Source organism: Phocoena phocoena, chromosome 7, assembly GCF_963924675.1.
Source record: "Phocoena phocoena chromosome 7, mPhoPho1.1, whole genome shotgun sequence".
Classification (NCBI taxonomy): Eukaryota; Metazoa; Chordata; class Mammalia; order Artiodactyla; family Phocoenidae; genus Phocoena; species Phocoena phocoena.
In genome coordinates, this window is record NC_089225.1 from 92,760,432 (window position 1) to 92,904,610 (window position 144,179).

The following is a 144,179-nucleotide window of genomic DNA, read 5'->3' on the forward strand; positions in this document are numbered from 1 at the left end:
GTGATGCTTCCCTTGAACAGGGCCTCCCTACTCTCATCATGACTTCCTCAATTTTGATGTTTGTCAAAGTAGTGTTATTCATAAATTTAAGTTGCATCTCTCTATTTACTGAAAAAAAGTGAACATCTTTTCATATACTTCTTAGCCATTTGGTTTCCCTTTCTCTGAATTACCTATTCATTGTCTTTGCCCGATTTTTGACTGGGTTTCCTTCCTTTTCCTTGTTAATTTGCAGACATTTCCTCTATGTTCTAGGTTTTAATCCCTTCTTATATTTTAGAAATTGAAAATATCTTCTCTCAATCTACCTTCATATTTTAACTTCATTATGGTAAACTTTGTTAAACAAAAAAAGGTGATTTATGATAAAAGTCAAACATGAAGTTTTACCTGATGGTTAATGCTTTGAGGAATCTGATTTTTTCAAAAATCCTTCCATAATCCAAAGTCATAAAGATGTTCTCATATGTTTTGTTTTATTAACTTTAAAATTTTATATTTACAGCTAAGGTAACTATCAACAAAATGAGAAGGCTACCTACTAAACAGGAGAAGATATTTATAAATGATATATCCAATGGATTAATATCCAAAATATACAAAAACTCATGCAACTCAACACTAGAAAAAATAAACAAACAACCTGATTAAAAACTGACCAGAGGATCTGAATATTTTTTTTAAAAAGACATACAGATGGCCAACAGGCACATGAAAAGATGCTCAACATCACGAATCATCAGGGAAATACAAATCATAACCACAATGAGATACCACCGCACACTTGTCAGAATGGCTATTATCAAAAAGACAACAAATAACAGGTGTTGGCAAGGATGTGGAGAAAAGGGAACCCTCAGGCACTGTTGGTGGGAATGTAAATTGGAAAGCCACTATGGAAAGCAGTATGGAGGTTCCTCAAAAATATTAAAAATAGAACTACCATATGATCCAGCAATTCCACTCTTGGGTATTTATCCTAAGAAAATGAAAACACTAATTAGAAAAGATATGTGCACCACTATGTTCACTGCAGCGTGATTTACAATAACCAAGACATGGAAGCAACCTAAGTGCCCATCAATAGGTGAATGGATAAAGATGATGTGTGTATACACACACACATATGTGCATGCATGCACACTATGGAATATTACTCAGCCATAAAAAAGAATAAAATCTTGTTGTTTTAGACAACATGGTTGGACCTAGAGGGTATTATGCTAAGTGAAATAAGTCAGACAAAGACAAATACTGGATAATTTCACTTATATGTGGAATCTAAAAAACAAATGAACAAAGATAACAAAACAGAAACAGAGTTATAGATACACGGAATAAACAGGTGGTTGCCAGAGGAGAGTGAGGTAAGAAGAGGAAAGAAATAGGTGAAATTAAAAATAGGAAATTAAGAGGTACAGACTTCCAGGTGCAAAATAAATGAGTCACAGATATGAAATGTACAGTGTGGGGAACACAGTCAACAATTATGTAATGTCTTTGTATGGTGACATAATTAGACATATTGTGGTGATCATTTTGAAACCTATAGACATATGGAATCACTATGTTATGCATCAGGAACTAACATGGTGTTGTATGTCAGTTATATTTCAAAAACAAACTTGAAGAAAAAGAGATCAGATTTGTGGTTACCAGAGGCAGGGGGTAGGAGGAGGGGAATTGGATGAAGGCAGTCAACAGGTACAGACTCCCAGTTATAAGATAAGTAAGTACTATGGAGGTAACATATAATATGATAAATACAATTATAACTGCTCTATGTTATATATTAAAGTTGTCAAAAGAGTAAATCCTAAGTTCTCATCACAAGAAAAAATTTTTTCTATTTCTTTAATTTTGTATCTCTGTGAGATGACAGATGTTCACTAAACTTATTGTGATAATCATTTCATGATGTATGTGAGCCAAATCATTATGCTGTATACCTTAAACTTATACAGTGCTGTATGTCAATTATATCTCAATAAAACTGGAAGAAAAAAATAAATACATTGAAAACAAAAAAGCTGGTGATTTCAATAAGGATTGGAAAAAAAATTATCTTTACCAGTTTAAATCTTTAACTCATCTGAGTTTCATATGGTATTAAGTAGAATCCAATTTTATTTTTTCTCTCTATAGGAGAGTTTCTCCAAGATCATCTATTAATAATCCACCCTATACCTACTGTCATATACCAAATACCCATAAATATGTGGATCTAACCCTGGGATATTTACACTCTTCCATTAGTCAATTCTCTTTTCCTGAACCAGTGCCATCTTGTTTTTATTTCTTTGCACTAGATCCCAAGGGTTAATAGTTCATAGTCCTCAATTTTATTCTTAAAAAGAGTTTGTTTATTCGTAGACTTATTTTTCCATATAAATTTTAGAAAGCCAGCTTCTCAAATTTCATAAAAGGGTCCTCTAGGAATTCTAATTGGAATTACATTGAATTTAAGATTAATTTGGGGAGAAACTAGGTCTTCACTATATCATATAATCTCATCTTTGAATACATTATATCTATTGACTTATTTGTCTTCTTTAACTTTACAAGCTTAAAAATTTTTTTTTACTGAAGATGTTGTGCATTCTGTTAGTTTTATTCCTCAGTATTTCATAGTTTCTGTTGCTCTTATGAAAGGCATTTTGTTTTCTTATATTTTCTACTTAGTTTTTATTCTCTTTTGCAGAAGAAAGTTATTGACTTTTGTATGTGAAACTTGTATCCATCATTATTTACTTAGATATTTTCTCCCTTCCCTTTTTTTTTCTTTCTGAGATTAATATTAAAGTGTTGGCATTTCTACATCTAGCCTTCATATCTCTTTTCTTTCATTCTTTCCATTTTTTAAAAACCCTTTTCTGATGCCTTAAAACAAAGTCCCTCAACCAGATCTTCCAACTGATTAATTCCTACTTCGACTGCATTTTCTCACTTCATCTCATTCATCGAGTTATTTCAACAGCTTAAATGTTAACTGAGGACCACTGATTCACCCTCACTGATGCCACATGGAGTAAAAGAATCACCTGGGTGAGCTCTGACCTAATCCCTGATGCACAAGATTGTGAGATATAATAAAAGTTTTTCTTAAAGATGCCACTAATTTTGGCCCGGTTCACTGCACAGCAACTGATAACCAGATCGTCATGAGATGGTGGTAAATGAGGATGCAGCTTTGAGAGACAGATGAATCAAATCCCAGTCTAGATTTTGAAAAGAAAACAAAAATAATCTAAAACTGGTTTAATCTAGACTTCAAAAGGAAAATAAATGCTGCCCAGATTGGTCCCAGTGCAGACAGTCTTTTCCCTGCTCTTACCTCTTAGTGGTGTCATGGGAGTCCCGGCCTAGTAGAAATGTCGAGCTCTCAGGGGGCTTTCACATCACTAGATTCATCTGCGTGGACCACTGTGGGGGCACTTCTATTCATAGTGCTGTGGCCTGTTTATTAACTGAAGTAGCTCGCCTCATTATGAATACATCAAAATGTGCTTGTGTTTGCTCTTTGCATTCTCAGAGTGATTTTTAAAACAGCATTTTTACATGCTGAGAGCCTCTAATGAGGAAAACATCAATTCCAAAAAACATTAGGTTTCAAAAGGAACAGCTAACTAACCTTTCTGCTGGTAGCTTACAGCCCACACATACGGGCTGAACAATAGATTTTCATTCATCTAAAGAAGACAACCTACCACAGATCTTGAAAAAACATGTATTTGCCTTTAATTTGCCTCAAGTATGTAAAATTCAAAAGTCACTTGCCCAAGAGAGAACACTGAGTGGCTGTGTGAGGGGAGAAGAGTTGTTATATACAATAAACCCAGTGTACCATGTGGAAAGAGTAGAAAGTTCCTCAGGAAAGTTGTTTTTTTGTTCTTGTCTTTGCTTTTCCTACTTAGCCTCAGTTTTCTCACCCATAAAAGGAAGATAATAGTACTCATTCTCAGGGCCAATGTGAGAATTTATATCTAAATTGCCTGAGAAGCACTCAATAAATGGTAGCTGTCACTTTTATTGTTATCATTATCATTAAAAAGGGAGGAATGAACCTCAGTAATTCAGAGCAGGGGTAAAACCTAGAGAGATCATGGAAAGAAAGTATTTTGTCAAGATGTCACTCCAAAACCAGTGAAGCTTTAGATTAGCTAGAAAACCAGCAGAAGCACCACAATTATGTCACTTGGGGGTGCTGGACCAGAACCCAAAAAGTCAGGTTAGACAGAGTACTCAAATGGAATCAAAGGAATGAAGACCTCATGTAGAAAGAAAAATTCTGACCCATATAGCCCATCCCACTCTCTATGCCATTTTTAAAGGGCAATATGCCTTGATCAATTCCCATCATAATGTTCAAGAGCAGGGAAGTCTGGTGGCGCAGTGGTTGAGAGTCCGCATGCCGATGCAGGGGACACGGGTTCGTGCCCCGGTCCGGGAAGATCCCACATGCCACGGAGCGGCTGGGCCCATGAGCCATGGCCACTGAGCCTGCGCGTCCAGAGCCTGTGCTCCGCAATTGGAGAGGCCACAGCAGTGAGAGGCCCGCGTACCGTAAAAAAAAAAAAAAAAAAAAAAGAGCAGGTAAGTCTTCTGGTGAAGGGCAATAAGGATAAAATAGGAGAGAAAGATGTCATCAAGAATTCCTCTTGGAAAGGGCAGTCACTATTTGGAAAGAATACTTTGATAGGGTAGCAGACACTGTCGGTGCACAGCCTACATCTTCTTGGGTCCCTCATTCTGTTTCTTTGTGCACCTTCACCCCAGCTTCCATGTGCACTTGCCCCTCAAGGCCCATGGTAGTACCTCTTCTTTGAGGGACTGCACTTAGGCTCCTGGAGTCCTTTGCCTGCACATACAGAGAGCCTCAAATACATGACACTTTATTACCCTTAGGTTGGCCCTTGGCCAATGACCGATGGTGCCTGCGCATGGAAGCCCAGTCTTCTTGCCTTAAGTCACAAACTATGAGGTGTAATTTGTATCACACAGCATCATGTCAAGGTAAGGTTTCACCTGAGGTTACACCTTTGCTTGGCTTCTTCCTGTTCTATGTTCTGCTTCCCACACTTCTCCAATTTCTCCTGGGAGCATCTGAAATAAATCACTTGCACTTGACTTCTCATCTGAGGGTTTGCTTCTGAGAACCCAACCTAAGACAGTGAGCCACTTCAGTGTTGGCTGCAACAAAAAAAGGATGCATAGGTAACAAAAGGCAATCTTCCCTCTGAAACTGGCAGAGCCTATTAATTGGAGAGCCCTTTGTTTCAGTGGCTTTGAGAATTTAAGTTTTGCTGAGACACAGCTGGTATTTGTGTGATACAACCACTCTCCCACATACGCACATATTCAAGTCATCTTCTCTGTAGAATATCAAGTAATGTCTATGTCACACACTAAGATATTCACACACACGTGTGGATTCTTTTGAAGAACTGACCACGTGCTGAGTTCCTCATTAGGAGAGGCAAAAAACAAATGCCGAAATTGCTCTTGTGAACCTACACAGGTCCAGAGATTTAGGGTGCATTTCACTCTGGGTACACATATAAAATACAAGAATTTAAGCTGTAACAAACAGACGGAATGGAAAAGCAACAGCAATATATTAGTCTTATCTTAATCTGTTCTCCTCTTTCCTTAACACTTTAGTTATATAAAACGCTTAACTCATCTGTGCCAAATTTCCCATTCTGTTATCAAAAGTAGAACATAATTATAACATTTGTTTCCCTCCTTCCTTCAGTGATCAAACACTACTCTTCACCCTCTCAACTCCTCAGCAGATCTTTTCCCACCTTTCCCTGTCTCCTTCCTCTGGGTGTCCTCCCACCGTCCTGTAATAGAAGAGTGATGTCATCCTGAAGGAACACGCAGTCTCTATTTTCAAGGGCTCTGTCATCACTGCAGCCGTCTGACATCCTGTCATTGCCCGTCTCTGCCAGTTAATACAGAAACACAAACCTTCAGTGACATTATGCAAATGCGTCACCTTCCCTGGAGAAATTCTGCCTGGATGTCATTGTCTAGGTATAACTGAAATAACACACTGTCTACTTAGACAGCTGTAACCTACTCTACTGTGTCAGAAGAACAAATAAAAATTATCTTGACCTCATTTGCTAAGGGAATCTACAATTTCTAGCATGGAGTAGCCTTCTAGACCAAAGCTCCCACAAGGAAAAAAATGCTTTAGCAATCCATAATCCATGTCATCTGGGAGGAGCCCTCGATAGAAGTCGAATTTAAAACTGAGTAAAAAAAAAAAAAAAAAAAAAAAAAAATTCACTGAGTAAAATTTCTTCTCCTGGGATCCAACAGGCAACGTAGGCTTTTCAGGAACCATACCACACCCAAACGGAAGGGGAAATCACTCGGTTTTAATCGCGTTCTCCTCTCCTTCAGGTTCATCAGGCCAATGCAAGTAACCTACATGCACTAACCTTTCAAGACACTAAAGCATATAAACTCTTGTTATTTAAGCATCCCAATCGACTGGCTCACCGACAATTGCCTCTCATGACCATTTCAGCCACCGACATCCTTAGTCTTCCCTCACTCAACAAATAGTCCTTAACTATTAACTGTGTTCCACACACTCAGTAAGTCCTGGGAAAAACACAGCACTCAATCACCAACAGCCTGTTGTCAATGAGCTTGGAACCCAGAAGGGGAACTAAGAAATATATACACACAAAATCAGTGAGAGATTGCGCATTGTTTTGAAAACCCAGAAGTGCTTCAAGAAGGTAACATTTATAAGCAAATATAGAAAAGGTTACAGCGATTTTCTAGTTGCAGCTGTAACAAATGACCGCAAGCTTAGTGGCTTAAAACAAAACAAATATTGTCTCATAGTAAATACAGTTCTGGAAGTCAGCAATCTACCTTAAGTATTAGAGAGCTAAAACCAAGGTTGTCGATAGGACTGGTTTCTTTTTGAGGCTCCAGAGGAGAATCCAGTCCTTGCCTCTTCCAGCTTTTAAAGGCTACCTTGGCATTTTTAAACGCGTAATAGCATCATTCCAATCTCTGCTTCTGTCTTCACATCACCTTCTCCCAATGTGATCTTCCGTGTCTCCCTTATAAGGACCCTGTGCATATATGGGGCACACCTGGATAATACAGAATAATCTTCCCATCCCCAAATTCTTAACTAAACCACATCTGCAAAGTTCCCTTTTCCATATGAGGTAACATATTCACAGGTTTCAGAGATCAGGATGTGGATATCTTTCGGGGCAGGGGAGACGTTATTCAGCCTACCACGGAAGTGTTCCAGGCCACAGACGTTTTCCCGACGAAAGGCATGGAAGCAGGTGGGGATACCACCACTGGAGGAATGGTGAGGTAAGGGTTTATGCAATGGAGGCAGGAAATCTCCATTTAAGTGGTAGGACAAAATGCTACTACGGAGGCTGAAAACTATTTAAAGACAACTAGAAGAAATCAAAAGTGTAGAACAGAAGAGTATTTTTAAAAATCAATATGACAGTATTGTACAGAATGATTTGGAATAGGAGTCTCAAATATAAATGGTCTAGGGGCCAGTTACCTTAAGTGAATGAAGTGCTCAGAGTGTAAAGAGAACCCAGCTGTGGGAGGAAAGAAGCCCACAGGATCCCTTCTAAAAAGGCCAGCACTGGGCAGCCCAAGCCAGTTGCGGCCCTGACGGATGCAGACCCAGTGGTGTCATAGCATCAGTTCTTTCAAAAGAAGTGAGAAATCAGGATTTTATATAACATCTCTCAATTTGTAAATATTAATAACTATTCAGAAAATTTTTTTCTAAAACATTGTAATATTGAAACAAAGCATGTCTGTGAACTTGACACACCCACAGCTGGCAGTCTGCAGCCCCTGAATGAGAAGGCAAAAGGAGTCATTCAGTGCTCAGGGCCAATCTCTGGTCTGTACATGGAAGTGTGACTAGTATTAGGAACAAGGTTATAACCTTAAACCCTAAATTGTCCTTTTGCTGATTTCCACATGTCAAAATATTATCCACCACCATTATCTAGCTGGGGAAACAGAATGTAGACAATGAGAGGATAATTAACTCCAAAAGTTCAGATATGCTAAGTGTCAGTGAGTATTATATCAACTGTTGCTTCAGAGATCAAAAGGACACTGGTGGTTTGGCCTGACAGAAAGCCTCTTGGATAGAATATTTCCTCAAGTCTGATCTCAGTTATTTGGTTCCAGTCATTACATGTTCAATCAAATATCTTCATTCCTATAGCAGTTGTACTTGTGGCCTAATCAACAGCCAATTCCATCTCTGACTTCTTGCTAATGAAGTCTTGATTCTGTGCAAGAACCTGTATCCTCATCTTTAGTGGAAGCTGGGCCCCTCCCCAGATCTGTGGGGAAATCTTGTTTAGTATAAGTCTATCATGGCAATTCCATTCCTCTCCCAAGTGACTGGTTTCAGAATTGGTCCAACAATTCAGTTCTGACCACTGAGATGAGAAAGCAATTCTGTTGATGTAACTTGTAGGGGAGTCTTCTTTGCTCTTATAAAGGCACAGACACTCTTCTAGACATAGAAGATTGCTGTGTGATGTCTGGAGCTGCTGCAGCCATCTTGTGTCCATGCTGGGGCAAGCATGAAGCAAGATCCATCATGTTGAAAGTGGTATGGCCAAAAGATGAACCAGTATCATTGGTGATATTTGCTGCTAAAGTTAAACATGGGAACACCACAAAAGATGACATGTGGCTGGCTGGTTCAAGAACCATAAGGAAGGAAATCCACAAACACTTATAGCAATGGTTAAAATCAGGCCTTTTCAACACCAAAGCCAGATAGGTGGGAAGAACAACATCAAAAGTAAGAAAGAAGAAAACAGATGAACACAGTAAAGGGTCAAGGGAGCAATTAAGAGCAGAGCTGACTGTAGAGATTCCAGGTATAATAATACAGTGACAGCAGGAAGATACCAAGGAGGGCAGCAGGGGAAAGGGACAAGCTACACCCACTTCGGACCCTGTGGCCTTCACTAAGAGCATGGGTGTCCAGCCAGCCCAGCAATCTAGAGAGTGTTTAGTAAAAAATAATTTTTAAAGAAAAATTTCAATAACTGCATAAAGAATCTTAAATGGTACCACTCTGAAACCCTACTACACAGTAACAAAACCTGGGGGCAGTGAATGGGCAGTTTAATTGCTACTCATTTAGTAGCAAACTCAATTTTATCAACTCAAACTGAAATAACTGAGATTATAGGGGCTAATATGTGCAATATGATAAGTTAAATGATAAGGAAGGAAGAGGAAAACAATTGGGTGTATAAGTAAATGCACAAAGCAAAAGAAGCAAAAGAATGAAGACAGAAGCAGAAAAAGCTATAGTCATCCTAAAAGAGGAAACATGAGATTGTTATGCAATTTAAATAATGTAATTAGAAAAGAATTATCAATAAAATATAACTCTACGGAAGTATGACCTAAAGATCAGAAAACAAAAGCTAAACTTATGAAAATTATGAAAACTATGAAAATTAAGGCAATTATGTCAAGTAAAGCTAATAATTCAGCTGTTAGAAACAATTTGAGCATCTTGACATGTTTTGAATGAATCTCAGTAAAAAAGTAGAGAGTAATTCTCTACCCCTAATTTTTGATAAATACACAAATTAATATTTAGTAATAAATGTATTATTTCTGAGTCATATGTATTTCCTGAAGGTGCTGATATTGTTGGAAAACCCAATATAGCTTTAAGAAGCTACATGTATTTTAAGAGGAAGAGTCTGCAAACTATACCTGTTAAACAATTTTCCAAATTCAAATATATTTATTAATATTTATAAACATTATTAATATTTAATACTATTTCACAGGTTGGAATGCAATCCATTTCTTTTTTACATCTTTATTGGATTATAATTCCTTTACAATGGTGTGTTACTTTCTGCTTTATAACAAAGTGAATCAGCTATACCTATACATATATCTCCTATCTTTTCCCTCTTGTGTCTCCCTCCCTCCCACCCTCCCTATCCCACCCCTCTAGGTGGTCACAAAGCACGGAGCTGATCTCCCTGTGCCATACAGCTGCTTCCCACTAACTATCTATTTTACATTTGGTAGTGTATATATGTCCATGCCACTCTCTTTCTTCATCCCAGCTTACCCTTCCTCCTCCCTGTGTCCTCAATCCGCTCTGTACGTCTGTGTCTTTATTCCTGTCCTGTCCCTAGGTTGTTCAGAACCATTTTCTTTTTTTTAAGATTCCATATATATGTGTTAGCATATGGTATTTGTTTTTCTCTTTCTGACTTACTTCACTCTGTATGACAGTCTCTAGGTCCATCCACCTCACTACAAATAACTCAGTTTCATTTCTTTTTATGGCTGAGTAATATTCCATTGTGTATATGTGCCACACCTTCTTTTTTTTCTTCTGTGGTACACAGCCCTCTCACTCTTGTAGCCTCTCCCGTTGCAGAGCACAGGCTCTGGACGCACAGGCTCAGTGGCCACGGCTCACGGGCCCAGCCACTCCGCGGCATGTTGGATCTTCCCGGGCCAGGGCACAAACCCATGTCCCCTGCATTGGCAGGCGGACTCTCAACCACTGCGCCACCAGGGAAGCCCATGCCACACCTTCTTTATCCATTCATCTGTTGATGGACACTTAGGTTCCTTCCATGTCCTGGCTATTGTAAATAGAGCTGCAGTGAACATTGTGGTACATGACTCTTTCTGAATTACGGTTTTCTCAGGGTATATGCCCAGTAGTGGGATTGCTGGGTCATATGGTAGTTCTATTTGTAGTTTTTTGAGGAACCTCCATACTGTTCTCCACAGTGGCTGTATCAATTTACATTCCCACCAACAGTGCAAGAGGGTTCCCTTTTCTCCACACCCTCTCCAGCATTTGTTGTTTGTAGGTTTTTTGATGATGGCCATTCTGACCAGTGTGAAGTGATACCTCACTGCAGTTTTGATTTGCATTTCTCTAATGATTAGTGATGTTGAGCATTCTTTCATGTGCTTCTTGGCCATCTGTATATCTTCTTTGGAGAAATGTCTATTTAGGTCTTTTGCCCATTTTTGGATTGGGTTGTTTGTTTTTTTTGTTTTTTTTTTTGCAGTACATGGGCCTCTCACTGTTGTGGCCTCTCCCATTGCGGAGCACAGGCTCCGGACGCGCAGGCTCAGCGGCCATGGCTCACTGGCCCAGCCGCTCCGCGGCACGTGGGATCCTCCCAGACCGGGGCACGAACCCGCGTCCCCTGCATTGGCAGGCGGACTCTCAACCACTGCGCTACCAGGGAAGTCCAGTTGTTTGTTTTTTTGATATTGAGCTCCTAAATACCAATGCTTCAAGTGTCTCATAAAATATAGACTTATACATGTATAAGTTTTTTTCTAATGTAAAAGTTATATTCGTGTCCCCAGATATGTTTTTTAAAGTATAGCTTATTTACAATGTTGTGTTAGTTTCGAGTATACAGCAAAGTGATTCAGTTATACCTATATATGTATAACCTATATATAAATATGGGATATACATGTATGTGTTTTATCCTAATTGCGTACATTAGCGGTTCTCAACACTTTTTTTTTTTCAGCTTTAACATATGTAATGGACAATGTTCACAAATTCCATTCCCTTGGTTACACAGATTTTGCTGACACAAAGAAAGAAATAGCTGGGACCTCTGGATGTAATGCAGAGTTATAATTCATATTTTTATTCATACTTTCTTTATCCTTACGGTCTTCCTTACTGGTAAAACTAAATAATAATAATAATAATTGCAATTTATTAGGATTTAAATGATTCATAATCTCTCACATATTATCAGTACATAAGTAGCAGTTGCATTTCAAGGACAAGGCAGTGAAATATGAACATTTACCACTTAGCTAATGAATTACAACTCAACCCCTTTCCTCCCATATCAGAAGGCATGTAAGAGAGAGAGTCTTGGGTATATCTTAATTTTTAACAAAAGGTAACTAACTCATTTATAAACTTTGGTACTCTTGTTAGTAACAAACGACCTATACCTGGGTTCAAAACCCATTTTTATCACAGGTGCGTAAGTGTGGCTTGACATCATTTTGGGGAACTGTTAGCCTGTTAAATGCAAACTAAAGTGTTTGTAAAGAAAAAATTCAATTTCATACGTTGTGTCTGCAGAGGGAAAAAAAAAGACATAGTAACTCTGGATCATTATAGAACATGAATTTGGAGAACAGGGTCAGTGTATATTAATAATTTTTATTATTTTCTATCTCCCAAGGTCACAGCCTTCATTCTACCTATGGACCAGAGTTTAATGAAAATATGAAATGTTATTATAAAAGAAACAGCATAAGAAAATTCATCATCATGCAGATCCTATGCATATTTTCAAAATCTCATTATGACCTTAATACGCAATTTCTAATGTTCCTTGTGCCTGGTGTGACATGATGGTGAGGGGGGAGCAGCAGGGAAGAAGTGGCTTAAAGTATTTAGGAGTCTGAGTTGATAGTAAAGCTCAGTATGAGTCAACAGTGGTAGGAGGCAATCAAAACTCTCACATATTCTTTATTAGAAACATAGTATTCAGAATGAGTTCCCTGCCTCACAGACTATGCCTAGATTAATATGTGCTATTTGGTCCTCACCTTCTTGAATGGGATGTGGAAAAAGAAGAGAAAATTAAAAGAAGAGTGACTGGGATGGGTTTGAAATCCTGCCTTGGTCTTCCCTGGTGGCGCAGTGGTTGCGAATCCGCCTGCCGATGCAGGAGGTGCAGGAGACACGGGTTTGTGCCCCGGTCCGGGAAGATCCCACGTGCCGCGGAGCGGCTGGGCCTGTGAGCCATGGCGGCTGAGCCTGCGCATCCGGAGCCTGTGCTCCGCAATGGGAGAGGCCACAACAGTGAGAGGCCCACGTACCGTAAAAAAAAAAAATGAGGATTAGGAATAAAACATTTTTATTTGAGAATATCTCCTCACTTAAGAATGTAATTAACCTTTTCCAAGAAATAACTTACTACCTTAAATATGAAGGAAGGATAATAAATAATCTGAACTGAATTATTATCAGAACTGCATGATAATTGTATCTGGGTAATAACTAATGTGTCTGTGATTTTGATAGAGTGTAAACCGTTTATTTGAAAATATCATTGATTTTATTTACCTTAATTACATAACATCTATAAAATATTTCAAATTTAGGTAGGTGGCTAATAGTCTGACAATAATATTATAATTATTGCAATCCTGTATCTTGAAACTAGAGAGCATCTGGAGGTGTTATCCATCTCTAAAATATCATACCTGTTTGATGTCAAAAACTTCCCATTTCTCCTGACAGCCAATAACTTTGCCTGCCTGGATCAAGTACAACTATCAGCAAATTTCTTCCCTTGATAGAATAAACCCTGAATTTAGAAAGGCTAGTATGGTGTTAAAAGGCTCTTAAATTATAATTTCTTATATCTATAAAGGACCTAACAATTTACACGCACATTATAACTTAATGTGCAAAGCAACCCCATGGGATAGCCAAAGATGATGATTCTTGTGGTACAGGTCAAAAAAAAGGAGACTGTGAAAAGCCTTGTCCGAGTTGACAGTTAGTAAATGGCGCAGTGGGGACTCAATCCAGGACATGCCTGGTTTAATGCACTTGTTACTGTATCATGCTGTTTCCAACCACACAATATACTTTAACTTGAGGGACTGATAGCAGAACCTACAACTGTTGACTTAAAAAGGAAAGTGTACATTTACTTTATGTGGTATTAGAAATTACAGAATATTGTAAAGGACAGGGACATAACGTGTGGTTATTGTCAAGAAGAGCCCTTGCAAAAACAGCGCCTCAGCAGAACATATATTTCTTCCGCATGTGTCTTCTGATTCACGTCTGCTTAGCTTACTCAGAAAAAATAATTTTTTTACTACTACCCCTTCTGAGGAAGCAATCTTGCTACAGAAGAGCAAAATGCATGTTATTCTGTACTCATAAATCAAAAATATAGCTGGCTAAATTCTGATTTCAGAGTCACCATTGTTGGCAATGATATATAAGCCAAAAGAAACTTTCTTTATAAAAAAAAATGGTTTCAGTGCTATGTTCTTAATATATAAAATAAATACAAATATTTGGCAAAATGTTATATTTGAACCCTGCTTCAGAAATACTTGAATTTGTCCTGATAGAGGCAGAAATTCTTGACATCTTAATTTCTGTATGTGAGAGTGCGCTCTGATGTAAGAGAGGCAGTTGCAGATCTTATTATCAGGAGATGGTGATTTAATTTCATAAATTCTTGACTTTTGTGTGGAAGAAATATGGAGCAAAGCTCCAAGAAATTGAGAAACACTGTACTGGCCCAATCATGCCTAGCAGTGATCTGAAATTAGGTAAAGCAGAATCCTTCAAGCCAGAGAGAGTATATCGACATAAATAACAGGAGATTCTGTGTGATTGCATCAGCTCTTATCTTTACAATGGCAAACACAGAGCAGCTGAAGCCAGCAAACTCCATCAATGCCACAATGAAATGGGCTTGACTCATAACTGCAGGACACAAATATGCCTATCTTCCTCCAAGGGCGATGATGACTCTTAAACACTAAAGGCTCAGTTCTGGATTTTCTGGTAAGATCCCAAGACAGCCCAGCACTTAAATATTTCTCCAATTTTTTAAATGTTTCTTTTTCACTACATGGGAAAATTTTGCCTGTTTTCTGCATTCTTTTGTTACTAGTACATTTTGCCTAACAAGCAAGAATCTCCTCTGAAATAGCCTATCTTATGAAAGGGTAAAAATGAATTTTATTGGACCAGAGGCAAAAGAAATGTATACGGGTCACTGTCCTCTCTCAAATGCAGGCATATTAAAATCACATTACCTTCATATTTTAAAGCACATAGGGGAAAAAAATCATAGTTATCTTTTTCAGCCAGGCTGTTTCCCAGCTTTACTATATAAGAAATTCACCATTAACAGTGAACCTGGGCATTATTCTTCATGGGTTATATTTCTATCTGTTCCATCCATCTTGCATTGGAACTCTTGAAGATTCCTTTATTTAACCCATTACATATACGGCTAAAGAAATGTATGTACCTGTCGTTTATCATCTTAGCTATTAAATACTGCCAGTTGAATTATTTGAGTGAAACTCAGTATCATTAAAATTATTACCCTGTTTTATAGTCACAATTTCCTTGTTTTAAATCAACCTCAGAAATGTGCTTGGCATAACTGTATCTGCATTTACCCTGAGATGAACTGAAGCCTCGTCAAACGAAAAGACACCAAAATGTCATCTAAATATAATCTGATCATGTACCCACGGTTAAATTAACCTTTGATTATATAATTGTTTGAGCAATGGAGCCTCAGCATTGAAAGTCTTTCTTTTTCATTACAGATCAATAAGGCTAATGAAATCAACCATTTGCAGGGCAAATGTCAATCCACTGGACCATGTTGGTAAGGAGATCTCCAATGTGAAAATGTCACTCTAGAAAAGAATACAGTGTGCAGTGGGCTGATGACAAACGCGCCCCTTCTGATGGCCGCAAAGCCCCAAGCCAACCATGTGGCTTCTATCACCACAGACCACCTCTTGTCCTTTAGAGCAAAGATGATGCTATCAGTTCATTATCTACTGAGTGGATGTTTTGTGGTTTGGGTTTGCTTTCCCCATGGGAGAGAAGGTGGGTTGAAAAAACTCTACATTCATTACTGTCTGGACTACACTCATTTATGAGAAGGTTGGCCAGGGACAGATGATAAGGGGACAGGTAATTAATCTCTGTGGAGTTCAAGCCCAATACAGAGGCTTTGTGATAACTCTGCCTAACCAGTTAAGGTACCTTCTTAAGGCGTGAATGTGACCTTTATACATATATAAAATGGCATCTGCACCCCACTGTTTTGCAAGGGTCAAGCTCATTTTTCTGTCTTAATATTTTAATGTTTGTAGCAGGAACATCCTTTCATTCCCTCTCTAACTTATTTCCCCCGGCTTCTACAAGCTGTTGCTGCTCCTTGCATTTGCTGCTGGCTATAGCTTCTACTGCTCCAATTCTTCCCTAGTTTTGTGGTAGTTTGTTCTTTCTGCCATGGCTTCTGGTACATAATACACACATGTAATCACCAGGTATAAATACACATGCACACTCACATACCTATGTTGGCTAGCTCCTGCTTCATTGCTAACAGTTCCATTTTCTGTTGTTGTTGTTAAGGGTCAACACTTTGCAGATGGGGTGATCATGTGACTTTCTGATCAATGAGACAGAAGAAGCAGATTTTAGGTGTGGTTGACAGAGCTGGTAGCTCTCCAGCTCTCTCCTTCCAGTCTAAAATGCAGATGAGATGGCCAAAGCTATAGTGAACACCTTTAACAATGCTGTAAGGTGGAGAATGGGACCCACTGTACCAGCCTTGGACCACTTGCCTCTAGATTTTTTTGTTACATAAGATAAAAATAATTCCCTACCTCATTTAGACCGCTGCCTTTCAGATCCATGTGACTGATCTATTCCTAAGACAGAGTCCATGTATAATTATTACTCTATTCATGCCAAGCACTTTATACGTATTAATTTAATCTTCATGACCCTTCAAGACATTTTTGTCCCCACTTTACAGATGATGAAACTGAGTGTCAGACACGAATCAATTAAGTTAACTTTATAATTTAAAGTTAGTCCATTATTAACCACTACACTACGTCCTCTTTCACACTGCTTTTCTGAGTTCATCCTCTTTAGAGTTGTTGCTTCAGTGAGCTTAGGGACTGATTCTTTGCACTAAAATCTCTTCTGGAGCTACATGTGGGTTCCAAGATGTTGTGGAGGGCTGAGGTAGTAAATAGTTCACGCCCTTGAGTGAGATTATCTGGATTCAAGTCTCAGCAGGACTAAAGCTATCTGTAAGGCTTTGGCCAAAGTACTTAACTTTCAAATCCTGTTTTCTTATCTTTAAAATGGGACAAAAATTGTACCAAGGAAAGGAAAGCCGTTAAGAATTACTTAACACTTGTAAACCAATGATATGATGTCTAATCATGGTAGGCATGCAACAAGAAAGCATTCCCTGCTTTGATTACTATATAGTCCTGACTTTTAAGGAGCTTATACAAATTAGGTCATGGTTTCTTTAGTAAGAGCCTAAAGACCACTGACTTTCACCAGTAACTTGAAATAAAAGTTTTGGTAATTTTCTGATAGCTACACTGAGTCAATGTTGAAGTAAAACCCAAATTCTGGAGAGAAAAAAAGAGAGAAAGGAAAAAAGCTAATAATTCATAAGGCAAAAAACCCCAAAAAGTAGTGTTTTATTTACTGAAGTGGGTGATGAACCTCTGATGGCTTTATAAAAGTAGACAATTCCAAGAATCCTGTGGAACCTTGTTTCCTCTTGTATGACAAAGCTAGAAAATCACTGGGGAGCATGGAAACTGACTTTTTGAGACTGAATGCCATTGAACAGTCAATGAGAGGTAAAAATACAGAGAAGGCAGGAGAATGGTGATATGGGGGGAATGGAAGTCTAGCTGAAGCCAAAAAAAAAAAAAAAAGTAAACCAAAGACAATGCAATCAGTCTTCTGTTCAAGATGTAGATGTAGGGAAGAGGTAGAGGCAGAGACCTTTCTATTAAGGAAGAATGTATTAAAAATATCTGGTGGTAGAACTGGCAATAAGAAAACACTCAAATATAAAGTGGAGAAAAATGGGGGGAAAAAAAACCCTTAGATCCAATTCTGTAGCCTTTTAGTTTATACGTGATGTAACATTTTAAACAAGACAACTGAAGCAACATGCTATATTTAGTGATCCTTAGATCACCTACAAATGGAAATGATTTATAATGGAACAAAATTTTGGAAAAGGTTCAAAACAAGAGAAGAAAATGGCTCAGGATCGAGATTCTAATTCACAATTTCTTGAAACTCAGCACAAGTTGACAGTATTACTAGGGATGATTCCATCAAGGACATGTTGAACTCTGAATTTTTTTTTTTTTGTTCTATGGATTCCTTTCCTTCAAAAATTATTATATAATATTAAGATATTCTCCAGAGACAACCACCTGAATATGATATTTCTATGAATTATTTACCACTCATAGCAGGGTAAGAGGTTTATTGCCCTAAACTCCCACAATGTACAGATATATTGAGAATTGAACGACTATATTTTCTTACAGATGAAAAGCCACAAAACCTCAAGCTTACCTCTGAATGAAGAGATGTAGCTTACCTGCCAATTCTTAAGAAATTATAGTGTAATTTGTGTATTTATTAAAGCAATTATTACGTATGCTACATTTTGTTTATTCTTTCTTCCTCTTTCCTCAACCATAGTTCTAGGAGATTGATAGACTTTCTACTTGGTATTCCACCCTCCAAAATGTCCAATCGGTCATCATCAATTGGCCTTATCTTTTTGTGTCATCATTACCTGATAGCTTTCTCTTCTTATGCCCTTTTAAAATCCCCATCACCTCCGCTACATCTAGATGACTTTCATTTCATCTCAGCAGATTTCCTGTGAATACTGCCTTTACTTTTAGGCTCTAAGATTTATAAATCTCAATAGTACTACCTAAAGAAAAACATGCCTGGTCAGAAAACATTAGGTGGGAAGGCTTGCTGCTAAAAAGATTAACCATGAATATCATGATAGTTTGTATACAGAATACTACAGATGGAATCAGTGGGCTTTTCTGGGCAAAGAATGATTCAGCCATATAAAATCACCATTCAAGGGCCCAAATCTCATTTGGAACTGTTTAACTAAGTTCAGTTAGCAAGTTGCTACAAGCCTCACATGACTAGCCTGCCTTATTTTGTCAAACATTACTCTAAGAGGGCCAGAGAACACCATTTTAAACAAACTATGCCCAGTTATTCCCAAATGGCAAAGTAGTCCAAAGCACCGTTTTATTAACTAAATATAAAAGGTAAAAATTTCTGGTTTTCAGAAGAATGAGTACAGATGTTAAAGGCATTGTTCCATTGCTTGCCCCTTTCTCTGCCTGGAAATCACACTGCAAAACCCAATATACGGTGGATGAAAACAGTATACAATAGATGAAAATGACTTTGTAGATGGGAGGAAGGTCAAACCCCAGTGCCTGCAGAGGGAACACAGATGAGGAAAATGAAGTTGACTCACCTCTTAAAACCCCACTCTGAGGGAAAACCATTACCACCTAAGAATTATTTACCAAGCCAAATGTCAGTGGTGATGGGAGAATAAAAACATTTTTTAGACAAAATACTTGGAGATTGTATTGCTTCTCATGAAGCTACTGGAAGATATCCTCCATCAAAATATCGGTGTAAAGCAGAAAACAGGGATTCCAATAGAGAAGAGAAGCAGAGGGGTTTCCAGGACCTGGGAGAGAAGAGAAGTTGCAGGATGAAAGCTATGCAGCAGATATTACCAGTGAGCAGTCCACACTGGAGAGGGGAAACCAGAGGGCTTAGGAGGGAAGTGTCCAGAAAAACACTGAAACTAGTCTATTACCCGAACAGGTTCATCTTGAAGAAAAATTATATTGTGAGACCTTTCTCAAAGATGTCAGGAAGGGGCTTCCCTGGTGGCACAGTTGTTGAGAATCTGCCTGCTAATGCAGGGGACACGGGTTCGAGCCCTGGTCTGGGAAGATCCCACATGCCACGGAGCAACTAGGCCTGTGAGCCACAACTACTGAGCCTGCGCGTCTGAAGCCTGTGCTCTGCAATAAGAGAGGTCGCGATAGTGAGAGGCCTGTGCACCGCGATGAAGAGTGGCCCCCACTTGCCACAACTAGAGGAAGCCCTCGCACAGAAACGAAGACCCAACACAGCCAAAAATAAATAAATTTTTAAAAAAATGTCAGGAAGTAGTGGAAGATGTAGACATAGGTTCAAACATTTGAACGTAAATTTTAAAAACTAACAAAAATTCAAAAAAAACAAAAAGGTTTGCAGAAAGGAAATGCAATCACTGCAAATAACTTGGAAGAGCAGAGAGTATTTCCACAGTCATCACGGTGAAAACCCTGAAGAGAGATTTAAGTCACTTATTAGGAAGATTTGGAGAGGAAAGGAGACAGAATCTCAGACTGCCAAGATGACCATGTACCATAAGAGGAAATCAGTAGGTGTCTAGAATGGATGAATCAAGAGAATGCAGGGCACACATACATACTAATGGAGAAGGCAAATACCAAAGTAAACTGCTGAAAGGGTGCAAAATGATTGTTTCTGGGGAGAGACTGAGAGAGAGATTCAGGAGACTGATGCTTTTTCATCTAAATCTTTTAGTATTATTTGACTTTTTAAACTATGTACACAAATTACTTTGCTACAAAATGGAAATTATTTTAAATGCCAACAATCCATATAAAAAGTCTCTCTTACATTAAAAAAAAAGTCCCTTCTTAATGACTACATCTGAATTCATAGAAAACCAGCATGAATATTAAAAACATGCATTTTTTGGGAAAAAAGGTAGATGACATAATCTGTATAGCTTTAACTACTGTTTAAATTATCTTGAGATTAAATGTGATAACTTAGCAAATTAAACACTGATAGCCATAAAAAACCCACCTCATTTCCTATTCATGGCTTCAGCAAGCTACATTTCCTATTTCTGACTTGACTTTCTAATTAAAAAAAAAAAAAACCTAATAACATATTGACAAAATGTCATCCTTAGAAATATCACTCAAGGGAAATCAAAAAATGTTTTATGGTGAATATTAATTCATCTGGTCCTAAGAATGAGTCCTAGAAACCTTTTCAAAACATACCTGTCTATCCAGAGCAAACGCTGGTTGGTCCTTCTGCCAAGTCAGTCACGTATGGCTGTGTGTGAGGAAGTCTTCTTGATGCCCCGACACAGAAATGCCCACTAGGGTACAGGTCTCCACCAAGGCGTTCTTCCTGCACAGGTGACCGGCGCCAGCCTTGCCAGAAACAATACCACCTGTGCAGTCATCTCTCTACTTGCTGGTTCTCCTGCTGGAGTGTAAGCCCCTTGAGGGCTACGGCCATATCTTATTCACCTTCGTTGCTCCAAGTGAGCAACAAAGCCTGATATCCAACAGTTTCCAGATAGATATTTGATGAATCAATGTACAAAGTAGTGAGGGAATCAGTGTCAGACTCTTGTTCAACCTCCTTTGAAAAGGAGATCTATATTTTTCAAATGGAAAAGGATAAAATGCTATGTGTAATTACTAGTGAATCTTTGCATAGCACTTGAAGAGGATACTTACTGAAAAAGTCAATTGCCTGCCCTTTGTGCTTCTGTCATATCTGCAAAAAAAAAAGGTCAATGAAAAATAGCTTCACACTTCATTTACTTTTCACAATGTATTAATTCATTTTTAAAATAAACATGATATTTATGAATCATTACTTCCACAGCCCAGAAATATAATATGAATTTACCACCAGGTATCAGAACTCCAGCACGCACAGAAAAAAGAAATGATTATTATAGTCAGAATGATGATTTTAAGGCACATGCATCAACCACATTCTATAGCAAAAACCGCATACCTTAGCTTTAGAAATGCATGTCTTGAGGAATCAGATATATTACATACACAATATAGAGTTACATCTAGTCAAATACGGGCACATTTTGCATTGCAATAGGTGCATGAATCAGAATACAATCTCTAAATGGTGTGACCACATCACAAATAAATTTCCAACAATAAATAGTTCCAAAGATGTAACTTGCACTGTGGGAAGTGCAGGCATTAAAATCACCTAGAGAACTTTTTCAAACCATATTCCTCCTTCCCAATTTCTCCCTGTCTTTGAGCTTTTATCCCCCTTCAACCCTCAACTAGGAGGGCATGGCCTCCCAGTTGAGAATCACTTCTATACTGAGCCACAATTAGTGACTGGAATAGGTCCTATACTTCCTGTATGCTGTGGGGAAAGCAATGCACATATAAGGATTCCTTAAGTTTTTCAAGCATGGCTCAGTTTAGTGATGGTAAATACATCCAAACTGATAAACCAACTTGACCAGTTGGTTGTGGCTGCCTGAAGTAAGAGTTGAGAAAGATTTTAAGACCCTTTTTGGTCTCAAAAACAGAAGTAATGATTAGTAACCTCTGCTGAAGTAGAGGCTGGTGGGGGTCACAGCATGCAGGGGATGGATGCCATCTACTCTTCTAGATGCTCTACATCAGCTTAATAAATTCTTTTAAGTAGAAGTCAGATTATAGGCTCTATAACAGCGAGTGCTTTGGATTTCTTAAAAGAAGCAATGTACCCTGGAAGGTGACATGGCAGAAATAGAAAAATGCATGCTTTTAATCTGGGCCCAGCCAATAACGAGGTATGTGATCTAAAGGTCTCCAGGCCCGTTTCCTCATCTTAACACAAGAGCTCCTCACTGGCAAGATGACCCATAAGATCTCTACCAAAAAGCCTAAAATTCCTTTTCTGCTTCTTTTTCTAATTAGCTTCTAACCCATAAGAGCTGGAGTGTTCTGAACCTTACATGTAAAGCCTCATCAACTCATGAAAATCATAGCAATCAACGAAGGCTCATTTTCTAATTTTTATATTTTAAGCATAACTATAGGTCTTAATTTAAATATGTAGGGTGTGCACTGCATTTTATAGAGATGTAGGGTGTGCACTGCATTTTATAGAGATTTATAATGGTAGATACTGACTTGGCTTGACATTTTAAAGAAAATCTCTCCCTTCCCCCAGGACCAAAATGTATTATAAAGATGTTTATCCAGCTTTATCTGTAATGGAAATAACCCAAATATTCAACAGCACAGATTTGATAAATTATACTACATGTTGTTGATAGGCTATGATACAACTACAGGAAATTACATTTAGGAATATTTAATTACATGGAAAAATATGGGAAGCATTTCCAGGGTTTAAATCCTTAGTTATAAAAGCTATATGTGTGTGTGCTTGCATAGAAGAAAAGATAAGAATGTTAATAGTTGTTATTCTGAGTTGTGGATTAACTCAGTATTTCCAAGGCCCAAGTAAGCGAATAAAGTGGAAGCGGGGTAAGACAGTAAGGAGTGATGGGGACTGTGGAAAACTGAAGCATACATGACCTTTCAATAGCATTCAATCTATTTTTTTACATTACGAAAGCCAAAAACCAATTTGTCAGTTTATGGTCCCTGAATTCGGCTATTATTTTCTTCCTTGTGTTTTTGTATGTTGCAAATTTTCTACAGTAACTATGTAATACTTCTGTAAGAAGAGTTATTAAAAAACTTGAAGGTAGCCACACTGGTAAAATTTAGAAAAAGACCTATATACTTCACTGATGGAAGAATATTTTGGCAATATTATTTTAGCCAGCAGGCAATGGGGAGTGGTTTTGAAAATTTTGTAGTATTAATAATGAAAATATGAGTCTCACAAGTTATAAACCAAAGGCAGCCAAAAATCAACCTATTTTTTTTTTTTTTTGAGATGTATAAAGTAAGTTTATCCCAAAGTCATACAGCAGAAGGGTTGAGGTGCCCAAAAGGGATTGTGACACAATGCTGACAGGAGAAGTTTGGCCAGTGCTTTCTAAGGGGCGTATATTAAGTATGGAAGGCAAGTAGTCTTGGTACCCAAAGTACATGCATTCAGGGTATGAAAGCCAAACAAAATCTTACCTGAATGGGTAGGAGAGGCTACATAGCTGGGGAAACTTCACTCATAGCTGGGGAGAGAAGTCAGACATGAGACACTAGCCAGACAAGCCAGGTCCTGGATGTTGTTAAGGCCAATGTCAGTAAAGTGAAGATAGGACAGCCAGCAGTTGAGCTGGGGATGGTGACAACAGCCAGGATGATTCAGGACCAAGATGAGCTGTGCTACCCAAAGCCACTTTCCAAGAGCTGCTTTTAGAGATGTCTCTGATCCATCTTGCTCACACAGGAATGAAAGGTGATCCTGTGAGTGCCTACAAGGTGCTCAGTGCTTTATCCACCTTGACATCCAAGTGAAACAGACAGTATTATCCCAACTTTATAACTGTACACACAGGTTAACTAAACTAGTAAAAAGGTGGTAAACAAACCCAAGTCCAATTGACTTCAAAGCTTGTGCAGGAGGCATGCCCTTCCTGGGTCTTCAATCCAATCTTCAAGCCTGATGTTAGGCTCACTGACCTTCTCAGAGTGGCTCGCACAGGCAAACTGGAGCACTGGGACCAAAGGAATCCTTGTAAGTGCTGGGGTGTTAATCACAAACCCTTTAAGCCAGGTCAGAGTCAGAACAGTTTAGTGTTTTCCTCAGTTCTCCCATATCGCCATTCTAATAGAAACTTCCAGGTATAGAAAGGTGCACTCAGAGACTTAGAAAGCTACACCAATAACCAACGATCCCTAATTCATAAGAGAGTATGCAACTAAGCAGCCAAACATAATACATATCAGCTGACTGGGAAGAAGAATTAGAGCTGCTGAGTTTTCAGTTATTAGTTGCTTCGATGTGCATATTCTTGAAAAGGGCTGACTTATAAAGATAAACATTAAGTTCACAATTTGTAGTTCACTCCGTCTTCAAATAAAATAGTGGCTCATCGTTATCAAATAAACATTATTTCCTGCCACATTTAGAGAATAGACATTTGTGACTATGATGAGGTCCGCAAACCTTTAGAACATCATTGACTCTTTTTTCTACCACAAGTCATGGAGGCAGTAAGAGCTAACGTGTAATGTGGTCCCCCTCTCTGCATCTTATTTCCACAGGAAACATCAATCCTTCCGAAACACAGTCTTCATCTATGCAGAGGTCACTTAATTGCTGAATTCACAAAGAAGGCTCAAAAGAAAACAAGAAAGATGAAATAAATGATAAGTCTTACCTATGAAAATTTAAGTATCTAACTCAGGTGAATCATTAAAACTCACACATTGTTTATTTATCCTTATTTCATCCATAATTCTAATATGCCTCCTATCTGGTTTCCATTTCCCAGAAAGTCAAAAGAAAAAAAAATTAACAAATTAGATAGGGTAATGTATTTATGGAAATAGGTAAGTAGCTATAAAGTAGCAGCTGTCAAGGGGAAAACTGCAAAATACAGGTAGAACTAGAAAACAGCCACGTGTAACACTGTAGAAAAGCTCCCAACCCTCTGACTTCAGTAGAATCCTAAGACTCTGACAGAGGTGATTCAAGACGGCAGCATAGGAAGAGGCTGAACTTACCTCCTCCCACAAACATGACAAATACAAAACTACATTTGGATCAATTTCGTCTGAATAGAACCTGAGAACTAACTGAATACTTGCTCCACAAGAAAAGATAAAAGGAGATCGAGATGGGTAGGAGTGGCAGAGAAACACTCTTGCCAAAAATCCCACCCACACCTGGTGGCACACAGTAAGGAGGGATTTCACCAGGCAGGTGTTTCTCCTGGAGGAGTGTGGGGTTGGTGCCCCACATCAGGCACCCCATCCCCTAGGATCTATACCAAAGAGACCAGCCTCAAAAATGTCTGGCTTAGGGCTTCCCTGGTGGTGCAGTGGTTGAGAGTCCGCCTGCCGATGCAGGGGACACGTTCGTGTCCCGGTCTGGGAAGATCCCACATGTCACAGAGCAGCTGGCCCATGAGCCATGGCCGCTGAGCCTGCATGTCCAGAGCCTGTGCTCCGCAACAGGAGAGGCCACAACAGTGAGAGGCCCGTGTACAGCAAAAATAATTAATTAATTAATTAATTAGGCAGTACAGACAACCACAAAGACCCAAGAGACAACCAAGAGCTAGTGCAGGGTTGAATAAGAAGAATCAGCATCTATACGAGGCCACTCCTTCAAGACTGAGAGAAGTAGTTTTGCCTAATACACAGAAAAAATACGGAGAGCCAAGAAGAGTGAGGAAACAGAGAAATATGTTCCAACTGGAAGAACAAGACAAGACCTCAGAAAAAGATCTTAATGATACAGAAATAAGTAATCTACCTGATAAAAAATTAAAAGTAATGGTCAGAAATATGCTCAGTGAATTCAAGAGAATGAATGAACACAGTGAGAACTTCAACAGTTACAAAATATAAGAGGGAACCACTCAGACTTGAAGAATACCATAACTGAAATTAAAACTACACAGATCAGCAAAAGAAAAAGAACAGCGAAAAGAAAAAATGAATTAAAAAAAAAATGAGAATAGCTTAAGGGGCTCTAGAACAACATCGAGTGTGCTAACGTTCACATTATAGTGGTTCCAGAAGGAGAAAAGAGAATGGGGCAGAAAATTTATTTGAAGAAATGATGGCTGAAAACTTCCCTAGCATGGGGAAGAAAAGAGACATCCAGGTCCAGGAAGGACAGAGTCCCAAAGAGGATGAACCCAAAGAGGTCCATACCAAGACACATTATAATTAAAATGTCAAAAATTAAAGAGAGATTTTAAAAGCAGGAAGAAAAAAACATCTAATTACATATAAGAGAACCCCCACAAGACTATCAGCAGACTTTTCAGCAGAAATTTTGCAGGCCAGAAAGGAGTGGCATGCAATATTCAAAACACTGAAAGGAAAAAACTTACAACCAAGAACACTCTGACAAGGGTGTCATTCCAAATATAAAGAGAGATAAAGAGTTTTGCAGATAAGCAAAAATTAAAGGAAGTCATCACTACTAAACTGGCCTTATAAGAAATGTTAAAGGGAATTCTTTAAGCAGAAAAGACCATAAATAGAAATAAGAAAATAGTAATATATGAAAAACATAAATCTCACTGGTAAAGGCAATATATAGTAAAAGTAGTGAATTAACCACTTACAAAGCTAGTATGAAGATAAAAAGACAAAAGTAGTAAATCAACTATAACTACAATAAGTAATAAATGAATAAGCACCAAAAAGATGTAAAATATGATGTAAAAAACATAAACCTTGGGGGGATGTGGTGTTTTTATTTTTATAAATTTATTTATTTTTGGCTGCATTGAGTCTTCGTTGGTGTGCAGGGGCTTTCTCTACTTGCGGTGAGCGGGGGCTACTCTTCGTTGAGGTGCGCAGGCTTCTCATCGCAGTGGCTTCTCGTGTTGTGGAGCATGGGCTCTAGGCACACAGGCTCAGTAGTTGTGTCTCGCGGGTTCTAGAGCATATGCTCAGTAATTGTGGCCCACGGGCTTAGCTGTCCCGTGGCATGTGGGATCTTCCTGGACCAGGGATTGAACCCATGTCCCCTGCAGTGGCAGGTGGATTCTTAACCACTATGCCACCAGGGAAGTCCCTAGTGTTTTAAACTGTGCTCAAACTTAAGCAACTATCCACTTAAAATAGATTGCTTTATATATAGACTGTTATATATGAACCTCATGGTAACTACAAACCAAAATTTCTAATAGATATATCAAAAAATAAAGAGAAAGGAATCCAAACATAACATTAAAGAAAATCATTAAACCACAAGGAAAAAGAATAGGAAAAGAAAATAGGAACAGAGAATTACAAAAAACCCAGAAAACAATTGACCAAATGGCAGTAAGTTCCTAATTATCAACAATTACTTTAAATGTAAATTAACTAAATGCTCCAATCAAAAGACATAGGGTGAGTGAATGGATTAAAAAAATGACCTATCTATATGCTGCCTACAAGATACTCACGTCAGATCTAAGGACACAAACAGGATGAGAATGAAGGGATGGAAAAAGGTATTCCATGCAGATGAAAACAAAAAGAAAGCTTGGGTAGCAAAACTTATATCAGATGAAACAGACTTTAACCAAAACTGTAACAAAAGACAAAGAAGGACAATACATTATGATAAAGGGGTCAACCCAACAAGAGGATATGACATTTGAAAATATTTATGCATTCAACAGAGGAGCATCTAGATACATAAAGCAAATATTAGCAAACATAAAGGGAGGAATTGACAGTAATACAATAATAGTAGGGGACTTTAATACCACACTTACATCAATGACTAGATCACCCAGACAGAAAATTAATAAGGAAATGTTGACCTTAAATGACACATCAGACCAGATGAACTTAAGAGATATACACAAAACATCCCATCTAAAAACTGCAGAACACACATTCTTTTCAAGTACATATGAAACATTCTCCAGGACAGATCACATGTTATGCCACAAAGCAATTCTCAATAAATTTAATAAGACTGAAATCATCATCAAGCATCTTTTCCAACTACAACAGTATGAAACTAGAAATCAATTACAAAAAGAAAACTGGAAAAAACACAAACACGTAGAGACTAAACAACATGCTACGAAACAATCAGCCAATGAAGAAATTAAAGAGGAAATCAAAATATATCTTGAACAAATAAAAATGGAAACACAACTTTCCCAAATCTGTGGAATGTAGCAAAAGCTCTAAGAGGGAAGTTCAGAGAGACAAGACTATGTGAATAAGAAAATTTACACCTGAAACTAACACAATATTGTACATCAACTATACCTTAATAAATTTAAAAAAAAATTTAAAAAAAGAAATAAGAAAATTTACAAATTAACTTTACCCCTAAAGAAACTAGAAAAAGAAGAACAAACAAAGCTTAAAGTTAGTAGAAGGAAGGAACCAATAAAGATCAGAACAAAAATAACTGAAATAGAGACTAGAAAAATAAAAAACAATAGAAAAGATCAATGAAAGTAAGAGCTGGTTCTTTGAAAAGATAAACAAAATTGATAAATCATTAACCAGACTCATAAGGGTGTGTGTGGGGGGGGGGTGGAGTGGAGAGAGAAAGAGAAGCCAAATAAAGTCAGAAATGAAAGAGAAGTTACAACTGATACCATAGAAATGCCAAGGATAAGAAATTACTCTGAACAATCATATGCCGAAAAATCAGACAACCTAGAACAAATGGCTAAATTCCTAGAAACACACAATCTTCCAAAACTGAATCATGAAGAAAGATAAAATATGAATAGATTAATTACTAGTGAAATTGAAACAGGAATTTTAAAACTCCCATGGGAATTCTACCAAAATTTTTTAAAGTTAATACTTATCCTTCTCAAACTGTTCCCAAAAGTTGAAAAGGAAGGAACACTTCCAAACTCATTTTACGAAGCCAGCATTACCCTGATACCAAAACCAGACAAGAAAAAAAAAAAAGGCAAACCAAAGTCATCAACAATACATTGAAGGATCATACATCGTGATGAAGCATAACGAAATAGGATTTATTCCAGGAATGCAAAGAGGGTTCAATACCTGCAAATCCATCAGTGTGATATACCACATTAACATTAACAAAAACAAAGGATAAAAATCATGATCAATTCAACAGATGCAGAAAAAAACATCTGACAACATTCAATATCCATTCTTGATAAAAACTCAGTAACGTGGGTATAGGGAATGTACCTCAACATAATAAAAACTATATATGACAAATACACAGCTAACATCATACTCACTGGGGAAAAGTTAAAAGCTTTTCCTCTAAGATCAGGAACAAGACAAAGATGCCCACTCTCACTACTTTCATTCAATGTAGTATTGAACGCCATAGCCACAGCAATCTGACAAAAAAAGAAATAAAAGGAATCCAAACTGGAAAAGAAGTAAAAATGTCACTGCTTGCAGATGGCATGATACTATATACAGAAAATCCAACACACCATGAAAAAACTACTGGAATACATAAATTTAGTAAAATTGCAGGATACAAACTTTATAGAAATCAGTTGCATTTCTATATACCAAAAACAAGCTATCAGAAAGTTAAGAAAACAGTCTCATTTATAATTGCATAAAAAGAGAATAAAACACCTAGGAATAAATTTAACCAATGAGGTGGAAGACCTGTACTCTGAAAGAATTTGAAGACAACACAAATAAATGGAAAAATACACCTTATTCATAGATTGGAAGAATTACCACTGTTAAAATGTCTACACTACCCCAGGCAATCTACAGATACGATGCAATCCCTATCAAAATACCAATGGCATTTTTCACTGACCTAGAGCAAAGAATCCTAAACTTTGTATGGAATCACAAATAGCCAAAACAAACTTGAGAAAGAACAAAGCTGGAGGCAAACCATAAAACTCCTAGAAGAAAACATAGGCAGTAAGCTCTTTGACATTGGTCTCATCCATATTTTTTCGAACCTGTCTCTTCAGGCAAGGAAGTGACACAAAAGCAAAATTAAACAAATGGGACTACATCAAACTAAAATGCTTTTGCATAGCAAAAGAAACCATCAACAAAATAAAAAGGTAACCTACTGAATTCATAAATCATATATTCCATAAGGAGCTAATATCAAAACTATATAAAGAACTTTTATAACTTAATATCCAAAAAAAAAAAAAAAAAAAAAACCCAGAACAACCCTATTTTAAAAATGGACAGAGGACCTGAAGAGACATTTTTCCAAAGACATACAGATGGCCGACAAGCACATGAAAAGATGCTCGACATCACTAATCATCAGGGAAATGCAAATCAAAACAGTGTTTATCACCTTACACCTGTCAGAATGGCAATGATCAAAAAGACAAAAAATAACAAGTGTTGGAGGGAATGTGAAGAAAAAGAAACCCTTGTACACTGTTGGTGGGAACGTAATTCATGCAGCCACTATGGAAAACAATATGGAGCTTCCTCAAAAAGTTAAAAGTAGAACTACCATATGATCCAGCAATCCTGCTTCTGGGTATTTACCTGAAGAAAACAAAAACTCTAACTTGAAAAGATATATGCACCCCGATGTTCACTGCGGCATTATTTACAATAGCCAAGATACAGAAACAACCTAAGAGCCCATCAAGAGAAAGTGGAAAAAGATGTGACTTATATGTACAATGTTTATATACAATATCAACAAATTCAGCCATAAAAAATAATGAAATCTTGCCATTTGTGACAACATGGAGGGACATAAAGGGTATTATGCTAAGTGAAATAAGACAGAAATACAATTTCTCTATGATTTCACTTATATGCGGAATCTAAAAAACAAAACAGCAGTCTCACAGGTACAGAAAACAAACTGGTGGTTGCCAGAGGGGAAAGGGGTTGGCGGGTTGGGTTCAGGCAGAATCAGTGAAGGGGATTAAGAGGTACAGACTTCCAATTATAAAATAAAGTCATGAAGATGTAATGCAAAGCATAGGAAATATAGTCAATAATATTGTAATAACTTTGTGCGGTGATAAATGGTAACTAGTTAACAAGGTGACCATTTGGAAATGTATATAAAATATTGAATCACTATGACACACATGAGACTGATACAGTACTACATCTATTACACTTCAGTTTAAAAAAAAATGAACCACAAGGGAATCATTGTGTAATAAATGACAGTCTTCATGATGATTCCAAACTACCAAGGTTACACTGTATTCAAAAAAGTTTATTTAAGTAATAAAGTACCTAATATACTTTAGAAATGCAGTGCTCAAAAAGACAAGCTTTTGTCAGCTGAAAGATTTCCTCACAAGTCTTGCAGAGGCTCGTTCTTCAACAGTGCAGAGTAAGTCACCTCTATAGAAGAAACAGAGATGTGGAAGCACAAAGAACTTTAGTGATTTATGGCGAATAAAAAGGAAGCTTGAATCTATGACTGAAAAATGAAAATAATTACAAGTATATCTATACAGAAAACACACGTTTCAAGAGCTTAACATCAACTAACTGCTGCCAAAATAAATACTTAAAGAAACCAAGAACAAACCTGCTTAACAGTGGGACACAAAATCCAACAAAGAGGGAGGAGGACAAACCAAGAAAGTGCAAAGGAAAGCGAGTAGCAACTCCCCAAAGTGTTTTTACAAACGGGGATTCAGATCGGAGGAACAAACACAAACCTGTCTAGGAATATGACCAATGAGGCAATAGAAAGTGACTAGAAGTCAGTGATAAATCAAAAATGACAACCAAAATCCCAGGGTCTTAAATTATTTAATCCAGACATTATCTAACCCCTCAGATTTGCTTGGTGCTATGTTGTTTATCATTCTCCATTTGAATGAAATGTGGAACAAACACAATACTGGTTGGATAGAGTGTTTCAGAGCTAATTCACCCTTGAAGGTCAGGGTCAGCTGTATTATTGTGTTCACATAATTTATTTCTTCATATAGAAAAATAACATGTCAAAGAAGGGATTAAAGTAAATTTTATTTTGAAATAATCAGCTGAATCTCAAACTTCAAATAAATGGATCTTAAAATGTCCATGAACTTCAGAATCTCAGTATTCTCATCTAATGGTTACCAAACTATTCCCTTTGGCCCAAAAGGGACCAAACTGGTAAGTCTCAACAGTAACACCCTTTCCATGTCTTTAATATTATAAGTACATTAAATTTCTAGAAAGACTTATTAAAGAATTCTACTTCTTAGAAAATATTTTAAAATGATCTAATCTACCTTATTGATTCACAAATAAGAAATACTCAGACCAGAGTAACCTTCCCAGGTCTCCCCATTCTCAGGTGACATCCTGTCTACTATTCTGCAGCCTTGATGGTCCTGGTCCTGGTATTATGAGTAAGTCCTTTTCACTACTACCATTAAACTTACTATCATAGCCTTTTGTATCACCTGGACAAAAATCTGTTCTAAATCAAGTAATCACCAACTTCTGCCTCCCCAGCAATCCAAAAGTGAAAAACAATTTATGAAGAAAGAAATTAAGACCTACAGAAAAATTATTTTAGCAATACATAAGGTCTACCAGAAAGACTGCTCCCTAATTTATTTACATTTGACTAACAATGTCTCTAAAATGTGTTAGAGAAAATGTTCTACACATTTATATATATATAAACACAGTTATAAGTTGATTAACAATAAGCAAATATATACAATAAAAATATGTCATGAGCCCAATGTTGACTTTCACCACCAGAGAACAGTAATGTTGAGATTCAAATCATGATTTCCTGATTAAGAGACAAGATTTTTTTAAAAAGGGAACAAAAATGTAGGAACAAGTAAATTATAAGTAGCAAAATAAATACAACTGTAGACAGGAAAAGAATTTAACACCTATGGTGGCAAATTTAGACCAGGTAATCTATTTTCATTATAACAAAGCCAGAATAAATTATTTGACAATATTAAACGAAGGCAAGTATTTTTGCTGGTGGCAGGTGTGGATTTTTTTCATCAAAGAACATTAAAAGGGTGAGACATAATGATACCACTTGTATGTTTAACCAACAGTTCTGATCCCCTCTCATTAATCTTTGACAGCTGATAATGTGAATAGAAAGACATGATGAATCAACACATATGCCAGTTTTAAAAAGAAAAATCCCTTAAAGCAATCTCCGCATCTAAATGGTAAACATAGAATGAATTCATAATCTGGCAATTTTTTTTTTAATTCAAGGCAAAAAAATGTATGAATGAGTCTACTTATTTGTAAAAATGTGAATGATCAAAACAGTGCAGTCACTGGGCTCTCACACTGTGTAAGTTCAATTTGAAATGTACATTTGGTATAGGATTCAGCTGTCAAGAGGGATCAACTCAAAGGACATCACACAATCTATAAACCAGCTGGAAGAAGCTATCCAGACTTTGCCCTGCCTAACTCTCTCTGGGAGATGATTAGACAAATCCTCATAGATGATATACTGTGTGCAGAAGTGCTGATCAGAATCAGGTTTGGCATGGTACGCGACTGTATTGATGGTTTGAGTCACGTCACTGTCTGGCTTGGGCTTTCTACTGAGGATCTGTCCCCCAGATGCAGTGACAAGCTTAATAAGGCTGTCCTTTGGATGGTGTCTGAAGCTTCCCCCAAAATAGAAATAGCATCCATCAAACAGCTTTGGCAACTGAAAAAACAAAAAGAAAAGCTCATTAAAAGCAGACCAAAATATTTAAAAACACTGCTTATGAATAGGGAAATAAAAAGAAAAGTCACAAGCAGCTAAGAAGCTACTTAATGAGGTGCTAAGACAAGCTGTATTTCAAATAAACCATTTAGGTAAAAAGTATATATACTCATGCAAATAAAGGTTTCCTATACAATTTTTTCCTTAAGACTCTGGTGCTTTTCACTCTTCTCACATTTTAGGTGTGCTCTGTGTGTGTGTCTCTCTGTGTGTGTATGGTATACATCCATATAAAACCTGTTCATCAAGCGTCTTATATCAGAATATTTATTCATTTATTTTGTGGGACTTAAAGCCCCAAGAATTCCTTCCTAGGGTAACTGAAACATGCTTCACGGATACCAAGCTAAACTTAATTGTAAGAGTAACAGCTTTTCTATGGAGTTTTCCAATTCTGCCCATCCATATTTAGGTTCCTATATACTACCAATCTAAGGTCCCCAGGGCAGTGACGTGGGAGTGTGGCCTCCAGGATTCTAGAAATGTTTTCCTTAGAACACAATACATTATATGGCCATGGCTAGGGATCCAATTAGATATGAAACACACTTCTGTGAGCTTTACTGAAAAAGTTTCACAAGTCCCTTCTACAAAAACTTTTCTTTGGCATTTTTAATATACCTATATGTCAACAGGGTAATAGAATTTTATCCATTAAAACTACAATATATAGTAATAAAGACATGGTTAACTAAATCCGAGCAGTAGTTCTAAGTCTTCTCTCAAGCTACTTCCTATATGAGACTCACCTCAGATTCTGAAAGGTTTATGGGAATGTTCAAGATGCCCAAAATCTAGTAACAGTATGAAATTATTACCTTCTGGTTTTTACTGCTCATTGTAATCATCTCTCAGAATCAAGTGCTTGAAATAAGCACAATTAAAGTTTTAATCAGTCACCTGTACTTGTTGAAAGGGCAGGAGAAGTTTTTCCTGACGGTAATAATAGTATTAAGTTATAATAAGAACAATACAAGTAGTATCAAAAGGAAAATACCAGCTGTTCTCTGTTGAGCCTGCTTCTACGTGGTCCTTCAGGAATTTCATACTTTTCTTCCTGTTCATATTCTTTTCTTTGTAGACATGCTTTCACCCCTGGGGAAAAAACCGAGGATAAAAGCAAAATAAGTATCAAGTGAGCATTACTTCTTTCACACTGAAATTATGCCATTTACCTAAGTGATTTTTCTTCTTCATGGTTAAATATTGTTCTGAAACAGAAAGAGAAACCTTACTTATGCCAAAACAAAATGTAATAAAACTGGTTTTCCAGGGCTTCCACGGTGGCGCAGTGGTTGAGAGCCTGCCTGCTGATGCAGGGGACACGGGTTCGTGCCCCGGTCCGGGAAGATCCCACATGCCGCGGAGCGGCTGGGCCCGTGAGCCATGGCCGCTGGGCCTGCGCGTCCAGAGCCTGTGCTCCGCAACGGGAGAGGCCACTGCAGTGAGAGGACCGCGTACGGCAAAAAAAAAAACAAAAAACAAAACTGGTTTTCCATATAAAGAAAATGTAAGAAATCTTTTCTTCAGAGGACTGAGCAATGAAGTAGTACTGAATACAAATTTTAGTTTTCTTTCTGAAAAACCTAAATCAGTACATTATTTCATGTACCAGAATAAAAATCTAAATTGTAATTTATAACCATTATCAAAATTAAAGTAATAAAAAGTCCCTCATTTAGTTCAGCCCACAATGATCTGACCCCGAGGTCTTATCATCTGCCCCACTCATTCTGGTGGTCCTATGCCTAACCTCCTGTTAGACTACAAGTGATCTGACATTAAGGAAAGTACTTGAGTCCAGAACACCTCACTTATTAAGCTGGTCAAATAACAGGGGCTCTACAGCTCTTGTTAAAATAAACAGTAAAGCAGAGTCTGGGACATGTTTGGAATTGACAGGTACTCAATGAAGTCACCAGTCTAGAGATGACTTGGTGAATATTTCAAATGTTTTAGAGCTGCTTCAACTGAGATATTCCAAGACATTGCATAATATATAAAAGTTAGAATATTTTAATGACTGAATACGTCTATCTCAACAAAAGCAGAGCTTTGTCAAGGAACTGAATTTTTTCTTAACTTGGGACTATGAATGCATATTCCAGTTGAACACTCAACCCTGGCATATCTATAATTCCCTATCATGTGATTCTTAATTTTTTGCTAGTTTTGCCTGGGGACTAAAACATCCCCAGTGTTTTCAATACAAGGATCATATTTATCTAAGTTTGCTACGCTGAATTCTACTCTTCTCACTAACTTATCATAAATATGATGGTTTTTATAAAGAATTGTTGGTTTTTTGCATGTAGTAAAAAGTATATTTTAAAAATAGAATTTTTAATAACTACTCACAGGGTATAAAAAACTATCTTTCCAATGAAGCTAATACTAAAATATTAACTTTACTGTATACTGAAAATGAGTCTCAAAATAAAATTTTTGACTAGGTCAAAATCATAGGAGAAACACTGACAGTGTGTGCTTACATGACATCATGTATTGGTTCTACATTAAACACCAATGCAAAAAACATTACCAATCTATCCAAATCACTGACTTACCTCAAACTCATTATTTCATATATAAATTATTACTTTTACTTTTTATCACTTAAGCATGTAACCGCCTTCCTAAACCTCCTTTCCTGATGATATTTGAAGAGCATTTATACCAGTATCTTTAGATGAACTGTATATGCCAGCATATAAAGCCAAGGACTGAACACTGAATACTCCTAAAATATCAAGTAACTGTAACAAGTAAAGAGCTTATGTGTAACTACAGAAATAAATAAATGGGCTGTGCCTATGCTGGCTGCTTATCCATTTTATGGGTTTATTTGACTGGTTATTTAAACTATCAAAAAAGCATACTAAAATGGTTTCAATTGATCCAGGCAATATGCCAGCGTTACTCAATCAACAGAATGTAGTCTTAACAGATACCAGAATGAGATAAGCAGGGCATCAAGAGAAACCGAGAGGGCAGCATGGCACTACCAGAGGAAGATGCCAGTACTCTTTCAGTGTAAACATGCCTCAAGTCACAAAACTTTCAGCCTTATAGCAATTGTTCAGTAAATTTCTGTAAAGGCAGGCAGAAAAATCCAATGCTCTAATTACAATTACTGAGCCAAATGAAGAATGTGTTCCTGATATCCTTTTATTCCAAGTAACAATTTGCCAACTCTCTCTACCACTTAATATCAGCTAAAGAAGGAAAATATAGCTTCCCCGTGAAAACTAAGGAACAGTTTCTAGGTCTATAACAATCTGTTAGAATTGCCGTTGTAGAACAGAAAACATGGAGAATTTTTTGAAATTCGGGTGTGACATCTAGTCCAAAGACTGTAACTCGGAACACCTACAAGGGCCACTCAAATTATATAATCATGTAGGGAACCTTGTGTTAAGTGGTAGGGAGTTATGGAGACTGTAACAAATAGGAAAATGTACATCATACCTAAAGACACAAAACTTAAATGATTATGCTGAACTAAACCACATAGATTTTATCTGTTTTGGACTTAGATTGCCAATTTGACTTGATGCTTGTCTAATCAACCTCTTCATTTCATAGATAAGGAAACTTAAATCCTAAGAGATTTAAGCAGCTTTCCCAGTGATACATGTGAGATGAGAACTCAGATATCCTCCAACTTCTAGATAAGTGTTTCTTTATCTTTATTTTATTAAAAAAATAAAGCATCTTAGGAAATGCCAGGTACTCTCCATTCAGATTTAATATACTGAATCTCAAAATAAATGACATAACCACTTAACAGATGACTAAACAGGAGGATCCTTATTTTTAAGAGATTAGCCAAAAGGTATACCAAAGTGTCAAAAACTGCTGACTACCTGGGAGTGGGGGGTTGGAGGGGGGAGAACAATGCATTTGGCTTTGTCTTCAGTGAATTGATGAGTTTGTTTAATCTGACTGATGCCAAAGCTGCCACTCTCTCATTTGTACCCTATGAGTTTCAGAATGTTCATACCTCTCAGTAGACATTTACGATAATTACATTTAATATCAACTTCCTAGTAGATTTCTTTTGAGATAAACCAATTGAACTGATTTACCAAAACCAGAATGAAATGCTTTAAACTTTCAGCAACCTAAATGCTGATATATTAACATCATCAATGAAATGGAAGAATCTACAAGCCATAATACGACCTAATTAACAAACCTAAATAATAGATAATACTTTAAGGTTTTAATTACTGAACGTAAGTTAGTTAAGCAAACTGCAGCAAGAAGTGTTAAATCTATTTTCCATGTTAAAAAAACTATCAGAACTTTCACAACATTCCTAGTCATAAACTCATCTAAAGTATAATATATACTGTAATCCTTAATCTCTATAAATATTTTAAAACAGGTCTTTTTCCACCAATTTAAAGATACTTCCTTACTGTATAGCACACAGAACTACATCCAATATCCTATGATAAACTATAATGGAAAACATAAAAAAGAAGGTATATATATATATATATATGTGTGTGTGTGTGTGTATAACTGAATTGCTTTGCTGTACAGCACTAATAAATACATTGTAAATCAACTATACTTCAATAAAAAAATACATCCTAAAACTCAACCAAATTATATTTTGTATTTGTACTTAATAAAGTCCATATTATTCCATTATCTGCCAATAAAATAGTTCATCAGAAATGGATTCTTGTGAAGAAATATGCATATGCAAGATCACTAGTTAACTTTCTCAGCTAGATAGGAGGATCTGAATCCAAACTGAAATGACTATACATGAATAATTTATATTGTTTATGTAAACACAGGAGATTTCTGAATATGCCAGAATGATATATACTTTAAAATGTGTCAAGCCACTATCCTTGTAAAATGTATGCTTTGTATCATCTTTCTTACTTTTCACATGTTCTATTATATTTTAAGATTTTGACCAAAGCTATCATTTTTCAGAAGTACAGGAATCAACTACCTATCTTATTAAAACTAAGATTCTTTTCAGCGCAGATGTATTCCGGATCATGTGTATACCATTTCGGGGAAGCTTTCCTTTTGCCCTGATTTTATTACTTTTTTATATAGAGGTAAGCAGCCCAATTCCCAAAGTACTGCTTAACTCAAAGTCATTAACTCGAAGTCATTAAAGTAGCTCTGGCTACCTAAGCAAAGTCTAGAATCTGTATACTAATGCAGCTTATGAATTCTGGGATATGATTTTTTTTTTAAAAAGAAGCTTGTACCATCCAGAAATGTATTCCTTTATTCTGAATCTCTAGGAGCCACTCTTGCCTCCTACCTCATAAAAGCACATATATCCATGGATGTATATTTTCATTTCAGCTGCATGAACCATTTATGATGTTCATTAATCTATATTAAGTTTAGTCACTTTTCCTAGTTTTAGAAAGAAAAAAAAGGATTGCACAAGTGGGAGGGAGTAGAAAAAAGGGTTTCTGAATCTACAGCTACATACAAATGATTATAGAATACAACGAAGACAGAATGAAGCGTTCAAATGGAGATCTGTTAAATGTCCAAAGAGGAAAGTATCCCTCCATGAAGACCACAGAATGTGCTTACTCTCTTCAAAAGCTAGAGCAATAAATAAATTCCTAATTTAAAGAACTGTTATTCTTCTGAAGCCACTGGCTGAAATAGCACTGAAAATCAGAATTAAAAATTACTCTTAGCCAACACTAAATGTTATCCTAAAAAAAAAAGAAGATACAGAATCAAATATTTCATGTCAAAATCAAAAATCCTAATAAATATGTCATTAGATCCAAACTGGGCACTTATGTAACTCAAGAAAACTGCATTATTAGTAAAATAAACACTGAAGAATTTCCTTTCTGATTGTATTGAAAATGAACACCCAAGTTGTAAAAACAACAAAAAATTATTTTTAGATGCTTTTCTAGTAGGCTTTTTAGTCAAATAGGCTATGATATCACTAAACTTCAGACAAAAGGAAATGGTTTTTAAGAGGAAACTTTTTACAACAATGACAAAAATGGAAAAACAACTTTCACTCTCACTGAAATTTTTAAAAAATAGGATGGCAAGTAAAAGAAGAGCTAAGCCCAATACTATGAAATTCCACAGTGAAGAGTGGAAGGACAATAAAATGAAGGCTGAAAATGTAAAATAAAAGGTAAATGCTCCTTTTGTGCCATCATAAACATTTAGATTTAGGAAATCAACTGTCACAGATCATTAGATTTTGTGTTTTCATATAAATACCATTGAAAAACTTTATTTTTGGCTACTTTTTAAGCCAATATTCTAATTATAAGCATATTTATACATAAAAATACATTTCCCCATAGGATAGTTTGCTAAATTTATTTTTTTTACTTAATGCATATTGAGAAGCAGGTCAAATTCTATCACAAAAATATATTACTGTATCATAAAATTTGCTTGGGCAAAATCTGGGTATCAATTCTAAAACTTTGTATTATGAATAATAATATCAAAACAATCCTCAATAATTTAAAAACTCATACTTGGTGTTCTTTGTTAGTCATATATTTAAAACTGAAATATTTATGTAAGACTTCCATTTTTATTGGACAATAACCATATTAACATTTATCTGCTAGGTCTGCACAACAGGCATCAACAATCTGGTGTACCAGATTGGAGCAATATACATACACAGGTTCTAATGTCCCTGATTAAGAATGAAACCCTCTGGTGGCGCGGTGGTTGAGAGTCCGCCTGCCGATGGAGGGGACGCGGGTTCGTGCCCCAGTCCCGGAAGATCCCACATGCCGCGGAGCGGCTGGGCCCGTGAGCCATGGCCGCTGAGCTTGCGCGTCCGGAGCCTGTGCTCCACAACGGGAGAGGCCACAACGGGAGAGGCCACAACAGTGAGAGGCCCGCGTACCACAAAAAAAAAAGAATGAAACCCTCACCTACCCAATTAATTTTTAGAAAAGATCAAAAAGAAGATCTAATTGTTATTAGAACTTGAGAATTTGAACTTCTTCATAAAAAACTTGAATTTAAGAGACATACATTGATTTTGAAACTGTTATAAACTAACAGACCTCTACCTACCAATCTACAACTGTTTTGATTGTTTCTTTCCCTGTACATATTCACACATTTATGTATTGACAGTGAAGATATAATTGTTTTATGCTCTTTAAAAAATTTAAACAAATTTGTTTTTTCATATTCAGTCCTACTAATTATCATATAAAAATAAAATTTTTTTCATAAAACACCTTTAAGCATTCCAGAATGTTCTCAATTTTCTCACATGCCGGTTATTCCCCCCTACTTCTTGTTATAAGAAATAACAATGCAAATAGTTTTTTTTCTTTCTTCTGTATTACTTGCTTGGAGTATATTCTCAGAAGTAGGACTATTATATCAACAGATGTTAATTTTTTTTTATTCTTAGACAATCTCTGTAAAATATTTCTCTAAGCATGAAGTTGCCTAATCAATCTTAGCTGACAGAAATGCTTTGGTACATTTATTTTTTGATAATTAGCAAAATGTGACGAGTAAAAACTACCTGTATTTTTAAAATTCCACAGCTCACTCAACATCCATTCGAAGAAATAAATTTTAATAGAAAAGTATGTTTATTAATCTGATTATGAAGCTATTTACAAAATGATGATATAATGATTGCCTCTTAGGATCAATCTTCCTCATCTAAAACAAAAACAAAGAAACACCGTATCTGGCCATTCCTCTCTTCACAGACACAAGTCCAGTGCAAAATGTCTGGCACATTCCCACAGCAATTCCCTTAGGTGCTAAGGCCTTTCAGAACTTCTATAGCAGCAATTTTATTTAAACTTAGATGAGAGTGGGGAAGAGGAAGAGATTATGAAAGAAAAGAGGACAACCATTTGCTCTCCCCATCACAATGAGATGAGAAATGAAGAGGCAGAATTAAATTTTTTTTAAAAAAAGGTTAAGCTAGATGAGATTTTGAAAGCAGTGTACTGAAAGAACAGGTCAGTAAAATACATTTTCACTTTCTGAAGGCTAGTTTACATCCTTAGGATGCAATTCCAATTTTTTCATTCTCTAAGAGATGAATAAAATGGCATATTTATATATCTTCTAATCTTCATTCTAGTCACCTCTTTCATTACCAAAATTCACCCTGTACGGGGATGGGTATTAGTTGCCTGTGAGGAATTAGCACCAAAACTAGGACTAAAGCAGAATCTCAGGCACAAATTTAATCTTGAAGAAGGAACTTCCCTAGCTGTATCTCCCGTTTCTGTAAAATAAAGATAAATACCATTTGATAAAATATCTGTAAAATAAATATGATGAGACAGAATGGCTACTACAATAGTATAATTATGCCTTATTCTTAGAATGTTCATTCAAAGTTCATTAACTATGACACTGTAAGATGCTCTCTCTATATATATAATATAAAGAAGTAAAAGATATGGACCAATTAAGACAAAATAAGTTTCAACAGAAGCCTTCCAATAGTTAAATTTGGATCCAATGGATCCAGACTGTTTTGTATAACTCTCTTTGTTAATTTGTTTAAATTTGCTTAAGTTTTTAAATAAGACAGTTCTCTGCAGAGAAAGTTTAGATGAAATTTCCTCTTTAATCTACTTGGTTTGTGGAAAATGCCATAAAACGTTGATACTAAACTTTCTATATAGTTCAGCCAGTAAAGCTTCTGTCTACCAGGCAAGCTGGTAGATAACCTCAAACACAAGATCTACTTTTAATAAGTCATAAATCTTTATGATTAATTTTGAAAGCTTTGGTCCACCACATCTTTCCTTAATATAGATGGTTTTCAACTAGTTTTGAATAGCTGTGAACATTTTTTTAAAAATCACACTAAGTTGCCTGACATTAAGAACAACACAGAGACTTCCGGGAAGATGGCGGAAAAGAAAGATACGGAGATCACCAGATACACCAGAAATACATCTACACGTGGAACAACTCCTACAGAACACCTACTGAACGCTGGCAGAAGACCTCAGGCATCCCAAAAGGCAAGAAACCCCCCACGTACCTGGGTAGGGCAAAAGAAAAAAGAAAAAACAGAGACAAAAGAATAGGGATGGGACCTGCACCAGTGGGACGGAGCCGTGAAGGAGGAAATGTTTCCACACACTAGGAAGCCCCTTCGTGGGCGGAGACTGCGGGTGGCGGAGGGGGGAGCTTCGAGACCGTGGGTGAGAGCGCAGCCACAGGGGTGCAGGGGGCAAAGCGGACAGATTCCCGCACAGAGGATCAGGGCCGACCGGCACTCACCAGCCCGAGAGGCTTGTCTGCTCACCCGCCGGGCCGGGCAGGCCTGGGAGCTGAGGCTCGGGCTCCAGTCGGAGCGCAGGGAGAGGACTGGGGTGGGCGGCATGAAAACAGCCTGCAGGGGGTTACTGCGCCACGGCTGGCCGGGAGGGAGTCCGGGGAAAAGTCTGGACCTGCCAAAGAGGCAAGAGACTTTTTCTTCCCTCTTTGTTTCCTGGTGCGCGAGGAGAGGGGATTCAGAGCGCTGCTTCAAGGAGCTCCAGAGACGGGCGCGAGCCGCAGCTAAAAGCACAGACCCCAGAGACAGGCATGAGACGGTAAGGCTGCTGCTGCCGCCACCAAGAAGCCTGTGTGCGAGCACAGGTCACTCTCCACACCCCCCTTCCGGGGAGCCTGTGCAGCCCGCCACTGCCAGGGTCCCGGGATCCAGGGACAACTTCCCTGAGAGAACGCACGGCGGGCCTCAGGCTGGTGCAATGTTATGCTGGCCTCTGCCGCCGCAGGCTCGCCCTGCACTCCGTGCCCCCCCACCCCCCGCCTGAGTGAGCCAGAGTCCCCGAAGCAGCAGCACCTTTAACCCCGTCCTGTCTGAACAAAGAACAAACGCCCTCCAGCGAACTACATGCAGAGGTGGGGCCAAATCCAAAGCTGAGCCCCTGGGAGCTGTAAGAACAAAGAAGAGAAAGGGAAGTCTCTCCCAGCAGCCTCAGAAGCAGCGGATTAAAGCTCCACAATCAACTTGATGTACCCTGCATCTGTGGAATACCTGAATAGACAATGAATCATCCCAAATTAAGGAGGTGGACTTTGAGAGCAAGATTTATGGTTTTTTCCCATTTTCCTCTTTTTGTGAGGGTGTAAGTGTATGCTTCTCTGTGAGATTTTGTCTGTATAGCTTTGCTTCCACCATTTGTCCGAGGGTTCTATCAGTCTGTTGTTTTTTTTAATAATTTTTTTTCTTAATAATTACTTTTTAGTAACTTTGTTTTATTTTACTTTATCTTTGTTCTTTCTTTCCTTCCTTCCCTCCTTTAGATAATGAATCATCCCAAATTGAGGAGGTGGACTTTGAGAGCAAGATTCATGATTTTTTTCCCCTTTTCCTCTTTTTGTGACTGTGTATGTGTATGCTTCTGTGTGAGATTTTGTCTGCATAGCTTTGCTTCCACCATTTGTCCCAGGATTCTATCCGTCCGTTTTTGTTTGTTTTTTCTCTTAATAATTATTTTTTATTTTAATAACTTTATTATATTTTATCTTATTTTATTTTACTTTATCTTTTCTTTCTTTTTTCCTTCCTTCCCTCCTTTCCCTCCTTCCTTCCCTCCCTCCCTCCTTTTTCTTTCTTGCTTCCTTCTTTCCTTCCTTTCTACTTCTACTAATACTTTCTAATTTTTCTTCTCAGCCATGTGGATGAAAGGCTCTTTCTTGGTGCTGCAGCCAGGAGTCAGTGCTTTGCCTCTGAGGTGGGAGAGCCAACTTCAGGACACTGGTCCACAAGAGACCTCCCAGCTCCACATAATATCAAACAGCGAAAATCTCCCAGAGATTTCCATCTGAACACCAGCACTCAGCTTCACTCAACGACCACCAAGCTACAGTGCTGGACACCCTATGCCAAACAACTAGCAGGACAGGAACACAACCCCACCCATTAGCAGCGAGGCTGCCCCAAATCGTAATAAGTCCACAGACACCCCAAAACACACCACCAGACGTGGACCTGCCCACCAGAAAGACAAGACCCAGCCTCATCCACCAGAACACAGGCACTAGTCCCCTCCACCAGGAAACCTACACAACCCACTGAACCAACCTTAGCCACTGGGGACAGACACCAAAAACAACGGGAACTACGAACCTGCAGCCTGAAAAAAGGAGACCCCAAACACAGTAAGATAAGCAAAATGAGAAGACAGAAAAACACACAGCAGATGAAGGAGCAAGATAAAAACCCACCAGACCTAACAAATGAAGAAGAAACAGGCAGTCTACCTGAAAAAGAATTCAGAATAATGACAGTAAAGATGATCCAAAATCTTGGAAATAGAATAGACAAAATGCAAGAAACATTTAACAAGGACCTAGAAGAACTAAAGATAAACAATGATGAACAACACAATAAAAGAAATCAAAAATACTCTAGCAGAATAACTGAGGCAGAAGAACAGATAAGTGACCTGGAAGATAAAATACTGGAAATAACTACTGCAGGGCAGAACAAAGAAAAAACAATGAAAAGAACTGAGGACAGTCTCAGAGACCTCTGGGACAACATTAAACACACCAACATTCAAATTATAGGGGTTCCAGAAGAAGAAGAGAAAAAGAAAGGGACTGAGAAAATATTTGAAGAGATTATAGTTGAAAACTTCCCTAATATGGGAGAGGAAATACTTAATCAAGTCCAGGAAGCACAGAGAGTCCCATACAGGATAAATCCAAGGAGAAATACGCCAAGACACATATTAACCAAACTGTCAAAAATTAAATACAAAGAAAACATATTAAAAGCAGCAAGGGAAAAACAACAAATAACACACAGCGGAATCCCTGTAAGGTTAACAGCTGATCTTTCAGCAGAAACTCTGCAAGCCAGAAGGGACTGGCAGGACATATTTAAAGTGATGAAGGAGAAAAACCTGCATCCAAGATTACTCTACCCAGCAAGGATCTCATTCACATTTGATGGAGAAATTAAAACCTTTACAGACAAGCAAAAGCTGAGAGAGTTCAGCACCACCAAACCAGCTCTACAACAACTGATAAAGGAACTTCTCTAGGCAAGAAACACAAGAGAAGGAAAAGACCTATAATAACGAACCCAAAACAACTAAGAAAATGGGAATAGGAACATACATATCGATAATTACCTTAAATGTAAATGGACTAAATGCTCCCACCAAAAGACACAGATTGGCTGAATGGATACAAAAACAAGACCCATATATTTGCTGTCTCCAAGAGACCCACTTCAGACCTAGAGACACATACAGACTGAAAGTAAGGGGATGGAAAAAGATATTTCATGCAAATGGAAACCAAAAGAAAGCTGGAGTAGCAATTCTCATATCAGACAAAATAGACTTTAAAATAAACACTATTAGAACAGACAAAGAAGGACACTACATAATGATCAAGGGATTGATCAAAGAAGAAGATACAACAATTGTAAATATTTATGCACCCAACATAGGAGCACCTCAATACATAAGGCAAAAACTAACAGCCATAAAAGGGGAAATCGACAGTAACACATTCATAGTAGGGGACTTTAACACCCCACTTTCACCCATGGACAGATCATCCAAAATGAAAATAAACAAGGAAGCACAAGCTTTAAATGATATGTTAAACAAGATGGACTTAATTGATATTTATAGGACATTCCATCCAAAAACAACAGAATACACATTTTTCTCTACTGCTCATGGAACATTCTCCAAGATAGATCATATCTTGGGTCACAAATCAAGCCTTGGTAAATTTCAGAAAACTGAAACTGTATCAAGTATCTTTTCCGACCACAACGCTATGAGACTAGATATCAATTACAGGAAAAGATATGTAAAAAATACAAACACATGGAGGCTAAACAATACACTATTTAATAACGAAGTGATCACTGAAGAAATCAAAGAGGAAATAAAAAAATACCTAGAAACAAATGACAATGGAGACACGACGACCCAAAATCTATGGGATGCAGCAAAAATAGTACTAAGAGGGAAGGTTATAGCAATAAAATCCTATCTTAAGAAACAGGAAACATCTCGAATAAACAACCTAACCCTGCAACTAAAGCAATTAGAGAAAGAAGAACAAAAAAGCCCCAAGGTTAGCAGAAGGAAAGAAATCATAAAAATCAGATCAGAAATAAATGAAAAAGAAATGAAGGAAATTATAGCAAAGATCAATAAAACTAAAAGCTGGTTCTTTGAGAAGATAAACAAAATTGATAAACCATTAGCCAGACTCATCAAGAAAAAAAGGGAGAAGACTCAAATCAATAGAATTAGAAATGAAAAGGGAGAAGTAACAACTGACACTGCAGAAATACAAAGGATCATGAGCGATTACTACAAGCAACTCTATTCCAATAAAATGGACAACCTGGAAGAAATGGACAAATGCTTAGAAAGGCACAACCTGCGAAGACTGAATCAGGAAGAAATAGAAAATGTGAGTAGACCAATCACAAGCACTGAAATTGAAACTGTGATTAAAAATCTTCCAACAAACAAAAGCCCAGTACCAGATGGCTTCACAGGCGAATTCTATCAAACATTTAAAGAAGAGCTAACACCTATCCTTCTCAAACTCTTCCAAAATATAGCAGAGGGAGGAATACTCCCAAACTCATTCCACGAGGCCACCATCACCCTGATACCAAAACCAGACAAGGATGTCACAAAGGAAGAAAACTACAGGCCAATATCACTAATGAACATAGATGCAAAAATCCTCAACAAAATACTAGCAAACAGAATCCAACAGCACATTAAACAGATCATACACCATGATCAAGTGGGGTTTATTCCAGGAATGCAAGGATTCTTCAATATATGAAAATCAATCAACGTGATACACCATATTAACAAAGTGAAGGAGAAAAACCATATGATCATCTCAATAGATGCAGAGAAAACTTTTGACAAAATTCCACACCCATTTATGATAAAAACCCTGCAGAAAGTAGGCACAGAGGAAACTTTCCTCAAAATAATAAAGGCCATATATGACAAACCCACAGCCAACATCGTCCTCAATGGTGAAAAACTGAAAGCATTTCCACTAAGATCAGGAACAAAACAAGGTTGCCCACTCTCACCACTCTTATTCAACATAGTTTTGGAAGTTTTAGCCACAGCAATCAGAGAAGAAAAGGAAATAAAAGGAATCCAAATCAGAAAAGAAGAAGTAAAGCTGTCACTATTTGCAGATGACATGATACTATACATAGACAATCCTAAAGATGCTACCAGAAAACTACTAGAGCTAATCAACAAATTTGGTAAAGTAGCAGGATACAAAATTAATGCACAGAAATCCCTGGCATTCCTATACACTAATGATGAAAAATCTGAAAGTGAAATCAGAAAACACTCCCATTTACCACTGCAACAAAAAGAATAAAATATCTAGGAATAAACCTACCTAAGGAGACAAAAGACCTGTATGCAGAAAATTATAAGACACTGATGAAAGAAATTAAAGATGATACAAATAGATGGAGAGATATACCATGTTCTTGGATGGGAAGAATCAACATTGTGAAAATGACTCTACTACCCAAAGCAATCTACAGATTCAATGCAATCCCTATCAAACTACCACTGGCATTTTTCACAGAAGTAGAACAAAAAATTTCACAATTTGTATGGAAACACAAAAGACCTGAATAGCCAAAGCAATCTTGAGAATGAAAAACGGAGCTGGAGGAAGCAGGCTCCCTGACTTCAGACTATACTACAAAGCTACAGTAATCAAGACAGTACGGTACTGGCACAAAAACAGAAAGATAGATCAATGGAACAGTTTAGAAAGCCCAGAGATAAACCCACGCACATATGGTCACCTTATCTTTGATAAAGGAGGCAGGAATGTACAGTGGAGAAAGGACAGCCTCTTCAATAAGTGGTGCTGGGAAAACTGGACAGGCACATGTAAAAGTATGAGATTAGATCACTCCCTAACACCATACACAAAAATAAGCTCAAAATGGACTGAAGACCTAAATGTAAGACCGGACACTATAAAACTCTTAGAGGAATATATAGGCAGGACACTCTATGACATAAATCACAGCAAGATCCTCTTGATCCACCTCCTAGAGAAATGGAAATAAAAACAAAAATAAACAAATGGGACCTAATGAAACTTCAAAGCTTTTGCACAGCAAAGGAAACCATAAACAAGACCAAAAGACAACCTTCAGAATGGGAGAAAATATTTGCAAATGAAGCAACTGACAATGGATCAATCTCCAAAATTTATAAGCAGCTCATGCAGCTTAATAACAAAAAAACAAACAACCCAATCCAAAAATGGGCAGAAGACCTAAATAGACATTTCTCCAAAGAAGATATACAGACTGCCAACAAACACATGAAAGAATGCTCAATTTCATTAATCATTAGAGAAATGCAAATCAAAAATACAATGAGATATCATCTCACACCAGTCAGAATGGCCATCAACCAAAAATCTATAAACAATAAATGCTGGAGAGGGTGTGGAGAAAAGGGAACCCTCTTGCACTGTTGGTGGGAATGTAAATTGATACACCCACTGTGGAGAACAGTATGGAGGTTCCTTAAAAAACTACAAATAGAGCTACCATATCACCCAGCAATCCCACTACTGGGCATATACCCTGAGAAAACCATAATTCAAAAAGAGTCATGTACCAAAATGTTCGCTGCAGCTCTATTTACAGTAGCCCGGAGATGGAAACAAGTGTCCATCATCGGATGAATGGATAAAGAAGACGTGGCACATATATACAATGGAATATTACTCAGCCATAAAAGGAAACGAAATTGAGCTATTTGTAATGAGGTGGATAGACCTAGAGTCTGTCATACCGAGTGAAGTAAGTCAGAAAGAGAGAGACAAATACCGTATGCTAACACATATATATGGAATTTAAGGAAAAAAAATGTCATGAAGAACCTAGGGGTAAAACAGGAATAAAGACACAGACCTACTAGAGAATGGACTTGAGGATATGGGGAGGGGGAAGGGTAAGCTGTGACAAAGCGAAAGAGAGGCATGGATATATATACACTACCAAACGTAAGGTAGATAGCTAGTGGGAAGCAGCCGCATAGCACAGGGAGATCAGATCGGTGCTTTGTGACCGCCTGGAGGGGTGGGATAGGGAGGGTGGGAGAGAGGGAGACGCAAAAGGGAAGAGATATGGGAACATATGTGTGTGTATATATATATATATAACTGATTCATTTTGTTGTAAAGCAGAAACTAACACACCATTGTAAAGCAATTATACTCCAATAAAGATGTTTAAAAAAGAAAGAAAGAACAACACAGAAACCATAGAAAAATGTATTAGGATAGAAAGTATTTGAGGGTTCTTGCTTTCTTTTTATAAACCCAGCGGCTATTTAAAGTAATTGTCTTAAACTCTAAACCTATTTCTCAAACCTATTTGAACTTTGTATTAGACAATATGGGGATATGAACTTCAGTAAGAGATTCCATCCATCTTTTATCCTGAAAGAACGATAGATATTAGAGTATATTATTCACTACTGTGAAAATCACCAAGCAGCACGCTATTAGGTCAGCTTGAGTCCATCAGTGATTCTATAAAAATGACATGACCAAGCCACTAAAGTGAGAAAACTCCCATTTCTTAAAGAAGGCAGATATTTGGAAATGAATCATGTAGTCTGTATACATAGATGCAAGTTTGGCAAATTCAGAAGAACTAGACTTACTGGGTAAGTGGTAAATGTCTTAATATTCAAAATTTCACATGGCTTCTTTATTACTGAGACCTTATTATTATGAAAATCCATTCCTTCCTATAACCACAGGCAAGGTTTCTGGCACAAGTTCAGTACAAAAACATCTATAATCATGGATCCATTTTAAGTCATTTTTTAAAATACTGAGGCCCAATAAGACTTGCCCCTTGATTAGAAAGGGAAATGAGAGTTCAAAAATAAGAGACATAAAGAGAAACTTTTTTTTCTATGTAAATGGCCAGTCAGTCCAGTTGTTTATCATACTTGTTTAACTGGTTGACTGGCAGAGTCTAGTAACAGATATTGACGAGAACAGATAGAGTAGCATTACTAGTCACAACCGACTCAGACCAAATAAGTGGAGACTACCATCACAAGCAAAGTGGTAGCTGTATTTTATAAAGACGTGAATATCAGTTGCTAAAAGGAAACTTTTTTACAAACCAAGTTAATTCGTAACAACAGATTAAATTAATAATATAAAGATTTTGATTAAATCAAGCATCTCTGCCATAAAACCTTCAAAACATAAAGCTATAAAACAAAAGATTTTTCAAAACTAATCCATCATTTGCTTCTTAAAAGGAAAGATTCATTAAAAATACTCACTATTCTTTTTTAAATTTTTAATTTGAAATAATTATAGATTCACAGGTGGTTGCAAAGAAACATACAGGGAGGTTCCATGCACCCTGTCTCCAATGTTAACATCTTACACAACAATAGCACAATTATCAAAAGCAAGAATTTGACACCAATACAATCCGAAGAACTTATTCAGATCTCATCAATTATACATGCTCTCTTTCGTGTGTATGTGTGCACACATGCGCACGTACATCTGACATTTAATCACATGTGTAGACTGTGTAACATAACTACCACCAGGATCAAGATACTCAACTGCATCATAACAAGATTCCCTGTGTACCCCCTTTATAGCCACTATTCTTTTATAAACAATTAGTTAGCAAAAAAGATCATAGTGTCCTATATTAGCCATCATATCACAAGTAGATACTTTAGTGACTGAGGAGTAGAAAATAACCTTGCATGAGCTTTCTTTTTATTTTGTTAAGTCCTAGGTGAATCCAAGGTTAAGAAAAACAAACAAGTGAGAGCTGGGAAGGTGAGAGGCAGCTCCAAAGGTAGTGGTGTTTGACTATATAACTAGAAAGGGGTAATGGGGACACATTTTCATCAGAGGTTTAGAGACTACCTAGTGTATTCGCCCCAAACGAGGTAGTACAGCGCAGTCTAAATTGCCAAATAGCTTCCTAAAATATACCATATTAGCTAAGAGAGCAAAAGAGAGTTATACAGTTAAGTTTTTAGGAATCAAAAAGGGAAAGCAACAAACTACTTTCATTTCATAGTTGTATATTTAAAACATGCATTTATTAAGTTAAATATATCACGTAATAGTAATACAGATTGTTTAAGCTTACAGGTCTGTTACATAATCCATTTACTCTTAATTAAAATAGTTGGTACTGTAGAATAAGAGATTTTGAAACATACTTGTTGATATTTACTAAGAACATCTAAATGATACCATTAATATGAGACGCTTTTTCAAAATGCAGTGACTAACCAGGGGTAAAAAAAAATTAGCATAAGGTCCTTAAATAATTATTGGTAGTAGTGTATTATAAAAATGAAATTAGTCAATTTCATTTTATTTCATTACTTAATTCGTTTTGTAATTCTCCCAAATCCAATACTTACATTCAAATTTTAGGATCCAGCAACCACTGAGAATCCCAAGCATACATTTCAGGGTGCTTTGAACTGTATCACCAGGAACAATGACATGAGTTACTGGAAAACAAAAAAAAGCAATAAGAGAAACAGAAATGTAAACCGAAATACTTTTTTAACCAGTCTGCTTTTTATAGCCAGTTAGTCTACATTTTATAAACTTATACCTGAATTTTCTTGAAAGGCAACAATTTTTATACTTAGGTATAAGACTTCTTTTATTTACTTTCATTCTCTATTCTGGCTACCAACATGAAAAACCAGATCATAAACCATATATCTTAAAGCCACAGTAGCCAACACAAATTTTTCTTTTCTATTTCAAATTATAACTAAGGAAGTAAAGCATTACGCTGCATTACAATTTATTTGTCATTAGCAAACTCATAAAATTGCTCTGATGTATTGTTCTGTCTTAAAATAGGTGCAACGCTTTAAACTTTATATTTCCTAACTAAATTAAGACTTGTAAGTAAGTAGTTTATAACTGTAAAAACATTTTAGAATTATTACCAGATTCAAAGTATATAGTCAGATCCCAATGGTTAAAACATATAAATTATCAAAGGGAGCTCTACAATGGAATTACCCATTTAAAAATTTCTTCAACCAAAAATAAATAAATAAATAAATAATCCTCACCTGTACTGTCAAACTCAGCACATTTTTTAGCCTTAAGAATTGCTGCAAGCTCACTGAGCATTTGCTGTTGTTCTGAAGAAAGTCCACTGCCTATAAGTACAAGAGGCCCATCCCTGCGCTGACCAGTGTTTACCTATCAGTGGAAGAGGAGAGGCCAGTGTTAAAAACATTTAAAGATTAGAGAAAAATTAAACTGACTTTCAATTGATACAAGCTTGGATTTCATTCCTTAGTTTATCTAGTAATTCCCCAAAATTTCCATTGAACCTTAATGCTCAATGCATTTGAATAACTGTTTTTCTATTTCTTTACCCCCTTCTCCCAATAAAACACTACTTGGGCTAGCTGTCTATACCCAGGATGTCTTCTTTCCTTGATTCTATTTTTTTTTAATAAATTTATTTTATTTTTTATTTATTTGTTTTTGGTTGCATTGGGTCTTCATTGATGCGCGGGGGCTTTCTCTAGTTGCAGCGAGCAGGGGGCTACTCTTTACTGCAGTACACATGCTTGTCATTGCAGTGGCTTGTCTTGTTGCGGAGCACGGGCTCTAGGCGCGTGGGCTTCAGTAGTTGTGGTGCACGGGCTCAGTAGTTGCGGCTCATGGGCTCTAGAACTCAGGCTCAGTAGCTGTGGCGCACGAGCTCAGTTGCTCCGCACGGCATGTGGGATCTTCCCAGACCAGGGATTGAACCTGTGTCCTCTGCACTGGCAGGCGGATTCTTAACCACTGTGCCACTAGGAAGTCCCTCCTTGCTAAATTGGGTCTCTCTAGGGTTTTACAACTTCATTCTGTCACCAGTAAGCACTCCCCCCTTTTTTTAAAGTAACCCAAAATACCCACTTAAAATGATCAATTCTCTAACTCCCCCCCACTAACTTATTCCAATAGAGTTAAAGTCAACTTGGTCTTTTTAATTTAAACCGAGATTACATAAAAAATTAAAGAAAACTAAGACTTCTAGAACAGCACTGATCTCAAAGACAGAAAACAAAATGTTAACACTAAAACAGTTACCTCTCGAAACCAAGAAAGTGAAAACAGACAAAGGAATACCAAAGTTACATCAGGTTCACCAACAGTAGTAAGAGTAAGTCAATGCAGCTTATGAAAAGGGAAGTGATCTAACAAAGACTAATATTTTCATTTTAATAGAAAGACTTAGAACTTACAGAAGACAAAAAAGACAAGAATAAACAGGAGGCACCAATGGATACCGTTAAAGATCAGACATGAAAGATTCAAAGAAGCAACGGGACAGTGTTTTCAATAGCAGCCAACAGAAATTTAATAAATGAAATTGGAGTGAGAGTTAGCCAAAAGCTACCGGAAAAAAGAAAAGCAATGACCCAGCAGATAAGAAAGAAAACGTAAATCAGCACTACTGTATTACAAGATAAAAAGCCAAACATAATACTTTAATTTTCAAACACCATACAAAGGGTCCTCCTAAGTGTATGAGTGTATATGTATTCTGGACATCTGGGCTCTCAAAAGTTCCACAGAACATGAGTGAAACACTGCAGGTATAGTTCAGCAGTATAGTATAGTTCAGCAAGTAGATTGGAGAAAACTGATATTTAAATATTCATTTCACAAATCTGAGTAGTGATAATTTAATTTATCCAGTCTGATGCTGTACATATTACACATAAACTGTTGGCTACAACTGTAAACAGATTGATCTCAATAATTCATTCACTCAAAATACATTAAGTAAGATTCTACTATGTATTTAAGTGTGTATTCAAGACATTTTAAAAAAGATTTCTATAAAAAGTTTTTTTAATGGCAATATTCAACACTTAAAAGTTCGGCTTACTGAATTACTTCCTTCTCTAAGGTTCAAGTTGCAAAGGTTTTCCTGTATATGCTGTGCACACACCACACACATACTGACATCACATTTCTGTCCACTTATCTTTCCTATTCACTAAATTATAAGATGAGGTAACCATGCCTAACCTAAACACTGTAAACACTCCATAAGATGAAAATAGTTGTTTACTTTATCAATCATTCAATTGCTATACAATGATAATATTAAAAAACAGCATTTCAAATATTTTTGTCAGTTATACAAATAAGTGCCATAAAATAGCTCTAAATGGAACACATTACTTTTCAATTTATATAACTCCACTTCAGCTAAAGTAGTTCTCTGCACGAAATAACAAATGAAAAGATATCAATTCTAAATATAGCGTATGATACTATTTCCACCAACCTCAGGAAAGCACCAAAGTGGGTCAAGCATTTTCCTATCCAGTTTCTAAATTAGAATAAAAAAGAGAAACTAGCACTAATTTTTCATAGTTAAGGAAAGCTCTTTAAAAAATGAATAAAATTGGGCTTCCCTGGTGACGCAGTGGTTGAGAGTCCACCTGCCGATACAGGGGACACGGGTTCGTGCCCCGGTCCGGGAAGATCCCACATGCCGCGGAGCGGCTGGGCCCGTGAGCCATGACCGCTGAGCCTGCGTGTCCGGAGCCTGTGCTCCACAGCGGGAGAGGCCACAACAGTGAGAGGCCCATGTACCGCATATAAAAAAAAAAAAAAGAATATAATAAAGCAAACAGCTATCAAAGCCACATGTCTGATATGGGGTGGGAGGTGGGAGTAGGGAAGGCATCTGATTTGAGAGTAAGCAGAGGTCTCAGAACCAGGAGTTTCAAAAGATGTTCAGAAAACATCCAAAAGTTTCAATACTCTGCTTTTAGAGAGATTAGATATTATGTACACTGGCATTAAATACACTTTTATTTAAGGAATAATTAGATATGAAACTTTCTCTTAGAAAAATTAGCTATTCTGAATTTATCCAAACTAATGAGTTTACCAATAATAGGACCTGAAAAACTATACAAGGAGTCTAAGGGAGTGAGGAAGCATATGCCATGTGTACATCTGGCTCCCTACATTTGTTCCTGGTGGAGAAAACAGCTCATGCTAAGGACCTGAAATGGGACCGTGTTTGGGGGGGATTCAAGAAACAGCAAGGCAGCCTATGTGGCTGAAAAAGATGAGTGAAAGGGAGTCTGATAGTGGCTGGGGAAGCAGATCCCAGAGCTTGATTTTAATGAGTACACGTAAAGAAACAACCCTTTCAGGGGCTTCCCGGGTGGCGCAGTGGTTGAGAGTCTGCCTGCTGATGCAGGGGACACAGCCGGTCCGGGAGGATCCCACATGCCGCGGAGTGGCTGGGCCCGTGAGCCATGGCCGCTGAGCCTGCGCTCCGCAACGGGAGAGGCCACAGCAGTGAGAGGCCGCGTACCGCAAAAAAAAAAAAAAAGAAACAACCCTTTCAACTTAAGGACATTTTACCATTCATTGTCGTTTCCTTAGCCAACGATCTACCATTAAGATAGTAAATAACGATATTCACAGGCTATGTCCATGTGACATGAAGAAAGTATAGGTTTCTTACATTTAATAAAAACAGGATCGTAATTGGATAGTTGAATTAAAAGGAAGATTGCCACTCTCAGATTCCGATAATACCATAAATATATCTTTATTTTTGACATATCTAAAATAATCCTTTCCCAGATTTTACATAAAAGAAACATTGGCAAATGACAACTTATTTATGTTCTGCCAGCAGAGTTCAAGTCCAAATGAATAAAGTGCCAATTTATAGTTAGGTATGATGGGACTGAATGAATACTGACCTAAGATTTAAGAAATTTAAGTTCTAATTGATCCATTAAAAAAGTTCTTTTTTTCCTATGGCTGGTTAACCCTGGGCAAATCACACTACATCTCAATTTTCTCATTTATAAAATGAGGAAATTAAACTGCTAATTTCTAGGTCTTCCAATTCTATAGATGGGGCACACTTAAAAGGCTTAAGTCTAGAGCAGGACATTAAGAGTTTTCAAAGTATAAGGGTAACCAGCCTGTGACAGCACCTATGACCACCTCAAATTATAAACACTTTCGGTGACCTCCTTATCTTAAACAATGGGGTCAATCACTATTCCACTACCCTCACTAGACAAGAAGTCTTCTCTGAACAGTTCTAGATCTCAGCTCATTCTTTTCTCTCATTTTCCCCCATCTGGGCAGTTGCTAAGATACAGTGCGTCCACCATCCCTGTCTCTCTAAAAGCCCTCATCTCCTCTCCACACACCTCCTCCTTCCCCCACCACTTGTAGTTCCAGTCCTCACCATTTCACACCTGGATCCCACTTCAATAGCCTCCTACCCAGTCTTCAGTCCCGGCCTGCCCCCAACTACCCCCTGCAGAGTCCCATTCCACTTAGAGACACGCTAAAGGCGCCCCACTAACTGGGGAATAAAGTCTAAACTCCTCCACAGGGAACTCAAGGTCTTGCACAATCTCTTTACCTCCAACTGCTCTTTAACACACCTCATGCTCCTCTAACACTGAACTCTAGTTTCTCAAATTTCTAAGGTCCTTCGTGTTTCTGTTTCTCTGACCAGCTGTCCCTTAGATTTGGCCTGCCATCCCTGCTTCGTACACCTGATTGCAGCAAGCAATCAAAAGCCATTCCTCACTCCCTCCACACTAAGAGAATCCTAATTTTGTTCAGACACCCACTCTTCAAGGACTGACCCTATCTTCAACCGTAATGTATGCCAAAAACAATTGTGTGACCAGTCCTGACCAGTAAGACATAAAGGGCAAGTCCACTGGAAGGCTTCTGGGAAAGGTTTTGGTCCTAACGCTGGACACTGTCACATCTGGAATTGTGGCAATTATCCTGCAGCCACTAGGAAGGAGATTAGTGAGGACAAAGCCACCAAGCGGAGGATGGTGAAGTAGAACAAAAGAAATAATTTGGGTCTTTGGTGCAGCCACCTAATTGCTAAACTAACCAAATTAAGAGCTATCCTATATTGGGATTATCTTTATATAAGATAATATGCTGTCTTTAAGCATTTGAGTGAACGTTTTCGTTACGTGCAGCCACTAGCACTCTTTTAGATACCCTGCTAAAAGTTGTACCTTTAAAGGCTTCCTTAAACACCTTGTCACCTTCTCTTCTAATCCCTCCTAAAGTCAGCTTCTTCCTTCATGATTCTACTGTACATTTTCTATGGCAAGTATTACAAATTCACTGCAGTGTGTAATAATTTTTTTTACATCCATATTCCCCACTAAACTAGAGGTTCCTAAGGAACAGGCATTCTTTCCACAAGGCAGTAAATGGCACCACCATCTTCTCCACTATTAATTCTACTCCTTCTCCACACTTTGTATGTAATCCATCCAAAAGTTCTGGTGGCATTAACTCAAAAATACATACTAATCTCATTACTTCTCATAATCTCCACTGCTGTTACCTTAATCCAGGACGGTATCTTTCTCCTGTCACAAAGAAACAGTCCTAAGTGATCTCCCTGCTTCCACTCTTGCTGCCACCCCACGTTTCTTGCTTAAAAAGCAGCTAGAGTGGGCTTCCCTGGTGGCGCAGTGGTTGGGAGTCCGCCTGCCGATGCAGGGGACACGGGTTCGTGCCCCGGTCTGGGAGGATCCCACATGCCGCGGAGCGGCTGGGCCCGTGAGCCATGGCCGCTGAGCCTGCGCGTCCGGAGCCTGTCCTCCGCAGCGGGAGAGGCCACAACAGTGAGAGGCCCGCGTAACGCATAAAAAAAAAAAAAAAAAAAAAAAAAAAGCAGCTAGAGTGAACTTTCTAAAGCATAAATCAAATCATACCATTCCTTGCTTTAAATCCTATCAATGGTTTCCCATTACTCTTAGACATGCCCTATTCACTAGCAATAATGACCCTCTCTCTAATCTTCAAATACACCAGGGTCATCCACTGAAGGGCCTACATACTTGCTGTTCCCTCTGTTTGGACACTTGTCCTCCAGATATTCACCTGGATGCCCGCTCATCGTCATTCAGGTTTCAGACCAAGTATCGGTTCTTTAAAGGCCCTCCTTGATAACCCAGCTAAAACAGTGTCTTTTTTGGAGCCCCCATTCTCCACTCTGTTACACTCTATAAGATCTGCTTCAAAGCACTCATTTATAAGTTTCCGAAATTATTTTATTAGTTTACATATTTACAGTCTTTTTCTTTCCTAGTTCTCACTAGAACGTAAGCTTCTTGAGAATAAGAGTTCTATCAGTCATATTTATTGCTGTATGAGTGCTGCCTAAAATATAGAGGGGGCAGGTTAATAAATATTTTTTGATTTATTCTGATTATGTCTTTGAACTTGAATTCACAATAGCTACTACGCAGAAAGTGCTCAATAATTGGTGAATGAAAGCAGTTCGCTAACTGGAAATTTTGTCATTATGTTCGTTTTATGACTGATTTCAATAAAATACATAAATTTCCCAAAGCTAAAACCATACTCACTACTGAACAATGGCTAGTTGATGATGATTCATTCTTCTCTGGTAGCAGCAACAGCGATTTCATATTTTCACTGTCTGTATAATCCACAGGCCGCAGACCAAATATGTTACTGGTAAAATAAGCGCAGATGGGTTTAAGTAAATAAAATGTGTGATTTGATTCTTAACTAAATGAATACACTAGTGGAACAACTTTTTCGACTTCCTTAATAATATACAATTTTTACTAAAATAAATGACTCAAGAATTCACATAAGGCATAAGGATCAAGTACCACAAGCTGCTGAATAGAAAAAAGATATAAAATTTCAATTTGACACCAGACCATTATAGGGGGTATTTCTAACTGAATTTATTGTTACTTACACATGAAGTTTTTCACAACTCTGTATTCTTGTGTATTCATATTCATATTTTAAAATATAGCTTCATAATCATTAATCACTATGGGGTGAGATGCTTTCAAATGCAAGTAAAAATCATTTACTGTAGCTATTATAGGCTCCATAGTCTATATAAACAAATACAGAAATTAGATAAATTCACAAGACAGGAATTTAGATCCACTAGAAGGAAAACTATGCCACATGACAATTTAATAAAGTAGTAAACAGGGCACTTTTTAAATTAATTTTACTATGTATGTACACTATAATCTACAATAATCACAGCCATCACAGAGCAAACTGACGTGCTGCAGAGAACATGCTGACACAGAATTCCCAGCATGCACTAATTCACGAGTCACAGAATATTATACTGGAAGAGACCTCAGAAACATCGTACAATGGTTATTTCATAGATTAGAAAACAGAGAGAAAGGTTCCAATGACTTGACAAGGTCACATTTTCCTTCTATTCATTCCAACAATATTCCATATTGCCCATGACTAGTCTTCCAATCATAAATAAATTGTTAAAACTACAGCACCATGTCTATTATTCCACTTCTTTACATATGGTTTCAAAATGATTTTAATTTATTATACCATGGCAGAAAATTTTTCTAAAATGAACATTTCTTTTAAAATTTTCTGTTTTTTTAAGATTACATGGTATCTATATAATGGTCATTAATGTTCATGTAAAAAAATGCAGTGTGGGGGCTTCCCTGGTGGCGCAGTGGTTGAGAGTCCGCCTGCCGATGCAGGGGACACGGGTTCGTGCCCCAGTCCGGGAAGATCCCACGTGCTGCGGAGAGGCTGTGCCCGTGAGCCATGGCCGCTGAGCCTGCGCGTCCAGAGTCTGTGCTCCCGTAAGAACCAATGAGATATAAGGTCTGCACAGAGCTCAGTGGGGCAAAAGCAGAGGAAAGAAAATAGGAAGAACTTAAAAGCCTGGTGAAGCTGCTTAGATGTGAAAGGAGAAAGAATAAAAGGAGGTACAGAAGTAGAATGAGTCTCCCAGCAGAGAGTAGCGAAGGCCTTCTGCGAAGGCGTTGAAGTGAGCTAGTGTGGCAAATGAGAAACACCAAAAAATTTAAAACCAAAGAGAAGAGCAAGAAAGACAGAAGAGAAGAAGGAGGAGAAAGACAGAAAGAGAAGAGAGAGAATGCACAGAAAAATGGGGTGTTCTGGAAATGTAAGCTGTGACCAGAAACAAAAAGGATGGTACTGAAGAGGTGGACTGTCTCCTTAGGGCACAAGAAACCCTGAACAGCTCCCTAGATGGTTGTAAGCAGAAGGGATATCATCAATAGAGGCAGGGTAGCTAAGAGCTAGAGTTACACAATCAGATGGCCTGAATTTAGATTCCAGCTCTGCCACTCAATAGTTGTATGACTTTAGAGGTATTTAACCTCCTATGCCTCTGTTTCCTCATCTGTAAAACGAGAATACAACCTACTTCGTCGGATTAATATATGTAAGGACCAAGTGAATTAATGTATTAAAAGCACTTAAAACAGTGCGTGGCAGATAGTAAGTGCTCAATAATTCCTTGCTATTAATATTAACAGATTGGCATTTGGGGGGAGACAGATACAAAATGAAGATATAGGAACATAAGTTACATCTCCAGTGTTGACCTCTTCTCTTTATTTTCTCCAATTTTATGACATACTTCATGTATGCTTTGTAATGACAATTTAGATATACACTAAAGGGAAGGACAGAAACCTGGTTTCTTAGCAACATTAAAATAGGAGTAGATTTATGTTTTCCTATATGGTACAACATAAAAGATAAAAAGTATGAATGTACAATGTAAAGATAAAAAGTATAAACTAGATGACTCTGAAAAGTCCTTTCCTCACTAGGATTCTTTTTAATCACTAAGGCTAATAAAAAGGAAGTTTAACACTTCAGCTTTTTTTCAGGAGTTTAACATTTTGGCTTTACCCCAAAGGTAGAGTTCAGAATACAGTATAGCACTTCAATGTCCTCTTCCCCTCAAGAATGATAGAATAGACACCCGCCTACAACTGTGCCCAAGATGAGTTTTACCACCAGTAGAAGGGGAGAAGGAGAGATGGGCAAATTTAAACTTGCACTTGCACATATAGATCATTCAATCCCAAACACACATGCAAAAAGGCTTTTTTACTAATGCTAAACCTATCATGCATGACAGACTACCAAGATGGTCCATGATGAAATCCTTTATGAACAACTATGAAATTGCAAACATAGATTTTAAGTTTTCAAGTCACTTGAATTGCGGCAAAGCAAGAAAAAGCAGAGAAATTCAAAAGAGCAACATGTTTTTTTAAACGCTATAAAACATAAATTATCTGTTACAGATTAATTTTTTAAACATTAACTAGGGCAGTGGAATAATTAGTAAGTCCAATGGTCTATATACTATTTTCTAATTAAGAATTCTACATCCTTGCAAGGAAAACTCTGTTAATAGCAGACCAAGTAACAAATCCTAAACTCTGTATTTCTGTTAAAAAAAAAAAAAAAAAATAGTTCTGATGTGACTGGAATAGCTTTGGTTTTAAGTTCACACTGGGATGCACAGAAGGCAGTGCAGATGGATAGCCAATGAGGTTTTGAACAGTTATCAATATAAATATTCTTGAGCAACAAAGAAGTATAGAAGATATGAACCTTATTCTCACATCTGAAGTTAATATAGAACAAATTTTCCTTCTTAGGAAATGGACTCTCATTTTAGTCCTTAAGAAGTAAATTTCTCATGCAAAACACAAGTAAATTCAGAGTTAAATGAATTAACACTGCATTCAAATGTAAGAGGCATTTAAAAAATGCCAAAGTTTGCACAGCAAAAGCTCAAAGCACATAAGAAATTACTCTAAGCAAAATGTGACTTTAAGAAAACAGTAAAGTATTAGAATATTAAAATTAAATCAAAATAAAAGACAAAGTCAGAAGTACACATATGGCCTCAGATAAAACTATAAAATACGTAAACTTTGTATTATAGTCCACAGGGACGATTTCAGAATAAATTTAATGGGATAACAAAAAGTCCGTTTCTCTTTAGTTCCTGCACTCTATTATTAATACATTAGTATTTCAGAGTGATAACAACTAGTAACCAAATTGAGAGAGATCTCCAAATATTATACAGTATGAAAGTTATCAAAATAAATAATGTTATATCAGGTTGGAGACAAGGGACAGGGGATGGAAAACAGGAGGCAGGGTGGGAATTATTTCTGTAAGATACTCCATTCACATCCCCCAGACCAGAGAAGGTGGAAAGCATCCTGATTATGTTTAAGAAGCTGTAAGTATGATTTTCATATCAAAATCTGAGGGCAAAAAATGAAACCTAAAAAACAAACCATTCTAACTTACACCTATAGATGCAAAAGTCTTAAATAAAACCCTAGCAAACTAATGTAAAGTATTTGTTTAAAGAATAACACAATACACTAAGTCGTTTATCCCAGGCATGTAACATGGTGTAATATTTTTAAATGTGTTAATGACATCAACAGGCAAAAAGTCTAAGATCATCTCAAAATCACTTAATAAAATAAAATACAGTCTTGTTTAAAAATGGTAAAATAACTGGGAGGAAGATTTTTTTTTTTTTTAATTGAAGTATAGTTGATTTACAATGTTGTGCTATTTTCTGGTATATAGCAAAGTGATTCAGTTATACATGCATATATACACATATATGTGTATTTTTTTCATACTCTTTTCCACCATGGTTTATTATAGGATATTGAATACAGTTCCCTGTGCTATACAGTAGGACTTTGTTGCTTATCTATTTTATTTATAGTGGTTTGTATCTGTTAATCCCAAACTCCTAATTTATCCCTCCCCCATCCCCTTTCCCCTTTGGTAACGATAAGTTTGTTTTCTATGTCTGTGGGTCTGTTTCAGTTTTGTAAATAAGTTCATTTGCATCATATTTGAGCTTCCATATAAAAGTGATATTATATGGTATTTGTCTTTTTCTGTCTGACTTACTTCACTTAGTATGATAATCTCTAGGTCCATCCATGTTGCTGCAAATGGCATTATTTCATTCTTTTTCATGGCTGAGTAATATTCCATTGTATTTATACATATACCACCTCTTCTTTATCAATTCCTGTCAATGGACGTTTAGGTTGATTCCATGTCTTGGCTATTGTAAGCAGTGCTGCAATGAACATCAGGGTGCATGCAGCCTTTCGAATTATGGTTTTCTCCAGGTGTATACCCAGGAGTGGGATTCCTGGATCACATGGCAGCTCTATTTTTAGTTTTTTAAGGAGTCTCCATACTGTTTTCCATAGCAGCTGCACCAATTTACATTCCCATCAACAGTGTAGGAGGGTTCCCTTTTCTCCACACCCTCTCCAGCATTTATTACTTGTAGACTTTTTGATGGTGGCCATTCTGACCAGTGTGAGGTGGCAGGTACCTCACTGTGGTTTTGATCTGCATTTCTCTAATAATTAGTGATATGGGTACCTTTTCATGTGCCTGTTGGCCATCTGTATGAGAAGATCTTTATTTTTAATATTGATTTTAATAGTGACTTATAAACCTACAGTCACTATTTTTTAAAAATGAGAATAAAACAAGCATGCCAACTATCAATACTATTTTATTGTTCTGGAAGCTGTGACAAAGGCAGTAAGAAATAAAAGTTAATAAATGACCATTAAATCCTTCAAATTAGGTGTTGGCTAGGTATAAGAGAAACATACCAAAATCAACAGCTTTCCTCTATATCAGGAATAACAAGTTTTATTTATTAACAGAATATCCACTTCACCAGGGCAACAAAAGGCTCAAATACCTAGGAAAATCTCAATAAATAGTTAGTTCCATGGGTATACAAACACACATATATAAAACAGATTAAAAACTTGACTAAGATGTATAACAGAAGACTTAAACAAACAGAGAAACATACCATGGTCCTGAGTGAGAAATCAACTTTATTAATCCACTATTATCTATACACTTACCCAATTTTAATCAAAATCATAATAGGATATTCTTGAAACTTAACATAGTAAACCAAACTTCATGTGAAGGAATAAGTTGATAAAAACAGCCAATTCCCCCTCCACCCCCCACTGCTACTGTCACGACTTTAATTCAGACTCTCATCACTTGTCCCCTAGATTACTGGACACACCTCTTCACTGAACTTCCTGCCCAGTGTGGAGGTGAAAGTTTTCAACTTAAAATTTGAACTCTAGGGCTTCCCTGGTGGCACAGTGGTTGGGAGTCCGCCTGCCGATGCAGGGGACGCGGGTTCATGCCCCGGTCCGGGAAGATCCCACATGCCGTGGAGCGGCTGGGCCCATGAGCCATGGCCGCTGAGCCTTCGCGTCCAGAGCCTGTGCTCCGCAACGGGAGAGGCCACAGCAGTGAGAGGCCCGCGTACCACAAAAAAAAAAAAAAAATTTGAACTCTTCAGCACACAAGGCCTTTCACTGCTTCTGCCCACCTTCTCTGGCCTCTCATCTCATCCTCCTCCCTCCCTTCATTCCAGGCTTGTATCAGCTCCTAGAAGTGAACCAACAAGCAGTCTGGCCGTAGTACCTTAGCACCCATCATCCTCTTTCTGAAAAGCCCATCCTCCTATTCTTTTTCTTCAAATTCAGCTGAAGTGCTACTTCCTCTAGAAAGCCTTTCATGACATCCTTTAGTCATATTTCTAGCCCCTACCCTGGATTTTCATAGAATCTTGGGGCATTGAGCTATGAAGGCCTGTATCATACTGTTCTGTAACCACTAATATAACTGTCTGTTCACTCCTACTAGAATACAAGTAGTAGGTAAAACAACTGGGGAGGTTTAAGAAGTAAAGGGAGTGATGGAGAAGAGAATGAGAAAATCTAACAGCATTTCATTGGAAACCCAGGAAAAGAAGGCATCTAAGTAGAAAGAAGACTTCAACTTTGAGATAATAAAGGTTGCCAAAATGTCTGTTCTAGAGCTAAAGAATGCCATTTAGAAATTTAGAATAAGCAAGAGGACCCTACTTATCTACAACTTCAATTAGTCAAAGTACCAAGCCCTAAAGAAGGAAAGATAAAAGAATAGTTTTTGCCCTTTCTTCTACTACTTTCTTCTACTCTAAGAGTAGGGAGAAGGTCTCTACTCTTCTCCCAGGGATGGAAAGAGTCTAGTCCTGGTTATTGAGAAAAGAGATACATTAAGAGTAACAGAGAGGGCTCCCCTGGTGGTGCAGTGGTTGAGAGTCCACCTGCCGATGCAGGGGACACGGGTTCGTGCCCCGGTCCGGGAGGATCCCACATGCCGCGGACCGGCTAGGCCCGCGGGCCATGGCCGCTGAGCCTGCGCGTCCAGAGCCTGCGCTCTGCGACGGGAGAGGCCCGCATACTGCAAAAAAAAAAAAAAAAAAGAGTAACAGAGAAAAAAAGAAAAGCGTGTTTGCCAACTCAGAGTCTGGAGTCTGAGATATTAATGGCTTAAAAGGAACAAGAACTTCAGGCAAAAAAAAAAGAGTAGTAAGAACCCTATATAGTCCCCATGCCCCGCTCCCCATGCTCTCCTTAAAGGATGGAGGAAGGCACAGGAACAAACTCCACCTATTCTCACCTGCCAAGTACTTAACTCTAGAAAGACAATAGATAGAACACTGGCAGAAAGAAAAATGGACCTTAAAAATGCCAAGGCTGGAGGAATTACTTTGGGAAATTATTTTGTGATCCCACAAAAGGTAACATGGGTGCCTAATGGGCAAGAGACTACCATTCTGCTCAGGGAGCACGTATCATTTACTCTGACATCTACCAGGAACCCATTCCACCGGCCTAGACAAGGTGGAGCTTACGGAAACTTGGTTTTAGACATTCTCTTCACAATTATAGTCAAGTTGGGAGCAGAGGGTAGCAATTCCTATTCTCAGCTCATCAGCCCCTTTTATCAGGAGAGGAAAAAATATACCATCTTTTTATGCATTCGAACACTTACTAATTCACTCTACAAATAAACAGACTACGTTAGGCACTCGGCAGGGCCTGGGAGAGCAGGCACGATCCCTGGTACCTAGAGCATACTACCTAATGAGAAGATAGTAAGAGGCAGGTGCACTACCACCTCTGGTCTATGACTGGGAGGAAGCGTCACATACAGACAAAGGATTCGGGAAAGCCAGCCAGAAAGAAATGATACCTAAGATGAAACCCAAAGAATGAGAAACTGACCACCAAAAACGAATACTCCAGACAAAGGGAAAGCATATTTAAAGGTTAGGAAGCAAAACAGCTTGGTACCTTTTAAGGAAATAAAAATTTAGAAATGCTAGTGCGAAAAAAAAGGCTGAAGGAGAAGGGGGACAGGGGGAACTGTGGAGAGACGGGGCTGGAAGGATGAGGAGAGCCAGACTGTCTGGGTCCCTACAAACCATGTTCTAAAGTCTGACTTTTATTTTAAAAACATTAAGAGGTGCCAGTGAAGGGTTTTAAGCAAGTAAGTCATTTGACCAGAATTGCATATTTTTAAAGTTCTTGGGCTGCTTTATGAAAAGTAATCTGAAAAGGAAACCAGTTAGTAAATGGCAAAGCCAATCAGGTCAACAACAACTACCACAAAATAAAACAGAAAGCAGAAAACACAGAAAATACTTAAGTATAATGACCAGTAGTCCACAAAATAAGGATGTTTAGAAACAGCTCCCCACCTGTTATACCCTAGATTAAATCGACTCTTGCATTTGCCCTATAGTTGCCTTATTATCCTCTATCCAACATCATTCCCAACTTCTGTCACCAAATAAACCTTCCTTCCCTACTATCCTAATTATGTCAACCAGCTCTCTGGAATGCAGTAGCCACTTGGCATATGTGACTATTTAAATTAATTAAAATACATTTTAAAATTTATTTCCTCAGTAGCAATAGCCACATTTCAAGTGTTGAATAGTAACAGATGTCTAGTAGCTACTGAGTGCCCAGCACAGATATGGAGCATTTTCATGAGTGCAGAAAGATCTACTGGACAGTGCTGGGCTATCGATGTACCTAAAACTGCCACTTCACTATGTAAGCCTACTGAGAACAACACAGCTATCTGAGAAGGCACCTGTGAAAGCGGACCCGCTCACTGTCTCAGGCCCTCACCTTGTGTATTAATGAGCTTCACGATGTAGTGAAGAATCATGATGCACACACCATAAGACAGGCCCTGTGTTTTGGCTCATTAATCCTCACTATGCTCTGAAGAAATAGAAAAGCAGCCGGCATCACCCATGCTTTATAGGTAAGGACACCAAGGCACAGAAACTAACCTGCCTGAGGCTATAAAGTCAATAATGGAGCCACAAATAAAAGCTGGAATCCCTAATGCCCTGACTAGTCCTCCATTCATTAGAGTAGTCACGGCTGATTTAAGAACCCATGAATAGAAACTATTCTGTTTCACCTGACCCAAGCAACCACTTGCTCTATCAAATGGATTGCTATGCCCACAGGAGGGTCATATCTGTTAGATATGTATATATATGTATACACACACACATAAATACACACTGTGTATGTAAAAAAACAGAAAAACTGAAAAATATAAGATATGTATTCCCTGAGCTTGCCCTATCTTATTACATGTGATGGGAAATAAAGGATATTAAAAACACCTACAGGGGCTTCCCTGGTGGCGCAGTGGTTGAGAGTACGCCTGCCAATGCAGGGGACATGGGTTCATGCCCTGGTCCGGGAAGATCCCACATGCCGCAAAGCAGCTGGGCCCGTGAGCCATGGCCGCTGGGCCTGCGCGTCCGGAGCCTGTGCTCCGCAACAGGAGAGGTCACACAGTGAGAGGCCCATGTACCGAAAAAAAAAAAAAAAAAAAGAAAAACCACATATCAAAACTAACAGCACCAAGGTATGGTATATTCCTGTGTTATTAACTTGTTTTTCAGTTACATTATATGATTACCTATAAAAAAAAATTACAACCTAGAAGCTCTGCATTTTGTAATCCTTATTTGCCTCTGTAACCAGCGTTAAGTCCTGACTTTTGTGTGCTCCTTCCAAACCTGTAGAAGTAATGCTGGCACAGAGAGGCAATACTTGCATTTTCATTTCAACTACCTCATTAACTGAAAAGAGTAAAATAATATATAGGGAGACATGAACCAAGTTAGAGATTAAAGATATAAAATCCACATACAGCATTTGCTTGTGACACTCTTGACAACAGCAATTTTAAAATGCAGCCGCCAGCATTCACTAATGTGTCTCTCTGCCCTAACACTGCAAAACAATTTACCCAGAGCTCATTTGAATGATGTAAAAAAATCTAAGAAATAATTTGACTGCACTTGCCTAACATCTGAATTCTTACACATTTTAACTGTGGTTACACTAAATATGCAAAAAAAAAAGGAGAAAAGGAATAGAATATTTAAAACAATTCTAAAGTATTGGGAAGCATACAAAGTAGTTATATGCTTCTAATTCTTGCCTTATTAATAAGTATGAATCACTTTATATAATATAAAAACTAAGTGAATTTTGCCAGAAGGTCAAAGCTTCCAGAGTTAACTTGACAACTGTTTCTGAATTAAAAGAGCAAATCTCCCTCAAATATGTAAGTATCATAAAGGAAAAGGGCATGAACGCTGATTTTAAATCCAGAATACAATGGCCACATCTAAATTTAGTTGTGAAAGAAAACAGAGCCATCAACTTGGGTAGTAAAGTCTCTGTTTCATCACAGACCTTGATTCAAGAATAAGTCAGCTAAAAAAACAGTTTTTAAGTTGAACTACTTACACCGCGCTCCTGGAGGCTCCATAGGAGAGTAACAGCTTGACTATATCCACGTGCCCATTCTTGGCTGCGTCGTGAAGAGGTGAGTCATTCTGATACCCAGTGGTGTTCACCAACGCCTTGTGCTGGAGCAGCAATTCCACCACCTTCAGGTGCCCGTGATTGCAGGCTTCGTGCTAATTAAAGAAAAAGAAGAGTGATGAGGAAGAGCAATGAACAGCATCATAACAAAACCACACTTCAGAAAAATAAATGTGAACCTCAATCAGTAAATTGGTTCTTACCTAAATACTCGTACTAAACCATAAGTTGTTGACAGAGTAAAAGCCACTATTAATAGTCTTTATGGTAAGATGAATGGCGATCAAGATTTATGTTATTCATGGAAAAAGATTTTTTTTCATTTGAGCCTTGGGTCAAGCTCTCTTATTTGGAAGAAAATATAGCTTTGGGCCCATTATGGCTCCTAAATTGTTCTACAGTAAGAAATCTAAAACAAGAAAAAAAAACACAGAAAATATTTAACAACCAGATCATGCATAAAATCTGAAATCCTCCAAGGCTGAATAGAACTCACCAAATCAGGGACTTAGCCATAAGCTAAGCGGTGCACCTGCATGTATACATACACGCCCAACAAAGTGAATACCCTAGAATGAGTATTTATAAGAAAAGCCTCTCCAACTGCTGAAGCTACAGATACTGTATGGCTGGTGCCAATGATAACAGAAAAAACACAGAGTAGGCACTCAAAAAGAGCTTACTGAATGAATGTTCAAAGATGCTTTACATACACATCTTTCCTTATGTTTAACGATCTGCTAACAATGCCACTGTGCTGTAGTATTCTAATAAACCTCTGGCATGCCATACTTTTTAAGTACATACATTGAAATCTTATTCGGCGATACACCACATTAAATGTCTGTAGGTCTATTTCTAGGAGAAAGGGATCCAAATAAGGCATCAGGTCCTCTAAATCACTCACCAACTTCTACTACAGTTTGCCTTAGTGGCTTAAAAGAAAAATTAACCATTCTTTGAAAAGGTTTGCCAGCCTGCGGAGTCCAACCAACAAAGTGACTCTGATCCAGAATAAACACTCCCAGCTTTAAAAACTGGCAAGGAGAAGTCATTATATACAACTTTAAAACCCTATGTGCACCTATTCTAATGAGACAGAATAAGGGCATCCACCTCATCTCTTAACACTTCTATGGCTGCATTCAAGACACATGTTACTGTCCTAATGTAATTAGCCGATATAGCACTGGTTCCCATGTATTTGTACTATTCTTTTTCCAGACTACTCTTCACGCTTTTTTTTTTTAGTAATAATAAGCAAAGACTTTAAAAGATGTTTAACATGAGCAAAGATTTCTACTGCCTCTGTGTGTCATACCCTAGATAGGGTATAAGTGAGACTAAGACAGATCCTCGATAAGAATCACTGCCTTGTGATACATTGCTACACCCAGTTCCTCCGACCTCTCTTTGTTCCAAGAAATGTGGTTCCAATGACATGCAATGCTGCAGAATGGAGCCGGGTGTCAGCTGTAGCAGTTACCTCTCCATAAATGAGCTAAATTCAGCAATATGGTGTAACTGGATTCTTAAATCTAAATGTAGTCAGTCAAAAGGCAGCCAATTTTTCGCCCGTCACAACAGAAAAGCTAGATAAAACATAATCATTTACTCTTATTTGTTGAGAATATAAGTTCTTCAGATTAAAAAGAGATTGTATATGTGGTAGAGGATGATATATAGGTGACTACATAACTATAAACTATAATAACTATAAAACATAAACAGAATGATAATAAAAAAACAAACAACTAGAAACTACCAATGGTGTCCATCCAGCATGGTCTTTAACATTCGGGTCACTTCCATTTTGTAAGAGGTATTCAACAGAAGGTATGTCGCCCTAGTAGAAAAATGAAAAGGTAGAAAGAAATTAAAAATCATCAAGGACAGAAAAAAAATATTAAGATTTTACCTTCTTCAAGATAAAATTTAAATCTTTTCTTTTCTATGCCTATTGCTCATGAGTCAATAAATGGTAAGCTATGTATGCATGGATTGTTCTGAGGTACCAACTCATCAAAGCCATGTGGTCCATCACTGAATACAGAGTACAAAATCTCTGCTATTAACAACCTGCATCAAAATTCATTTCAAAATACCAAGGACACTAGCCAAAGATCACCTGATCAAAATGAAGTTTTTAAAGTCACCATTTCGTTTGTGAAAAACATCCTTTCTGAGCACACATGAAAATGGTTTCTGATTTCTGTTTAAAACAAAACTAAAGCCAAGAGGGCTGCTCAGTGAAACGAATGTTAGAAAGCCAAAAACTGTTGTCTTATTGGCAGTTAATCCACTTATCCTCGAAATATTGTTTATGTTCACCTTATTTGCTCAAAGATATTTTTTAGGCAAAAGCAAAGCTTATTTTCTCCAAAATAACTGACAGCTTACTCTGAAAAAGGCTGAATAAATAAAAGTCACATATGACAAAAATTATACATGCCAATGTGTGTTGAGAAGAGCTTCTTTAGGGAGAAGGACGTCTCCTCTCTCCTACCACTCCCAGCCCCAGCACTCTTCTGAAATGAGTTTTTCTCTGTTGGTTTGAAAATGTAGAAGTCACTAAGTCCCCTAAATACAGTAACATTTGCTTTTATTGGATTGTTTCGGACTACCTCTCAAATACAGCAAATCTTAAGATGGTAGCTTACTCAGTTTTCTAAAAAAAACAAACCTGCATACAACATATATTTTTAAGATCCTAAATTAGCAAAATGACCTTAAATATTAAATGGGCCTAAAAAAACAAGTATTCTGTATGTTTCAAATCAATTGCCCCACTTCCAATAAAAAAAATATTTCCCATAGTTCCTTAGAGGTACAAATTCTACACCGCTAGCACAAGTTAACATACACTTAGCACCTTTTGCACTATATTCAAGTCAGTTCCAAATGAGCTCAGGAAAATCTGTCAAGATACAAATTTGGTTTTTTTTAAACGAACCCATGAATATTGGGGCAGATGAACTGCCAGAACCACATGCATTCCTGACCTTCAAAATGAAACTATCCACAAAAATATATATGTAAACCTTCTCAAAAATGTCCTCAGTCTAATTCTACATGGCCAGCACAAAAACATATTAACCTAAAGAAGCCTGTAAAATAATATAAACACAACTGTGGAATGGAAGAGTCCCATAGACAATTAGTGACAGTGTAGAAGCTAAAAGCAGAATCTCTTTTCAGGGTGCTAGCCAGTGGTATTTTTCTTTCATGTCACCTCTTCATATTATCAAAAGTGTCTTCTGTTAACATTTTACCCCTATACTTCCCTGAAATGTATAGCTGATTTGCAAATTGCTTGCTTTTTATACCCCATCTGCTTTTTCCTCCCTAGTACTTAAAAGTTCGTCATATTTTCTCCTTCTACTTTATGTAAATTTAATGTCATGCACATAAATAAAATTATGATAATTAGATAGGGTCCAAGTAACTGCGTAAGCTTGAACCAATATAAAGTTTCCAGGAAACAAATTAACTTCCGCTTCTGATTTCTTTAAATTAATTTCTTCCCAAACAGAATATTTTCTGAGTAATAAGCACTCACTTTTAGGCTTCTCACAACTTAAAAGAATAATTGAGATTCTCTTAAAACCACGGGGGGGGAAAACCATCTAAGAAAAAAGTATTTACCAAGGCTTATAAAAAATTTTAAAGACTTGGTGTTTTCAAATAAAACCTTAAAGGCTGAAAACAAGGGAACATGAGTGTCACATTGAATTTTCTTATTGCTAACCTTTCATTCATAGGAAATATTCTTCATACATGCATATGGCAGTAGTATAAGTTAACTTTCCAAAAACAAATACACACACACACAAATAAAACTTTTTCCTTATAAAGGTTAGCTCTTCTAAAATACTATTAAGAATATTTTTATAAAAATAGTACAGGACATTACAATTAAGTACAATAATGATGACTTAGCCAAATGGTTAAGCTTTTCCCCATAAATGAACTAACCAGGTACCTAAAATTTCTCCTTTTAGCAACTAGGTGTTGTTTAAAAAAAAAAAAAAGTCTAGTCATCTGGAATGGAGCTCTAAAGTTTTTTAAACATTTTCTGGGTGTCTTAGTTATTTACTGAATAAAATAATTTCACAGATGACTCGGACAACCTAGCCATCGTGACAGTAAGTTACTGGTATTACAAAGATGGTGGGTGACAAAGGGAAAAATGGAGACTGACTCCAAGAGGTGCTCTAGAAATTGAAATCTTGAAAATATCACAGATGCCAGTTTGCTTTTGAGTCCTTTGTTATTGTCTGAGGAAGCCAGTATGGAGGATAAGTAATAACATGATTTTACACACAATATAACATGACTGCCTTAAGGTATAATGAATGATTACAAAGTCAAACCCTAAAGGAGATGCCTCACAAGGGATTTTCTCTCTACCTAAGAAATCCTCATCACCTTTGTTATGTTAGGCATACCATCCCTTTTAAGTTGCCTTCAAAATATTACCTATCATGTCTGCACCTTAAATACATCATGGCATGTCAACTTCAAGCCATTCTTCTATTTCTAATACATTCACTGCCATGGCGTGAATTATGAGTAATCGTTACCATTTGAAGAATCTGTGCTAGAGAACTTTGGGGCAGTTTATTCCAGCATCAACAAATTCTCAAGCAAAGGTGAAAAAACAGAATAACAAATCAAATTTTTCTCTCTGTATAATGAAATGTCAAATACTAAGATTTTTCTTATTAAATCAGAAGAATAAACAATGAGTGTTTATCTTAGTTTCTAGTAGGCATAATGCTTCCTCATAAAAATCACTTGTTTATAACATAATGTTCTCAAAATCACTTTAGCCATAGGTGACATAGATATTCAAGTACAAACATGGGGGCATGAAGAGAGCACAGTGAATCTCAACTTTTGTTCTGGTTGAATAAGGATACTCACAACATCCCAGACACAGTATTAATAAATATCCTGCTTGAAATTCCATAGTGTAAGAAAATAAATGTATAAATAAAGAATTCAAGAATAATTCTGTCTAAGGTATGCATGCAAATGGCACTGAATGTCCAAAAACTAGTTGGCTGGCCCATGAGCCCATGATCCTGAGGAGAAAAGGATCTGAGAACTGAGAACATAAACATTATCTGCTGATGATATAGTAACTGTCTACATTCAGGCAGCCTGAATATTTAGGCAATCTGGATATTTAATAAGAGACTTCTACTGCCAAGTACAGAGTGTTTCAAGATAAATAAGGTTAACAGATGCTTTACATTAACCCAAAAGTCCCACTTCTAGGAACTTATCCTAAGGATATACCTGCTCACATATGAAACAAAGATTGCTCACTGCAGCACAGTTTATAAAAGCAGAACAATGGAAACACAGGCATCCATCAGTAAGGAACCAGTAAAATAATAAAAATTCATGGAACGCTATGCTACAATAGAATGTACAGAAAAGTGTGTACTAATATGGAAAGCATTTACTTATGTTTGTATAAAGAAATTCACAAGAAAGTAAGCAAGGGCTTGTCAGCAAGAGGGTGGCTGAGGACAGAAATGGGAGTGAGGCTTTCCACTGTAAATACTTTTATTCTTATTTTTGAAGCATGAAGTTATTACTCACATTTTGAAATTACATTTTAAACGGGCAATAAACTCCACATAACCACAAAGTCAAATTGAGGAGTCACATAATAAACAGAAAGCTAAAAACATATAAATGAAAACAAAACAATGTCACCATAGAGGAAAAACCAACTCTGGGAATTCTGTAAAAGACTGATTCAGAAGGCAGGCTATAAGCTAGATTTTGAACGTTAGATACAAAGGATCATGAGGGAAAAGAGAAAGATTCAGAGGAAAGGATATAAGAGGCAGAAAAAAGAACATGTGCCAAGTATTGGTAGCATTAAAGTTCAGTGTCAGAAGAAGAGGGTTCAGATCATGGCTAAGTGGGAAAATCGCTCAATTATTCAACAAATATCAATCTATTACATACCAGGCAGAGTTCTAGACACTGAAGACAGAACACTGAACAAACAACTCTTGCTCTCATTCTGAAGAGAAAGACAGGAAACAAAAAGATCTCTAATAATGATGTCAAGAAATAATAATAGGAAGAAAAACAAAACAAGCTAAGCATATGGCAGAGACTGCTATTTTATGTATATTCAGAAAAGTCTCTCTGAAGAGGTGGCGTCTGAGCAGAGGTCTGTACAGGCCATAAGGAGGACTGTGGATTTTATTTTAAGTGAGCCGGGAAGTTATTGGTAGGGCAGCACAGAAAAGACAAGTTATGGCTTTGGTCAGACGACTTTGGCTGTTATACAAAGAACTGAGTGCACTAAGTACAAAGGAAAAGCAGAGAAGGTAGTTCAGTGATGTGGATGAAAACTGACAACACCCACACTGCCACCAACAATGTCCACGTTCTAATCCCCAGGGACGTGTGACAATGTTACCTTACACAACAAAAGGAACTCTGCAACGTGATTAAGTGTACAGACCTGGAGGTGGGGAAGATTTATCCTGCACTGTCCGAGTGGTTCCCATCTAATCACATGAGTCCTTAAAAGCAGTGAACTCTTCCCGGCTGGGGCAGAAGGATGGAATATCAGGACTCCACCTGCTGCTGTCAGCTCTGAATACAGAGGACGAGGTCCACTCACCAAGGAATGTGACAGCCTCTAGAACCTGAGAGCTATAAGCCAGCAAGAAAACAGGATCTCAGTCCTACAACCAGAAGGAAGTACACAGTTCCTGCCAACAACCCAAGCAAGCAAGGAAACGGGTTCTCTCCTAGTGTCTCCAGAAAGTAGCATAGCCAACGAACTGATTTTAGTATGGTGAGGCTCATACCAGGCTTCTGGCCTACAAAAGTGTAAGAAAATAAATTTGCCTTGTTTTAACTCACTAAATTTGTGGAAATTTGTTATGACAGCAATAGGAAACTATTTCAAGTGGTTAGGACAAGAAAATACAGGTAGCTTCCACTAGGGTGATAGTTATGGCCAACAAAGATGCCCAGACGTAGGTAGGTCTGGGGCAAGCTATTAAAGAATTTTATTAATGACGTGACTAAGTTCAAAGATCATTCTATAAAGCCATCACCGTAGCAAGGGAAGCTAACTAGCCCAACAGAAGAGTAAAACTACTGTGGGGTTCTATGCCCTCAGTGTATCCACCAGGCATGCACAGTGCAACAGTGCACACTTAGGATCTGGGGGAAACACGGAAAATGTGGACACTGCATGTCTATAAGATGTTTCAGGGGAAAATAACAACTACAATAACGACAACAAAATCTATCTTTGACAGCAAAAAACCTCATTTGTTCCGGCTACCTGCAAAGTCATCAGGTCTGTATTCATGACTCAGCTGCAGTAACTCTTTCCTTTTCCCTGCTCCTCAATCCATGTTATAGTACAGCTGACCCTTGAACAACACAGATTTGAACTGTGCGGGTCTGCTCATACACACATTTTTTTCAATAAATATATTGGAAAGTTTTGGGAATATTTGTGACAATTTGAAAAACCTTGCAGACGATCCAGGTAGCACAGAACTATCAAAAAATTAAGAAAAGTTAGGTATGTCATGAATGCATAAAATATATCTGGATAATAGTTTATCCTTACATAGGCATAAGGTGATATTTAATATAAAATTAATAATGTGTTCGTCTTCTTACTGTTTTATAACTTTGCTCTCAAAGAATTACATTACCATACAAGATGCCTCTCTCTTGTAATTGGAGAAACTGCCCATTAGCCTATCATCACAGGTAAGTGGTTTTTAAAAAAACGTAATGATGTTTCCAATACTGTAATATGAATATGACTGTAATACTTAGGCCATAAAATTTTATGATTCATTTATAGTATATAGCTAGGCTACAGTGATGCAACTCTATCAATTACACTAGTCTACAATAAAGCAATCATGTTGCTGCTTCTTTTCAATGCATGAATCATTATACATGTAAATAAATATGAATTTCTTCTTCACAATATCTTTTCATTTTTGATGTCTAGTGTTAGTAATACATATACCAACTACAGTGTTTTGTATCATATAAGACAACGTTGATGCATGTACTGACAGACGATTCATCTTATAAACAGATGACGTAAACTTATGCTATCTAAATGCAGTACAGTACCATAAATGTATTTTCTCCTCCTTATGATTTTCTTGATAACATTTTTCTCTAGCTTCCTTTACTGTAAGAATACAGTATATAATACATATAATATACAAAATATGTGTTAATCGACTTTGTTTTATCAATAAATGCTTCCAGTCAACAGTAGGCTATTAGTAGTTAACTTTTAAGAGTCAAAAGTTATACGAAGATTTCGACTATGTGGAGGTCAGCCCTCCTGACCCCTGCCCTGTTCAAAGGCCAACTGTAGCTTTAACTTTAGAGCCACCTCAAATCCTTTTCTGAAGGAGGTGGATACAAAGCATAAACAAGATAGCAGGATTGCAGCACTTGGCTTTCAAGTATGCACAGATTATTCATTCTCGGTTGTAAACAAAAAAATTAGGATAGAAAATGAAATGCATACTATTTATAAAAGGATAAATATACTGATAAATCCTTTGATTTTTCTTCAAGTATTTGTTTGATTATTAAAATCCAGCTGAGACGGGGACATGCATTCAACTTATAATAAATTTGTAAAAGAGGACATTATTGTTAAATAGGCATTTTAAAAAACAATAGAAATCAATTAACTTTTCTTAAACGTACTATATCAGAATCTGCCAATGAATGACAGTATAGTATTTGATAAATTCAAGAGAATCAAAATGAGTAATTCTAATTCTGGCAAGACAACTGCTAAGTAAAATGACAATCTGACAAAACTTGTATTGAAGCAATCTTGAACATATCAATGGAGAAAATTCACCAAGATGGCATCATGCCAGCATTCTTTCCTGTCTTAAGATTCCACTGCGCTTTTTTCCACAGCCTACGCCAAGCACAGATAAACTATGGCCTGCAGGCCCGACACCTAATTTCATGTGTAAAGTTTTATTGGTTTACCTATTATCTATGACTACTTTTGCACTAAAACAGAGTTGAATAGTTAAGACTATATTCCTACAAAGCCGAAAATATTTACTCTAATTGCCCCTTTAAGAAAGATGTGCCAAACCATGGCCTAGACTCTAGGTCCTAGAGATCCTCACTAATAAAGATAAATGATTCTTACGACTGAGTGAAAAATTCTCTACCAATGAAAGCAGATGCTTAACTGCTGGTCTGAAAATAATTCCCAGTAAGCAAAATGTAGAAACTAAAGCAGTCTACATGTATGTATTAGCCAGAAAAATGAACAAAAAATATTTATTATTATGCTAGCTACTTATATCTATGAAGCATTAATAACATTATGTTAGGATTATTATACCTTATATATTATATAATACACACACAAACAGATATAAATAAAACAAAGAGGACAAAAAATATAGTCTGCTTTTTAAAATCATGCTTTGAAAAAAATCAGACTAAAACGTAACCAGAGCCAACTCCAAAAATTCAAGTTGTTCATAGGATACGAAATGCCTAGAAAGTAGTCATGTTGCAGGTTCTCCCCTTACTGGCATCAGGCGTAGAGATCCTACATTCATCATTTATTGGAAGATAAAGCAAGAAAAAAAAAAGTGTTGGAAGAAACTCACTTTTGTGCTTTTCCCTTTCTCCACAGAAAAATACAGGAATCCCTGGACTCAATGCCTACTCCATGTTCTTCCCAGACATTTTATGTTGCTCACCAGCTTCATGTTCAGGGTCTCAAGGGGCTCTTTCTAGACCTCCCAAAGTTCCCCATCCATGCAAAGGACCCAAGGGTTTCCCAGTCAATTTACTGAAAGATCATAAAAGCTACACTAATTTAGTACTAATCTCTCCCATATTGTATTTTCATAACACTTGCATGAATTCACAGACCAAAGTCTATAAAGCTACGATGCTAACTGCTCCCCTCTACGTGCGGCACTTGCATCAATTTCAAAGACTAACCACTACAAGTACATACACCACATGCTCAGCAAACTAGCCAGGTTCCAAAAAACGAACACCGCCGCATCCCAGGTGTAGAGGAAATAAAGGTAACTCAGTAAATAGGCTAGGAAAAGGAATGGGATGACTGTGGGCTCCAGAGAAGCCCCTTTGTGGTGAACCACAGGAGCCATTTCTGACAGTCAAATTTTCAGGTCATTGGAGAAATGTACAGACCACGTCTCGCAACCTCCCAGATCCCGGCAGTACCCACTAGGAGTGTCAACAATACAGAAGTTCATCCCCTCTCACACTGCCCCTGAGCTCTGAAGTTAGGTAATAAAGATGTGTTGCCAGCAGTAACTTGGCAATTGTCTGTCTATGTCCATAAAGCATGAGAAGAATGGGTAAACAAAATGGTGAAAACTGACAAAAAACATTATGGAATAGACAAAAATGAAAGCACTTGGCAAAGCTGAAGCTGAAATACGGAAATATTGGTTTTGTCCTGCAAGATCAAGCTCCTCAGGACTAGGGGCCACTGCTCTGAGGTAGGGATACAGTCCTTATGAATTTCTGCTTCTCTGGTTCACAGGAAGTATCACATCTGGTTAGGTTAATTAGCCTAGTAATCTTATATCATTTTCCACAAACTCCAAAGAAACTGTTTTATACTGGGTCTCATTCTGAAGTTGTATTTTCGAGTAAGCATCCTACCTTAATTGAAGCAATATGGAGCAAAGTCTCTCCTCGATGATTTCTTTTCATAGCCATAAGACTACTGGGCGATAGCTTCATTCCTGAGGGACTACACATCATTCGTCTGTAACTTGGACTATTCAGTGTAGAAGGGGGCGTACCTGGTGAAGGGCTAATGGATTCATCTAATATATTACTGCTTTTCCTCCTCACTGTGTCACCAACTTCAAGTTTCTTTGAAGGTGGTGAAGAACATCCAGGCAATGGCATGTTTTTTGAGAGCACTGTTTGCTTAATAGAATTTTCACTGGTGCTCGGACTGCTGCTTCTACATCTCTTAGAAACAGAACTGGAAAGTCTGTTGCGACGCCCACGTTTCCCATTATGACCTGATGGCAAGGATTTCTTAGATGTAAGATTGTTTTCACAGAGAGTCTTCTCAGGAGTCACTACTTCACTCCTGCTCTCAATTTCTGGAGACTTGTTTTCACAGACAGTCTTCTCAGGAGTCACTACTTCATTCCTGCTCTCAATTTCTGGAGACTCAATTTGCTCAGCCAATGGTAAAGAGACTTCAGTTAAGCTTCTAAAACATTCAGATTTTGTTATGGAGCCACTTGCTAGTAAGTCTATTTTAGCATTTATCTGCGGACTAGCAGTAACAGATGGTTGGCTACAGAAGGATACTGGCTTTTCCTTAAATTCCTCTTTGGAGTCAAGTTTACCGTCTTCTTTTTCTGCCTTTTTCTGTAAATTCCATTTTTGGTTGATTTCAGCCAAAGTTTTCTTTTTCTTTTTTTTTCCAGATTTTGTGGAAGCCTTCTTAGCTCTCTCAGAAACATCCACTGGAGGGCTTGTAGAGACAAATTCGTACATGGAGGCCTGCTGAGCATTTTTATCGTTTATCACAGGAGGATGAGTTTGCACTGAAACTTTACTCACAACATACCTGACCTTCTTACTTCGAGGACTAAACCACATTTTTATTGAATTCTTCTTATATTCTGCATCACTAAATAAACTTTTCCTAGATGTTTCTTCTTTCACATCTGATAGGAAAAAGGAAAAGAAATCTGTTACACGACAATCTCTCCCATCTTGAGCTCCCAAAGAACTTTGTTGATAGTTCTCCTAAGGTGTATCACCTTTTATTTGTGTACTTCTTCCTTCCCTCCTAGATTTTGAACTCCCTGAAAGCAGATATCCTCGTTCAACAAATATTTACAGAATCCTACTTTATTTCAGACAATGTTCTAGTGGCTGGAGACACAGCAGGGAACAAAACACGGGAAAGAGAAAATATACAAATAAATAAGTAGAACATACAGTCTGCTGTATGGTAGTGATAAGAGCCATGGAGAAAAGCTATACTAAATAAATAAACAGACTGATAGACAGGTATGAGATTTAATAAGCAGTAGTCAAAAAAAATTAAGACTTATTAACTGATGCTTAATTTAAAAAAAGACTTTTGAAAATCAATCAATATAATTCACTGTATCAACAAACTAAAAGAAAACCATGTGACTTTTCTCAACAGATATAGAAAACAGCAAAATCCAACATCCATTCATTATTTTTAGAAAGGTTCAGCATTAGGGATAAAAGGAAACTTCTTCAACCTGATAAAGGACATCTAGAAAACTACACACCGCTAGTACCATCCTTAATGAAGAAAGACTGGAACTACTGTTTTGTTCCTATTATCTTGTTCCTGTCATCAAGAACAAGGTGAAGATGTCTGCTCTCACCATCCCTATTCAACGTCATACTGAAAGTCCTGGATAGCACACCAAGGTAAGAAAAAGGTAATAAAAGGCACACAGATTGTAAAGGAAGATATAAAACTGTATCTATTCACAGCTGACTTGATTGGCTATATAGAATATCCCAGAGAATCTTTTTAAAAAAATAAAACAGGTGACTGTAACAAGGTCATAGAATACAAGGTCAATGTACCAAGTTCAACTGCAACTGTATTTCTGTATACTAACAATGAACATGTAAACTGAAATTTTTTAAAAATCTGGTACTGTTTATAATAGTACCAAAAAAATACTTAAGTACAAGTCTAACAAAATATGTACAAGCTCTGATTGCTAAAAATTAACAATATTTATGAAAGAAATCCTATACAATTGGAAAGACATACCGTGTTCATGAACTGGAATATTCATTATTGTTAGGATGTCAATTCTCCCAGACAGATTTATAGACTGTAACATAATCCCAAGAAAATTCCAGTATGTTTAAAAAAAAAATAATAGACAAGCTAATCCTAAAATTTACATGGAAGAGCAAAGTAACTATAATGTGGAAAAGCAAAAGACCTGGATGGCCAACACAACACTGAAGAAGAACAAAGTTGAAAGGACTACGCTACCTGATTTCAACTTACTTCAGACAAAATGAATCTCGGGAATTAAACGTAATAGTCACAACTCTTCAGGTACCATCTAATGTAACCTCGAGCTATATAAACAAAAAACTAACGAGAATGAATGAACTATAACTATATACTCAAACATGCTCTTGAGCAAAAGAAGCCAGATATAAAAGAGTACATAGAACGGCTGTAACTAATCTAACGTGTTAAGTCAGAACAGTGATCATCCCTATGGGGAAAGGAGTCAGTGACTGGAAACAGGCAATGAGAGGGGCTTCTAGAGTACTGTTTATTCTTCTGGGTAAGTTCAGTTTGTGAAAATTCATCAAGTTATACATTTACGATGTATGTATTATATACTATATAAGAAAGTTTTTTTAAAAAAATACGTATTTATAATCAGGAAATAAAACAAAAAGATTCGTTAGAACTTTAAAAAAGAAAATAATCATTGTCCCTAATGACATTTTGTGAGTGAGCACTCTTTTGCACAAACACCTTGCTGCTTCAGCTAAGGTCATGAAGAAAGGCCTCTCTGAGGAACTCACTTTTAAGTTAAGACCTAAATGACAAGAGGGAAGCAGTCACTTACGGATCTAGGAAAGTGTTCCCCAGGCAGAAGGCAGAGTGAGTGCCAAGGTCCTAAGATGGGAACCAGTTTAGCATATTCAATGGATAGCATGCCATTGTGGCTGGAACTTGGAGAAGGAGCAGAAAATGGAGGGAAATGAAGTCAGGCAGGTAAGCAGAAGCATTCTATAAAAAGCTCAGTCTCGGGGTTTTTTGCTGGTACTCCTCATTCCACTCACTTCTGAGGTGGGAGGGATCAGGACTTTATCTGCAGTCTCTCCCTTAATAATCATATATATACATAACATACACACAGTTATTTATGTATACGCTGGCAACTCCAAATGTGTAAGTGCAGCCCATACCTCTACCCTGGACTCCAGGCTCCACTATTCAACTGCCTACTTAACGACTCTACCTGCATGTCTACTCCTAGTAAGTATCTCACACCAAGCATGACCAAAACTTGCTCCTCCTACAATTTTCCCATCTCAGTAAATGGCACATCCATCAGTCCGGCTGCCTTAGGACAAAACCCTTAAGAGTCAAACTTGTCTCTGTTCTCTCTCTCACATCCCATATGCAAATTACAAGTTCTACCAGTTCTACCTGAAAAATACATCCAACATCTGACTACTTTTTGCACCTCCACTCTTACCACCACAGTACCATACTGTCTCACTAGATTACTGCCCCACCCTCCTTTGTCCTCTCCCTGACGATGTCTTTGCCTCCTCCACTCTAAGTCGATTCTCAACACAGCAGTCAGTGGTCCTTTTATAACTGGTCAGATCCTGTCACTAAAACCCACCAAAACTGTCAACCTGACTCTTAATAAAAGCCACAATTTTAGTCTGAAAGGCCAGAAATAACCAGACCCTCCATTTCCTTCCTGATCTCACCTCCTGTTCTTTCCTTCCTCACCATTCCAGCCACTGGGCCTCCCTGTTGTTCCTCAAACACAAGAGGTATGCTTCTGCCTCAAAGCCTTCACATTTGCTGACCCTTTGCTTAGAGACCTCTTCCCCAAATATCTGCATGGCTCACTCTCTCACCAACTACAGGTCATTGCTCAAATGTCACATTTTTTCTGAGATCATCCCTGACACTCTATTTAAATTTACAAATTCTCACCTCCTACTTATTTTACACCTCTTTTTGTGTCTTGTCTGTCTCATCCTATCAGAATATAAGCTCTAGGAAGGCAGAAGTTTGTATCTCTACCCTGCCATTCCCCAGTATCTACTCAATGTCTAACACATAGTAGATGTTCAATTAATACCTCCTGCTAAATAAATGAACTTAATGGGATCGTACAATCCAGCTAAAGCAAGCTGGATCTCACTCAGACTCAATTCAGGAAGAAGAATGTTTTATGCTTTAGAATGATCACTCTGGCTGCTATTGAGAAGGAACTTTAGAAGAAAAGAATGGACAGTGACCAATTACATAGCTATCATCCGCTAGAAAGATCACAGTGGCTCTGACAAGTACTGTAGCAGTAGAAATGTTAAAATACAAAACCTAAAAGGCTACTAATTAACTAAACAAATAGGCAGGGGAGAGATGATAAAATGCTTAAAGCCCAGTAGCAAGAGGGCGTATGATATATTTCAGTAACTAAAAGACAACCAGTACACTTGCCTTGCAGAGAGACCAAGGAATAAGTGGTTTAAAGATGAAGACTATAAAGCAATAGTCAGACCGTGCAGATTCTTGCTGGCAATGTTAAAGACTTCGATACCTATGCTAAGAGCAATACAAAACCAATAAATTACTTTATATGAATCAGGTGGCATGACTACACCTGTGTTTTTAAAAGATCCCTCTTGGCTTGAGTGTGGGAGAATAGGTCGGAAGAAGGCAAGAGTGGATGCAAGAATAATCATTAAGAGGCCGAAAGAGGAGTCTAAGTAGAAGATGACAGCCTGGGGAGGTGACAGTAGAAAAAGAAAGAAGTAGAATTATTTGAAAATTATTTAGGAGATAAGATTTACAGAATTTGGTGATAAAATGAATAAAGGAGAAGGTGACAAAAACAATTCATATGTTTCTGGCTTGCATCACTGAAGGCACCTAGAGAAAAAACACTGATGCTGGAAGAGACAGGCCACCCGGGCTCCTAAACATCCCTACACACTCTTGCAGGATGTACCAAGAAGGCAAGGCCCTGGCTGCTTTTTACCCAGGCCATTTCTCAGGGCTGTGTTTGCAGCAAGCCACCGTGAGGGATGCAGTAGTGTCTCCCCAGGGGAAAAAAAGCATGCCTATTTCTGCTTATTATAAAAACAGTTCCCCAAAGCTCAGAGCTCCTTTCCTATATCGCAACCCTCTGTACGTACAGGAGGCCATGACAGGCCCTTCGCCAAGTATCATCAAAGATGCAGCACTGCACTGAGGAACTTCAGGGGCAATGTGATAAAGTATTTGCAAATTTTACACGTACATGCTCTTTCACAAAGCAACTTTACCTCCAGTAACCTATCTTACAAAATATACAAAATAGTCATACATGTGCCTGAAAACATAGATGTGTTAATTGCAGCCATATTTGTAATAGCCCAAATTAACATGCAAACATCCTCAAGACACTTTAAGTGTAGCACAACCCTATTTACCTTTTAAAAATTCTATTGTGTTTATGTCCAAATGTTTTCATAAATTCATAAAAGAAAGACTAGGAAGGTTAAACAATGAAAACAGTACCTCTGAAAAAGATGTTGTGTTTTTTGGTTGCGGATAAAGGGTGAAGGGGGGACTTTCACACTTTACACACTTTTATATTGCTTAATCAGTTACTAAGAGAATGTTCTCTTACATTTCTTAAGTAAATTAAACAAATAGAAAATAAAACTTGCATGAAGTTATATACCTAATTGGTGACAGAGCTGGCATCTGAATTCATGTTTCCACTAAGTAAACATTCAAAAGTTTCACTAAGTACACACTATATGTGATATTGTGATTTACAAGAAATATATATTTGGTCTTTGTCCACTGTCCCAGGCACATAGTTCCTAAAACCCTTGTAATTTCCCGTATGAACCACAGGGGCATCTTTTGTTATATTTAGTTGTGTTCCCAGTTCCCAAAATAGCTCCAATGAAAAAGGTGAAATGGGTGTCTTTTATTATTCATAACAAGCCCCATTTCAACCCCACCTGAGTTTATGTTAATGAGGTGACTTTTGGAAAGCCCCTAATGATGGGGGCTTGTTGCCAAGGGAACCAACCTGGATTATAGGGCTAGAACTTTCAGTCCCACCCCCTGACCTCCAGAAAGAGAGGAGGGATTGAGGTTGAGCCAATCACCAATGGCCAATGATTTAATCAATCATACCTATGTAAAGAAGTCTCCATTAAAAAACCCCCAAAACAGGGTTAGAGAGCTTCCAGGTTGATGAACGTGTGAAGCTGCTGGTAGAGCGGCACACCCAGAGGGGGCATGGAAGCCCCTTACCCCTTCAGTATACCTAGCCCTATGCATCTCTTCTGTCTGGCTGTTCCTGAGGTATATCCTTTTATAATAAACCAGTAATCTGGTAAGTAAAATGTTTTCCTGAATTCTGTGAGTCACTCTAGCAAATTATTCAAACCTGAGGAGTTGACGGGAGCTTCCAATCTATAGCCAGTTGGTCAGAAGCACAATCCGGACTTGAGACTGGCACCTGGTGGGGTGGGGGGGCGGGGGGAGTGGAGGCTGGGTCGGTGGGGCAGTCTTGTGGGACTCTTAACCTGTAAGATCTGACACTATCCCCAAGTGGACAGTGTCAGAACTGAGTAAACTGTAGACACCCAGCTGATGTCACAGAATGGCATGATGTGTGGAAAACCCACACATCTGGTGTCATAAGTGGAACAGTACTGTATGTAACACAGTAGTGTGAGTAGAGGAGACACAATGGAGAAGTGAGCCTTTTTCTACACACATATAGTATAATCTTTGTATGTATTGTATTTTTTCAGACCTACTGATCTTGCCTGTTAACAGATGCTCCAGAAAGAGTCAGTGATGAACTGTACAGTTTTCCCTTTCTGATTCTGGCAGTGATCCCTCTTCAGGTTCTCTTGCTTTGTTTTTGCCTTTAAGCCCATTCACTTTTCTTTAAAAAATATTCCCTTGAAATTCTCTTCTCTCGTCCCACACAGGCAGGCAAAACCCAGGTCGGCCCAGCACAGAGGTGTGCACATAAATCGTGCTCAGAAAACACTGATGAATTGATGAATAAACTATCTGATATCCTCTCTTAAATCTTGACAGGTATTGATACAAGGGAGGTTAGAATTCAATTTAAGGGCTAGAAGAAATCTGGAGGATCACCTGTCCAATTCTCTCATTTTAAATATGAGGCATTAAAGTTAAAAAGGAGAGGAAGGGAGTCTCCTAACTCCCAATTCAGTGCTCTTCTCTCCACACAAACTGGATTATCAAGAGGACATTTCAGGTATAAAAAAGAACACCAGAAAGGCAGGGAAACTAGATAAAACACCATCACCATGACCACCACCACCTGACAGGATTGACAGTGACTAACAAATAATTTCATATTGCCTGATACTCATTCTCCAAATTAACACAGACTGAATCTCCTATGACCAACTAGGACAACTGAAATATGTTTTATTTGTCTTATTTTTTTAAAAAGAAGGAAAAAGGACATTATTTGAATCATGTTTTTCTCCTGAGAGGTCACTCCTCATTCAAGCTGAAGAGAACTCTGTATAACAGTTTTCTAACATTATGGAATCAAGAGAAAAATTTTAATGAACCAAGTTCTAACACTAAGTTACTTTAAGAAGAAAACCAACAGCCACCCGGTACATCTTTCGCCTAAGGACTGGTAACAGCCACTGTGTAGGGAATAAGCATGTCTGACATTACCACAGTGTTATAAAAAACTGTCAAGTGTGCTCTTCCTACAAAGCTTTCATAGTTAAAAGAGACAACGTAATTTTAATTTCATTTTTCTTATTGTTTCTGGGAATACATTTCAACATTTCTCATGTCTTAAAATATTAGCAAAAGAAAAGGAAGTTATGAAATATCATTTTTTGAATTCCTTTTAGATATTCTTTATTCACACAGAACACTTTATTTTATCAGTTTAAAATTATTAATACACAAGAGGATTAATAAACTAAAAGCTCAGATCTTCTCTAAAGTTCAAAATCTCTTTTGCCTATTCTTTCACCCCATGTTTCTTAAGTACAAAAGTCCTATCCTTATAAACAGATCTACCAAGTAAAAGACAGCACTTTAAACAGATAAGAAAAAATGAAACAGTGGATTTTGAAAAACAATTAGCATTTATCTCTGTAGAAATTTCAGAGATATGATCCCTGCCAAGCAAAAGAATTCAGTCAAACTCCACTCCACTCCAAAGAAGCTATCCCTTCCTCCTGGAAATGGAAAAGGAAAGCACTGCACTGAAAAGTCAGTAAATGATAAACCCAGCTGGAAGGAGGAGTGGGTATCCGAATAAGAGCAGACCCCCTGACACCCTTTTACATCCGAACTGAACATCACCTGCTCAGAAGAGTGCTGTTAGGACAGGATCGTGGGAATAAAAACAATCAGAATGAGGATCCATGCACACAGACTTTATGTCTAAATTCAACAAGGTCTTTTCTCTGCAGCGACAAGTAGATTTCAAAACCAAGTCCTTTCCGACATAATCTCGAGACTAGAGAAAAGGTCAAAATGAAATGTTATCAAGATTACTTTTTAAGAAAGACTCAGGATTACAAAGACTTAAAGGTTAATCCTCTGGTAGCCTGTAAAAACTCGTACTTGAGTTTTATAAATTTATTATTAAACATAGCTGATAACATTTTCAATTAAAAACAATGTCAAATTCTGAAGTCCTCAACACTTATAAAACTTCCAAAATGTAGAATTAGGCATTTTAAAGGAAAATTGAGGCTTGTAGGTAGTAACAACACACTGAATCAACTAAAAAATCTAAATCTAAAAAGACGACAAAACTTCAAACTCAGGAGCACATATTTCCTAACTTATAAAGGAGTAAATGCAGAGAGCATATATTTATGTAGTTTACATTGTACACAATAATCTCACTAGTCATCCAGTAATAAATTTACTTAAGAAGATTTTGATTATGCATCTTGTCCTGACTAAGCAAGAACCAGTACAGCAAGCACGATTTTAAGTTCTGCATTTTACACAGTATAACTAAGTTAAGACTGTAAAAAGCAAAATCACCACCACTGTTGGAACATAAATCATACTAACAGCTACAACAGTTTTTACGGGTGAACGCTTCTAAGCATGATAAATTATCATACTCATTTCATGAAGAAAAATATTGCTCCTTCCTCTACACAGTAAATTTCCTAATGATGACTTTTTAAAAGAATTCTATTCTCTGAATTTAAGTATTTCTGAGTACACCACAAAATATCGAGGAACAGACACACACATGTTGCTAAGGAGCTGCTTAGGCAAGTGTTTTTCTTAAAATTTAGTAATAAACTAAAGAAAAGGGAGGCGATTCGAAAATGTGATTTAGCTATCATTAATCTACATCAAAGGATTATAATGATGTACACTGTGTGCCTTTCAAATTATTCTCTATTATAGGTTTCACAGCAGAAGTTGAGAAAACTCTTTGACAAACTAGCCCCTTATTAAAAATCAAAGGAAAGTACTTTGCTACCATCTGTGCAACATTAACACCTTCACTAAAGAGTGATTCTTTTGTAAGTTAAGAAGTATTCGGTTCTATTTAAAACAAAACAACAGCGACACAGCCATTCAAATGCTCATCTTCATCTATTATAAAAAAGTCATAGCATATATGAAACACCATGTAATTTGCTACAGAAAGACCAGGATCTCTCCCAAACCAGAAAACAGAAGGGAAAGTTGGGATCCTATGAAAACATAATCAAAGCATTTTTTTTAATGTCACCAACACCAACATATGCTTCACAAAACCTAACCAGCACCTGCAAGGTCTGATTTAATATGATAGGGGGCAAGAGAAAATAAAAACTTTTAAATTTAATGCCACTAGTAGAAAGCAGACTACATTTTAAAGAATAAGGTAAAATTATCCATAAATGGTTGTCAGAAAAATTTATGACAGACAACCTCTTCTCTTTAAAGTACACTGAACCAAGAAAAATTTCTTCAAGTATTTAGAAGTTCATTTGAGAAAGTATTACTGTAAATCAAGCTTCTTTATCTCCAGTATACTATATACTATGTCCACCATTTAACAAGTTCTTCCTAATTACCCATCTTAATTATAGTAATTATATATTTTATAGTAAATGAAAGTAACAAGGTTCATTTGGAAGATGAATTGTGAACTACAGGTTTAAAAAAATAAATATAGAAAATGTGGGAGATGTCCAACCATTCCACGTAATTCATCATCTTCAGCACCTGACTATTTAACAGAACCATATGATTTTGGAGCTAGAACTGAGGAATCACTTAATCTAATACCTTTATTTTATAATGATATCATTTTCCAATTTCCTCATTATAAAGAGGATCAACCATTATTCGTCCCCAACTATTAGCTCCCTCTACGCATTCACCTAGTTTGCCTTATACTTTAGTTTTAGAAGTACTTGCTAGATAATAAACTAACATAAAGGTATATATACATGAAATATATTGAATAGATAAACTATAAGGAACCAAGGGATATACCGAAAGAAAACACCTCAAATGCCCTTCAAGGCTAAATTTGTTTTGGGGGACCTTAGGAGGAAAAGTTGATAACAATGCAACTTACAATAAGTAGAAAACACTTTGTACCATGAAAATTACACATCCAGATAGAAAAGTATATGTTTATACTCTAGACTTATTTCATCTTCTCTAAATGTAGCAAAGGAGGATGTCACCATTATAAAATGGATTATTGAAATCAAAACCTAAGAGTTTGTTTTAAAAATTGTTTTAATTAAGTCTAGTCTCTAGGATATGAATTAGTCTTAACACTGCCAATTTTTCTCCAACACAATTCAACAAGTAAAACAAATGCCCACACTTCTAACAAAAGCACCGTGTTAAATGATAAAACAATAAGCAAGAAACTGACAGCATGACCACCCTGCTTAACCTAGGCCCTCAATTTCCTCACCTACAGAATAAAGATCCTAAAATTCTGATTATAGGTTAGGCAATCAGTGAAATTTCAATTCATCTTAAAATAAGTAAACTATTAAAGCCAGCACAGCTAAAGTCTGGTAATGACTAAATGTAATTATTATTCATTATAATAAGGAAAATGAACACAAAATGGCCTTTGGAAAGTGAATCACCATAATTCTCTCCCCAAACTCCCTCTCCTCTGAGATGAGAAAGACAGCATTCCAAAAGGCCTCAGGTCCCACACAAAAACTTGTTTTCCACTCAGCAATTTTCCTAAATATCTTTTTTAATGATGAAATCTTAAGGCATTTCATATTCCATGGTCCACAAAATATGAAAACCATACTGATAATTCAAACATCACTAACTACAGTAAAATTTCTTGAGGAGTCATCTAATTCTTTGCACCACATGGTACGCAGTACCCCGGCAGGCGATAGCTGACTACAATCAACCCACTGAAGGTTATTCTGCTCCCCCATCATCACCATTAAAAATATCACATTACTTGTTTATGGGTTAAACTATGTCCCTCCCAAAATTCATATATTGAAGTCCTAATCCCATTACCTCAGAACATAACCTTATTTGGAAACAGGGTCATTGCAGATATAATTGGTAAAGATGAGGAAAGTGGGGTTCTATGCAATATGAATGGTGTCCCTACAAAAAAGGGAAATTTGACACAAACATGCATACATGCATACCATGTGAACATGAAGACCGACTTCTACAAGCCAAGGAGAGGCCTGGAACACACACCTCCCTCACAGACCTCAAAGTAACCAAACTCACCTAGCCCTTGATTTAGAACTTTCGCCTTCAGAACTGTGAGACAATAAATGTCTGTTGATAAGCTACCCAGTCTGTGGTACTTGCTTACAGCAGCCCTAGCAAGCTAATATATTACTCTACAGCAACTGAAGAAGAATGAAACATCATGACAGCCACAGACAAAATATAGATAGCACCCAAATTTCAATGCATGGCCAACATTCCTAACAGACCACACATCTTAAAGAATCTGAGGAAAGCCACTTTCACATAGACATGAACCTTTTTTATATTGTACACTTAATTCAAGAGACTCGCTAATCCCCCCCCGCCCCAAGCCCCAACACTGCTAAAAATGCATGGACTCTTTTTTTTTTTTTTGGTGGTACGTGGGCCTCTCACTGTTGTGGCCTCTCCTGTTGCAGAGCACAGGCTCCGGACGCGCAGGCTCAGCGGCCATAGCTCACGGGCCTAGCCGCTCCGCAGCATGTGGGATCTTCCCAGACCGGGGCACGAACCCGTGTCCCCTGCATCAGCAGGCGGACTCTCAACCACTGTGCCAACAGGGAAGCCCTAAAAATGCATGGACTCTTAATTAACAACTCCTGTTTTAATCAATGGTAAGGGGGTGGGGGGAGGGATAACAGATCATACACTAATCTGTTTTAAACAGAAAGTCAGCACTGGCTTTGATAAAGAAGGAAAACATTACAGATGAACTAATAAAACTTTTCCTCACTGTGCTCTTAAAGAGGTGTACTACATATTATTTTTTTAAAGTACTTTTTAAAACATGTGCATATATAATTACATCTGAAAATCAGTAAAACTTTATCACCATAGCACATTTTGTCATGAAAGGATGGAGTCCAATACAAAAATCAGAAAACTAGACGAAGAAAACTTTTCTTAGGTAAACTGCGATTTAAATTCTTCTCAGAAATATGGACCTGGTCAATACGACTCAAAGTAGTTGCCTTATTTCTTTATTTTGCCCAATCAACTTCACCTTTAGTAGCTGACAATAACACATCATGTTGGAAAACTAAGATCAAAAGTTTTCAAAACAGAAATTCAACCATTTTATATGAGCTTTATCAATCATTCATGGCATCCTGCCAGTCAAGAAAAGGTTCTCCCATAAACACAAGCTAAAATGATGGTATCTGGCCAATAAAAAGACAATTTCAATCTGATTATGAAGATTCAAAAACACTTTACTTGCTTTCCACAGCTAATTAGTTCTCAGCGGAAAGCACAATGGGAAAATATATAGTTAATACGCAGTGTAAGAACAATTTGAAAAACATTAACCTCCATTTAAATAGAAAAGAAAATGGATATTAGATTTTTGCCCTTTCAAAACTGTGCAAAATTAATCTAACTAATTTGTAGAAAAGTGATACCCAAAAGGTTGTATTCTATCTTGTGAAATAATAGTTAACTGAGTTTAAGGACAAAATCACTATTCCATATATATTATACAGAAATTATTATAACTGTAAAAAGCAGGTAGTATAGGTGGTGAAAAAGTCTCTGGACTGTCAATCAGAAGAAACGGGCTCTATTTCTCCTGCTCCTGGTACTAACTGCATGTGTGACTTCAGGCAAGATCATTTAACCTCTCTGGACCCTGGTTTCTCATCTATAAAATAAGGGAGTCAGACCTAATTACCTCTAAGGTATCTGTCACCTCTCAAAATGATTCCTAACACTATAAATCTTAACATCTGAAATATGTCATTCATATTTTACATACTTTATGAAATCAATATGAATTTATCAGTTATTTAACTAAGAGAGACAGTGAAATTTCTCACCTGAAAAATCAGTGTCATGTAGCAAATTTCGAAGCTTACTACAAAGCTGGATCATGCTGTCCAATTGTCTATTTATCTTCACATCTTGTATCCAGGCTGGGGTGTAACACACTGGACATGCGGTTCCAATGCAGTCACTTACACAATTACTTAAAAAGGATCAAAAAATATACAGATATCAATACATTCAGCAGGATCTGAATTGAAAAAAATGAAGTTTGAACTGAAGTAAATGAAGCAGAGGCTGTTCTAATAAACAATGGTCAATTATAAAATATTAGTTAAAACAGTGTTTTTGAAAGAGTATGACACTGACACACAAACACACACACACCATATCTAAATCTAAAGTTGCTTATGTAATTTGCTATGTAGAGACTACACTTGGCCAGACAATAGTCTGCATAATTTTTCCCTGCAAATAAATCTATATTTTCTAAAGAGGGAGAGTACAGAGGGAGATATAAAAAAATATTTAGTACCTAATGCATGTAAGCCATGCATCTCAACCTTTCCTACTCTAAAGCTAACACTGTGCTTCATGGAGATACCTAAAATTACTGCAAAGAAATGGGGAAAGGTGTTTTTTCTTTTATTTTTGTACAAGTGTCTAAAGGCTTTAGTTTTTGAGAAAAGATGTTTGTTTCTTTCAGGTACTTTTATAACCTGTAAACTCAATTAAATTACCTCGGGTTATATGGCCAAGAGTTACAGTCTCATAGTTAGAAAGGTTTTTCCTAACTTTGGGGGTTACAAACCCTTTGTGACTGACGAAGATGTGCACAAGCGTTTGTTCACAATCCCCCCTGAAGCCTATCTGTGAATCCTGAAATAAGAAAGCTCTAAATCCACACCTCCCTTAGCTTCACCAGATGGGCTCTAGCAGGACTGGGTAATATAATAGTGGTAAAAGCCAAATCTCCTCCAAACACTACATCCCTTTTCATGTAACCCTCTCGTTTGTAGGGCCAGAGGATTCTTACAATGGAGCCCCCTTCAAAATATGTGACCTGTCTTCTACTCAGCAAAATAAAGAAATCTGCAAAAATGTAAAAGCAGTGCCACTCTTCTATTTTTTCTTTAGTTTGCAAAATAGTTATTTCTCCTTAAAAAGTGTTATTTATGTTATTATGTAATGGGTTTTTTATTGTTATTTTTAAATGAATTAGTATTTTTTAAATGTCTCAGTTTTATATGGGAAATACACACACAAGTAAACAAAATCTCTTTGGGGTCATCAATTTTCAAGAGTGTAAAGTGGTCTGAGACCAAAAAGTTTGGGTCCCCCTGCCACATGACTTAAAGACTTCTTTTTCTTTTAAGACTTACGTCTTAAAGAGAGTTCATGGACTACTTTTATTAGAGATTGGCATGAAAGTATTCTGAAGCTAGCAGAACGTGTCAATAAGATAAAAATCTGTGTTCCCTCCAACCTCCCCTTGACTCCAATGCTTCAGTTGCACTGCGACATATCAAAACCATCTTTTAAAACTGCATGGCAGGAGTTCCCTGGTGGCCTAGTGGTTAGGGTTATGGGCTTTCACTGCCATGGCCTAGGTTCAATCCCTGGTTGGGGAACTGAGATCCCACAAGCCGCACAGCGCAGCCCAAAAAAAAGAAAGAAAAAGAATAAAAACAAAACTTCATGGCATTTACAGCACTGCCCAGCAGCTTTACATATCTCCAAATCTGCAAAGAATGCAAACAGCTACCCTAATTCTTGGCATCATATAATAAAAATGAACCAAACTACACTGAATCAATTCTTTCCTCTGTTCATATACAGATGACCATTTTCTCTTTTAAGATGTTCTCATGCCTCCCTTAATCTTTCATTGGCCATTTTAAGTCACAGACCCCTTTAGAATCCAATTAAATGTATGGAACATACACAAGCTTTACATACAATTTCATTACATACAATTTAAAGTTTGTTATGCTCCAGATTCGTCACTAATCTATTATATACAGTGAGTACAACCCCTGAAACAAATCTGCTCGCTTCAGAGTGGAGACAGGGAGCGGCCAAAATTTTATACAGGAATAATGGGAGGGCTCTTGGAGGAGGTAATATCTGAGCTGAAATGGAACTGATGAAAAGCTAGCCTCACAAAAATCTGGCAGAAGTACATTCTAGATGGACGAAATAGTAAGTGCAAAAGTCCTGGGGCAGGAGTGAGTCTGATGTGTTTAATACACTAAAAGGAGAAGGTGGCTGAACAGTGTGAGCCAGAGGGATGTGCGGTCCGAGAGGCAGGCAAGGACTGGGCCCTGCACAGGGTCTCGTGGGCCTCAGTGCAGAGTTTGGATTTCATTCTAATTGTAATAGGAAGTCACTGAAGGACTTTAAGAGCCGTAATGATACGAACGTGATTTACATTTTCAAAAGATCTCCTGTGAGATCACCCACAAGAACGTAGAAAATGGGGAAGCGAACAAGCTATGAACTAGTCTGAGGAGAAATAATTTGATGGTGTATAAACAGTAGTAAATATAGAGAAAAGTGGGAAAGTTCAAGATTTAGGGCACATTTTGAGGTGAAACTGACAGAAATTAATGACGTGGGATAAGGAAGAAAAATAGCAACCAGGTATGACTACTGGTTTTCGCTTTGAGCAACTTTGATACCATTTATTCCAGTGGCACCAGTTACTGCTATGAAGATTACCGAGGCAGGAACAGGGTAAAGGGGAGGACGATCAACAGATCTGCTCTGAACATATCAAGTCTGAAATCCCATTTCGTCATCCAGATGGAGACGTCAGGTAGGCAATAGATACTATTTCCTACCCCATCCTCCTGCTGGATATGCCCTATGTAACAGACCTATGTTTCTAGAAACAAAATTGGGACCCCAAGCATAGGTGCCCTCCACACACCCCCAGCCCACTGAAGTCATACAGTAAATTACTTCCACATGTGCTTAAACTTCATATTGCAGTCTGCGCATGCCGGATAATCACAGTCGTAACTTGAAATAATTAAAAGATTGATTCAAAGGAGGATATATTAACCCTGTCTCAGACAATTAAACTATGACATTCACTCCTTTAATTGATTCCTCCTGAGTAAGAAATAAGATGAAATGAAAACCTAATATACTAACCTCTCAGCCAGGGCTTTAATGGATATAATTTTATAATAACTGTTATGGCTTAAATTGTGTCCCACCAAAAGATGCTGAAGTCTTAAACCCGAGGACCTGTGAATGTGATCTTATTTGGAAATAGGGTCTTTGTAAATGATCAAGTTAAGATGAAACCATCAGGGTGAGTACCCTAATCCGATATAATTGGTATTTTATAAAAAGAGGAAATTTGGACACAAAGACAAACACACACACAAGGGAGACTGCCATGTGGACATGAAGGCTAAGATGAGAGTGATGTGTCTATATAAACCAAGGAAACAACGCCAGAATCCAAAGATTCTCCACCAGAAGGTAGGAGAGAGGCATGGCACAGATTTTCCCTCATCACCCTCATAAGGAACCAACCTACCTGACACTTCGCTGTCACACTTCTAGCCTCCAAAACTGTGAGACAATAATTTCTATTGCTCTAAGCCACCCAGTTTTTGGTACTTTGTTATGGCAGCCCTAGGAAAGTAATCCAGTAACGATAAGAACTAAAGTTTCACAATTTGCAAAGTCTGGATTCAAAACTAACTGGAAAAATAAGAGAGACATATTTGAATTATACAACAGATACTAATTTTTCCCCAAAACTTAGCAAAGCCACTTACTAAGCTTTGTAACTGTCAATAAGTCATCCTCTTTGAGCTTTTAGTTTCTGATTTGTAAATTAAGACAGCTGAAAGGACCAAAATGAGATAATGTACAGTAAGTCACTTTGCAATCTATGAGAGTTACACAACATAAGGTAATACTAGTATCAACATGATTGCATGACTATTACCTAGTAAAAAACATAGTTACACTAAATTTGTGTGTATGTGTGTATAGCTATCATAAACCATAATTACTTACCTACAGAAGATGTGCTCACATCCTCCTAAACACACAGGGTCCCTCAGAATATTAGTGCTGTTTGAAGAAAGAAAAATAATCAAGACTTAGGTCGTTGTTAGATAAACATTTTTTACTCAACATTTCACAAGTCCAAGGCCCAACACTACCATATTTCTTTCTCAAAACAGAAGATATTAAGGATGTATTTATTCATTTGAAAGGTTGTTACTCCCTGATTAAATATTGTCTCATCACACACCTGCTGAATTCAAATAGCAACTACCAAACTCAGTACAAATTATAACACTTTTTATAATGCATATACTGTGAAATCATAGAAAGAAGCAACTTTGTTCAGTATCTCTGAACCTCTTACAGGCAAAACCAACCACTGGCTGCTTCTTTCAACTAATGATTCAAAGTGTAGACCATAAAGCTCAAAATCAGACCCACAAGTAGAATGACTATGTAGTGTATTGTCCAAATGAGAACACTTCTGAGAGCGAAGGGGAGTGATAACTAGATAGAACAGCAGGACTGCCACAGAAAAATAGGACATCTGGTCACTTTGACCATAAGAATTTATGGTTTCCCATTAAAAAAAAAAAAATTTGGTTTCCGGTGGTTGTCAAGTACCCACCAATTTTCTACAGATGTCTTATCAAAAATGCAGCCATCCTTTCATTTTACAGTAAGTTGTTTGTTTTCTTTAAAGCAACTGCAAATGGGAATCATTAGGTTGGCTGTCTGCAGACAATTAAGTATTCCCAACGTTTCCATCAAAAAACACCTGCTAAGTTTGATAATCCTAAGAAGGTAATGCTACTTAACTAATAAACACATATCAAGTCATTATATTCAGAGGGCGTAATGAGGCACGAGCAAATAGAAGTAAAGCTTTTAAAGAACGAACATCTTTTGTGCTTGGTTTATTATACTAACCCTGGGACCTGTAGGTATTTACACCATTATTATCCAATTACCTCTGTACACATACCATATATCAATAAAAACAGTTTTCCACACTTCCTGAAAGATCAAAAGTATCACACTGCACATTTTAATAGATATGAACATTAAAGTGAAATTGAGCTTTCAGAAAGAGTGCTAAAAACAGAGCACACCCACAATGTTATACTCAAGATATCGAAAATGGGGCTCACTGACATTATAAAACCCATCACTTTTTAAAAACCCAGAATATCTGACTTTTCTATCACACTACATAGAACACGGTGATAAAAATATGGCTTGTGACGTGCCAGCCACTTCTGTGATTCTGGCAGTTCAGATGATCCTTACTACAATGCGCATGCTGGTCCTATAATTTTTGTTCATTACTTGACCTACCAAACCTAACCCCTGATCTCGAATCAAGTGTGCTGAATTCTACTTCATTACGAGCTCTGCCTCTAAGATCCCAAAAGTGGTGTGATCTCACTTCCTCCTATCATAATATCCCCCTTCTCTTTTATCCCATCACCCTGACCAAACCTCCATATTCAGGTTGTTTTCCACATGGAAAGACTTCCATTCAGTATTAGCTCCTTGGATTCCCTACCAGCCCAGGCCACAGAGCTAACTTGTTCTGGGCCATCTTCACCACCACCCTAATTCTACTAACCTCTTAGACACTCAAGGATGCCAATCTATTGATACAATGCTAGACAGGCTCCCCAGTCCACTCCCGTGCCTGCTCTCAGGCTCTGAATAACCATTACAAAAAGACAGGAAGATATACAAACTTGTCTCTATAAACTCATTTGGTAATTTCCTCACCTTTGTATCTCTACCAAAGTGATGTAGTAGACGTTCTGTGGGTAAACAAATGAATAGACGGCTATACAAAACAATCCCCAGGCTCTAAATCCCATTAACCTTACTGAAGGCAAGCAGTGTGAGCTTTTCACCACCAAACTCATTCCTACTTCTCCACCCATAATCTTACCCCTCCCTCCAGGCTCAGAGGAAAAGAACTCCTTCAGTCATTCTTCCTTCGTAAAATGTGCTGCTCTATTGTCCTTAGATCCCTTAACTTCTCTGCTTTCTAACAGTCTATTCTCATCACTACAGTCACCTTTCATCTTCCATCTGTATCTAAACATGCAAAGGTAATCTCTCCTGCAAACTAAAACAAACAAAAAACCCGTTAGACCAGCAGTCCCCAATCTTTTTGGCATCAGGGACTGGTTTCATGGAAGACAATTTTTCCATGGACAGGAGGCGGGGTGGGCACGGCAGGACAGAATCAGGCAGTAATGCCAGGGATGGTTCAGGTGGTAACGCAGGCGATGGGGAGCGAGGCAGATGAAGACTTGCTCCTGCTGTGCGGCCTGGCTCCTAACAGGCCACGGACCGGGGCTTGGGGACCCCAGCGTTATACCGTGCCCCCCACTGTACTGTCTGCCCCAGCTCCTCCCTTTCTTGCAGATGTAAGTTCTGCTAAGTCCTCTGTAGGTGCTCTGTACCAGCTAACTCCATCTCCTTTCCTTCCTAGCTTTAATTCCCACCACTCTGCTCAAACTGCTCACCAAAGCATCTTTTGGTCCTCTTTCTCCCTGACCCTCTGTGAAATAACATCGACCTCACCTTCTTTCCTAAAACCTTCCCTTCCACTGAGTTTTAATTTCCTTATAGCACATTTATGTGCTGATTTCAGCTCGTCCTTAGCTGCTTCTTTTCCCATCTCTCCATGTAGGTTTACCCCCAGGATGCAGTCCACAGCCTTCTGGCTTTCTCTGCCAATACCTGACTCAGTGCCTTGATTCTATTTCTAAACTTAAATTTCCATCCTAAGATGACTCTGTACCCCTTGATCTATAGTTCTTACCCTTCACCCTAGCAACGAGATGCTACAGTGCAAGTAGCAATGAATCTAGTACTACAAATAATTGATCAACTGTACTAATTATTCTAATTAGTGACCTAGAAAATACTTTTTATTGCTGTTAATAGATGAGAAAAGACACTGGGAGAGTGAATGAAAAGTATGTGCACACATGTGCTGGGAGAAGGAGCAGAGAGAGGAGTGTTATAGCCAAAGCTGGGAGACGGTAGTGCCAAGTTCAAAAGAATTTTAATGGAAGAGCTCAAAGAATAGATACACTGCACAGAGGGTGGCACGAATCTTTGTCAAAGCGAGACTTTCTGAAAATGTCTACAGCTTAGCTGAGAAGACACTCTGGAATAAAAGAATTCTTATTACAACCAGACAGTATCTATCAAAATTTTGAATGTACCAAACTTTAACTCAACTATCCTACTGCAAGGAATTTATTCTTCAGATAATCTCAATGCTTGAAAAATTGAAATTTCAAAACACTAAAGATATCTATCTAAACAAAATACCAAAAGCTTCCAGGAAATAAGAAATAATAAAATGTCAGATACATGTGTGTGTGTGTGTGTGTGTGTGTATAAATATATATATATATATTTTTAAAGGATTCAGAATAGCGTAAGTCATCTCACGGGTGACAAGGAAAAAACATTTGGCCTTCACAGTAATGAATGAAAATTATTTTGTACTTTGAATTCTATATCCAGTCATCTTCCATAGTAGAAAGTTGATCATTGGTAATAAAAAAAAAAAAAAAAACTCACCCTTTCAGAGTAGGAAGTTAACAAAAAATGTCTAAAATGGAAAAAAAAAATCTAGAACTAGCAATAGAAACACATTTCATAATCTGGAAATTAAAGAATAAAAAGAGATGAAAGAGGTTGTATCTGGAGTATAGAACTCAAGGGTGATAAGGGATGAGGCAAAATAATGTTTTCATTATAATATTTGTCCTATTGACTTTGCCAACTGTGTTCACGTATAATTCTAATAAAAAAATTTTAATGTAAAGGTACATGGACAATATTCACTCCAGCATAAGTCTTGTGTTTATTACAGCACAAGACTGGAAACGATCTAAATTTCTACCAAGGAAATGGTTAAATAAATCATGATACATCTACCTGATGACCGGTACCCTCTCATCTGAGGTACAAACATAGAGAACCTCTTAAAGGATACACAAGAAACTGATCAGAGTGGGTTCTTGAAGAAGATTCAGACTTACCTGTCGTTCATTTAACAAATATTTAATAACCGTATACCATGTTATTTTAATTCTTTGGCATATACATGTATTACTTTCAATTTTTAAAAACTTTAAAAGTTCTTCACAGTCTGGTCACTCCAAAGCCAGGCAACCTTTGTTCTCACTGCTCCTCAACAAAAACTGCTCTTATCAGGCCAGTCAGTGTCTGTAACATTTATCAAATACCTTATGACCAATTCCAAGTCTAGTACTGCTCAGACTGTCCCCAGCCTAGAATATACTTCCTCCTCCCACAAAACTATTCAAGCCGAACACATTTTCCAAATACCATCCAGGATGATACAATAAAAATGACACTAAACAAAGAAGCACAATTTCTTGGAATTTAGTTTCCATGCCATCACTCGTGCAGAATCTGTACCCTGCAGCAGACACATATAAAGGACACAAAATTGACTGCATTACACTCTTTCCTAAGGGGCTTACAATCTAGCTGGGTAGTTTTATAAGCCAAGTTAACATATGACTTAAGTACAAAATGCTCTAAAGTTCCAGAGATGGCATCAAGCTGGGGCTCTGGAAATCAATGCTGAAAACTAAGTATTTTGTATTTTATCTGCCTGATTCTTTCTTTTCTTCTTCTTTTTTTTTTTTTTAAGTCTCCAAATAGATTGTAGTCCTACAGACAAGAGATCCTGACTTTCAATTCTTCAGAGCTCCCCAACACACCATTACCTACCTAGCATGGTGCTATGCGAACAGCAGGATTTCAATAAATCCTTAGTGAATGAACTAAGTGGAAGACTACATACAAAATGCATTTATATTAACAATTCTATTTTATCCTTACCCTATTTTTTGTTTGATATACATATATATTAGAAGGGAAAAAAATCCAGAAGAATAACAAAAGACATTTGCATGGTAACAGGACTTCTGTACCTTGAAAATTCAGCTACTTTATTTTTTTCCATCTGCAGTCATACTTCTGTTACTTTATATGTAGTTCATTTGGAAAGACCGGTACAGTCAGAGGATTATAACTTAGGGAAGAACTAAATAGGGAAAACAAACTTTTTTTTTTTCTTTTTAAAGGTCCTATTGAGAGAAAATTTTCTTTGCAAAGAAGAAAAGGAAAGTAAATTCAGTTGAGATTACAATACAGAGGCAGACCTATTTCTTAACTGAATGACTCCCTAAGCTTCCATGAGATATCAACTGCTATTTAATATTAGGCAAGATAGCTACTACAGCGCTCTTGCATTTTAGAAAATTCCCATGCTATTTTTAGGTGTGGACCAACACATTTAACACCAAAATGCAGAGGCTCCCCAAGCCAATTAAACAATTGGCTTTATTTTTCTTGAGGAGAATAAATAAAATTGTTAACAAGTCAGGGATATGGATAATGACATGAAAGCACCTTATTTTGTATAGTTATTCTGTATGCCATATTAAAGTAAAACATATGGGAAAAACAGTAACTCATGTCTAATTGTTCAGTGTCAATAAATACTGAATAAATCAATGAGTCAAATATCCCCAAAATCAAAGGGGTAATAGAATTCTATCTATTAATGACTATTTATAATAGAATCTACTATTAGGAGACAGATAAGCCACAGAGAATATCATGTATACCCAGCTCAAACAGTTTAGGTTATTTTGTCTTCTATATTCCCTTTCCTCCAAAGCAAAACAGTATCTAAGTAATTGCTGATATTCCTGTCCTTAAAGCATCACTTCCTCCACCTGATGTTCAAATACTGAGTTTCCAGGCTCAGACATAGGCATTCACCTTTTTTTTTTTTTTTTTTTTTTCGGTACGCGGGCCTCTCACTGCTGTGGCCTCTCCCGCTGTGGAGCACAGGCTCCGGACGCGCAGGCTCAGCGGCCATGGCTCACGGGCCCAGCCGCTCCGCGGCATGTGGGATCCTCCCGGACCGGGGCGCGAACCCGTGTCCCCTGCATCGGCAGGCGGACTCTCAACCACTGCGCCACCAGGGAAGCCCGGCATTCACCTTTATACCCTCTTTTCAGCCCACTTCCAGAAGTATGCCTTCAATTGCCACATATACGTAGGTAACTTTCAACTTTGCCCTCCACCCTGAAAACTGTCCCCTGGGCCCCAGACCTGCATAACAGTAACTTCACTTGTAATTCCATCTCCTCTGCTATGGAGGACAGTACTAAAGGGTGCTCAATGTGTCTGTCTGGTTAAGTCTCCCTGGCAGTCCCAAGCCCTATATAACACCAGGCATGTGTAGCCTGTAACAGGACTGTGCATGTCGTGGTTCTAGCTCTAAATCCCAGGGGGAAAGACCTGCACCTTCTACATCTCCCCTGAAACTTTAGTCACTGTTTACTACCAGGAGCCTGTGGAGGATTCTTGGCAATTCAAATGTATTAACCAGGTCCTCTGGTATTTCCACCTGCAATGTGATCCTAACTTAACCTAAATTTTCATGTCTTCATTTAACAAACGCTAAGAAACTATGTGTCCAGCACTGTGACTGCAAATGTGAACCTGTCTTTATGAAATGTAGAGTATAACTGAAGGAGACAGGTGTCAAAGAATAAAAATACCACAAAAGTAAATAAATCCCATAATTTGGAGGGACATATGATACGTGAACACTAATGATTTGTGCCCTTTTCTATGTGTATGTCAAACTTCACTAAAAAGTTTTGTTTTTTGTTTTTTTTGCGGTACGCGGGCCTCTCACTGCCGTGGCCCCTTCCGTTGCGGAGCACAGGCTCCGGATGCGCAGGCTCAGCGGCCATGGCTCACTGGCCCAGCCGCTCCGCGGCACGTGGGATCTTCCCGGACCGGGGCACCAACCCGTGTCCCCTGCATTGGCAGGCGGACTCTCAACCACTGCGCCACCAGGGAAGCCCTAAAAAGTTTTAAACAATATTTTGCATCCAAAAGACACTAATAATTCCAGAGTCTGTGAATTGGACAGAGCCTGAAAAATCAATTCATCCATTTTCCTCATTTTACATATGAGGACACCGGGGTCCCAGGAAAGTTACACAAATTGCTCTCCTCAGGTAGTAACTATGTGAAACAATGTTAAGCTTCTAATCCATAGGATCTGACCTTGTCTTTAACACTGCCCACCTGACTCACTCCCCCTCTATTCTACATACTTTTTAGCATATTTTTATTTGCTATAATCCTCTACCCGGCTCACCTATAAAAATCTCTCCAAGCCCCAATTCAAAAGTCCAGGAATCTTTCCTCCACTGATCCCACCCAAGTACTCTTCTCTGCATCCCCTTGGCCTTCATCCTAATTTACCCTGAACTGTGTGTACACTTCATCCCTTATAACTAAGGATAGCACCTTAAGGGTGGAAAGCCTCACTGCACCACCACTTACCCAACTTTCAGTGCCTCAGGGATTGTTTCCTAACAATGAAGGGAGTAATCATCCCAACAAAGGATGAATGGCCTATAAGAATGCCTCTCAACATTCCAAACTAATGAAGAAAGACAAAGGCTAATGCTGGAGTCAGGGAATCTACCCTTTATTTTACAAGCATTCATACAGCACTTAGAACATAACACACACTGCTCTGAGTACCTTACAAATTAACTCATTTAATTCCCCTAACAAACTTAAAAAGTAGAAACTACTACTAACTCATTGGCAGATCAAGAAAAGGAAGCATACAAAGATGAAATAATTTGTCCAAAATCACTGAGCCAGGATTTGAAGCCAGGGTCCAAAATCCATTCTCTTAACCACTAAGCTATGCAGCCTCAAAATATGAGAAAACAATCTCAATCACCTTTACTAAAACGACGAGATAATTTAGAAAAATAAAATCACCTATCTTAAAAAATCACAAGGCTGTTTTTTGACTTTTTACTAAAAGTTGATTAAAAAATCACTAGAGGGCTTCCCTGGTGGCGCAGTGGTTGAGAGTCCGCCTGCCGATGCAGGGGATGCGGGTTCGTGCCCCAGTCCGGGAAGATCTCACATGCCGCGGAGCGGCTGGGCCCGTGAGTCATGGCCACTGGGCCTGCGTGTCCGGAGCCTGTGCTCCGCAACAGGAGAGGCCACAACAGTGAGAGGCCCGCGTACCGCAAAAAAAAAAGAAAAGGAAAAAATCACTAGAACAAGGTCCTATAGTATAGCACAGAGAATATTCAATATCCTGTAATAAACCATAATGGAAAACAATGTAAGAAAATGTACATATATGTATAACTGAATCACTTTGCTGTACACCAGAAGCTAACACAACATTGTAAATCAACTACAATTTTAAAAGTCACTAGAGGACTTCCCTGGTGGTGCAGTGGTAAAGAATCCGCCTGCCAATGCAGGGGACACGGGTCTGACCCCTGGTCCGGAAGATTCCACATGCCGCGGAGCAACTAAGCCTGTGCGCCACAACTGCTGAGCCTGTGCGCCTAGAGCCCATGCTCTGCAACAAAAGAGGCCACTGCAATGAGAAGCCCGTGTGCCACAACGAAGAGTAGCCCCCGCTCACCACAACTACAGAAAGCCCACGCGCAGCAAGGAGGACCCAATGCAGCCAAAAATAAATAAATAAATAAAATGAAAATAATAATAATAATAAAAAATAAATAAAAGTCACCAGAACTCCGAATTAAAATTGTGGTAGATGCTAAACCCCAGCCCCCACCAAAAAACAGATCAAGAGGTATCTAGTATTTAAATTCCCAAAACAGTGTCATAAGACACCTGGGCTTTTTCACTACAGCTCCCATTTCCTGCTTCCTTTAGGAACCCATTATTCTCATGCTTCCTGTCTCATCTTCCCAAATCTTTAAATAGCTCCTATCTGGTTGTGAGGCTTGGACCTAACACATATGTCACATCTGGCCTCTTGAACAATTTCATCAGCTTCACCTTGGAGTCATACTTATGTTACAGGTCAAGAAAAGATGCCCTGTAATGTAGCCAATCCACCCTCACTCACAAGTAATGCTTGCCGCAAAACAGATCCAATATGCTACACAGGACAGGTGACAGCTGGGAGCACGAGATGGATGACAGCTGCAAACTGAATGTGAGGGTAATTGGGGTAATCACTAGCCCACTGGGTAAAACTTTGAGGCTCTGTAAAAAGGACAGACACACTGACACACAATTTCAAATAATATGACACTGTTTTGAATGATGGGTAGCAAAAGCAAGAAGCAGGCCATCCTGAGTTGCTCCTTTGGAGTAATGATGTCAGGCAGCTACTAGGCAAAGCACAGGAGGGAAGAATGGGTTGGTTTTTTCCTATGCTTTACTCACTACAGACAGTGCCAAACGTGCAGTGACAGGCAGAGGAACACTAATCATTTCTAAACACTAAACCCCATGTGACATTAAATTTTACACCAAAAAGGATTTTTAACCTTGATGTTTTACCTGTTAAAACAGTTTTGCAAACTACTGTCTATGCACCAAATCAAGCCAGTAGCCTGTTTTTGTACAGCCCTTGAGGTAAGAATTATTTTTTTATGTTTTTAAGGGTTGTAAAAAAAAAAAAAAAAAAAACAAGAACAGACACTGTTTGTGACAGCAAAGCCTAAAATATATACTATATGACCCTTAACAGAGAAAGTTTGCAGAGCCCTATGTTAAAATATGCACCAAAAGAAACAGATGAGATTTAGTTAATCCATCAGTGGTTCGTATATTAATTTTTTTTTTTTTTTTTAATCACTGGAGAGGATTTCCTGGCAGGCCAGTAGTTAGGACTCCTCGCATTCACTGCCAAGGGCCCGGATTCAATCCCTGGTTGGGGGACTAAGATCCCTTAAGCCGCATGGCGAGCTGCGGACCAAAAAAAAAAATGTTTTTTCATGAATAAACAAATCACTGGAGTTCAGTATCATTAACCATCCACGACAGGTTGTATTAAAAGTCTGGACCTAGTTACTGATGTCTACTTTCAGTCTTTTGGCTCCTACTGTCTGCTCACTTCAGTTAGAAACTGGAAAAATACTGGTAGAGGATAAAAGTGAAACTGGCTTTATTAGATTTCAGGACAATCTATAGATTATTCCTCTTTTATTCCTCTTTTGTCTCCCCCAAACCATTCAGCAAGCAGACTGTATTTTTGTATTTTCATAAAACACCAGCTGTTAATCACTTATTCTATAACAATCACCACATTCACCACTTTACATGTATAATTTCATTTAGTTTCTTCCCTCCCATAGAATGTTAGCTTCATAAGCGTTGGGGTTTCTGTCTGCTTTGCTTACTAATGAATCTCCAATGCCTAGAGTAGTCTGGCACTTGGTAGGTGTTCAATAATATATTTTTTTATTATTAATGAATCCTCACAGGAGGATGAGCTGAGCACCATCGTCACTCAGATAAGGAAACTGAGGCACAGAGATGTTGAATGACTAGGGCCATTCAGCAGTATCAAAGCCGGAACCTGACCCCAGCAGTCTGATTCTATGGTCTAAGTGAGGCATCACGCTGCCGCCCTAGTGCCTTCCATACAGAAATGTGCCATCTGAATGTCTAACTTTCGTTGACTTATGAAGGTGTGACTACAATTGCTTATAGCAACCAGCAGAGCCAGTTTTAAATTTTTTAGTCTCTGATGGATGACCCTTGTGCTATGGGAAAACACACACAACATCAGACTGTCTTCATGTACAAAAGTGCCACTTTTCTAAGGAGGGTAATGATGTCATTTTGTCACAAGGTTTAAAGATTTTGTAAAACAAAATATAAGTGCGAAACTCTGACAGTTACGTCCTTTCCATTTTTAAAGAAAGAGTTGCTATGTTACTTATGCTTTACGTACAACAAAGTTCTGCAAGTTGGACATCAAAGGGGGGGGAAAAAATCAAACAAAGTCCCAAAAAAGAAATAGGGCAGAACAGCTACAAGCAGAGAGAAAACCTGCCAGAGTGATACGGATGCAGAAATACTGAGCTGTGCACACAGCAGGCGCTCAATAAACGCTTTTGGAAGAAATGAAATGTGAGATAAGCCCTTCTTGGGTTTTATAAACCTTCTTTATTTCTATACTAGGAGGAGCTACAGGAAAAGGAGAAGCAAGGAGTACCAGTCAAGAAAGTGATGTCTTCAGATGGAATGAAAACTTTGAACTTAAAGGATTCCCATGGTGTAACAGCATGAAGGAAAATAAGCAAAAATAATAAACAGCATCTCTTAAGAGCTGGAGCCCCAAGCCACACAGTCTTTGATCAAACCAAGGAAATGTGATACTGAAAGAGAAATTGGCGATGTCCATCACCCCGCCATCTTCAATCTACCCCTCAAAAAAGTCCCCAAAACTCTCCTCCCTCCCCAAACAAGGCTGCGACGGAGAAAAGGTCAACGGGGCCATCTCAGCAAACGGTGACAGCTGCTTCAAATTTAGTGGGCCTCTTCAAACCTAACAGCCCTCGGCCTAAGGTTCTGGTATTACCCTGGTCACAAAAATCACGGGCCCGGTGAACAGTGCAGGTGCCTCAGCGCTACAGGTTCAAACTCTGGAGGCGGGAACAGGGATCCGCATCTTTAGCCACGCCTCTAGGCTCTCAGGCCCGCTAAAGTTCGAAAACTACCATCTTAGTTGGGTTTGGTGCAAGAAAGGCTAGAAAGCCGCCCACAAAGGGTTGAATGGGGGCCCGGAGTAGGGATAAATAACACCAGATCCCTGGTACTAACCCTGCTCGGCGGCCCAACTGCTGGGGGGAGGTGGGGAGACGGGAATGAACGGAGGAAACCGGAGGTTTGAAAGGACGCCTGCCCCCCGCCGAGGCCCTCCCGGCAGCCCCCTCGAGGGTCGGTCTTTACCAACGCGAGCAGCGCAGCAGCTTCTCCAGCCGGTAGAGCGCGGCGCGGCTGTGGGCCCATGCGCCGCGACCAGCCGGCTCCATGGCGGGCGTAGGATGAGGCTCGTTCCCGGAGCGGACCCTCGGCTGCTTGTTCCCCCGCATCGCCCCGCCCTCGCGGAGAAGCCTCCTGGGAAAGCGGGAGGCTGGGCGAACTCGGGCAACCACCCAGACTGCGCAAGCCTGCGACCTGACAGCCGGCCCCCCGCCCCAGCTGTTCCCACTTCTGTGCCGGCGGGACGCCTAGGGCACCAGGCGCGCGGGGTGGGCGGGGCATGGCCAAAACGCGCCAAAAGTCCTGGCGCGCGGGACGGGGAGCGGGTCCTCGGCGAGGGGCGGGGCGCGGCCTTGGTAGGACACCAGCTGTCGTTGGGAAAGGGGGCGGGGCCACAGGCTGCCCTGAGGCGTAAAGGTAAGAAAGTGAGCAAGTCCTTGCTTTCCCAGAGTGAGGATTCTAGGGACCCTTAGCCGAATTTAATCAATGGAAAGTCACAAACCGAGAAACTTTTTAGTTGAGCATGGTCTGTGCTGTTTCGACTACTGCTGAGCTTGGAAACGCTTTGCTTGTAACATTGACACTCTTTTAATTCCTAAGAAGGTAACTTTCTTTTCTCTCCCCACCCCCACCGCCGGCTTTTCATTGATGGCCATATATACAGATACACCTACTACGCACCCCTTCACCCTCCCCATCCAGTCCGCTGCCAAACCCTTGCATTTTTTCCCCCTTACTCTCAAATCTTCCACTTCTGTCTTCACAACAGGCCCAGTTGTATCATTTTCACCTGGAGTGTTCCCATAGCCTTCTAGCTGATAACCTGGTGTCCACCCAAGTCCCGCTCAGTCTTTAAGCTACACGGTAGCCATCTAAAACATTTCCAAATAAACACGTGGTTAGTAGACGCAGAACGAGTAAAACTAAATAAGGTCTTATAGGGTGTTTTACCTGACCTATGATAGCACATGAAATTAACCAAATATATATAAATATATGTATTTAACCTCACAGGTAGCCAAGAAGTTAATCCTTGATTTTTTTTTAAGCCATTGCTTACCCTTTGCACAGAAATCAAACTCTAGAGAACTTAAAATGTTAAATGAACTTGGAGAGATGCTATGGTGTATAATGGAGTTAGTTGGAGACCTCAGGAGCAAGGAAGTCCTACTTCTAATCCCACTTCCTCCACTGAATAATTGTGTGATTTAAGTCAAGCCTTAAGTTCTCTGAGCATTTGTTTCCTTATCTGCAAAACGGGGATAATAGTATTTATCCTGTAGATTTCTGGGATTACAGTAAATGTAAAAGCACTCAGATTTACTTACAGTAAATGTAAGTACTCAAAACTAATGTGAAGATGATCAGTACTGTGAATGCTTTACTTACCACAGAATGACACTGAATATTTTTATCAGATGCTTTTTTTTATTAGGGCATAATTTAACTGTGATCAGAGTAAATGAAAATTTCACACTTTGGTCAAATGCTTTGAGGACCAAACAATTGTTACTGGCCTGTTCCTACAGTGCTATTAAATGAATTATGACGCAGGTGCAATGACTTCTTTCTCCTATTAGTTTCCTCTTCCTTCTACCACTGCTCCATTACCTCTCCCCAAACTCACAAAATTCTTGGCAGCTGTTTCATGGTGGCCATAGTACACTGGTCAAGAGAATAAGCAAGCTTACTCTTCCATCTGCCACTTCCCCTTCCATTTGCTTCCTCCCAGCCCTGCAGTGCTACAGCTCAGGTGACTGATGCTTAGCTTTTAGTGGAGATAGGATACGTGGGGTTTTTTTTTCTGCTTTTATTTATTTTTGTGTGTGTGGTACGCGGGCCTCTCACTGTTGTGGCCTCTCCCGTTGTGGAGCACAGGCTCCGGACGCGCAGGCTCAGCAGCCATGGCTCACGGGCCCAGCTGCTCCGCGGCATGTGGGATCTTCCCGGACCGGGGCACGAACCCGTGTCCCCTGCATCGGCAGGTGAACTGTCAACCACTGTGCCACAAGGGAAGCCCGGGATATGTGTTTTTGAACCAACTCTTCCTCTCAGGCCTGGATCCTGAATATCAAGAGCCAATTCTTTCTCCCATGTCCATTATGTGTGCAGATGAAAGATGGGTGACCTACCCAGGATGAGGTACACCAACAGTGTGAAATCCTGAAATTCTGTTCCCAGAAAAAACTTCCCCAGGCAAATGCAGTCCAGCTATAGGGTCCTGGTAAAGCCTTAGCTTAGGGCATTAACAGTATCCCCTCTCCACTTTAAAAAGGGATAAATGGTATCTTATTTCCCTTTCCATTTCCCTGCAAGGACCCCCTGAGTCCATCAAGTTTAGGTTTGTTGCTCCATTTCACTCCTAGTCTATCCTCCTCTCCTTCCAGTTAAGCAGTATTCCCCAGAACCTTAGAACCTTCAACCCTTCCAAAATTATTCATCCTACCCCAGTGTAACTCTCCAGTCCCAGGGGGGCTTCTGAGGCATACAAATTGGCTTGCTTTAGCCCATTTACCCATTCTCTTTCCATGCCCTGCCCACATCACTTTGATTACCATCTGTAATTCTACTGTACTCCAAAGGCATCTCCAGCCTGGATCTCTTTCCCAATCTTCAGGCTCAATATAACAGTTCGTTGAAAACAGTCTAAATGCTAATTTTTTTATTCTGTTGTGTTGTGAAGTATTTTACAAGTAGTAAATCTTACTCATATTCACTTAGATAAACATATATAACAAGTAAAATGGGACAAGCGTAACACCCAGACTCTCAGCCCGTGGAATGTGAAGCTATCTCACAAATTCAGCACGTACACTAATTCTTCTCTGGCTTTGAATTACGGTGTCATGCAGTGAAATCGACCACCTCAATTCTTTTGAGTGCACTCTCTGACAGATATAAATTTTGTTTGCAAGGACCTCTATGAAACCCAGAGTTACCCCCAGAAAATGCAGTTTGAAAACAATTGAATGTGGTAATTGATGGAGTGGAACAAACCTCCACAGCATCTAGGAGTGTGGTGTCTGCTCTCTGCATTTGACTGAGCTAGACTTCCTACGTGAAAATGCCATTAACCTAAGTTAAAGTCATAAGCTCTGTGCCATTTTTTCTGGAATCCAATGTGGCATAATGATTAAGTGCCATAGAGCTCTGGAGTCAAGCAGAACTGGGTAATAAACTGACCCCTGCCATTTCCTAGAATTGAGCCCATGGGTCCATTGTCTAACCTATCTTGGAACTTAGTTTCATCTTTTGTAAATGTCAGATTAATGTATATCGATCTCTCACAGGGTTGCTGTGAGAAAGGAATTACGAACTATGAAACTGTTCTAAACCAGGAATGCAACACAACCAACTTCACAATGGACTGTCCTGAACGTTAATACATATATTGAAGCTTAAGTCACAGCGCACAACACATTTTCCCATCTTTAGAACTGGTTTTAGCATTGTTGAGTTGCACTAAGCCAGTTATGCTTGCTTTAAAATTCTCTTACGAAAGAGTACATCTTCTGAGCTAGAGGGAGCCGCTCAATTCCGCGACTATGAAACAGAGATACTTGCCGTAGCAATTCCTTTGCAAATATGGTGCAGTAACTCTGAAAGGAAGCTTGAATTTTGCTTAATGACCATAATCTCTCTTAGTATCATCGCAAATGAAGTTATCTACTGAATTCCTAACACCATCCTTGGCATGGTGTTAGGACCCGTTAACGAAAATCCTTATAGTTTTGTTCAGTTAACTTGGAGATCTGTTATTTATTTTGTTCTTCCTTTAAGAGCAAGGAAACCTCAACAATTAAAAACAGTAACTTTGCCCTATGTACTACAGACAGCTTATATGAAGCAAACAAAACAGTATGGCCAAAACTAATCAGTACCTACCACCCACAGACACCATATGATGAATGTGGGCCCCTACTTGGGCAGTACAGTTGTACGTACATGTATTGATCAAGTTAGTGGTTACAGTCTCTCTGAGTTGCACATACAGACACAGTCTCAATGTCATGCAGGCCTTGGCATTTACTGAAAAATTACCTAAGTCACTAGAAGCATCTAGATATTTTGAAATGGTTTTTGAAAGGATGTTAACCCCATTTTTGTGGGCACCTGCCAAATTTCTGTTACAGAATCAAAAGTATGTAGTCTAAGGACATAGATATATTATTATGTCCCTTCAGCAATGCTTTTAAAGGTTTTGGTGTCTTCTGTATTTCCTGATCATTTATCAAATTCAGTCTGACACAGATATTTCACTCGTCATTGTTTTTGGTTCAACAGACTTCAGAGTTCAGCTCATTCCACTGCCTTTTATTGCTTGCTGTTTTTAAGGAGAGATCTCAGTAGAAACCCCCTTTTTCTGTACAGTGTAATTACTGAAGCACATAAAGTGGTTATAGCAGGAATTTATCACTTTCAGGTGGAAATACTCACAGCCAAATAAAAGATAGAGTAGGAATGCCAGAAGCAATTTATAACAGGCTCACTGACATTTTGTGTTGAGAAGCTCTACCACTGAATAAGTATTAAGTCATAAATCTCTGTAAACGTGATTAAAGCCAGCAAGTTGTTCTCTGACGGGACACCATAATGAAAGAATGTTGTGATGCAAAGCAGGAAGATTCTGTTGACAAAAATCACCAAAAACAGCTGTCTGTAAAATTTACAAACTGCTTGTTTTAAATTTTGTTGAATTCCAGCAGCTGTTTGTTTGCACATAAAATGTTCATTTAGGAAATGAGCATTGACCCTAGTTTGGGTTCCATTGTGCTTCAAAATTTTGTAATCAGTGCAATCAAAATTCATACAATAATTTAAATTTCTTTCCAAGGACATGTAAGAGGTAACCAGTATATTTAAGTATGCCTTGGACACATTATACATTCGATAAATAGGGAAATGAGTGAATGACTGTATACCATTGTTCCCGAAAGCAATGGCCAGTTACCAAGTGCACTTCAGCTTTATTTTTTTTTCCATTCACATATACTGTTTTGGAAATTATGCCTTGTTCATATTAGATTCATTTTGCTAGTATTGATAATAACCCTTAATAGGCCTTTAGAAATACATTTTGGAGTTTAGAACATTGAATTAATATTTAGTTACTGTTGTAAAGTCACTCTCTGTGACAGAAAGTTTATTAAATCTCTCCTCAGTATTTTTGCACTGCCTTCACTTAGTTGCTTTTCTCGCTGTCTCAAGGGATAGCTTATATATTTTTTCATCTGTGAAGTAGGGATAATAGAAAATACCTCATTGCTGTTGAATGAATAAAATAAGCTAATAACCTTAGCAAAGTCCTTGACACACAGTAAGTTCTTAATAAATTCTGTCACTTATTACTCTATAAAAACTCTAGGTTCAAGAATAATAAAATGGGGCTTCCCTGGTGGTGCAGTGGTTAAGAATCTGCTTGCCAATGCAGGGGACACGGGTTCGAGCCCTGGTCCAGGAAGATCCCACATGCCTCGGAGCAACTCAGCCCGTGCGCCACAACTACTGAGCCTGCGCTCTAGAGCCTGCGAGCCGCAACTACTGAGCCCGTGAGCCACAACTACTGAAGCCCGCACACCTAGAGCCCGTGCTCCACAACAAGAGAAGCCACCGCAGTGAGAAGCCTGCACACTGCAACGAAGAGTAGCCCCCGCTCACCACAACTAGAGAAAGCCCACGTGCAGCAATGAAGACCCAACACAGCCAAAAATAAATAAAATAAATTAAAAAAAAAGAATAATAAAATGATAAGAAATTTATTCTTAGATAATAAGAACAATATCCTCTTGGATAGTCAGGTAGATTGCAATCCAGTATATTTCAACTTTTAAAAATATCTGTTCCCCCCGGCCTCAAAATAATATATATATATATATATATATATAAATTGCATGTATATATATATGCAATTTTTAGGTGTTAATTGGGAGATTGGGAAGTTACCTCAACGAATAAACCTTATCTTAAAAATAACTATAACAATACTTTGCATTGTTAAGCCAGACATACATAATGATATTTCCTATGAATTAATCAAATCATTGAGAATAATATACAGTCGTTCCTCAGAATGGGACAGGGGTCAGGGGGATAGGGAGGGGGTGTTGGTTCCATGACCTATCACGATACCAAAATCCAAGGTTGCTCAAGTCCCATGTAAGCCCTCTGTATCCAGGGTTCCATATCCAAGGGTTAAACCAACCTTAGATCATGTATTAAGTTTGGGATCCATGGTTGGTTGAATCCGTGGATGCCGAAACTACAGATATGGAGGGGCTACTGTGTTTATTGAAAAAAGTCCACAGATAAGTGGACCTGTGAAGTTCAAACCCCTGTTGTTCATGGGTCAACTGTATCTGTTGGTTTTAAACTTCCACAAAGAGTCTATATAATTTAGACTTACCATATAATCCTATCAATCACCTGGAGGTAAAGAGGTCATTATCTATCCAATTGACAGAAGGGGGAAAGGGGCTTCAGGTTGTTTAGTAATCATCCCAAGGACACACAGGTTATAAGCGGCAGAGTAGGGAAAATCGACTCAGGTCTGCCGGACTTCAAAGCCCAGGTTTTAAGCACCTGCATAACCTAGTTTTAATTAACTTCCAAGGACTTTAAGTCCAAGTCAGTTTAAATATGAGGGTGTGTACTGATTTTCAGCACAATTATGCATTGTACGATTATAGAAGAAGTTTAACTTATAGTCTTTCCCCTCAGAGAATTTACTGTCTACAGACAAGATTAATATAAGAAACAATACAAATAATATGATATGAGACAGGTTATAATTAAGTGTTCAATTATGTGGTGCACATGTAAGTATCACAAAAGGTCAGGGAAGAGAATGCTTAAAATTGCTTACAGGGTCCAGTGGTTAGGACTCAGTGCTTTCACTGCTGTGGCCCAGGTTTGATCCCTGGTCGTCAGGGAACTAAGACTCTGCAAGCCTTGTGGCCCGGCCAAAAAAAAAAAATATTGCTTACAGAAGACTGGGGAGGACTTCCCTGGTGGCACAGTGGTTAAGAATCCACCTGCCAATGCAGGGGACACAGCTTTGAGCCCTGGTACGGGAAGATCCCACATGCCGTGAAGCAACTAAGCCTGCGTGCCACAACTACTGAGCCTGCGTGCTTCAACTACTGAAGCCCACATGCCTAGAGCCTGTGCTCTGCAACAAGACAAGCCACCACAATGAGAAACCTGCGCACCGCAATGAAGAGCAGCCCCCGCTCGCTGCAACTAGAGAAAGTCTGCGTGCAGCAACAAAGACCCAACAGATCCTAAAATAAATAAACTTATTTTAAAAAAAAAGAAAAAAAAGAAGACTGGGGTGATCGTGGATATCTTTGTGGAAGAAGTGAAAGCAGAAGTTAAGTCTTATAGATAGAGAGGTTTAAAGTGGTAGAAGGATGGAGGAAGATTATTTCAAATGGGCAAAACGATATAAACACAGACACAAATGATGCGGGAACATCGGCACCAGTTTGACTAGAGCAAAGACATTGAACTGAAGCGTAGGTCAGAAATGGTCAGATAACAGCAATTTCATCTGGCTCAACCTAATGCATATTAGATAGTAGTGATTACATATAGTACATAGCTGAATGCAATAAGGAACTTCTGGAATTTGGGGAGGAATTAGTGAAAAGTCACCTTCTTGAGAGGGAAGCTAGCAGGAATCAACACATAATGGTTGAGATTATTATTTGCTCATTCATGCACTGTAAGAGAGATTTGGAAATAGGTTGCTTAGAGATTCAAAGAAAAGCCCCAATCCAATCAAAGCAAATAGAGTAAAATTAAAGGACTGAATTTTTTTTTTAACTTGCCCTTTCAGGGCAACTTGAGCCTGAGAATAAAAATTGTCACATTATTAATAATAACAATCTACATGTATATAGTTTTGGCATCTACCAGTGATGTGTGCTAGCTGGTTTATACAGGCTCATGAGAGCCAACCTTATATTTGTAGGAATTTTACTAGCTATTTGTTAAACATAGCCATTATTAAAAACCATATTGCGTAAACTTAGAATTAAATAATTTCTTAAAACAAAAGTAATAAATATTTAAAACTCATCACTTCCTAAATGTTTTACTACATTTTTTTTATTATCTAACCTCTTAATGTGAATTACATTTTAAAAAAATGTCTATGATGGACATGCCATGGTATATAATGGTATGTCCTTGCACATTTCTTGCCAACTCCACATTCAGTAACATCACCTTGGTAGCTTGAAATCTATGTTAATAATACAGATTAATATGTCATATCTATAGCTCTTGTATCGTGAATAGGTACAAAAAACTGATGATTTATTTTTCCAGTATTCAAAACTGACTGAGCAAACAATTCACTCACATCACTGACAAACAAGTTTCACTTTTATCTTACTCATGAATTGAACACAAATATCAGTGAACATGTGTGGGAATTACTCTCAGAAAGCCAGTTGTTCAACATTTACCCATACACCAGAGCATCTTCCTGCTGTGTTGGATCTGGTGTCTCCCCCGCACCACCCCCACCCCACCCCCCCCCCCTCCCCACCGCCTCCCCGCCCAGTGGAAGTCTTCAGGCTATATTTCACATTTACTCACAAACACAGTGCTATTGGCTACAGTATCTGCATCTAGATTTTCCCCCTTCCTAGGCTTTGATTCTGAGCCCTGCAGTGACTTCTGCTGCCTCGGCTCAGAAACCTGATATGCTCTGAGGTGGTGAGATTCTTACTCCTTTGGACTCCACAACCCCTCTAGCTCAAAATTGTCTCTAGCTGCTGCCTTTGGAAGGTACTCTGGGTCAACACTGCTTTATTAGAATAGGGAGATTTCATTTTCCCCAATCTTGTACCTACTCTGTACTAATTATGTTACCTAGTGCCTTCAGTATCTCCCAAAAAGAATGTATGAAGTTGACGCTTCTGGTTTTGCTGTGCTTTTATGTTCACATCACATGCCTGTCAGGGGCTGGACTGGAGGAACACTTCCTACCCTATTTTACCTTCTCTGTGTGTTTCTGGTGGGTATCACTAGCTAATACATTATATATTTAACTTATATTGATCTAATTTAGTATCTGTGTTTCCTCATGGAATGTAAGCTCCAGGAAAGCAGGGATTTTTGTCTACTCATTGTTATAACCCCAGCACACAGAACCGCGCCAGGAGCTTAGTAGATATTTACATGAATGACTGAGTGAATGAATGAGGACAAAGCGACAGATATGCTGTAGTCAGAATCAGCTTGGCCCTTTGATGCTGGGGGCATTATTTCTGGACCAAACTTGCTCTACTTTCTCTTTAATTAAGATAAGTTTGTTGTTGTTTTCTCTAGACATTCCTAAATCATTTGTGCCCTCCAAGTTCTCTAAAGATGATTAAATTCTCCTTGGTGGGTGTTGCTTAGATTCCACTCCCCACACCACTCCCTAGTCATACATGAAGCCATAAGTGGAACGTTATAATGTAATCTAACTGAATGAAGAGAAATAAAACCTATGAGTGTGTTAAATCAGAATGTTAAAAAAATGCATTTTCTTAATGGTTCAGATTGGAATTTCTTTTGTGAGATGGTTTGGGAAAATTCTTGATAAGGTTCTTGGCTAAGAGGGATATTAGCAAAAGCCAAAGCAGCAACAGGCAGTGTTTAAACTACTTTCCATGGACAAGAGAAATTAGGTTTGGGGCTTGGGAAGGAGGAAGGGGAAGAGAGGGAGAGGGACAGAAGGAAGAAGCAACAAGATTGTCACGAGATGGGAACTTCAACTAGAAAAGGCAGCCAGTGAAGGGTCCCAGGAGTTGTGTGACTGAGAACCTTAAGAACAAGTCCTAAGTTATGGAACTCTTTTAGCTGGATATAGGATTACTGTGGAAACAAACCGGAAATCTATGGATTTATGGGGCCTGGCTCCCTGGAAAATGCTATGGATGTTTTCTGTGTACACTGAGTGTAGAGGTGATAATATTTCATGTCTGAACAGGTAGGTCTCTTGTGCAAGTGAACTGGCTGAACACATTATTACTTACAGATCAGAATCAGAACACATCACCATGTGGCCAGAAAAAAAGGTAGGAGCTGGCTGACAATCCAGGACCTTGAAATGATGAGGAAAGTATGAAATTGTTAGCAAAGACGGTGAGAGCTCAGATTTGCACCAGTCTGGTTTGAAATCTAATCTTTTGTTTTATCTCAGTAGGGCTGGGTAAGAAGCTTCTGGTTTTTGTTTTTGTTTTTTTTTAAATATCAGATACTTCCTGCCCCCAAGGGGAAATGGTTTGCTACCAGAACAAGATGGACAAAGGTCGCTGTGCTGGAAGATGTTTCAGGCTTTTATCGTCTCACTCTCAAAACTGTCCAAACAGCCCAGCAAATGAAGGCTTATCCTGCCAGAGGCAAGAAATGACCGTCCGTGTGGGTAAAATATATTACCTGAAATTTTTTCTGATCATATTATCTTCTCAATAGAATTCTATTTTCACTCAGTGACTTGATGTCAAAGATTTTCACATCTCTCTGGCTTATTACTTTAGGTGAATGTGGATGCTGTGATAGCAGTAATTATCAAAACCCAGAAAGAACAGGAAAAGGAAAAAGACCCTTTGTTTTCCAGCTCTTTTTAACGGTTAAGGGTATTTAAAACTAAAAGGAGAAATATACTTTAAAAGTATACACATTTTTAAGAGAATTCATGAGCATCTCTTGGGGGAGGAGCAGGCAGGAAAAAGCTGGAGGGGTGGGATAACAACTAATGAATAAGCAAAACAAAAACAAAGACAGGACATTGTTCTTGAAACTGTAAGATACATGGTCAAGCCCTGGCCCTGTCATTTGCTAATTTTTTTACCTAAGCCATTTAATGCATTCTTCCAATTATCTCATGCATCAGATGGTTCTTGAGTGCTTACATACCAGTCACTATCTTAGGTGTTGGAAGCCCAACCTGACCCCCTCATCACAGAGTTTACAAACTCTGCTTCCCTTTTATTAACTCTACAATGGGAAAAATAATAATTGCCTTCTCATAGTGCTTCTGTGAGGATCAAATGAGAATACCTTACGTAAAAGCAGTTTGTAAACTACACACGTGAATGATTATCATTATATTTCTCTTTATCCAAACTCAAAATAAGAGGTACTCAGCCAACCCTATATTTGTTAAAATTAAAACAAATTTTTTAAACTTCAATCGTCAGTGCACAATGGTCTCTGCGGAAATAAATACCTTCTTTTAAAAAAATCTATCAAGATTTTGTGCAACTCCCATTATGATCAATAGACAATGTGGCTTGCTTTGAAATGTCTCCTCTTCATTTCATTTCTAAGTAGGAATTAAATTTCTTTTCTTGAATTATAGGGTGCCAGAATAAATGACTGAAGCACTGGGGGAGAATCACAAAATCGCACTCATTCTGTTCTGATATTTGAACCACAGCCAAAAAATCAATATCCTATAATTTGAATAGAGATATCCTCAGACTTAGGTAGTATTTAATTACACAACATTAGTACAACATAGTTTAAAAAAAAATCTAAAGATCATTTTTTAAAATACTGAATTAAAGTAACCATTTAATCTGCTTACTCAGAGAATAAATTTAATATCAAATCAAACAGAACCATAGCCCCACATCCTCTCTTATTCTCATTCATGTGCTATATCTCTTTAAATAAAATTACAGCACTAACATGGTCACAGGTCGAGCAATCTTGACAAGCTCAGCTCTGCTTAAGTGTGTTATAATTATTCAAAAATTGTTAAGTATTATTTGAAATGAGTATTTCTTGTATTTTAAGTATTACTTGCTGACAAGCATACCAGTTTTGAAATAGTGGTAATACCTATTTTAAACAGTATTTGATCCATTGATCTTCTAAATAAAGATGCCACTAACTCTTGAAAATAAAGGTTACCATAAGACAATAAAATAAATACATCACCTTCTTTCCTACAAACTGAACTATGTTTGCAGCCTTTGTCAATAAATCAGTATGTGTATTCATTTCTCTGTTGTGCTTTACTTAAATTTACAACCAAGTAAACATAGAACAAACCACTACATAATACAACTAAGATCAAATTGCATATAAATGTAATAGTACATACATACAAATATATTATTGTAGTAGGATATAGGATTAAACTTGACTCATTCTTAAATTCATAAGGTTAAAGAGTTGCAGACTCTAGAAACATAGGAAAGAGTTTTTTCTGCAGTAAATTATTGCAGACAGTTGGACATTCCAAAGTGCTAACAACTGGGCCCAAGCAAGCATAAAGAATAAACAGATCACTAAATTTGGTTTATGCAATGTTTAAGCATAAGCAATGCAGTTTTCGCCTTTATAAGGCACATGTATTTTAAAATCAATTTGTAATGTGACAGAAAGACAATAAAATAGTTTCAGTAGTCGTGTGATATACTGTGATGGTTTAGTTCTGCGCAAACATGAATCGAGACACCCATATCCTGTCAAGGCAACAAAGGACCTAACCTTGCTAAGAGAGAGCAATATGAATTCCAAACAATGCGCTTCTTAAAGGAAACATTTAAGGAGAAAAAGGGCACCAAGCTCTTTGGAAGAGAAGTACAATCTTATTCCAAGTTGACTGTACTGCAGCCTCTGTATTTTAAAGTAACTTCACTTGTTATCTCCTTCTTTGTATACTACTTAATACATAAAGTATATTTATTAAAATTCCTAATGAAAATTTGAATACAAATACAGTACTCATTATTTTACAAGGTTTGGCATGTTTTTTTAATATAGTAAAAGTTAAAAATATTCATGTTTGTGAAAATCAATATTTTTAACTCACTGAAATGAAGTATAGGAAGAAAAACTTTACAATTGTGAATTTGTTTTTAAAATAATAAACTTCCTTTTGTAGTTTTCCAACATGACTTCAGAGGGGATGACAGCTCCTTTCTATGATATATTATTCATATTCTGCATAAATGAGATGAAGAATATCATGAAACAATGTATAAAAGTTTATAATCAGTCAATGAACTACATTTTACTTAATAACTATTTAGGTGAAATATAATAAAATCCTGTATAAACCATGTTTTTTATAAGGCACAATGATTTCACATTTTATATTGGAGCTATGTCACTGGTGAGATTTTCTTTAAAATAATCTATTAAGATCAGTTGTAAGGTATCTGAAGAAAATAAATTGCAAACATGGACAGCCTCTTAAGATTCAAACTCAACCTAAAATTTATGCTTAATATTTTTATTGGCCATCTACACTAGAACTAGGGGCGACCAAAAGACCCGGTACTGATGACCTATGGTTCATTAGAAAGCACTGGGAGGGTAGGTACCCATAGTTCTTATTCCTCACTTGTATGGATGCTCTTGGCTGAATCATAATGAGCAAAGCTGTTCAGTCATATCCCCTTTTTCAATTACTCAAGCCGGGGAGAGACTGAAAATTTATTCCGGTGACGGTATTCTCTGATACTTAGAATTAACAAAAAGAATACATTGAATAGAAGGAGATTCCTTTTCAAGTCCAGAATGAAAAGGAAGGATGTGAGAGATTTGTTTCCACACGTTGCAGAATAGTAATGCAACCAGAATGGCCTCCTCCTGGGATTGTGCGTGTTGTACCTGTTCGATTTGTTGAAACTTGATTTTCATTAGAAAAACTTTGTTTGGTCAGACAAGTATTTAGAAAGATCTCTAAAATGTCCCTGTTTACCACATGGTAAATAAAACCTGATTCTCGATATACAGGACATTCAAGGAGAAAGTCTTGAGGAAGAGGGACAAGAACCTTAGGGAACTGATGACATTAGGAGGCAGGAGAAGCAAGATGACACAGAATAAAAGAAAAAATTCAGGTATACAGGAAGCATCACTTAAGTTTGAAAAAACTTATTTTGAAGAAGAGTTTGGGAGTGTACGTGAATAAAGTGGGTGCAGGGGGGAAGAGACTGAAAAACATCGTGATCACGTTCTTCTTTTTAAAAAACTCTCCTCCAGAGCTGAGAGGTCAAGGGTTGAGAACTGGGAAAAGGCCACTGATTTTGGATATTCTACCCCCAAAAGATGATGGCATTCCAGAACAAGTGTTGTTACCTATGTCCCCAAATGCCTGCTCTTTCATCTTTTTCAGAATATTGAGATCTGAAATGGCTCTGGCTCATTCCTTTTTCTGTTTTTGCCCAGTAGGTCCCTGGGATCTGACACTATTTCGTACTGGGGAAGGTCCACTTGAGGTGGGTCCTCTTAACCCCGGGGCAAAACTTCATAACAAATACTAAAGTAGGAGAATGAAAAAAAAAAAAGAGAAGGAAGAGGCGATGGAGAAGAACGAAGAGGAAGATAAAAGAGATTTGATGGATCTTTAGCTTAAAAAATGAAATTTAAATTGTGAAAATAAATTATCTTATTTAACATTTAGGTTATAACTGCAATTATGTGTTCGTGTTTTTAAAAATAAATTTATTTATTTACTTATTTTTGGCTGTGTTGGGTCTTTGTTGCTGCGTGCGGGCTTTCTCCAGTTGCCGCGAGCCGGGGCTGCTCTTCGTTGCAGTACGCAGGCTTCTCAGCGCGGTGGTCTCTCCTGTTGCAGAGCACGGGGTCTAGGCGTGCGGGCTTCAGTAGCTGTGGCTCGTGGGCTCCAGAGCACAGGCTCAGCAGCCGTGGCTCATGGGCTTAGCTGCTCTGCTAATGTGGGATCCTCCCGGACCACGGCTCAATCCCATGTCCCCTGCATTGACAGGAGGACTCCCAACCACTGAGCCACCAGGGAAGCCCTTGTGTTCATTTTTAGAATGAACGAAGAATGAGCTAAAAATGCATTGGTTTGCGGTGTAACATGGCAAAGAAATGTTTTTGATAGTTGGACATGGCATTATTAATCCACTTTTTCCCAGGGGCCTCTCTTAATCCTTTGATAGTCAAATAATTCTCTTTTGAAGCTCCTACCTTGTCATCATTGCTACTGCTTTCTTTTCTCTTCTCCAGTGGTTGAATGGTGAAATTCTCTTTGCTCAACATTCTAGAAACTGCCCATTGTCACTTTCAGTGACTTCAAGAGAGTTTGCATCTTAGGCAATATTTGTATTTTTACTTTGAATTTGATTTGCATTGTATTTATATCATATTGTCCAGGTGCTGACGCTTTAAGCAACAGGGAGTATAGAATCTAGTGTTAGGCATAGAGAATTCTGTGTTGAGTGAGTACTAATTTTATAAATGGCCAGTTTTGTATTATGTATTTATAAGTATTTTGTATTTTCTTTCCTATACAATCTTGTATAAATCCAGGAATTTGATTATGAAAACTCAGAAGAAAGACCTCTCTGATCTCTAAATCATCAAGAATGGCCTGTCTTCCCAAACATCCTATGAATGACTTGATTTTTATATAAATGAAATGTAATCATTGAGAAATGATTTCTCAAATCATTGAGAAATAAATTGAGCAATATTATTTCACCCTCAGAAATCTTGTTATGCTATTCTCATGTCATAATAATATATTTTGGGAATATATGCCTAGTCTTTAACAAGTTAATCGTTCATCTCAAAATTTAACTTAAAAAAAGCAGAAAAATAATTGCTTACCCACTGTCTGACTGGTGAGCTGTTAACAAACGAAAGATTCTCTATTTTAATTGTTTTTCTCTGTGGCAGTTTAAACTGGTAAAAAAAATGATTAGTCAGATTGTTAGGTTTGTCTTTAACTTTGTTAAGTTGTTTGTATATGTAGGGAAAAGATAACTGTAAATTATGACAATTTGAAATGCAATTATAATCTTATGATACAATGCATATTCACAGTCAGAAAAATACAATGTTGGAATGAGACTTGTTGCTAGGAAATGAAGCTCTCTATACCAATTAGCATTTCTGGAAATTTTCACTTAAAGTGATGTATTGATTCATTTTGAAAGTTTCTCTGGATAAATCTGAATTTTCAAATCTGGTTTACATAAGGAACTAAGATGATAAAAAATGTAAATCAAACTTAAATCTATCCAATCCTTTTCAAAAAATAATTAAGGGGCTTCCCTGGTGGCGCAGTGGTTGAGAGTCCGCCTGCCGATGCAGGGGACACGGGTTCGTGCCCCGGTCTGGGAAGATCCCACATGCCGCGGAGCGGCTGGGCCCGTGAGCCATGGCCGCTGAGCCTGCGCGTCCGGAGCCTGTCCTCCGCAACGGGAGAGGCCACGACAGTGAGAGGCCCGCGTAACGCATAAAAAAAAAAAAAAAAAAAAAAAAAAAAAAAAAATTAAGAATGGGCATTCTGGCAAAATCCCACATATAATTTGAAATCTCCACATTCTATCTGACTAGTGATTTAGGAAAAATCATCATAACGCATCATAAAATTTACTTGTTTGGCTTTACAAAGAAAAAAAAAAAGATTTCCTTCTGGAAGAAGCACTTTCAGGGCCCAAATTGTTTTGCATTTGGTTGCATTAGAAACCAAGCCATTATTGGCCAACAGATATTCAGTAAATGCAAAGATTCAATAGAGATGCACCTCCTTTCTGCCATCTTTAATGCTTTTCTATTCTAGTAATTTGGTCCATATCTTGCCCTTTTAAAAACATCCTTTTTTCCCAGTCATTTCTTTATATAGAATCCTGTGAACCTTCTCATTGCTTTAAACAATGGGGACCACTTCTGACAATACACTGTTGATTCCACTTTTCCCCCATTGTCAGCCACAAACATGCTCTAGTAATTATTAGAAATGACCAACCAATTTCCCTAGGACAATGGCCATAAGATTTGTTTTTAGAACTTGGTCCATGGCAGGAGCAAAAGAACTCTGTCTCATATACACTATTTCTCTCACTTTCAAATGAGTAACAAAGAAGTAGCATCCTATAAGAATAGGTCAGGGAAATAATATAAACAACAATGATGTCTTAGGATGATTCTCAATTACTGTTAGTCTTGTTTTGAATTAAATTCTTCAATAAACTCAATCACACAGTAATTTTAGTCCATGCATATCAAAATTTAGTAAGTTCCTAGAAAGTTAGCAGTACATAAAAATTACCAAATGATTTAAATTTCCCAAGGAGGTCTAAAAAATTATAGATTACTGTGAGAGGTGCATGAGAAAAAATAGATTATAAAAATGCTAGACCATGGTAACTGCCGTGCCTTTCTGCCCAACAATCTCTACGGAAACTATAAACATCATCTGTCATTTTACTCTACCTCTCTGAAGCTTTCAAATTCATGACAAAATAAATGACAGACACCAAATTATGATAGAAGAACCCTAAATTGTGGGTTTCTCACTCACTAGAGAAGTCATAATACCCATAAATGTAAGCTTCTGTTGCATCCCCTCATCTGCTTTGCTCCAACTTAATTTGTCTGCTGAAGTCAAACAAATGGCACCTTGATCTTTCCTATGTGTTTCTCACACTTTTATTTTCTTCTGTATTTACTCCTGCACTGAAAGTATTTTTCCCTTCCTTTCTTCCAAAGAGAAGGACCTTTCTTTGTGCAAGAAATCAATAAAGATATAACAACTCCTGGACAGTTTTCTCAAATTTAACCCACCTTCCTCTTCACCCTAAGCACTTAGCAATCCTTTTAGCCTTGTATATAGCTGTAACTGATAGTGAAAAAGATTTCATAAATTTGGGTATTCTTCCTTGAATTTATCCTATCTCCTCAACTGTAGCAATTTAGTGACCCTCATTAGTGCATAGGCTCTAGAATCACGGAATCCATTCCAATTTTACTAAAGAAATTATGCAGTTAAACTTGCATTTAGATTGCCCACTTCTGAGAAACTGCCTACCTTCCCCAGAGAAAGTGCTTTATGCATAACTGGACCTGCTGACGCTTACTCCATAACTGTTAGCCCAGGCTAGACAGCCTGGCACAAAAGCTCTGTCCAAAGGAGATAACCTATTATAAATGCTGCTGGGCAAACCAACTGAATCCTCATCCTGGGGAAGTCAAAACTCAGGCTCAGAGGAGCTAAATTGCTGTGATGGTAGACAAACAGACCAGAGAGATTCTATGTGCTGAAAAATGTGATAGTCTGAAAAAATAAGCCGATTCATGCATGGATCACTCGGATGGCCAGCAATCTCATGCTTGTGTCTACACTGCATTTACATTTTATGTACCAAGTAAAGGCCAACTAAAATCAGTGCAAGTTTCCCAGGAATGAAACTTGAGAAAAGTGTTGGAAATATTGAGTGATCACACAACATGCTGAGTTCAAAAAAGTCTTCACCACAGTACAACCACACTTGCAAGGAAATTGTGGCAGGCTTATAAGAGGGAGGTAGAGGGAGACTTGACTACAGAGACAGAAAAGGAGAAGGTGGTGTGATGGTGAAGGAAAGACAGATCTGAAGACGGAGGAAGGAGTCATAAGCCAAGGAACACAAGCAATGCAGCTCTAGAAGCTGGAAATGGCAAGGAAACAAATTCTCCCCTAGAGCCTCCTGGGGGAGCTTGGCCCTGCCAACACTTTAGTCCAACCCAGTGAAACCGATTTTGGACTTTTGACTCCAAGAACTGCAAGATAATAAATACGTGTTGTTTTATGCCACCAAGTTTGTAGTAATTTATGCATCAACCATAAGAAACTAATACAGAGATGTATGTGCATATTCCGGCTTTGTATTTGGTAAATAGAATCATAGATACACATTAGAATTTTTTTTTTTTCTTTTCCTCATCACTAACTGGAGTTAGGTGCCTATTTAATACAAATTTCAATAAACTGACAATCAAGGGTTGCTCTGGACAAAATTTAGTTAATTACAAGATCTGATTATCTTCAAACAGCAAGCAAATTCTTGAAATTATTAATATTAATGTGAATTAGCATTATTAGTATTATTGAGGTTAAAAATGTACACATATTTTAACATATTATGAGGTTGAAATAATACTGTAAGATGGTAGAAAACAGAAAAATAGAATAAAGGTCCTTGATTGTCACAGTGGTTAAAAAAAAAAAGTATACATAAATATAAGACCTGAGTCTGTATCTTTCAAATCTTTCTATTATTTTATCCAGTCTTTTATTCAGTTTTCTATTTAACTTTACTGAAATGGTAGCATGAGACATAGTTAATGTTTTCAATTTAAATTGCATTAGACTTATACTTTGATTTATATTTATATTTATACTTTGATAAATATTTAATTTGAAGTTTTGTTGATTTTATATTTTATTTATGTATTTATTTTAGTTTATAAGAGCTACTAGCTTAAGGAGTTTAGGCTTAGTCTTACCTTTGTGTATATATATATATATATATGTGTGTGTGTGTGTGTATATATATATATATATATATATGTCAACCTCAGTATCAGAAACTTTTTTTTCCCTTTAAAAGCCACTATTTTTAAAGCTATTTTAAAAGCTACTTGACTCAGAAACATTATCCAAAGTTTCTGTGAGGCTTAGCTAGGCAATGGCTTTCTATTCCTCCATACCTGCCCAACAAATTTCCAGGAATAGAGTATGTCTCTCAAAGCCTGAGAAAACTTACAGCACCCATACACATGTGCACCTTATTGTTAAAGATATTCCCAGATACGTTTGCTCTGGGAGGTAATTTGCTAAATTCAATCTTTATAATGAATTCAACAATTATGTGAGTTAAGCATAGTTTTCAGAATAACTACATACTCACTCTGGTTGGAACTCTTGTAGTTTGAATATGCAAAGTTTCAGTTAAGATAATATTGTTCCTTAGATGACAGTTTACATAGTATAAATTCCACAAGTAAGGAACAACAGACAGTTAATAGACAATGGTGATAGATGTTAGAAATGTGAACTCCTTAGATCTTACTCATCTCTGAAAACTCAGCTGCTTTGTCATTCCCCTCCAGAAAGGCTTCCTGGGTCACCAGGCTCCAGCCATGGGCTTGGTGCTGCTCATCTGGACTCTCAGGGTACCTGTCCTTGCTGTGCTGCTTCCCCACTAAACAGTGGAGAGGGCTTCCCTGGTGGCGCAGTGGTTGAGAGTCCGCCTGCCGAGGCAGGGGACACGGGTTCGTGCCCCGGTCCGGGAAGATCCCACATGCCGCGGAGTGGCTGGGCCCGTGAGCCATGGCCGCTGAGCCTGCGCATCGGGAGCCTGTGCTCCGCAACGGGAGAGGCCACGGCAGTGAGAGGCCCGCCTACCGCAAAAAACAAGCAAACAAACAAAAAACAGTGGAGAACGGAAGGGGGTAGGAGTTGGTCTAGTTAATCTCTGTATTAGATAGAAGGCCTGTCTCAAGGCCTCAGACCAGCATGCCTAGTGTATAGTACACCCTCGATTAGTGTTTGTTGAATGAGTCTAGTTCCTACAAATGCTATGTGCCAAGAGGAAGAACACTTTTAATAAGAGGTCCTTTCTCAGGGGCTATTCAGCAAATGTCAAGCCTTTTAAACTGTTGCCTAGGAAAATCTGACACTGGAAACTTCATCCTTTAGAAGCCATATCAGCGTTTCCTTGAAAGCTATGTTTCGCAACGAATAACAGGCTACACCTAAAGTCAGCTAACTTGAACTCCGATAACACAGATTTAACAAAAATGTAAAGTGGATAGTGAAATTATCAAAAACCATAAACTCCCAGCTTATTACTCTAAAGCAAAGAACATATTCTCGAGTTCATCTTCTATTTCCCAATGATCTATGGCCACTTAATCATCCGTAGAATCCAGCCAAATCAATTATAGCATTAGTTCTTACAGCTTCCAGGAAGGAATATCCTTCATCTGGCCACATCCTCACGTTTCCTTGTGGATGCAGAGTTCATCGTATCATCAGGTGAAAGCTGATTTTTAAAATGACATGTTCTTTGAGTGATTTTCCCTATTTGAAAAAAAAATGAAAAGATAGGAGCTGCGGAATCAGCAACAGTACAGTTGCACTTAATCTGTGTCCACTCGGGCTTTCTCTATGCTAACCACTTTGCTCAATGCATCTATAAATAGTTTATGATTCTTAGTCTAGTTTTTCATGAACACACGTACTCATAATTATTTTATATTTTATACATATTTGCATTCATTCAACAAATATTTCTTGAGCATATACTATATACCAGGCATTTTTCTAGTTCTATATGTATATTTCTGCTAGTAAAATATTTCTAGCTTATATGATGAAATTAAATATATCAATGTTTTGTAAAACTGTGAATCTATGTGTTCTGCAGCTAAACGCAATCACAGCCCTCCCAAGATAGAGCCCATTAAATTATTTGTGCCCATTGTTTAGTCTTTGAAGCAGAAAAAAAGATAAGTCTGGAAGAACCATGTTTCATGCCTCCCTAACTGCAGTTCTGCTACCAGTGACTGGTTTATTTTTTGTCTCACCTGATAGATATAGTATTCTGTTATGTTAGCTTCTCCTGCCTGGTTTCATACTCTTCATGGAACCCTTGATTTATCAAAAACGTATCCCTTCCTTAGCCTTCCTATCTCAGTAAATGGCATGGCCATCAACATAGTGCCTCATTTCAAAACTTTAGGAGTTATCCTTGATTTCTCTCATCTCCTCCTCAGTATCTAATCTAGTATTTTGATAACTATTGGCTTTACCTTCAAAGGTACCACAAACCCATTAACTTATCTCCATCCCCTCTGCTCTCACCTGGTCCACCACCATCTCTCACCTAGTCTACTGCAATTACTTTGCTATTAGTTTTCCCATTTCTGCTCTTGCAATTTTGCAATTCATTCCCTGCAGAGCAGCCAGAGTGATGCTGTAAATGTAAACAGACCCTGTAACTCCAGTACTTAAAGCTCTTCTGTGGCTTCTTCTTCCACACGGAGTATAACTCAAACCCCTTTCTGTGATCTTCATAAGCTTGATGATGTGGGCCCCACTTCCATCTCTAACTTCCTGTCCTGTCACTCTCCACTCTGCTCACTAAGCTGCAGCCACTCTGGCTCCTTGCAGAAATACTAAAAAGGCCAAGTGTCTTCCTTCTTCATGGCCTTTGCATTTCTATCCCCTGGGCCAAGAACATTCTTCCCTAGTTCTTTGTGGGTTTGGCTGCCTCTTGCTCTTCAGATCTTCAAACAGATTTCAGATTTCTGATTCAGAAATCAAACAGATTTCATGTTCTCAGAAAGGGCTTCCTGGCCACCCAATCTAAATGAGTCATCTTCCCTTTGTTTGCCGATCAGTCTCCCTCATTGGAGTGCTTCATGATCTTGTTTTATGTATTTGTTTATGGTCTGCTTCTACCCACTTGATCGTAATCTCCATGAAGGCAGGGGATCATCTCTCTCTTATTCATCTGAATGCCTGGATCAGGCACTTGTTCACCTAAATGGTTGCCGGGCACACAGTTGGCCAAAAGTACTTGTTGCATGCATAAGTAAATGAATACTTGAATGAAAAAAATTTGTTGAAAAGGCCAACACGCTCAGAGTTTCAGTGTGACCCATGACATTGCAGTTCGCTTTTCTGACACTCAGAGCTCTGTATTTACATAAATGGCCCCATGATGTAGGTACTTGAGTTTGAGGATGGATAGATGGATTTATCTGTTTGTTTACTGTGCATCAGGGTCCGTAAAGCTCAGTGGCTCATTTGACTTGGGTTGAGAGGGCACTGCCTCTGATTTAGCAACACGAGCAGCCATACTGTTACCTAGTAGATATCACTTTAACAGAAAATAAACTAACAGATTCTTTTGTTTCTTTTTTCCTAGGATAACTCACTGCCTATTTTCTGAAACTATTTTCTGGCTTCAGAGAAAAACAGATTCACAAAGCCCACATTAAACAGAGACCAATCTTTACACAAACTTTCAATATGAATAGGCAGTGATCATTTTTATTCATGCAAATTCAAAACATTTGATTAAAGGAAAAATTAAGTGGCTTAGTGATATGCGGGAAATATGAAATGCATGCTAATGTTTGAACTACACACATTTGGTAGGCAGAAAAAAGTTTTTTAAAAGATGTGTTTCTATAGCTCTGTGTAAGAAGTAATAAGTATAATATTTTCTCCTAATTAACTAGGAGTTAATAGAGGATCTGATCCATTTTTATTGAAAATGAAAAAGTGAGTTATTTTAATAAATATTAAAGTTTAGCTCTTGGATCAGACAGAAAAAAAAATCAAGTCATATAGGAAAATAAAATGCTCTTCTGGGATAAAAGTAAGGAAGGCTGGAAGATTCCCACTGAGACAAAAGACAGAATTCAAAAAGATTTAAAAAATCATTGCAAGACACGTATCATTTTATTCTTAAAGAAAAATGCTTTCTTGCTTTATGACAATATTCAGAACCTCTCCCTAAATCTACGTGGAATTACAAACTCTACTGAATGCAGAAGAGAATACAGCAACTTTGTCTGAGGTCTGGGAATTATGAATAAGGACTCTCTAGACTTGCTTTGAATGCCAGTGAATGTCAAATTCATAACTTACTAATAATAGCACTAACATTTGTGTAATACTTTATAGTTTATGGACACTTTCAAATACATTATCTCATTTGGTTTTCAAAATAACCCTTGGGAAAATCAGAATATGTTTGGTGATATTTAACTGATAGGGAGATTTTAGGGCAGGCCCAAAGTCACTTAATACCCGTACTGAAATAAGCAAATTCCTCCCTGCGACTTAACTTCATTTTACTTGGGAACAAAGCCTCTCCCAGCTGCCCTGGGAGACTTAACACAGCAATTTACATTTCCATTAAGATGCAAATGACTGATTACAGATCCTTTTCTGTGGGAAGGTTTTAGGAAAAGGTCAAAGAGTCTCGGGTGTGCTCAGCTCCAGAAAATGTGGACGTCCTTTAGTGAGGAGGTTGCTGGAAGGAAGTAGGAGCCCTTGAAGAGAAACCTGGCCTTATTCACAGGTCATCTCAGGCCACCCTGTCCTCACTTTAAGCTGTGCTCGTGAACATCGTGTGTGAAAGTGTATTACTGTTCTTGAAAATGTTCAGCTGTGCTGATTTTTTAAAATAATGAATCAAGGCATAGTTTAAATTTGCTAAGTGATGTTTAGACTAAGATGGGAAGAGTGAGTAGGAGTTAGTCAGGTAAGGAGGAAGGAAAAGCAGCAATATTCCAGGCAGAGAAAGTGACATGTGTGAAAGTCAGAGGCAAGAGGTGGTATAGTCCTCTTTACTACTATGTGCCAGAATCATTCATTGAGGAATGAATTTGTGTTTTGTTTGCACAGCTATAGATGGATCAGAAGCACAAGAATTTTTTTCTCCTCCACAAACCTGTCTGTCCCAGTTAGGCTTTTGGTTGAAGGGAGAAGTGGACCTTACTTTGCAGAGTTAAGAAAATTTTGTTTTGTGAAAGAGAATAGTCCAAGAAAGGGGATGGGCTTTGAGGCCCTAGGATCAGGAACTGGACATGACAAAACTGAAAGAGGATCCTAGGAGGGTGGTGATTAGGGGTCCTGGGAGTAGCAGACCTGCACTAGTCTACCTCTTCAGTGCATCCCAAGGAGGTCTTAGGAGCTTGAAGAATGGCTGGATCCAATCACCAAAGCTCCCAGCCTCTGCAAGGGTCTCAGTGCTCATGTTGTCAACGATACCTCTTGACAAAGAAAAGTCCAGGCCTGGACAATAAATTGTGACCTATTTGGGCCAAAGACAAGACCTACTGAATGGGAGGTGGTGGGGGAGTGGGTTGGCAGAGGGAGAGGTGTGTTAGTTTTCTTAGAAGTATGTAGTTGCTGTAAATACTCATTTAGGAGATGTTGATTGCTTATCTCAGACTCAGAGACCTTCAGACTCAGGTCTGATCCAGGCCTTTGGAATATGAGCGGCTCATATTTACTCTTGTCTCCAGAGTTTGTGGGGTTTCTGAAGGTCTCGGGATCATCATTTCCAGCACATTCATACATTTAGAATTAGAGATACTCATTTTCACCATGATTTAATAAACTATACTTTACAGTTGTCACGGTCACAAAGAACAGAAACCAATATGAACACAGGCCACGCAAAGGTAGAACATTTACCACAGAAAGGTAAAAACAAGAGGAAACACTCATACACACAGCACAAGCTCTTTTCCAAGTACTGTTTTAAGTGAATGAGCTAGATTAAGTTGCATGATACTCTTAACAACCCTATAGATAGGTATTATTTTTATCCCAAGTGTGACTACTGCCATGAGAAGGATGGTGGATGAAGAAATGCAAACACTGACTAGGTAGAATTTTCCATCAGGAGAGAAGATGATATTGAGCACCAATGAAGTAAAGCTAAAGGTAATTCCTGGATCAAAATCAAATACGATCAAAAGAGAAAAATAATCTGTTATTTTTACCAACGTTAAAACCAGACACAGAAGGACTTTTGCCACATAGAGGATGGATGACGTGATTACGTGAACTTATTTTGCCCCCTCCTTTCTGGGAGTCAGTTGTTTTTTGCATATAAGGCTTTTTGGCATTATCCCCCGTGAGTTTTCATTGAACAGCGAAGGCTTACTGTTGGGTGATTTCCAGCATTTTCATTAGAAGGGTGCACCATCCTGATTCCAGCCATCATTTCCAGGCATCTGGGGGCCTCCCACTGATTGTAATAAGCCAAAATGCTCTGAAATTGAAAATTTTAGGTACTATTGCTCTATAGAATCTACTATGCAAGTTATTTTACAGCAAAATCTATCACAAAGCATTGAGTAAGTTAATCTGGCTTGACTGCCAGGAGAGTCTAACGTTCCAGTATTTTTCCCCCAGAGCACCAAGGGGAGTTTGTTCATCTGCCCTTCATTATTCCCAGTGTTTTATCGTCAGTGACACGGCTGACCCTAGGCAAAATGGCAAAGCAGCCAAAGTACATTTTAAGAGTCCTTCCTTCTTCTCGTGCATACCCTCTTCATCTTCTTGAGAAAGCATGGATTGTTTCTAGTCGCAGGAAGGCTCAGATATCCATTGAAGCTCACTGGATTTATGAAGTGTTTAGACAACCAAAATTTGTCATCAGGATTGAACTGACCTTCCCATTGCTAAATCCATTCATAAATGCTTAGTCCTTATTTGACCTAACTTAGCAGCAGCATTTGATACCTCTTCCTTGATATATCATTTTTTTCCACCCCATTGGCCTCCCAGTTGGACATCCCATTTCCTGGGTTTTCTTCCTATTCCACTGCTAGCTTCTTTTTGATCTCCGTTGTTCCTTCTCTTCCCTCTAGCATTTTAACATTGGAGGGATGCAGTGCTCAGGCTTTGGTTGTCTTCTCTTTCCCTCTGTATTCACTCTCTTTTTTAATTTTAATTTTATTTATTTATTTAACATCTTTATTGGAGTATAATTGCTTTACACTGGTGTGTTAGTTTCTGCTTTACAACAAAATGAATCAGTTACATATATACATATGTTCCCATCTCTCTTCCCTCTTGCAATTCCCTCCCTCCCACCCTCCCTATCCCACCCCTCCAGGTGGTCACAAAGCACCGAGCTGATCTCCCTGTGCTATGCGGCTGCTTCCCACTAGCTATCTACCTTACGTTTGGTAGTGTATATATGTCCATGCCTCTCTCTCGCTTTGTCACAGCTTACCCTTCCCCCTCCCCATATCAAGTCCATTCTCTAGTAGGTCTGTGTCTTTATTCCTGTCTTACCCCTAGGTTCTTCATGGCATCTTTTTTTTTTTTCTTAAATTCCATATATATGTGTTAGCATACAGTATTTGTCTCTCTCTTTCTGACTTACTTCACTCTGTATGACAGTCTCTAGGTCCATCCACCTCACTACAAATAACTCAGTTTCATTTCTTTCCCTTTTTGAAGGGAACCTGGTCTCCTCTTCTTAATTAATGAGTCATGGGTCTGATAACTGACTCAGATGTGAACACAAGTGATCATGATCTGCTATTGCAATGGCTGACATCAACCATTTGCTTTCCAGCTTTGTTTTTGCTTATACAAATCAAGCAACAATTGTTATTGGTTGCCTACTTATCTAGTTCCAAGGCACACCCTGGTCAATTAACCATCATCACAGATCCTTGCGGATCAAGTTTCCTTGGTTACCACTACAGTCTGTGCCTGTTATAGAAATAGTTAAGTGATGCCACCTGGCCACTGTTATCTCAGAATCTTTTCATCTCCCTCATCACCGGGAAGCTCAGTTTCATAGCAGTCTCCCCTATTTGTCAACCTTGACCTAGAGATGACATCCATCACTTAGTTTTTCAATGATGCCGGCACCCCCTCACTAGTGTATCCTTTGAGTTTTCTTGAAGAGTGCCTGCCCAGGCCCTTCTAGGTAACAGAGACAGCTAGTGGGTTCCCTGGACTTAATAAACCCATCCCTTTGAGTATCAGGACCCCTTTCTCAAAATTTTGCTGAGGCAGGGCTGGCATCTCCATCGCCACTGTGGACGTCCTTATCTCCAAGTTCAAGGCGTCATTCTAGCTGCGTACTGAGACCGACTCCAGGCATCCTTGTCATGGTGTTGCACTCTAAATCACAGGAGAGCACACCATATTGATAAACTCTTCCCTAGTGTTAATATTTCTGTCCCCACCTTACCCCCAGCCCCCATCCAACCCCCTCAAAATTCATATCATACAAACCTCCTGGTTCTTGCTGATATATACTAGCCAGGTTCTGAAGAACTCTGGGGAAATTAGCTGTTTCCTACAAAACAGGGGCAGTATTTCCCCCATCTGATCCATGCTGAGACCTGACCCCAGTCACTGGTCTAGAAGCCAAGAGGGGAGGTGAAAGCAGATCTTGAGGAGAAGAAACATCATTTTGTGAGGCATCTGCCTCAGGAGAGGTCTTTGCATGAGCCCCAGGCAATGGGAAGCTAGAGGGAAGGAGGTGCTCATGCCATCCAGAGATGCTGGAGGGTTAGTGCCAGTAGTAGCGACCCAACCCTCAACAAATAGCGGGAGGGGCTTGCCTGGGACTCACAACTCAGTGGCACAATTCTGAAGTGTATTCCACAAATTCTCTGAAAAAGTCTGCAGCAAGATTGAGCTCTGGTCACTGACCGTGGTAACCTGCTCATCATAATATTAAATAACAGATACACAGATGCATAACAGGCCAGGCATCTGTGCTAATCATTTAACAAGAAGTACTCCTATTGTTCTTGTAAGAAAGGGAGGAAAGCCCATACAAAGTGCATTACTATCAGATGTTTGCTCCTAAAAACAGAAAATTAAGATGACTAAAACATGGCTTTTGGATTTATCTGAATTTATTTTTTTTGAAAAAAAAAAATCTCATAATCTTGTTTTTGGTTTTAACTGGAAAGTTTGAGTTAGTCTAGAGCTCCTAAAGGACTGTGTTCTATCAATCCTTGTCCTTGAAGCAGCTAGCCTTACACCTGGTTCATGGTGACATCACCACTGGCCAGAGAAATTAATCATTCTCCAAGATTTGGGAAGGTAACTATTAGAAGGACAAAACCATTTGTTTCAGGTTATATGTGAAATTTTAAAATATTTTAATTGATCACATTAAAATCCTGTCAAATGAAATAAATTTTATACTTGTATGTGGTAGTATTTGAAAAATTATCAATTCAAAAATATTTATTGAGAACCTACTATTTGTCCCAAAGTGTGCTAGAGACAAGATATTCTCATAATCGCTGTCAGTGGAAGTTTCCAAGGTAGTTAATCCCATTCCTGGTTTTTCTTCTCAGCATCATTCTCATAGGGAAGCTGCCCATTCAGTGGATTAAAGAAGGATCCTTCTAGAGAACTGTCACTGGGCTGTGATAGAAGTTCCAGGATGTAGAAAAGAGAATAGTCTGCTGTAAATCTTAGTTTTTCTTGCTGCATGTTTCAGGGCTGTGTTTCATCAGATGGTTGTCCCCTGTGGCACAACACTGAGTTATACAGGAGAGCATTGATATTTCCCACCTCTGTACTCCATGAACAGCATAGAGACTGGCCCTACTCAGCCTCTGTAAAGAGAAAGGTATTTTTGTAAACGACTCTACACACTAGCTCCCTTTATTGGTTTGGATCCTGAAAAAAAAAAGGGAATCAAATTACAAGTTACTTTTCACTTGGACAAGTTATTCTCTTTGAAGCCCAGTTTCTCATTCACAAAAATGGAAACTATGATACTGCCTTATTTACAGAAAATAATGATTTTATAAGAACATATTAAAATTACAACTCATCCTATAAAAACTTGATGAAACGGATCAATGGCTGTATTTCAAAGCATTTTATTTCTCCTGGGGTAACTCAAGTGTCTAGCAGACAATCTGTTGCTCTGAGCTACTCCCACAAAAAACAAAAAAAAAATAACGCCTCCCATGAAGGTATTAGTAAGAAACAGGATTTACAAGCAATTTCAGAGGAGAAGCAGAGGAACTTTACTCCATATGTCACTTAGCCAATGATTTAGTAATATCTTCTTAAAATTTTCTCTTTTCCTCTGAAACCTGTTAGGTTGGGCAACCATGTCCTCCTCTTTTTTCCAGAAACTTGCCCCTCCCAGCCCTTATGTCCTCCCCTCCCCCCTCCCTTCATATTATTCAAATTACCTTCCTTTTTCAAGAAACATAGGGGCCAACTGGAAGCTTCCTTAGACCCCACTACTGGCATCTCTTCAACAAATCTGTGTCTTCTCCCACAAAGGAATTCTCCTACCAGCTGCAAAGAAAAAAGCGTTTTTTCCCCAGGTACTACATATTCCCCTGAGAAAATATTTCCTCCCTGACAAATCATTTATAGAGACTCTGTCCCTTTAGGCTGAATGAACAGAAGAGAAACACAACATTTATATGTGATTCTCAAGCCTTAGGGTTCAGTCACTCGTGCTAGGATGCGCAAGGGTACAGGATACAGGAAATGTTTTCATCTCTTCCCGTAGGGCATCTTCCCCACACTAGCCCACCTCCCACTCTGGAGAATTCTCCTGTTCTTCATGCAGAAGTGGATTTCATTGGTTCATTACAGGAGCTTGGGAATATAAATTTGCCTGGGAAAGTAGCTGGGAAGCCCACGCTGGGTCCTCAATTACCCCACAGCCCAGGGCTCATCTCTGGCCTTTCATCCCTGACCCCCACTCCCATTGTCTCTGAGGGCTATACCTGGCTTGTGTCAGCCTCACCTTCAGGCTCCCTGCCTCTGGTGGGAGGAAAGGGGGCTGAGAAGGTAGTAAGTCTAACAAGCTAGAATACCTTCACAAACACCTAACAAGCTGGAATACATCCCTGCCTTATTTTCTTGAGTTTCTGGAGGACCAGGGTAAAATTTGCCTCATAGATGTACTCCTTCAAGATGCTTATTCTTCTCAAAAAAAAAAGAAAGCTGATTGTTTCTCTCAACAGAGTTCCCAGCACTCCTCTGTCTTCCTCAGAATGAAACAGGAGGGAAGGGGTCAGAGCACTAACTTTAGAAGAATGACATAGCCATTGATGATATGACATAAACTGGTTAGAACCAATCAGGCCCAAGATGGCAGAAGATTCCACTTCCAGTGGACCTTGAGCCTCATTATGTGCTATTATAATACATTAGGATATGCTAAATGACACACCCACAGGAGCCATGACAGTTCGAGGCTGACCATAAAAGTCCAAAAAGTGGGCAGTGGCCCAATTCCTGGAAATCCCCACCCCCTTCCCCAAAAGGGTTGGAATAATCCTCCCATTCACTAGCCTATAAGATTACCCAGCCCATAAAAACTAACCAACCCATAATTTAAGGCCTGCTCTTGTCTTCTGAGATGGACCACATTCTGCCTATGGAATGCATCTCTCTCTAAATAAACTCACTTTCACTTTACCATGGCTCGCTCTTCAATTCTTTCCTGTGCAAAGCCAAGGACCCTCACTTGGCGGCCCATCCCAGGGACTCACCTGAAACCTGGGACATGACCGTCCTCTCAGGCCCCATTTTTCCTGCAACAGGAATACCAGAGGACTGGTGCTCAGGTGGTCATGCCTATCCTGTCAGGGAATAGGTAGCCTAAACTACCTGTACATTAGTGGGTGGAGCTTAACCAGGAGCTGAGCTTTTCTGTGCATGCTTCTGTGGAGGACTGGGTTTTCCTCTTTTTGAGAAGTCTTCCTGTGGGGAACTGGACTGGAGCTGGGAGACTGAATCATAACAAGTAACTCTAGTTTCCCAAGTTTGAACTGGGACTTACCTGGGCAAACTCCCTTTTTGGTTTACCTGCAACCTGACAGCAGCCAGATCTCTCCTTTTCTTTCTTCTTCTAAATTATCTCCACCAATTTTGGCAAATTTCTTTCTGACCTTGCCTCTGTCTCTTAGCTGTCTGAGCTCCTTCAGAAAAATCTGACTGTAAATTGTTCCTGTACCTACCCACAGAAATCTTTCTGACTTTGTCCCAGAGCATCTAGTTTAAATTCATATCGACACCGTCTCTCCAGTCCTGGTACAGGGGCTGAGGCCTTGTCTTCTTGTAATTGTATGGTCAGAATCGACCTATTGACGCCGGCCCTGGTAAATCCCTATACTCCTGAATATCTATTGATATATTCCCAGACACCTGTTTTAAGGTCACAAGAGACATTCGAATCCTTAAACTCCTGAATAATTCTGAATGCCAGGCCAATAAATTCTAATTTTCATCCCCAAATCCTCCCCTCCAGTTCCTGGCACTGAGTACCTTGAAAATGCTTATATTTTCTAGAAACATGTAGCTCTCACTTGATAGGCACTTGCTACATAGTCCGATGTCAGCTGCTGAAGGATGCAAAAGGACCTGAATTAGACCATTTCTCATAGCTTCAGATTCTGATCCTTCTCCAGGAACACTCCCACTTTCTAAAAAACTTCCATGGAGACCAGGTTAATTTTAATTTCTAGCCTGCTACTTCATGAGCTTGTTTCTTGCACTTAACCAGGACCCATTCACCTGATCCTGCATTTATCTGATTCCCAGGAGGATCCATATAATCTTGAACCTTGTCATCCCCCCAAAGACTAGATTGCCTATGTCATTATAGTTTCCACATTCTCTTGCAGAATTTCGAAGGGTGTTCCAAGAACTGACAATCTCCTTGAACTCTGTTTTGAAGAGGTCAGCGTTCCACTGGTGAGGGTACACTCCTGGCTCAGTTCCATGAAAATATCAAGACTCTTGGAATAGTCATAGTGGAAAAGAACTCTGTAGCAGACACAGGAACACTCGGTGCCAGCCTTAGCTCCACCACTAATTAAATGGTGTAACTAAAAACAAGTCACTTAACCTTTCGGTGCCTCGTTTCCCTCATATATCAAAAGGGAAATAATAACTAGATTTGTTGTGAGACAAAATTCAATAATGAGAAAGTGCTTTGAAAAATATGAAACTGTACCAGTGTGAGGCAATTTTGTTATTATATAGCCTAAGTTGCTTTGGTCTTCTAATTTTAGTTGAAATTAAACATTTGAACACCAAATATCAATTCTGTAAAGAGAATACAGCAGAATAAACAGTAGTAAAAAGATCAATTTAATCTAGACTTCATGTTGTTATTATGTGAAGTCATTTAAAAAGAAATGGTATTTTTACTTATAACTTTAGTTTAAGAAAGGAAATATATATTGGAGCAATTGCAAAGAATGGGGCTGTAAATTTTATTAGATTTTGACATCCTTTAAACACACTTCAGGTAAAGGTTATATGTGTGTTTCATGCTACCAAAATGGTAAACTCATATGATAACACCGTATAGGGAAAATTAAAAGGGCTTTTATCTTTTGTGTTAAAAAAAGAGGGGTTCTTTCTTTAAAAATATTAGTACTGTAAATAGATTTTAATAATTTTTGCCTGTGAATTACAAGCCATAAGAACAGCAAGTAATAATTCTTTCACTTATAACTCATTATGATTAAAGATTTTAAGTATAATTTTGCATTTTTATCATTAAAAATTTCAACAGAGTTTTTAAACTCTTGTCCCTTCTGGTTTGTTGCTGCTGGTTTACAAGCCTAAAGTCAAGGTGATTCAGCAACTCCTCTGCTTGCTTAAAATGATTTGAATTCTATTCACAATCACCAGGGTGAACAATCACAGTGCAAAGAAATCCCTAAACAATCTTGTTTTCAGGCAGCCTCCCCATCTTAATGCCTTGTATTTCTGGGATCAGAACACCTCCTTGGAGCAGACAGAGTGCATTGTGCTATCCCTGGGCTTTTCCATCAGGCAGGTCTATTTTTCCAAATGGAAATTAAAGTTCTTTCCAAATCTGGTGTCAAGAGCACTGGTCTACACCTACATAAAGGGTGCATGCTGATACATTTTTTACAGATAGGACTGTTGCTCACATATTTGGAGTATACTTGTTTAGAGCACCAGAAAACATTTATTTGATGAATGGTGAAATACCTAGAGATCTACAGTTGTTTTGTCTTTTAACAACTTCTAATTTATCTCTTTTTCCCCTTGTCCTCCTGGTTCTTAAAATTCTGAACAATTCAGCTCTGAGTATAACATTCAGCAAAACAGAAGTCCTAGACTTAAATTATTCTACCCAAGTGAAGAATTAGTTCAGGGGCTGTATTCCTGCATCTTCGGAATCTCATACACACCCCCAAGTGGCCAAGCAAACTACTTAGTCTCCTCTTTAGGGGTTAGAAGGTAGATATTTGGCATCCTGTTGCTAGTAAAATTTTTTCTATATGTTTACATTTGTAGTTATCCTTGGTTTGTAAATACAAGTGTTTGAATTTATACTCTTCTATTGTCAGGAAGGAAAAACTTTCCCTCTACACTCTTAGACACAGTGCTGGGGGCATGCAAATGTAACTGACAAAAGACAGAATAATAGGAGAAAAAGAACAAAATTTATTAATATTTTTATATTCACGGGAGTTCACAGAAAAGAAGTGAAACTCAAAGAAGCAGTTAGACACAGGAGCTTATGTACCCTTTTTAACAAAGGAAAGATGGTTTGAGCTTCAAGGTATGATAAACTGTGGGTAAGTGATTAGGAAATATATGGGAAAACTAATGGACAATATGGGTCACTTTAGTAAGCCTTTTTTTTTTTTTTTTGCGGTACGTGGGCCTCTCACTGTTGTGGCCTCTCCCTTTGTGGAGCACATGCTCCGGACGCTCAGGCTCAGCGGCCATGGCTCACGGGCCCAGCCACTCTGCAGCATGTGGGATCTTCCCAGACCGGGGCACGAACCCGTGTTCCTTGCAACGGCAGGCGGACTCTCAACCACTGCGCCACCAGGGAAGCCCTTTAGTAAGCTTTTAAAATGCAGATTCATCTGGTGATAGGGGTCACTCATCCTGGTATAGGATGGGGGGAAACTTAGTCTTGTTTTTAGGCAGATAAAGGGAGGGCAAAGAACTCTTCCTTTATTTGTTGATTCTTAATTGCCTTCAGCTCAAAATAATCTTTATGCCAATGTGGCATGTATTGGGGTGTCATATCCAATCCCCTTC

The 144,179-nt window shown here is 38.2% G+C and overlaps 1 protein-coding gene across 1 annotated transcript; it reads right to left on the reverse strand.

Annotated features, from left to right (window-relative positions):
- Positions 1-33,454: 33,454 nt before the first annotated feature.
- Positions 33,455-110,051, reverse strand: BARD1 (BRCA1 associated RING domain 1). The gene is made up of 12 exons (XM_065880310.1): positions 109,799-110,051; positions 97,970-98,026; positions 93,982-94,130; positions 80,797-81,350; positions 80,320-80,736; positions 71,366-71,446; positions 69,523-69,695; positions 59,356-59,464; positions 53,014-53,146; positions 52,339-52,431; positions 34,845-34,942; positions 33,455-33,787 (listed from the first exon to the last, which is right to left on the reverse strand). Exons 1-12 carry the CDS (start codon positions 109,939-109,941, stop codon positions 33,455-33,457), a joined length of 2,340 nt encoding a protein of 779 aa, XP_065736382.1. The 5' UTR covers positions 109,942-110,051.
- Positions 110,052-144,179: the final 34,128 nt, after the last annotated feature.

Excerpts from the sequence above, each read along its gene's own strand:
- BARD1 (XM_065880310.1), bottom strand. The coding sequence starts at position 109,941 with ATGCGGGGGAACAAGCAGCCGAGGGTCCGCTCCGGGAACGAGCCTCAT. Across the intron at positions 80,737-80,796 it reads TAGTGACTCCTGAGAAGACT|ACTCTCTGTGAAAACAATCT; the intron begins GTCTGTGAAAAC and ends ACTCCTGAGAAG. Across the intron at positions 34,943-52,338 it reads CTGGATCCTAAAATTTGAAT|GGGTGAAAGCATGTCTACAA; the intron begins GTAAGTATTGGA and ends TTTTTTCCCCAG.